Source organism: Leptosomus discolor, chromosome 1, assembly GCF_034619465.1.
Source record: "Leptosomus discolor isolate bLepDis1 chromosome 1, bLepDis1.hap2, whole genome shotgun sequence".
Classification (NCBI taxonomy): domain Eukaryota; kingdom Metazoa; phylum Chordata; class Aves; order Leptosomiformes; family Leptosomidae; genus Leptosomus; species Leptosomus discolor.
The window spans coordinates 29,220,750-29,349,266 of NC_141391.1; the positions used below are offsets into that span (position 1 = coordinate 29,220,750).

Consider the following 128,517-nt stretch of genomic DNA (forward strand, 5'->3'; position numbering starts at 1 on the left):
GACAACATCACCTGCAAATGCAGCTCCAGGTCAGTCTGCTCCTTTTTGCTTTTCTCAGGGCAGCATCAACTGCCCCAGCCCTGCCAAAGCCAGACAGCTTTCTGATGCAGATACCAAGGCGGTACGGCATTAGCAGCACATTAACAACACCTCAGGTTCATGCAAAAAGAAAGAAACTAAGACTGCAGAACACGACCTTGGACAGATCCTAACGCTGAGTCCATTAAGTCACACATAATACCACCTAACCAGGTACAAGAGGGGGCAAACCAAACGTCACAAGAAAGGCCCGAACGACTCCAGCGTGGGAATCACCAGCTGCAGCACTGGCTCCGCTCTGAACAACAGCGGACAGCTTTTGTCCTTTGGGCTGCAAAAAAGGGGTGATTTTTATGCTTCTAAGTGACTCATCTGTAAGTAATGCTTCAAACTCCTGCATGCCTACTCCTTCAGGGCTACCAAGAAGTGTACACCCCAAAAACCCCCCCCACATAAACGCCCTGCCACTTGGGCTCTCTTAATGTGCCTTGAGCAGTCCCAGCAAGCATCTGCACGTATGTGCAGCTAGGTCTGATTATTCAAATCCTGTTGCCTAGTATTAACTCTCAAATCTATATTTAAGCACCTAAGTAGGAATTACTACAGCTTTCCAAAGATCCTAAGCACCAAGAGCTCTTGTTAAGAGCTTGTCGAAGTACTGACCTCCTAATGAATCTGTTTAAATGATAACATTCACCTTGCTCCCAGTGCTGTGAAATTCAGTACTTTCAGCTAATGCTCCCAAACCTCTTGTGGCAAGAGCCGAGCCTGTGAGTGTCCTGTCTTTCATATCAAAACACAGGTTAGATGCAAATACTTGGAGGAGGTATTTCTAAAAGCCCACGGTGAATTCAAAGTCACCGTACCTTATTTCAGAAAACGCTTGCAATACAGCAGAATGCAGGTGGTGTATCACAGTTTGGTAGAAGTCTGGGAAGAATCATGTCTCTGAAGTAAAACGTATCTTGGCACTGAATCGAAAATTAAAACTATCCTCGTACTAAATGGAGGTACTTTGATTCCAAAGCCAGGAAGCCTCTGAAAATTTCTGCAGAATTTGAACCTTGCTGTGCTTACAGCTAAAAAGTCAAAAAGCTGCTTCTGCTTTCCACAGCCTGAGTCTTGCCCTTCGCCAGACAGGCAAACTCACGTCCTGCAGATGAGCAGAGCACAGCAACGATATTCCGACTCATAGAAAAAGGCCAATTTTAATTTTTACATTGCTTTCTTGTAATTCTGATTTAAAAATCAGTTTGCATTTGAAGCCAGAGTTTTATCTTCATTCTGTAACTTCCTCCTTCCTGCTTGAGTTATGAGGAAATGTGAGAAAAAGATAGGAGCATATTTATAGGGCCAAGAGCTGCTAAAGTGGTTGGAGTGAACACAAGAGGACAAGGAAGAACACAATATAGGCAGTTGGAAATGCTCTGGAAAGTTAAGCGGCGAGATGTAATCCAGGATTCTGAATGACCAAGTGAGTAATTCTGGATGGAAATTTAACAAGAGATAACTGAAGTAAAATATATTGCCATTGCTTAATAGATACAAGGGACCATACATATTTAATTAGAATAAAGGATCACCTAGAAAACACGAAGTTACTTCACCAGCATCGGAGGACTAGATGGAAAACAGCAGCGGCATCACGCAACAGCAATCTGTGGGCAACAACTCTCCTTGCCAGCCGTGTCAAGTCCTCTTTCTAGCCCTGCAGGCGCAGGAGATACGGCCTCAACTCCAAACATTACAGCAATCAGAAAAAAGCTTGCTCTAATGAAACAGAACTTTATGGATTACGTGACAACTAGACCCATTTTTAAACTACAAATAGTGATGGGAAGCTGGTCAAAAGCTTCAGAATGGATGTACGGATGGTAGGAGAGACTTCCCTTATTATTTTACATAATTCACCAGTATTATGCTGTGCACATGTCTTGAGAATACAGTAGCCTTACACTGGGCAGACTAACAAGCATTCAATTCAAATCACTTAGTCGTTACCAAAAATTTTAAAACGAATCCATAAAGATAATTAGTGAAAGTGGGAGAGAAAGGATTAATACCATCCAAACACCAGTGTATTTAATGAATTAGCAAAATTAACTGTTACTATCTCAGTAACAGCTTTTCAAAATTAGAGCTACATCAGGAGTATTGAAAACTGAAAGCATTGCAAGTTTTCCAGAATGGGAAAGATGATCAAACCTGCCAAGGTACACACGAAGTGCGAAAGGTGTAGGAAGTGGAATTAGACCTACTATTTTGTATGGTCAAATGATTAGTTTCAAATTTAAAAGACAACAATTTTGACAAAATACATTTTAAATGCCCATTCTACAAAAGCTGTACTTTTCCGCTCCTTCTTTTGTTGTCAAAAAACACCTACATATACATGGACATACGCACATGAAAGTATAACCTTTCAGTTTATTATTTAAAATACAACTTGCACTGATAGTATTTCCATTATAAGAAATCATGAATTTTGACATCATGATTCTTCATTTGCACCTTCCCAAGCCTCAAATGTCTTGAAGAAATTCCTTCTTTTCCTCAAAATACTTCTGAAACCACTCAATATGTTCAATCTTCTGTTTAACACTGAGGTACGGGTTTTTCGAAAGCCCACAGATGACAAGTTCCATGAAGTGGCGAACAGGTCCTTGCTTCGGAAAGTCTTCAAGGTGTTTCTCCAGAAAGATATGTTCATGAAATTCAGCATCATCCTCCATCCCTAACAGAAGGGATCAAAAAAAAAAAAAAAAAAGACAAAGTTATTATCATAATACAACAGCAAATTTAACAAAGTAAAAAAGGACACAGTTTGCAAATAATCTTAAATTAGTAAAATTAATGGTTCCATGCCTTTTAATTCTTTTGCACAGTTAAGCCAATCACACAGAAGGGGAAGAAACCGCAGAATTTTATGATATTTCTCCCTCCACACAAACATGTCAGCTTATATCATACTCCTGCCTACTATATTGCTTCCGTTTTGTAGTCTCACTTATAAGAATATTTAAATCAACTTGCTGGCTGGTAACCTCGCTGCAAGCTGATGCCAGGGCAGAAGCAGTGGGAATAATTAAAAAAAATAATCAGTCTTCTTGCTTAAAACCTGTTTGTTCAATACACGAAAATTTTGATCCATCATAGGCATCACCTTTTAGACTGGGGACACGTTCTTAACAAAGTCTTTAAGAAAACACTGATTGCCTAAATTGTGCAGAGGATTAAAGAATACAAGCTAGTCTTGAAAAACCTCACGAAGTATCTAATACTGAATAGCTAACACACACTCGTACGTTCATTCCAAGTCATGGTTTTAACATCCTATTGCTATCAAATGGGCACAGAAAATTGTTTTTCTAATATTTTCCCTGCATCTGTTTGTGTATGCTGATGTAAAAAAGTCATAGCCAGCACAAAAGATGATGCATTCAAAAGCATCCACAGGAACACGACTAGAGATTATTGTAGCTCTCTAATCAAGCACAGCTCAGATCCTATGGTAAATTTTTATTCTCTGTCCTGTGGATTTCCTTTGCTGTGGTTCACACTATGATGCTAGAGTACACAAGACAAAGACTCAGAACACAAATTCCTACATCCATAAAAAAGGCTGCTTTTGTAGTTCCCAACTCTGAGATAAAAAACACAAAGCAAACTGGGATTCGCAACTGAAAGCTTTTTCTTCAGTTAGGGATACATGAAAAGGTTTATTTGATCCCAATTTGCTATAGATTTGTAAATGACATTTGCACCTTTAAGCAAAAATCTGTTATTAGAGAAAAATATTGCATATGAACATTTCTAGATGACAAAAATGGGAAGTCTACACCATAGACAGAAGTGTACACATTTTTCTGTGCTAGCTAGGACATGACATATTATTCAACAACATTAAATCAGGAGTGTTAAAATTGAGGTAATTAACCCACGTCAGTCCTAGGCTTCCTCCTGTGCTACAGCTTCTAAGTTTCAGAAGAAATGATGCACATCTCTGGGATGGAGGATTCTCTCAGTTGTACTCATTAAGTCCGCATTATTTCTTTCCCATTTTAAATTTTAGGTACTGCAGTATCTGAAGGAGCAGGGAAATACATCTGTTTTTCCCAGAAATGTGTGAGTGTATCAATACCAGCTACATGCCACATTTATCTCCCTTGTCCTTGAAAAAGAAAGCATGTTTCCTTCTTCAGAAGTGCTCCTGGTTTTCCTTTATGTCAAAAGGAAAAAGAAAAAAAAAAAGGTGATGTCAGCTTCAGAAGACATATTTCTGCTGTGCTTGGAAACCTACATCCACTTGCAGAAGCAGAGAGGACCCTTTTACCATGCCACCCACACTGACTTTCCCCCACCAAAGGAAGGTGGAATCTCACTGTACTCGGACGCTGCTGGTTGCTTTCATAAGATAACATCCTTTCCAAATTTCCATACTTCTGCTGGTCACAAAAACCTAAGAAAACTAAACGAACAAACTCACTACTGAAAGAATCTGAATAATGCTGACAGCGAAATTTGGCCGTCTGGATGCTCTTCTTTTGGGCACAGATACAGGGTATCAGCAGAGATTATGTCTAATTAATAATTTCAGCAATTTTCATCTCTAACCCAGAAGAAATCAAACCATTTATAGTCTCACAAAAATGCAGGTGAGAAGGAAACATTACATCATGTATTTTGATCTCCCATTTGTCAAAGACATGACATATGGTTTAGGGATGAAGTGTTAAGTCCAAACATTTCAGTTAGACCACATACTTCAGTCCTCACAAAAGTAAAGTGTGCATCACAAAAAGAGACCACAATTGTCCAAAGCATCAGAGGCTGAGACCTCTGGTGGGAACTGATTAGATGAGATATGCTCGCATGGCTCCCTCCCCACCCCCAGCAAGCCATAACTCCTGCTGCATGGGAAGAACAAGCCTGTCCCTCAGCCTCTCTTGCACTGTCCTCGGAAACCTAATTTGAAAGAATATGCATGACAGGAGTCTGAAATAGAGGATTTTCTTTATCAACCCCAAAGCTAGAAGTCACCCACTCTCAATATCCTATTTCCAGTCCCTTACATAATACAGAACAGAACGTCTGGGGAATTTCTCTAGCTAGATCACTAACCCTTCCAAGACATGATCACTCCTACCTTAAAGATGACATCTCAAATGCAGATGTCCATCCTTATAGGGAGGCGTTGCTGACATGCTATAAAGATGACCAAATATCCTGATCTAGTGGAAAGTGTCCTTGCCCATGGCAGGGGGTTTGGACGAGATGATCTTTAAAGGTCCCTTCCAACACAAACAATTCTATGATCCTAGGACTTTTAGAATGAGATAAATCACACCCTTACAATAGGTCCTCAGAATAGACCCAGAATTAGTAAAACAAACCCCTCCTAAGATGGCTGTGTAACATTTGTACCTCTCTTGGCAAACTGATCCAAAGCTGCTCTGCTGGGAACAGCATCTCAGCAAAACAGCCAGAACAGGACTTAGTGTACTTTTGCCTACAGAAGCCATCAGGGACAATTGAGGCATTAATTTTCCGAGACTTCCATCAAGCCTATCATTTCTGCCGTAACAATCTCTGGCCCACCAGAAGCATTTTCTCCTCAGAATGAGGTGCTAAACTAAAGGAGCACCAATAATCTGCACTGTCCTTTTTAACAACTGCTCTCCTCAGGATGTGTGTCATCAAGGCATAAATGCACAGAAATGATTTTAAAAAGGGGCAGAAATCAACATTTTTCCCAACTTTTTGCCATGGCAAGTCATGAAGCAGAATTAAAGCTACTAGAAGCAGAAAAGGCAAGCAGAAAGGAGGAGGAGGGAGAAAGATGTTACACAAGCTATACTAATGGTTTGCTAATCTGCTAAAAATTAATCAGAGGTCAGAGAGATGGAGAGAAAAAAAAAAGGTAGTTTGCTGCTTAACAGTGATTTTAACTGCATCAGATAAGGGAAAGGACAGGCAGGCAGACAACAGGGCAGCAGGGTGGCGGGGGAAGACTGTTACTGGCCACTGTGGCAAGCCAGTACGTCTAGCCACATCTTCAGATGTTCACACCAAGGCGAGCCAAGTTTTAAAAATCATGACCTTGCCCTGATGCCTCAAAGCACAGCACAGTGCCTTGCTAAAGCGCTCTAACAAGAACACCAGAGATGTTCTGAAGCCAAGAACCCAGGAACAAGTGGTCTTCTTTCTTTTCTTGTATTTCACTTAAAACTTTAACGGGTTTATAATGCTAGAAGTTGAGTATATGCACTTCCTCAATAGAAAATTTAATTACACTTATGTTTTTAAAGCCACGTGCTTGTGGCATAAAAGGAAAATCACATCTTTCTTTATACAGAACAAGCTGAGGTAATGTCCTCCTATTGAGGGAGATGACTGTATCAAAACTGCAAAATTAACAGCAGGAAGGGGCATCTTCTCTTGCAGAGCCACTGAAATTACAATATGTTGATATAATTTGAGTGAGGCTCTCGAGCTTTTAACTGTGCTTTGACATACCTGATCTGATTAACAGCCTATGGCTGGCAGTTTGATAGGATGGAATTTACAGACTTGATATTTCAACCTGAGAGGTGATAGATTTTGGAATGCTCCACTGGAATTTTCCACATGACTAGTCTTTGTGGACAAATCAATAAAGATTCTTGTTTAAGCATATGTAAAGACTCTTTGTCCATTCGCCACCCCATCCCAGACAGCATGGTTCCGGCCGCATTGCTGCAACAGAAAAACCATTTGTCGCCAAAGACGCCTGGTCCGCTTACAGCCCCAGACAGCAGGGTTCCAGCCACATTACTACAACAGAAAAACCATTGGCTACAGTGGTTTTAAGCTTGCAAAAACATGACTAGAGTATACTTGGATTTCTACATGACAGAACAGATCAATTCTGGCAGCAGTGATTAAATTATGTGAAGAAACTGCCAAAATAGGATGAGAATAAACATTAAGAAACAATGAACCACATTATGCAATTTGCAACTTGGTACAGGACAGATTTTCAAAGACTCTCAGCTTCAGATACTAACCTGTTTTGCTTTCAGTGACTGAATCATTCTAAAGTAGTTCTGTTTGATGTCTTTAAAGTCTTCAAAAAAAAACCAACAAAACAAAACAAAACAAAACAAAAAACCAAACCACAGCCAAGTTCTCCCTGAAGTTATGAAGTCCCCTTTCCTAAAGTGTACACTGGCTTTGTGTAGTTCTTCTTCCCTTCCTCAACGTTCGCGCTCTCCCTGCTGGCTTAACTTCACACAGAGGGTTTTTTTGTTTGTTTTAAATGGTAATAAAAGTAAATACCATGCACAAAGATGTCTAGCTAAGATAGATGCCCAGAGTAAGTGAATGTTGTGACTGTTTATTCTTACAGAACAGATAGAACAAAGGGAGCAAATAACTGTTTAACACTTGGCCAGTGCAGATATGGACCTGGCCGATAGCCGATGAGGATCCGGCTAGCCACTTGATCTGAGATCCACGCCAAAGAATCAGCACTGTAAAACACACACAGCAGCTTTAAGATTCTCCATCCTCTGCTAGAAGCTTTTCTAAGGAAATTGCACAGTAAAATGTTATTATGTAACAGACCTGAATGCCCTTTTGGTGTTGAAAGCATCAGGGCTGAGGGAGGGAGGGGAGTTCTCCCCTTTTTGGCAGCAGCCAGTCCTCAGATCAGCCAAACCACCTGCAGGCCTTCACCTGAGGAGTGCCAGAGCGAGTTCATCTGAAGTGTTTCTGACTGGGGACTGTTGGAAAGTTAGATTTGTTTACTATCAAATGCATGGCTCGTAGCTGAAACACTATGTTAAACCAGTCAAAGGTCATAACACGCTCTAATTTAAAAAAAAAAAAGATAAATATAGACAAGATAATACAAGTTAACAATGCACATACCAGCTTCATTGTCGATCGGGAACTCCCACAGTATGCCTTCTTTTGTCCACTGGATCATCTCCTCAAAACCGTTTCGGGGAGGCTGTGCCGTTATTGCTGCAATCTCCTTCGCTAATTCCAGATCCCAAATTGTTGGTGAAGATACTAAAAAAGAAATTTTGTAAAGATCTGTCAGCATGCCAAAAACTTCTCACTAGCTAAAACAACCTGCTTTAACATTAACCTTTACGGAGACTAATACTTTCAGCTGTGCAAATTTTCCTACGTCAGATGCCAGCATCACCTTTCCCGAATGAGAACTGCCTGTTGAAATGAAAGTCCATTAAATTCTCAAACGTCTGGTGAAAACGTATTCTCAACTTCTAGGGGACAATTTATTTTTAAGCCTTTCACACAGAGCAGGAATTTAATTTCTCCACAACCCTTTTTTTCCTTTTCGTCTTTCACAAATTGTACATACAACAAACCAGGAACTTAACTGATGCACTCTGCTAAAGGAATCTCGATTACTACAGGAGTTTTCAGGTACTCCACAACTATAGCCTCCTTCAGGGAGATAATTCAATCTACAAATGATGGAAATTCCTTTCCCAACACTTGTAAGTGTCCCAGCTTTTGTCTCAGGCTTGAGAAATCCTGGCTTACTATTCTTCTCCTGAAGTCAAACAGTTCCTTTAGGGATGCATCTTTCCTGATGCTTTTTTTTTTTTTTTTTTTTAAAAATCAAAGTGTACTCAAATGGCAGCAGAGTTACTCTTAAGGAGTTCCTGCCCCTCCACCCAGGAGAACTGGTCATGAGCCCAGACTGAACCACATCGCTGAAGTGAAGGGAACGAGCTGTTACCACAGGACAGGGAGGAACCGCTGGGAGTGCCTCGGGCTGCTGTCTCATGAGCTGGCCTGAGTCGCACTCCCCTTTGTCGTCTTCTCTCCCCTGTTCCCAACTCACCCTAAGCCCCTTGGAACAGAGATCTTGATGTGAATTCAAGTGTTACAGTCCATTTGAAGCGGATCACAGCCAATCAGCTATTATTTTTCTACTCATAAGTGTAAATACCTGAAACTAAGATATAATTTCCTCTTTGGCTCAGTGGCTCACACTCAACTGGATTTTTTTTTTTTAAAGAAAAAAGTATCTCCCCCTGCCTTTAAGAAAAAACAAAATGAAAGGGCAAACAGTATTTTTTACACACTGAAGTGTTTTCATTTTTTGAGTTAAATCAGAAGATGCTTTTTACAACTATTTCTTACTTAGCGGGGAAATTTCCAGAACTATATTCCCTAGCTGCCTACTTTGATTTGAGGGCTGGAGGCAGGAATAAAATACAGATAAAAGACAACATAAGAAACCATACCAGAATGAAATTATTGTTCACAACTTAAAGAAGACCTTCTAATAACGTGCTACTAATAACTCTTCTAACAGAAGAGAGCAAAACCTCATTTTTTCGAACTTGCAGTAAAGGTGATATACATTGTATTTTCACCTCTGTGAAACAGAAAACAATACTGATATTTTATGTTAACAGTTATGAATAATTTTTTCAGGATGCCAATTTACTCTCCAACTAACATTCAGGTTTTCAGAAGAAATATTCAACACGTAACACAGAACTTTCTTTTCAGTCATGTATAAACAGTATTTTAACTCATTATCTCCGCTGATATGAGCCAAGAAAGGGAAAGCAAATGAATCAAGGTATCAAGTATCACACTGGTATTTCCCGAGATCAATGCAAAAAAATTTTTTGTCATCAGGCTTAGTCAGTAAGCCAAGTAATAAGCTTCCTGGCTTAGAAGGTATTGCAGATTTCCTCAAGGCTACCTGGAACCAAACGAGGAAACACGACATAAAAAGCTGAAAGAAGCTTAATTCTTAATATCTAATTACAAATCAAATAAAGTCCACTTGCTCTTTTACACAATTTGTTCACATTCCAGTTTTGGGGGGGGGGGGGAGCAAGCTTATCTCAACTTTTTATCTAGGGTGATTGTACTATGTGCCATTGCATCTGCATGGCGCTCATGCGAAAAAGAAAGGTTACATTCCCACTGTTTTACCTGAGCAAATCTGATTCAACTCAAACACCACTTACTTGAACATCGCACTTGTCAAGATAGCTAAAAACAAACACTGCATCACTCATTATGTTTTTATACATAAAATGGACTCATTTTAAGGAAATTGGCTGTCTTAAAGACAGAAAACTGAATTCCATTTTAATAAGCAACTTTCATAGTCCTCCACAGAGGTGGTTGCATTCAGAAAGCTCACAGCTGCTTGAAAATATGCAAATAGCACTATCTGACATTTTACTAAAGAAATTAAGTAAACAAATTAATTTCTCCCTGCAGCTTCAAGTGTAAAAAAAAGGATAAAAGTACTCAGCTGGCAAAAACTAACAGTCCTACTCTTGAAACAGAAACAAATACGTATCATTTTGTAAGATATCAGAGAGGAATACTATTTCTTCTGCAGCTGCTGGCTTTATCTACAGCTCTACTTCACTACACTGGAATAAAGTTTTTTTCCAAAGGGCCTCAAAACAGCTTAGGGAAATCAGCGTATTAAAGATTGGTGCTAACAATGCACAGTTTCATGGTTCAGAAAGAAAACTGAGGGAGTTCTTTACATGACTTGCCTATATTCACATGCTCTTAGCTTTACTACCGAGTGGGTTTTGGCTAAGTCTTCATGTATGAAAGCTATCCCCCTTATGTGGCATTAAGACTATTCCTGCAGAGCCATGCCATTTTTGTGCTGTTTTGCCATTGGTTTTTCTCTTACATGAGTTTTGGCATGTATATTCAGTGGATAAAGAATTCACTGGATGGTCGCATCCAGAAAGTAGGGGTCAGCAGCTCAATCTCTGGATGGAGATCAGTGACAAGTGGTGTCACTCAGGGGTCCGTATCAGGATCAGTGCTGTCTAACACAGAATCACAGAATGGTTTGGGTTGGAAAAGACCTTAAAGATCATCCAGTTCCAACCCCCCTGCCATGGGCAGGGACACCTCCCACCAGACCAGGTTGCTCAAAGCCCCATTCAGCCTGGCCTTGAACACCACCAGGGAGGGGGCAGCCACAGCTTCTCTGGGCAACCTGTGCCAGTGCCTCATCACCCTCAGGGTGAAGAACGTCTTCCTAATACCTAATCTGAATCCACCCTCTTTCAGTTTGAAACCTATCACTGCACTCCCCGATCAAGAGTCCCTCCCCATCCTTCCCATAGGCCCCCTTTAAGTACTGGAAGGCCGCTATAAGGTCTCCCTGGAGACTTCTCTTCTCCAGGCTGAACAACCCAAACTCTCTCAACCTGTCCTCATAAGAGGTGCTCCAGCCCCCTGATCACCTTCATGACCCTGCTCTGGACCTGCTCAAGCAGGTCCATGTCTTTCTGGTGCTGGGCACCCCAGAGCTGGATGCAGTACTACAGGTGGGGTCCCACCAGAGCAGACCAGAGAAGAGCAGAGGGGGAGAATCACCTCCCCCAACCTGCTGGCCACATACAATGACACAGACAGTGGGATCAAGTGGACTCTCATTTGCAGATGCCACCAAGCTGAATGGAGTGGCTGACACACCTGAGGGACGGGATGCCATCCAGAGGGACCTGGACAAGCTTGAGAAGTGTGCCTGTGTGAACCTCATCAGGTTCAACAAGGCCAAGTGCAAGGTCCGGCACCTGGGCTGGGGCAACCCCCGGTATCAATACAGGCTGGGGGATGAAGGGCTTGAGAGCAGCCCTGCCACGAAGAACTTGGAGGTACTGGTGGACGACAAGTAGGACATCAGCCAGCAATGTGCATTCACAACCCAGAAAGCCAACTAGCTTCATAAAAACAAGCATGACCACCAGGTCAAGGGAGGTGATTCTCTGCCTCTACACTGCTCTGGTGAGACCCCACCTGGAGCACTGCATCCAGCGCTTGAATTCTCAGTACAAGACATGAACCTGCTCAAGTAGGTCCAGGGATGGGCCACAAATATGACCATGGGGCTGGAGCACCTCCCCTGTGAGGGCAGGCTGAGAGAGTTGGGGTTGTTCAGCCTGGAGAAGAGAAGGCTCCAGGGAGACCTTAGGCGGCCTTTCAGTGCTTATAAGGGGCCTATAAGAATCAGAATCACAGAATGGTAGGGATTGTTAGAAAGATGAAGACAGACTTTTTAGTAGGGCCTGTTGTGATATGGAATGATGGTTTTAAACTCAAAGAGGGTAGATTCAGACTAGATATAAGGAACATATTTTTTACAAGGAGGGTGGTGAAACACTGGCACAGGCTGCCCAGAGAGCTGGTAGAAGCCCCATCCCTGGCAACATTCAAGGTCAGGTTGGACAGAGCTCTGAGCAACCTGATCCAGTTGAAGATGTCCCTGCTCACTGCAGGGGAGGTGGACTAGATGGCCTTTAAAGGTCCTTTCCAACGTAAACCATTCTATGATTATAAACATATACGAAAAGTTTTACAGTAGGTAAAGCAAGGCATCGTTCGTCACTTACAGGATCTTTCAAGCTATATCCACACCAAACATGAGGAGACCACAAAGCAACTGAATGCATAGTCTTGTTTTTCTTCTACTCTGCTTATGTTTAGCCACCTGTAAAGCATGCATGTTTCCCTGGGATCAGAGTCTTGTGTTTCTTTGCCCTAAAATTAATGCAACCTGATCAAATAAGCTACTGGAGCCAACGTACCCATTCTCCAGATTGGTTTTACACTCACAGAAGACTGGCCTTAGTGATAAAAAGCCAGTTTTACCCCTCAAGTTCAGTAACAGAATGTCCTGATTAGTACAGAAAACATTAATCTATTACACTGCACGGAAGTTTTGCTTACTAAAAATCAGAGTTACATTAAAGTATTCATTTTTTTATAGGTCTGGAAACAGGAAGTTAACAGGTCGTAAGTCTCCTTCAGAACAGTGAATCCCTTGATATTCTAAAAATTCAGAACTTGGCTTCACTAGGATTTTCATTATTGAATTTTCACTAACCTGTTTCCAGTGCCTTTTCTGTTTCTGTAGAAGCCTTAGTGAATATATTAAGCCTCCTTCCTACTTTGAGACTTCTATAAACAAAAAGAAAAACGATATTTAGTATTTCACAACACTTCACAACATTGCCAGATAACAAATTCAAAAGCACAAAACATTCTCATGAACTAACAGATCTCTGGAGGGAGAAAAAAATGAGATAGTGACTCTCGCTAAATCCTCAGGCTTTTAACCAAAGTGTTTATGACTTTATTATTCGTCTGTAACAGAGCTTCCCAAAACACTTCCATGTGAAAGAACTGAGCATAATTCAAACATTATATTTGCAGTCATCTTTTAACTGAAGTATTTAGGAATCTGAACACAGCTAAACAGTATCAAACCACAGTACTCAAGTGATTTTACAAAGTTGCAACTAAAAAGTGAATCTGGTGATTTGGGGTTTTTCCCTGTAAAAGTATTGCACAATCCAGGAAGAGAAAAGGCAACTGCTAAATCAAACAATTCCTGCTTTATGACATAAATAGCCTTTTTGGAAGATTACACAGCCATCTTCTCTGCCATATGGCAAATACTCAAAGTATATCTGTATGATATATTTTAAACATCATCACCCTGATGCTCTCTCTTCTGAATGTAAAAATATTTCACTCTGACCATCTATTTTTATTCACGTTTATCTTTAGCATTAAGTCTATATTTTTTTTTTTAATCCAAGAGTTCAACAAGCAATAAAAATAAATTTTCTTACAAATGAAATAAAGAAAAAACAATGCCGTTACTGTAGAACATGCTGAACCTTAGAATAAATGATTCTTTTAATCATACAACCTTCCAGGTTTCCACTGAAATTGTAATAGTTCCTACTTTATGTTATTATATATTCACTGTTACTCTGGCAATACTTGCCCTTCCTGAACTTAAAATTTCACCTCTCCAGATTTACTGCATTTTTCTGATGGCCACAACTACTTCTACAAACCCACTCTTGTCATATTACATTTTACTGATGTAACTACCCTGGATCTATTTCAGCACAGAGCAACCTAATTACACAGCCTTAAAAGAATGTTGATTTAGGATTGCATTTTCCTATCTGTGTGTAACTCCCAGTAACACTGGCCGAAGAGACAAGCAGGACTTGGAAGAACACGTATTTTAAAATGACTAGTTCAAATTACTATAAAGCAACATCACTCATTTCATTGAAATCTACTTGATTTAAACTTAGATATTCTTCCTAACCCATTCTTTTAATACTATCGATAGATAAGTATACCCATTCGATTTTCAGAGATACAGGAGGAAACTTAGGACTGAAACCGGAGACAGTGTCCTTATCACAGAGATTTTTAAAACTATTTTAAGGAACTGTTCCTGAAGTTACATACAGTTTCATCACACAAAGAGGGTGAGACAGCTTCTTAGATATCATACATTTAATAAATGTTCTCAAACATAAGTGCACTTCACTTTACTTTGCAGTATGTTAATGGATGAAAAGTTTAGAAAAGATATACAACAATATACACTGTACAAGCACGTAATAGCTCAGGTTTTCAGTTTATACTTCTAGAACATATTATTTGTATTCTTCCAAACTTTGAAAAACTTTTAATCCAACTCCTTAAATAAAGTATTTCTCACAGTCAGTCAAGAATCATAGCGTAGGAACAAAATTACTTTCATGTGACTACCAACTCTGACTGATAATTATCCCCGTATTAAAAATATCTATAGAGCTATTCAGCAGCTGATAAGGAAGTCAGTTCCCTTGCTCCTCATACCAGCAGCTTATAGCTGAATGAAAACCCTGGGACACAAATATCTCAGTCAGGAGGGCTTGGTCAAGAACGTTGTTCCACTTCTTCCCTTTGACTTCCATCACAAGAAGCCCCTCTTGCACTTTCTACAAGCTTCGCATCAGGAAAAGAAAACACTGCTTGCTGGCCTGATAACATTGAAGAGGCCCAAGAGACACTTCCCTAACACACCTTAACAGTTTGGCAGTTTGAGAACAAGGGAGTTACTCAGAAACGTTTCAGCAAATGCGTTAAGTTCTTCTAACAACTGGCTATAAGCTGCTTCTTTTTTGCATGATCTATGTGGCTCAATGCATACGTTCTAATTTGTTCCTTTTGAGAAGTCACAATTCTGTGTTTATGATATATTGAAATGGATGTCTTGGCCAAAGAGGGCAGAATATTGTACATCCACTCACTTATAAATGTATGCTGCTTTTTTTTTTCTTAGTTATCCAAATTCTGTTTTCAGTATTACCTATCTAAACCAAAATGACTCCCTCAACTTCCAGCCCCTAAGCCCAAGAAAAGGGGATCAATTTGTAAAATAAATTAATGATTAGAGAAGTTAATGTTACTAAAAACAGAACTGCTAGAGAAAGAATCTACTGAGAAGGAAGGCGATAATAAGCTGCCATGGGAAAATCAAAAGACTGCAGGCAAGAAAGCATAGCTCAGAAGAGTAAAACAAAAATTTAAGAGCATTCCTTAATTCATTAAGAAATAGACTGGCCACATAAACCAGCAGCAGGATAAATTTATGGAGTACCCAGAAATCACCACATAAATAATAAAGTTAATTTCATAGACAACTATAATGTCACAGACAATAGAGAAATCAATTACAGAATGACTTATCAAATGCAACAAGGTGGTAAAAAATTTTTTAAAATAACTTTAAAATCTCTTTAAACCCCCCACAGAATGGATGAAACTTTGATAAATGTTCTATGTTTAGAAAAGTTTTCCATTAGATGAAAGTAAGGCTTCAAAACCTCAATTTCCCAAAAAAGTTAAGAAAGTGATATAAAGTTATATATATATAAAAGCGAGCGTAATTTAAATAGCTAAATAAATACAATTACACTTCAGCAGCAAGTATTTTTAATTATTTAAAATTTAATATTAAAAGACTGCGCATTATTTGATTAGCTGGTTAACATTAACTAGTGCATTCTCACAGAAGTTTATTGCAACGCCAACAGTACTTTTCTTGAAAAATACTTAGTAATTTCTTTAAGCTCTGAAGTACCATGGAACACAAATATACAGAACTAAATTTAAAATATTATCCATTAATAATTGATTGCACACTCCTTCTGCTGGAAGGGAACACAATAAAATTACCTTCTGGAGTCAAAAGACGGAGGTGACAATCCTTCAGGCTTGATTCTTTGACGATCCTCATCCAAGTCCAAGGAAATACGATTGGATATCCTCACACCTCTCTGAGCTGGGGACTGCCTTTTAACTGCCATTTCTGAAATAACGTTGCTGAAATTAAAAACGTGAATGTAAAAACTCAACAAATTGACAAAGCAAGGAAGTTTGTCACATCTATTAACCAGAAACTCTACTCTCAATTGGTTTCACAAGCCTCTATGAGACAGAATTGTACATTCCTCACAAGCTACACCCATTTTTAAGCCATCAAACATTTATGTCTTACTTTTTAAACCACCTCAGTTGTTACATTCTGAATAGGTTAAATGAAAAGTGTTATTCTAGCCTACTGATCTACAATGAATACTTTCTTTGAAATTATTTAGTTTCTAACTAAAAGAAAAATTTCATATATCTACATACCAACATTCAGACTGCGCTAGGTATGTTTTGCTTAAGCGAATGAGGAATTTCTTGGGATACAATGAATACGCTGGAACAGGGAGGTAAAAATCACCAGTTTTTTGGACAGGAGCCAACACCGCCCCGGGACAGAGCTGCACTGCTGCAGACCAAAAGGAAGCTTGCCTTCACACATCAGCTGACATGGGTCAATCATGTCACCCAAATAAGTAGGTCACCTTTCCTGATCCACTGCAATCTGTCACATTGCGTAATCATATTACAGCATTAACAGACCACATCTTCCTTCGTAATTCCGTAGTCAAAATCGTACGCAAAGAGCAAAGGCTCTGATCTCTTCCAGCGCTGTATGCAGCTCATTCTGAACACAGAGGGCAAAACACACCACCTTTCTGCTCCGCCAATCAGTCCCCTTAACTGCTAAGTCTGTTGGTGGTTGGTAAAGACAAGGCGGGTAATTCTTCCTCACAGCTACCCGCTCCGCCCAACTGCTTCCAGTTTAAAGGTCCCTTCCAGCCCAATGCATTCTATGATTCCAGTAACATACAGTCATCCAAAATCACAGCACCCAGGTTTTAAGATTTAAATACGGTCTCAAAAACTAAAAATAGGCCAAGTCAAAAAGTTTTATGAAAATCTGAATGAAATTCAAACTATGTTTTTGGCAGTTTAAGTCAACAGAGATTTTACTGACAAGAAAGAAATACTTCTGGAAAATTGTAAAAGCTAATTGCCACAGCAACACAGTAGGATTTCTCTCCAGTCTTAGATGTGCTTTCAAATGGCAGAACAAGAATAGCATAGCTCTTAAAGAAACTACTCTGAAAGAAAGGCATCTGAAAACAAGTTTTAAATAATTTCATTTTAATCTTAAATAAAAACCAATCTCAGATTAGTGGCGTATCTCACGCTAGAAATCACTCTAGGAAGTGCCTACTGGCATTAGTGAGTTGGTGTTGGGCCAGCGGCTTGACACACTTCTGAGGGTCAAGAGGACACAATTCCTAAGGTCAGCCATGCACAGCCCAGCCCAACTGCTTGACTCAGCTGCGACCTAAAAGGCTGGAGTGTTCCCGTGCTTCTGGGGGATCAGGCTTGCTCAGAGAAGCTCTCCTCACAGCTAGCCTTGATTTATTTGTGGTTTTGCACAGCAGGTCTGGACAGACTATGCTACCAAGCTATCAGAACATGCAGTCAATGGTATCATATTTCTCACTGGGAAGTCCTAATGTCACCCCATCATTGGTGTATGTACATTTCTGGCAGCAACATTCAACACTCCATCATTAAAAGTGCCCCTGTATTAACTAAAAATAAAGCTACAAAGACGATTTCAATGCCTTTTGTAACAAAACCCATCAGATTACAAAGTTCCTAGATACTTCTGTCTTCCAGAGATGGGAAGAGGTAGAGCTTTTGTAACAGCCACAGGTTGTCTCTCCTTCCTGATTACCAACCAATAACTATAATACTAAAAATGGAGACCTGAGGAGCTTTGGATATACTTTAGCCTAAGCTCTGAATTACCACTCTTCTTCACCCAAAACAGGAGCTGAAATTTCAACTTGTAGGGCTGCAGATTTTATTTTGGTGTAATGCTGCTGTAATTTCCACAGAGTGAAACTTCATCCCACACTAAGAAAAATAAAATTCCTGTATCGTTAATATTTTCCCCTCCTAGCGAACACGGTGTCCTCATGCTGTCTACAAAACGAGGTGACGAGACGGCTGCATACAACAGTGACCTCTAGAGGCCAGGCCACAATCCTGGTGAAAAACAGTAGTACGAACCAAAAGTCGGACAATGCACAATTTATTTCATACCCTCATAAATCTCGATAGCAATATCCCAAATTTTTGCAGCTGAGCATTATATGGCTCTACTGCTTGTGCAGATATCTCATTTTTACACAGTTTTAAATAACAGGAATATATATTGGCTTTTAAAATTTGTCAGTATATTGAACTCAAAACCTTTATGGAAAAAAAATGAAAAGTTCAATTGCCCACATGCTCTTGTTGTCAAATAAAAATCCACACAAAATAATCATGTATGAATAAAAGTAATTGCTTTCGAATATATTAAAAGCACTGAAGTGCCTTCTGCTGGACTTCTTAAATCATTTAACACTGATCAGAAAGCCGAAAGTACCAAAGAGATCTCAGCATCTAACTGTGAAAGGTTACTATTAACCAAGTTTTCAGTTATGAAAACCAGCAGGAGTTGCTGGTCCTTCCAGGAAACTCATCCTTGACAGTTTCAAATTGTTACCTAACTATTAAGGAAGAAAACGGAACTTTTCAGTGTATAATAAAAAAAAAAAATATTAACATATATTCCCAGGTGGAAGTAAGCTATTCACAAAGCTGCCTCAGGAAGTAGAACTTGCCAACTCAAAGCAGAGCAAGCCAGCCATGACATTCCTAGCCAACCAAAAAGGCTGGTTTTGGTTGAGGAAAATGCATTTTTCTAACCATAGTGATTCATCCACAAGCATGTTATAAAATATTGTAATAGCAGATCTTAACCTATCAATCAAGTACACAGAGGCACCACACAGCTGCAGGGACTTCAGCTTTCAAATTTCTGAAGAATTTAAACTCTCTTTCAAGAGAAAAAACCCTATTGCTTAGACTACAACTTCCTTAGACACCTTCTTTCTTTCACAGCAGCCACAGCCAGATAAGTGCTTCAGGGAAAGTGCAACGTGTGGCAAGGACAGCGAACCCTTGATGCCAGCAGGCAGAACCACCACATTTAGAGGGGTATGTATACCCGAAGGAATAGCTGCAGGCAAGCATGAGGTTAGCCACTGCACTTATTAGCTCAGTATCAGTACAGTCCCCCAACATCTTATCAGGTACTAGCCTCTAACTACTTTTAAGTTGCCCACTCACAGCCAATGACACTATTAAGATGTTTGTGTACTTTGCTCTTCTGAAAACCCCAGTGACAGAGATGGAACAACCTCACTAGTAACTAACAGTTTAATGAACATATGCTTTATATAAAATAGGTCTTACTTATTCTCCTTGCATTAGGAGTGTCTCTTAAGTTTTTGGTAATACTGCATACGCAAAAAACAACCTAAAAATAAATTTAAAAAAATGCAGAAACGTATCAATTTTACATGAAACAGCCAGACCTCTAACCTCTAAAGCTACTCATTTTGGCTCCAAGAGCCCGTGGAGAGACAGGCTTCTGTCAAGTTCTTGAGATCTCCTATATCCAGGCTGAAAGGACATCATGAAAACAGAGCACACACACAGCCTTTGGAGATGCTTGCGCTTACTACCTAAAACCATACTTCCTTCTCAAATAGCACAGACTTCACACATTCGGAGAGAGTTTCATTCTGCTCTCCACAGCCATCATTAGCACTCTTGGTAGAGAATCATGAACACAGGTGAAAAGGGAAACTTGCATAGTTTCTCCCTTTTCCCTTCACAACCCCTGAAGAGCATCCATTTTGTTTAATGGAGTTATTCACCGAGCACTGTATGTCCCAGTCTCTTTGCAACCATCCAACTCAACCTATTTGCAAGCATCTGCCACCTTCCTCCTCAGTTTTCACTCACTGAAAAGGCAGACATCAGCTGCAAACATCATTAGTTTGTCAGCTGCTCTGTTTGCAGTACATCGATAAACACACAAAGCAGACTCTTTACTGATCCCTAGAGCAATCTACAAATAATAATACATAGGTCAAACTTAAATCCTGGTTTGGGACAAATTCATTTTCACAGAATAAATTAAAACTTAAGATAAGCAGCTTGCAGTTCACACTGCAAACAGCCATAAACAAAGGTTTCACATTCCTATTTTGCTGAAGATCGAATTTGCTGTTTAGTTCAGCATTACCTGGATTTAATGCCTTATTTTCTGAGTAGCTATGTGAACACTAGCCGAAAGAGAAAAAAAAAGAGAATGAAAAATCTGTCTTTAGTCATCATCCAAAAGAGCAGTGTGCACAACTGTTTCAGTTTCCAAACAAATGTTTCTCATCTGTTTGAAAGCCACACTGGAAACAGAGTTAAGCCAAGAGATGAGTTTCTTGGGTTGACTGGAAAGTTTTGAAAGGAAGGGTGGGGCTATAAATAGAGCTGCTCTAGTTCAGTTCTGCAGAGCTGTCACGAAAATTCACCAGTCCAGACAGAATGTCTGAAACGTCTACAAATCCATCCATTGTGTGAGAATTTTGGAAGCTTGGGGGAAAAAAAAAAAAAAAAAAAAAAAATCTCTTATTTTGCTAGTCTGTCCAAGAAAGTAATATCCTGGGCAGGAAAACAATTCCATTTCTGCAAAACCATTTTAGAACGACGATGGCAAAATTCAGGGTGTTTGGTATAACCAGACCAATGATGTTCCCCATATTCATTAATTCCAAGGATAACCTGTCCAAAACTATCTTTTAAGGCCATCTTTCCAATACAGAACACATCCATCCACCTTCAAGATGAAATTGCAAAATCAGAATTTCAAACATTATTGAGAATAACATGCAGTAAACACACCGTATGTTAATAGTTTTCCCCTTTTTCTGTTTATCTGTGGTTTCTTCGTGTCTTCTTAATTGTGCAAGTAGATCTGATACTGTCTGTTTCTTGTTGAGTGGGAGGGAAGACGCGACTGCAGAAGCAGCCTCCACCAGTTCTGGATTTAAAGGCTTGCCTCTGTAAGAGACACAATAGATATGAAAATACAAGAAAATAAACACTTTAACATATTTAAATTGTCATTTTTATACTGTCATTTTATGTCTTAATAACTCAGCAGTTACAGTTACACATCACCCCAAGTGGGGGTGGCCAGGAGGACAGCCAGGTTTGCCCTGTGTTGCGCTAATCATCAAGTGCCAAACGACACTGACAAGCTCCTGTTCTCAAACCTGGGAAAATGGCAGCCCTAGGCCACTGCATAGCTCCTTGGGCGTGAGCTTGAAGACCACGGGCTGAATAGACCTGTGGGGTTACAGCATGAGGTTACACTGTGGAGAGGAGCCACTCGCAAGACTTGACAATCACGATGGCATTCTTAAATTCTTTCTTTCCTTTTTCCTCAGTTTTATTGTATTGTTTTATTATATCTGAGCAGTATTTCCCCTCTCCCATCAAAATAACTTTCCACAGGCAGATGCTAGCACCACCTTTCAAGAGTCTCAGTGCAGCAAGAGGTAGCATATGGTAGAAAGTATACACCATCTTTCGTCCAGATTCTCCCCTGCAATTTAGTGCAATGTACACCTGTACACCACATTCCCTCACAAGATTCTTTTCCATACTTCGAAATGGCATTTGATGTTTTATTTTGTCCTAGATAATGAAAAATACAATTTGAAAAAAAGGAGAAAACAGGCTAAGAAAAGGTTGTTATACTTTACCGCTGGATGTCTTCTGTAGTTCTCTGAGGCACAGTACCTTCGCTGCCTGGGCCTTCCAGCATGTTTATGGCTTGCTTTTCGACATCACGTGTTTTTAACTGTTGGAGTTTCTTCCTGTAGCTCACTTCTACTTTCATATCACCAATAACGTCTAACAACTTCTGCTTTGGTGTTTCTGCTGTCCTCTCCTGACCCTTTGATGCCACTTTAGTGGTGCTGTCTTTGGAAGGGGCAGATTCATCCTTCTCAGTAGAAAGCACGCTGCTTGTGCTGAAGAGTTTCTGTACTTTGCTAGATGACACAGGAAGTTTTTTTCAAAAAAAAAAAAAAAAAGAAAAAAGTATCAGAAGTTACAAATAGGGTGCAAGGCTGAATTTTGTAAGCCTACAAAAAACCCCATTAGTTACAACTGTCTAGGCCTAATTATGTGCAAACCAAGTGTGATAAGTACATGTCAAACATTACCTTTTTGATTTTTGAGAAGGGCTAGGGCACTATTTAAAACTCCTGGTTATTTATGGTTTCTTCATCACAAAAATCACATAAAATCACACATTTCCTCCACAAATAAACTGTGCTTAATCTATTAACTTAAAGCTCAGGCAGCAGACTGAAAATTTGAATCTAAAGGTACTTGATACTTAAATTAATTAGTATTACAGAAAACTCACTGAAACTCTTACAATCAGGCAACAAAGAGATCACTCCTAGCCACCTGAAAAATGATTGTGCACACACATTTAGCTTCACATCATTTCACACTTGTGGCACTACTACAGATCACATTCCCCTACCCTATGCCCGCAATAGAGCAGCCAAGCATTTGTGCAGCCACATGGGGAAATAGGTCCTGCTGCAAGATAACCCAGTAACAAACAAAACAGTTATTTTGGTCATTTTTCCCTCTGGAACAGCTCTTCCACCCAGTTACCACATCACTGTGAAGAAGCTAAAACTGGCACAGTGCAGGTAAGGATGTGAAGCCAGGGACAGCAGGGAGCTGCTCAGGACATTGCTGCAACACAGACACAACTGCATTCTCTGGAAAAGCTATCATAAAATTCAAAGAACTGTTCTCTTTAACATTCTAAAATGAAATGCTTAAATCTTTAAACTCAAAGCTACTTTTTTGTTTAAAAATCACCTTCAAGTTACTAAAATAAAGAACTTACAATTAAATATTTATTTTGATTCAAATTAAAACACTTCAACAGATCTTAAAACATTTCAATAAATCTGAAGGATTTTTCACATACTTTCCCCCCCTCACACACATATCTCTGGCTAAAAAAGAAAAATCTGCTAGAATCAGCAAGCACCATAATATTACTTCAGTCACTCTGCACTTAACAAATTGCCAGTATTAAACTGTCAGCATTGAACCCTGAATTTTGATGTTGAAAAGCAAAAGGGAAGTTTAAGGAAAGCTCCAGAACCACATTACTGAGAAGATGGTAGGAGTCCTGCTGTTTAACTGCAAAGTTATTCTCCACAGATCTTGTTCAAACACATTTTTCACTAATTCGGGCTGCATGCTACTTAGAACTATTTATCCATTCAGAGATCTTTGTTTACAGTGTCAGAAAACCACAAGAATACTGCAAGTCTTAAACATTTAAAGCCGGTAGTACTGGAGTCTGCGTCACTGCATTTCACCTACCACCAGGTCTCTCTTCTGCTCAGCAGCCCAGCCTTAGAAAGCAAACACGAGTACAGAAGAAAACAAGCTGCTTTATACACAGGGCTACCACAGCATTGGAGCTTCTTCAAATATATCGAGGTGCTTTTGTTATCATTGATATTAATGAAATGTAAAATGGTATTGAAGAAACTGGGGAGCTGATAAGAGTCCTTTGTCTGGTCCTGATCCAATTTTGGTGAAACAGTAACTAGACATGATTTAAGACTGGATTCAGGAGCTAGCTATCAGACAATGCAGCTCTGTCAGAGAAGGCGATGGATTGTGGTTTGGCCAGCAAACCGTGAAGACTGCTTGGGACTGCCAAGACTGCAGAAGAAGGAAGTAAAAGGTAATTCCGGCAAGGGGAGACCGTGACCACGGACTCATTGACCGCCTCCCCAAATGATACCACCTACTCAAAAAGGACAATAGAAGAAGCCGATAGAGGCTGCAAGCTAATTTGCATTAGAAGGGGGGAAGAAGAACCAATCACCGAAGGAATGACGAATAAGTATTAGTTAAGTGTGCAATTATGGAAACTCTGAGGTCAGGTGTGCCGTCTCGGGACAGACACCCATTAATGCGCATCAACGAAATAAAACACCTCGACTCCGTGTGTACACCGGCGTTCTGCACACCGGGTACCGGACCCCGCCGGTGGGACAACAGCAGCGCACAGCCCCGGCGGGACCGACGGACGCGGCCCGGCCTGCCCGCTGCCCCGGCGGGGTCACACCCCGGGGCACCCCTGAAGGCAGGGTGGCGGCACCGGGCAGGCCCCGCACCCCGCCCGCCCCAGGCGCCACGGTCACGGGAGAAAGCCGCTAAAACACGAGGCCCCCGTTTAACGCAAAGGCCAACGGCGGCGGCCTGCTCTGGGGGAACAGGCCGCGCCGAAGCAACCCGGCCCGCGGCGGGCCGGCCCCTCCCGCCGCCAACCGGAACGGCTTCTCCCCGGGGAGCTGAGCAAGTCCTGCCGCCTCAGAGGACCGCGGTTTGAGGCTGTCGCGGACACCGCCCGGCAAAGCTCCCCCGCCCCGCCGCCCTCTCCCCCATGGATTCACGGGAGGCCGCGGTACCTGCGAGTCCTCCCCTCCAGCCGCGCTGCCCCCGCCGCCTCCCAGCCGCTCGCTGGCCCAGCGAGGAGCCAGGCGGCCAGGCGACAGGAGCCCCCGGCCGCGCCGCCCCACGCACGGACGCGGCTCCACATCGTGCCCGCGGCGCGGCAGCCGCTCCGTGGCCCCGGCCAGTCCGTCCCCCCGGTGCTGCCGGCTGGGAACAGGAGCTGCGCCCAGCGTTCCGCGCACCAGCGTTCCGCCCGCCCCGCTCGGCTCCGGCTGGCAGTGGGGGGCAGCGGGGCTGCCTGGTCCCCTGCCAAAACCATCGCGATTACAGGCAAGCCCTTTTCTCATAGGTTTTCACTTGGTGCCAGGAGCTGCCGGCACGTAAACCAAGTCTTGGGATGGCCCTGGTGAAGCATTTAACCGTTGGGGAAGACCACACACAAGGGTTTCAGCTGGGGCCACAAAGCGCTTACCTCTAATGATTTTGTCCAGGAAACAAGATTATCTGTGTTTATTAAGTTCACACATCTAGTCAGACAGTTCTAATTTTTCCTGTCATTGAATACTCCCTAAACTGGCTCTGCGTTAGGGACACCAGTTCTGCTGGATGTCTCACCCATGCCAGTTTCCTAAGCATTAAGTACCAATTTCCTGATATTTAAGAATTAGACTTAATATTTCCACAGATTCGAATTCCCAAAAGTCTTTTTTTAGACTTTTGCTACCAGTACAGATGAGGAAAACCAAAACAGGTAGCAGCACCCAGAACTGTGCTGTCATGGTATCTGAAGAGCAAAGTTACACCACACCACACACACACACACACCCCCCCCAAAGGACAGACGATCTTGTATTTCAGAACATAAGTTGCTTTAAGAAATTTAAAAGTAGATTCCTTTATAGACAGCTAATTCAAGTGACTCTCACCTCTCTCTAAGGCTTGTGGTACTGAAAATATTAAATACAAACCACCAGTTTTCAGGCCATATGGCGCTTTTGGTGTGTGGCTGGTTCCACAGCGGTGTTTCAGCACCCAGCTCCTGTTCACTGCCTTGCTTCTTGCCGTTTTCAGAGGGAGGTCAGGTGCCCAAGGAGCATGGAGCCCCTCTCTGCATCCAGTACAGCTGCCATGCTTTTTCACCCGTGCTTCCCTTCCAGCTGGGTAGCAGATGCAAATCCCAGCTCAGAGGCATCACATAGGAAGCACAGGCCAGCAAGGGAAGGGAAAAAGGAGACAACTTGCTTTTTCTGGACAAAATCTGTCCACAACTAAAGAATAATTTGGCTTACAAATAACAAAGCAATGAAATCTGGTGGTTTCCCAGTCTCTGCTCCAGGATATGCCCATGATGGTTTTGGGGTGTCCAGCCTGGGGACAGATATATACAGTGGATCTGCCTTGAGGCCTTTAGCTGTTCCCGAGGAAAATGGCTTCCTGCTGTGAGCACAAATACTATTGAGAACCCTGATAGAGCTGAAAAGGATCAGAGGAACTTCAGATGTACCAGAAATGGAAGGAAGATATTGGGTCTGGCTCAAATCAGTCTGAAACCAAACTGAAAACAGAAATCCAGTGAACTGGGAACTGCTGCTGTTGGCCAGTTTCCTCAAATTCTATCTCACTTTCGGCAATACTCCGCGTGCTTTTTGTTCTCCAAGTTTTTTTCTCCTATTGCATGCAATAGCAATTTCCAAGTGACTTTTTTACCTTTGATATACAAATGCCCAATATTTCTCACACACGGATCTTTCAATCTAGGTAAATTCACTAACAAATGACTTTCACTCCTAAAAACTCACTTTTGCATCACAACCCTCCTTCCCCATGAGCCGCTGCCTGGCAGTATCCCTGCCCTGCAGTACGTTGCCCTGGCTGAGGCAATGTAACAAGATAATTCCCAGAGTTTGGTTGATATTCAGTAACTAACTCTCCATAACTCCATTGCATGCCTGAACCATTAGTCATTAAAAAAATAAACTGAATTCTTACAAAAATGTCCAAGAAACATACCATTTTTAGCTCTGCGTGTTGGTCCTTTGGGTTGCTGGTTTTGTACGAGATTTTAAAAGTATTTGCAGATGGCTAACAAACAGGCAGAAAAGGCTCATGGTGCACCATAACTCCATAGCAACTGGCAATTATCAAGAATATTAATCAAACTAAGAAAAACAATGTATTGTGCAGTCAAAGTACAGAAAACAGAAACTGGAAGTACAAGTCTTACACTGCAAAGCAACATACCTCCAAAGACCTATCTCTGTGGGTGGTTTACCCTGCTGTAAGTCAGACCATACCAACACAATCCTTGAACACAGCTGAACACCTCTGATGTTTTCATTCCTGTTGGAATCAATAGTCACAGTAATGTTTGTGTCATCAAATCTGCTCCAGTTTTAGTGGTCTTCAGCTGCCTTTTCACACAGCAATGCACCGTGTGCTGCATGTTCTCCACTGTTCTCAAGTCACAGTGAGCAAACACAGGTGATAAAATGGTGGCTGCAGTAGTCTCTTCTCTCTCTCAGAAAGATCCCTATAGCAAGAACACGAGCTTTTTTTCCTCCTCAGACTTGCACTATCCCTCATCCCTGTGCTTCCAGATAGACTTGAGCAAGGTCTTCAATCTCCACACTTATCAGGAAGATGCCACAGGAAGTTCTGGAATTCCCAAGGCGGTGGGACCATCTATGCTAGTAATGAACTTGGTGCAACAGAAACAGACCAGCAGACTGAAATGCCTAGTGCTGAGGCTCCTCACCTCTGACCGAGGGAGTCCATCTGGCATTAGGTTAGGGCCAAACATCCTTCTGAAACGTGGTTCAAAGCTGTCCACCAAACGTTCGCTTCATTGAGTGCAGCCTACTCTGGAAAGGCCAACACTGTCCTCTCACTTGCAGTTGACAGTAGCACATCAGTACTCAAACCACTATTACCTGTGTAAGGCCTTACATGCAGACACCATCTTACTTTTCCTCTATGTACAACCCCATGTGGTACTGTACTCCTTGACCCACCTCTCCAAAAACTCTGGACAACATCCACTGCAAGGTGCTGGGTGAGTATTGGTGATCTCATTTCTGCAACTCTGGCTGCTCTTCAGAGACAATACTCATGAAGAACTGATGTTCATCCTCCTGCACATCAAGGATTTCCCTAAAAATTAGAAAAGGCAAAATGGCTTTCAGGGAGCAAATGGTTTGCCTGTGGTTGGCTGGAGATGGTGGGCCCAGGAGATAGGCTTGGACGGCTGGTATCCTGCAAGGTGGAAAGGAACACAGGTTGCAAGGAAACCCTTTCCTCTCCTGGGTCAGTCAAGTTTCCACGGCATCCCCCTATCAGCTTTTCAGCTCCCAGAAGTTACCCATCCCTCCAGTGCTGAAACACTCTGCTCAAGAGGGGCTTTGCCCCTCCCATCACACAGTGGGCCATCACGTCCCAAAACCAATCACCCATACCCCAAGCCAGACACCTTCAGTCCCAGAAAGCACTTCCATGTTCCTGCAAAGCACTTGCAAGCCAAACTCTCTGCACACCTGTCCCATTTCTGTCCTGCCTAAATCCTTTGAGGGGAAGCTTGAAGTTAAGCTCCAAACAAATTGTCCATTAGGACCTCCACGCCAGCACGGTGCAAGGGCAAAAAGCATGGTTTGGCTTAGTAGGCACGGGTGCAGGTAGCAGAAATAACCATGTGGTGGCAATATGCTCATTGTAGTGCTGCATTTCACGGCTATAAAATCTCCCAGGCAACATTTCAAGTACTCTCACAATCTCCATCTTTTGTACAGCATCCAAACAAGAGCACATCAGGCCCGGTGGCCTGCCCGAGGAATGTGGTTATGAAGAAGCACCCTGAAATACTCAAGGCCTGATGTTTCAGCTGGCAAATGGCAACAGCAGGCAGTACATGGTGTAATGGCATATCAGTCACAAGCTTCACTGCATAAGGGGTTAGATGTTTTCCACCAACTGGATCTTCCAACAGCGCTGCAGTCCTGCTAAAAGAGAAGTCAGCACACAGGTCAAAATTCTTTGCAACTAAACAGTAATCTCTAAGTCTTTCAGGTCATTGGACATGCACAGCTAACTCACAATCACTAACTAGTTACCACAGACTCAGCAATTAAAGCAATGAAGTAATTTACAATTCAACATATTGTTTCTAAAACTATTTACAACCTAGCCTGCTTTTCCTTAGCAGTTGCCATATTTTGAAGAACAGCCCCAATCGTTTCGAAAGGAATGTTTCAAGAAAATAACCCTATAGAAAAAAACATATCTGAACTCTAGAATTAATTAAAAGTGACCAAAAAAATGTACATTTAATTTTCTGGTATTCATAATGCCTTTTACTTGGTTTGGGCTTTGCAAATAAGAGACATCAGTTTCATTCAGGGGAAGACACCATGGATCTAAGGTGAAATATGTAGGTCTGCATTTCTCAATCCACGCAAACACATGTGCATTTCATTGCAGGGATTGCAGGCGTACTGTGCTTCCCAAAAAACACTGCCTGGTCTGGCAGAGTATCTCAGGTATTACTGATCACCGATACACGTTATAGCTACTGCTCATGTACCTTTCTGCAGGCTGTACAGTGTCCTACTGCGTTCAACTGGGCATTCCTTCTGATGAACCTTATTGCAAGCACTGCAGTTAATTATGAATCAAAAGAAAAAAGGTGGGAAAAAAAGGAGTTTTGTGCAGTTTCATCTGAGGAAACTGGTTTTAGCCCTCATCACAGTGGTTTAAGCCACTATATGCCACTTCATAGTCACAAAAAGCTAGAGGCCCAAAAGTGACATCTCAGTTTAGAAGTCACTTGTTGATCTGCAGCAAATTGCTTACAACAAATGTCCGTTCATGTCCAATTAAATGTGCTACAGGTCACTGTCGTTTATGTACCAGTAAAGCCAGAGGTTTTAGCAGACATCAGAACAGGAACATCTTTTTTATTTGTATCTCCACAATTATTTGACTATTCAATTGAAGAGGCAGAAGAAAATCCTTTTTATTTTGGTCAGTGTCCAAGATGTCAGGTATATCTTTATAACTTTAGACAGAAGCTTGTAAACTGCTGTATCTTTATTCTCTAAGTATAAGGTAGCTGCAAACTTGTATGGCTTAGTCCTCTAACACAGATGTTAAACTTAATGGAGAATTTTGTATTTTGGGAAAAGGGTAATAGTCTTTTTTGTTTTACATAACTGATATTCAGTCATATAGTACAAAAAAAATGGCCACAGGTTAATTTTCCTTCTCCTCCATTGCTCAAACGACAATTTAAAAATTTGTCAAAAACTAGTAGGAGGCAGATATCCCCTCTGGTAGGGCCGCGGCTGCTGGGTGAGTGCCTGTCTTGGGAGTTACAGCAGTTCCGCTGCCGTTCCCCTGTACGCACAGACTGTTGTTAATTGCAGGGCATTTAATTCCTAAATAAATCCTTCTTTTTTAAAAAAAAAAAAACCAAAACAACACCCAAAACCAAACAAATCCACCCAACCAAAACAAAAAGACACTGTGGTTCGAATTCATAAATTCAGTTAAATCCTGCTCAGTAAGCTTAAACGCAGCCCACCAATCACAGGGGGGTTTTGGGGAAAAAATGCTATTCGACCCCAGCAGCAGCAGCAGCCCGACTGCTGCGCCCCCGCCGCGGGCCGTGCCCCAGCGCCGGGCAGGAGCCTCAGAGCCACCTCGGCCGGGGCTCCGCCACCCCCTGTCCGGCCGCAGAGTTTCGGAGGGGGCGCGGGCGGTACCTGCAAGGACCCTAAACGCCGGCCCCCGGCCCCGCAGCCCCGCTGGGCGTTTTCCCGCCCGCCCGCCCGCCGGGAACCGCCCCTCGCCGCCGAGGGCACGGCAGGCCGCCGCCCGGCCCGGCCCGGCCCCGCCGCCCGCCCAGCGCCTCCCCGGCTCCGCGCCTCCCCCGGAGCCGCGGGGCGGCCGCGCCGTCTCCCTCGGCCGCCGATATAGGGGCAGCGGCAGCGGCGGCGGGGCTGCCCGGGCGGGCGCTGTGCTGCGGTGAGTGGTGGCGGCGGGCAGCGGCCTTGCCCTCCCCGTGGGCGGGTGGGTGGGCGGGCGGAGCGGGCCGGGCCGGCCGCCGCGGTCCCCGGCTGGGAGCCGGGCCGCCTTGCAACCTGTGGGCCCGACCCCCGGATGCGCCGCGGCGGCGGGGCTCAGCGGTGCGCAGTCCCCCGGGAAGCTGCGGGCCGGGGGCGGTGCGGGGTTCGGCGGCCTCCTGCCCCGGCAGGCCTCTGCCACCTCCCCGCGCCGCCCCGGCAAACGCAGGCCGGGGCTTTCCCGCTGGGATCGGGTGCGTGTTCTGGGAGCAGGGGGTACCGCGGTTGCGGCCTGAGCCTTCCTCTCCGAAGGAAGCCTTCCCTTTGGCTTTGCCCGCCCCGGAGCTGGCGGTCCGGCCGTCTGCAGCGGCCGTGAGCACGTGTGGCAGCCTGCGGCGTTAGCCCCGGTGTTGCCGTGCTGCTGCTGGGGTGCCGGCCCGCTGTGGCCTTGGGAAGCGCGATGGGGCCAGCCTCTGCGGGGTCGGGCAGGGAGCAGTGCTGCCTTTTGGGTTCGGCTACTTGGTGTTTGGAGAGTGCATCGCCAGAGAATAACGTGCGGGGCTGCGGGTGGAGGACTCTGCGGGACCTGTTACACTAAGTAATGCTGCTGTGTTTACAGGTTTGAGACTTGGATTCGCTTTGGAAGTGACAGAGCAGTTGTTGCCTTGCTGTATCAACAAGCAGTTTTTAATCTGCTAGTGTTATTAGAAATAGGAAAAAAAAAATTAGGAGGGAAGGTATGTACATACATAACACTTTTTTAGTTTTGACTAAATCTTAAAGTTTTCTGAAAGTGGCAATGTGCTCTTAGGGATCAGGAAAATTCCTTGGCTTTTAAAGCTTTCATATTTTTATAGGCATCTCTATTTTTCCTTCTGCTGCCAAGCTTTCAGTGGGTATCTGTGGGTGATTGGCATGTGCTCCGTTTGGGGACTGGCACAAGTTGATAAGCACTCAGCATGATGTAAGCAGCGTCCATTGTGCTGAAGGCGGGCAATTGTTGCTCTCTAGTAATTCCTTTCATTCAGAGGCTGTCTTGCTGATCTGTTGGTCTCTTCTTCCTCTAAATGAGAAGCAAAACTGCGGAGTTCTGTGTGAACACTAATGAGGTATACAGGATAATGAAGTGTACCTTGGCCTCGGAGCGTCTGTTTTGAAATAACACCTAGCATACTGTGTTGTCAGTAGTGAAGGGGTTCAAATCTGTAACCACAACTTGGAAATAGCATGTATTAGTGCCATTTATTACAGGAGTAGTGATTATTTTTTTTACATCCATTACGTTCAGATTCGTGCAACACCTCTTAGATCAGACGTGTGAAGTTACTGAGTGACAGTATTTTGCCTTTTGGTGGTTTTTTTGTTTTGTTTTGTTTTTTGTTTTTTAAGCTTCAGGAGTGATCTGTTTAGAGACAGGCTTTCTTAAAGCCTTGCTTGTATGCAAGTGTCGGTCGTTGTAATGTAAAAGTTGTACAAAGGATGTGGTTCATACAATGTGGGTTTTTAATTATTCTTTCAGTGTAGCTTAGTGGAAACTGTTTCCCATTCATATTGCTCCAAAATATACTTTGGGAGGTAACAGACTTCAAAAGAAGCATTGCAGTATGTAGAAGAGTGAAAAATGTTCTGTTTACTGATGTACTGTGCTTGAAGCCAAGCTTAAAAGTCAATGAGGGGCTGATTCATGTGTGTATTTGTGTGTTTCTTAAGACTTTTCTGACAGCATTGCCAGCCAAGCGTCTCGCTCAGCAACATGGTTCTGAAACAGTGGGAGCTCTTTGGCTCAGTGATTTTACTCCAGAGAAGCAAGCTTGTTTTAACTGCTCTCCCAGTGGAAGTACCTTACTGCAAACTTGAGAACTGAATTAATTTGAATGTTTTATTTGAAAGTGTCGCCTTTGTATTTCTGCTTTCCAGCTGCCTTACTGAGAGATGAGGTGTAATTCTTATTTATAATATGCTGGTGTGGGGCAGACTTGCACTGTGAACATGACAGCCAGACACAATTCTGTATGTTCACATTCAATCCCTTTCTACTCATGTCTTCTGAGAGCCACATAGAAATACCTAATGTGCCCGTATCATCATGGGTACAGTTTTCTTAGCTGCTGTTCACCGTGAGCACAGCAATTCTCTTTTTCCCTTCTTAGGTGAGGAGCTGACACGTGGGGGAAATATTCCTGCCAGCTAGCCTTGAACACCTGATGGAGACTATGCCTCTATAATCAATAGAAAGGTAATGCCCAACCCTGTTCCCTGGAGGTACTCTTTGCTTTCATTTGAGAGGTCCAGGGAGACTAGAAGCTGGAAAGCCCAAGTAATCTAAGGCTAGGGAGTGATACTCCAGAGGACTCGCCTAATGTGGCAAAACTAATCAGTCAGAATACAAATATGCTATGACTGTGTGCTGGGGACGAGCATTTTCTGTCTCTAAATGGTTTAGAACAAGCTAAATGGAAAAGTGGAAGTGAAAGGATTTGTGTGATGCTTTTGCCTGTCAGTTGTTGTAAATTCTGTATGCTTCATCTTCTCTTCCTTCAGGAGACCAGTATCTCCATACCTGCCAGGAAACGGGAGGCTTCACACTGAAGTAACTGATAAACAAGTGTGAAGCATGAGGATCAACTCTGCCCTTCAGGCTGCTATTGACCTCACAGCAGGAGCTGCAGGTAATGCTGAGAGAACTTAATTGCACAGAACTTCTGAGGGACAGTTTTAGTACCTTTGACAAATGTAAAAGCAGTTTCCTGCTGCTATAAAAAGCCTCTCCTTCTGTATGGCAAGGATATGGAGGTGAAGCAGCTGACTTCAGCCAGTGTTGTAACTGCATCGCTATCGCTCTTCCTTGTTGAAACCCCTGCCACACGGTGAGGGTGTAACCCTTATTTCAGACTAATAATTTTCCAGAAGGAGGTTTTAAGTTTCAAAGTTAGTTTTCATGCTTGCATGAGTTTAAGAATCAGTCAGAAGTAGAGTTTTGGAACGAACTCAAAAGCTGCTTTTGTCACAGGAACCCTCTCCGATTGAAACGGGCAAGAGGCCATCTGAAGGGTTGTTGGCTCAGGCAACATCCCAGTGTGAATCTTCAAAAGCTGAAGCTCAGGAGCAGGACTGATGGTGATGAATTCACTTAACTTCCACTTCAGTCTAGTCTGTGCTAGGAAGTTTTGCTGGACCAGTTGTGACAGTCACAAATGTGGAGACAGTTGCATTGTCTCGGTGACGTTACCACGTTGGTAATGGTGGCTGAAGGATGAATTGGTTTTTAACTCTACCGGGAAGAGAGGTCTTTTTGACATTTCTAAGCTGACAATGCTTATACAGAAAAGGTGGAGGGAAAGATTTGTGTAATGTGCTGTTGTAACCAGTTTAAACAATTTCATGTTTTTTCTTGGCCGTGCAATAGCTATTGCAGTCAGTCCTTTTTATGATGTGGCGTTAAGTGCATTCAGAGGTAGTTATTTGAGGTCGATTGTCAGAGTGGAGTTAACCTTAGTGCAGTGAGAAAGCAAGGGGTGACAGGTAACATCAAACGTGGCACCTTTCATAAAGCATTTTGTCTGCTACCACATTTTGCTCAGTGCATGCCTGCTTTGTTAGCCTTTGCAAAATGTGTTACTGACTAGACAACACCTTCTTTCCCTGCAAGGGAAGAGAACTATTTCTGCTGTTACTCCTTCATGCCCCTAGATTAAAAAAAAAACATGTTTATGTTACTCTGTTCATTCTCCTTGTTTTTTAAATCCTCAGTAAAGAATAGCTATTATCTGCTCTGTTTCCCAAAGTAGCAACTTGGTATCTGTGCGGTTCTTGATGGTTTTGCAGGTGTTCCCAGGTGCTTAAATGGGAGCTGTGATTGCTTTCCTTCCTGGCTCAGGAATGCTGCTGTCATGTCCAGGGCAGTGGAGCACTCTGGCTTAGGAAGTTGACTTTCTGAGTTGAAGCCTGGTGTGTCTCATCTTTGCTACTACCAGAGCTGGGAACTAGTATTAGCTTAGAAATCCGTTGCTTGGTGATATTGTTGCATGCCCACATTCAGGCTAACAGGGCATGCACTTGAGGCTTGCCTGGTTTTTGGCAGTAGAGCTTAGAGGATCTTGAAACTAATTATGCTGGTTTCTTCTTTGGTATAGTTCTCCTTCCTTCAAATAAGATGAACTCAGACCTTTTTCAATGTGACTTCTTTGAAATAGGACTCTCTTCCCCACCATTCCCATGTTGTTATTAGGACCACATTTGTTTAAACGTTGAAGCAGGGTTGACTTTTGTTCTTCTGGTTGTTTTGGTTTTGTTGTTGGGGTTTTTTTAGACTCTTGACTGCTGGCTGGAAGAAATATTTTTTTTCTTTAATATTTTAGATATTAACTGGGACTCTTGGTCTTTACCTTGAGGCTTACAAAGTTCATTGCTTAGTTTACTGGGCTTCTTGTGCCACCTTCAGTGACAGCGTAAGGAGGCCCTTTCTGGTTTTGGAACAGCTATTCACAGTCAACTCCCAATTTTTCAGCTTTGCATTCCCAAGGACTGTTCCTGGTTTTCTTGGGCTTCTTCCAACAGCGTTATTTTACTACATGTGGATGTTTTAGGTCTGCCTTTACACAGGAACCTAGCATTTGTCCTGTGCATTAATTTCCACCGAACTTGCCTGCAAGTAGCATTGGCTGAGCCTTTCAAGCTCTGCCTTTCATCTGAGGCTCACATGGATGTTTCTGGTTTAAGCCAGCTATGTTTCTTCTTGGTTATTCCTCCCAGACCAAGAAGCTCTTCATGCTTCCTTGTACGATTTGCTCTGAAGCTTTTAATGATCCTTCTGGTTGAGAATGAGGTTTTATGGCAGCTAGATCTTGAGTTCCTCTTAAAGGCCTGAAGTACCTCTTGGCAGAGGAGCAACAACAATGTGTTTGCAAAGAGTAAAATCGATTGAATGAAACCACAGTTAAATAAACACTTGCTTACTGTTCTTGTCCCCACTTAGAAGTAAAATAATTAATCTTACTTGGATTCACACATTTGTTTCTATTTCAGTTTCTTTGTATTATCTGCATTTACAGATAATTACTTCCATTTCATAGCTGAAAACCCATCTTCTTAACTTGCTCTCTTAAAGGTATATGCACGTCAACTGTGCTTTGGTTAAAGATCAGCTTCTGTTTTAGGATGGTTGCTCTCTCTTGCTAAAAAAGCAAAACCATAAAGCCTATATAAGGTACACCTGTCATGCTTCCCATTAGGTACTGGCTTCTAATAGATTGCTGTCAGTGTACACTGGTATCTCCTACTGAAAAAGTGTAACGCTGGCTCTTTCTGCAGACTACTAAATTGAGTTAGATCTTGTGGAAATACACTGCACTGTGGGCAAAGTGGTTATTGATGACATTGATGGAAATAGCTCACAAGTTTTCAGGGTGTTGACCTTGCAGTTCAGTTTGGAAAAGATAACATGTTGAGAAACTTTGCCCTTTTTCAGCTTATACTGGACACTTTCTTCCAGTATGTGGGAATAAATGTATATAAGAGTCATCTGGAGTTTTGAAGTAAAGGGCTTGAGTCTTTGGATATCAATTTATAATGTATCATTGGTTTTAGCACTCTCTCAGCAGTGTTGCTCTGGTCCTAGAGGAATCTTTATCTCACATGATTACAAATCTTTCAGGTTTTTTGTTGTTGTTATTGGAACATAAAATCAGATGGCTTCTGAACCACTGCATTAATGAGCAAGGGAAAACGTTGCTTCATTTGTTAACACAAGTGACTTGATTGCAGAACAATACCTCTAATTCAGTACCAGTTTATGTAAGTGAACCAATACATTTAGATGCTTGCTTTCAGTAAGATGAAGAAATGTTTAACGAGAATCAAGCTGTTACTGCTCTTATGCCTGACTTTTTTTCTTCAAGTAACTAAATTCACCACTGACAATCGATGCTATTGTGCTAAAATCAGTGCACTTGTCTTTTCCTGCAAAGAATTAATTCCTCTTTGCTTTCCAGGTGATTTTCCCTAATAGTGCTGTTCGTGTATAGGTGTTTCACTTGTTTCTCTTAACTTCCACTGCTTGCTTAGGTGGGACAGCATGTGTGGTGACTGGCCAGCCCTTTGACACAGCAAAGGTGAAGATGCAGACCTTCCCCCACATGTACAAAGGAATTGTTGACTGTTTTGTGAAAACCTACAAGCAAGTGGGGTTTCGAGGCTTCTACAAGGGAACCACACCAGCGCTTGTAGCCAACATCGCGGAGAACTCCGTTCTGTTCATGTGCTATGGATTTTGCCAACAAATTGTGAGAAGAATTGTTGGAGTAGACAGGAAGACAAAGCTCAGGTTAGTAGTAGAAATCTCATTTCATATTTTAAAATAAATAAAAAATCATGCAACCGCTACTTGCAAATACTGTATTGTCAAGGTACAACTGATGTCTGAGGCTCCCCTCTGCCAGTATGCAGTGTAGTAAGTTTTGGAATATAGACCTTTGTGCTGGGATGTGGTGTCTAACTACAGCAGAGCCATCTACTTGTCACTGCAGCTGGCTGGTTTAGGTAATCACAACTGAACTGGAATATTCAAGACCTAGAACGTTTTTACCAAAGGGACTGAGCATTGCAACACCTGAAAGTTAGTATTCCCTTGATCTCTAGGTGGTTCTGATTTTGCAGGGGAGGTAGTGGTTCTTCTTATGGGGAGGCATACTAAGGGGAAAGGACACTTTTCTAATATTGCCTTTCTTTTAAAAATTTATTTATTTAAGTTTCAAAAGCCTGAATGTAATGGTGGTTAGACCAAAGGTCTAATTTTGCACAGTGTGTTGTCTACAGCACTGGCAATTAGTGGTTGCCTAAAGAATGAGAAAGAAGAGAAGGAAGTGTTTAATACTTACTCAGAGTCCTCTGCCAGGCTGCGTTCTTAGTTCAGAGGATTTCTTGATCCTGGTGTATCCAGTCAGGGACTTTGGATCTCTTTTGAAGCACTTGTCCAATCTCCTCTCATTCTTGTAAGTTCCTTGCATCTGCAGTACACTTTGGCAGGGAGTTCTGCAGGTGAGTCATTAATTCTGTAACTGGAAGAGGCAGTTGATCCTTAGGCACTGTCTCCATGCTACCTGGGATTTTGTAGACTTTTATCCATTGCCCCTCTTACTCACCTGAGTCTTTTCGTAGATGGAGGGATCCCAGCCCTGCAAGTCAGCGATGACTAAAGCTGTTGTCACTGTCTTTCTCTGAAACTCTTGTGATTCTAACATGCCTGGGTTTTTTAGCTTATGAAACCAGAGCTGTGCAGGGTATTCAGGGTGTGAGCAAGTCATGGATTTATGCACTGGCGTAATGATCATAATCTCTTTCTGGCTAGGATGGCTTTTCTCCAGGTGCATCACTTTAGAGCTGTCAGTGGTCTAGCAGTCTGAGTGCCTTACTGTTAGGCATTTCTTGAGGTCTATCTTCTGTGCAGCACTAAGAGTAGCTACACCTTCTCCACTGTGCTGCCCCATGGTGTGTAAAACACTTCGCATACTGGCCCAACTCCATCCATTCTAAGAGTGATGCAATGTTAACCACATTCTGGTTTTTATTAATGGCTTTTTTCTGCCTCTGTCATGTCTGTTTCTAAATGGAAGTAGCTGGGGAGGCCATGATTCTGCATTTGAGATCTCTGACAGGATGTGGGTGGCTACCTAAGTGCAGGACAAGTACCTAAAAGTGGCATTAAGTGAGAAGTTCTCCTGTCACTTGTTAAGATGTGCTGTGTCTTAAGACCAAGGCCTGCTATGAGGGAATATGGAGTGATGAAGAAACAAATTATATTAATTGCTCTCTACTTGCACTCTTTCACTGTTTTCTGGCTGTTGAGACCCCTCAGCTGAGGCAAAACTGTTTCCACCTTTTATTATTGCTTTCTTGGATCAGGGGGTTTCTGCTTGCTCAGTTTACAGACCCCTGTTGTGGTTTAAGCCCAGCCAGCAGCAAAGTACCACACAGCCACTTGCTCACTCCTCCTCCCCAGAGGGATGGGGAAGAGAAAATATAACAAAAGGCTCATGGGTTGAGACAAGGACAGGGAGGAATCACTCGCCAATTATGGTCTCGGGCAAAATGGACTTGACTTGGGGGGGGGGGGGGAAATTGATTTGATTTGTTACCAATCAAATTGGAGTAGGATAATGAGTCATAAAACCAAGTCTTAAAAACACCTTCCCCCCACCCCTCCCTTCTTCCCAGGCTCAACTTCACTCCAAATTTCTCTACCTCCTCCCCCTGCAGCGGCACAGGGAGATGGATAATGGGGGTTGTGGTCAGTTCATCACATGTTGTCTCTGCTGCTCCTTCTTCCTCAGGGGAGGACTCCTCACATTCTTCCCCTGCTCCAGCGTGGGGTCCCTCCCACAGGAGACAGTCCTCTGCGAACTTCTCCAACACAAGTCCTTCCAAGAGGCTGCAGTTCTTCACAAACTGCTCCAGTGTGGGTCCCTTCTGCAGGGTGCAGTCCTTTTAGAAACAGACTGCTCCAGCATGGGCTTTCCATGGGGTCACAGCCTCTTTCAGGTGCATCTACCTGCTCTGGTATGGGGTCCTCCATGGGCTGCAGGGGGACAGCCTGCCTCACCATGGTCTTCACCACAGGCTGCAGGGGAATCTCTTCTCCAGTGCCTGGAGCACACCCTCCCCCTCCTTCTCCACTGACCTTGGTGTCTGCAGAGTTGTTGCTCTCTCATCCCACTCCTCTCTCCACTGCAGGTTTTTTCCAGCAGTTTCTTTTTTCCCCTGCTAAATATGTTACCATATGGAGGCACTACCACCATCACTGATTGCCTCAGCCTTGTCCAGAGGTAGGTCTGACTTGGAGCCAAGGAAGCTTCTAGCAGCTTCTCACCAAGCCACCCCTGTAGCCCCTCCCTCACTACCAAAACCCCACCAGACACAAACCCAGTACAAGCCTGTATCTTTTCCTGCCCACGAAAATGTAGGAGGTAGGCCTACCAACAGCATGCTTCGCTTCTTAACAGTCTGATCCTCCTGGGAGGCAGACTGCAGACTTGCAGAGGTCCTAGGATCATCTCCTCATGTGACTGAGACAGCATGTTTACAGTGTGTGTAGGGGAGGTGTGCAGGAAACTTTGAAGCAGGATGTGTAGGTGTGCTACTCTTTGTCTTTGGAGTAGGATACAGAATGGGAATGTAATTTGAGTATGTAGCAATAGCAAGTGCCTCTTGACATCTGACCATTCCTTGGTCAGGTAATGGTACTTTTCAGATCCAGGATGGCTGTTGAATACCTTGTTGACTGATGAGCAAATAGTGTGGCTGCGTGGCTGTGCTAGGAAACACTAAAGGATAGGAGTTTACTTGAGAGATTGCTATCTTGATCTCTTCATCTGGATCGTTGTGGGGGCATCTTATGAGGTGCAGGTATGACAGAAGTGTATTGACGTGGTCTGCAGCGGCACCCTGGGTACATGTGGTGTCCCAGGACATCTCCACCTGTTCTTATTGTGGAAGAGTCAAGAAGCATATGTAGTGTGCTGTAGGGGAGGGAAGAAACCCTGATGAGGTGGCTGACCTCTGGACATGACAAGAACTGTAACTTCCTTCAATGACTCTGCTGTTTAAAAACTGTCATGCTGTCTTAGCCTGAAGAAGAAAATACATCAAGTCACAAAGTAAGGTGAACCTGAACATTTTTCTTACCCATATATAAGCAATTGCTTCTCACTTTTTCATTATTTTATTATGTTTGAGATTTTTCTCAAAACCAGCTATAATATTTTGGTTTTGCTTTAAGTTACCTTTTCAGTCATACCTTTAAATGGCTTGGAAATAAGGCTTGCCTAGCCTGCCTGTGTTTAGGGATACCCTGGTCAGTGCGTGAAGCCTTGCCAAACAGTGACGGGGACAGTTACAAAACACTTTTTCAAGTTAAAGGAATACATGCCAGTGATGCACGAGTCAAAAAGAATAAAAACGGAAAGAGAAATTCCATTCATCTTTTAACATCCATTTAGTCTGACCAAACTGGTTTTGTTCCATGCTAAAGTCTAAACTGAGACAACAAAATGGAGAAGTGCTAAATTCCATTTGTCTTTAAATGTCCATTTAGTCCAACCAAAGTGATTCTGTTCTGTGCCAAAGTCTAAACTGAGAGAACTATTATCCTTGTTGACCTTAGACTGACTTTCTCAGTACGTGACTAGTCACCTTCAGCAGATGATTTTCTTTGGGAAAAAAAAAAAAGATAAATGCCTTTTACAGAAGAAGCAGCAGCGTACGAGTAGAGGATTCTTGCTCCTGTGATGTGTGATCAAAACTCTTCCATCCAGAAAAAATACTGAATTAGGGATTTTGAGTACTTGGAGAGTGAACTTGAACAGGATTTAAGGCTTATCACTTTTGCAGTGAGGTTCACTATATTAAAGACCAAAGCCTAAACAGTGAGTCCAGTTGAATTGTATGTAGAATTAAATGTCAACATTTAAAATGGAAAAGACCTGAATTATGGCTAAATCTAGTAATTTATGAACGTGTGTCAGAATTCTTTTAGTCTGATAGCATCTGGTTTTTTCCTCTCCTGAACAAGGAAGGATCCTGTGCACCCTTCAGTGCATAGTTTTCCATATTTTCTTATCCTAATTCTTCAATGTGTAACCTTACTGCCTCGCTCTAGCTCCTACCTTAGTGACTGCAGGGCTCAGCCACATACTGTATTTTTAACTCTGCCTTGCTCTGTCTTGAGCTTTAGTGGGTTGCATTTCAGATCTCTGTCACGCCAAGCTTTGTGTGCTGCAAGAGGGTTGTGCAGTCAATGTTGCCATTTCTTATTTACTGCGTATTACTCAGTTGCTGCTCTGCAGGCAGTTACTGATTTCTTCTGCTTTGACAGTTCTTGTTACTGCCACATCTGAATATGTCATGAGCTTTGCTTCACGTCACCACTTTAGTTCTGTGATGCTTCTATAAGGTGAAAACTTGTACCATTCATCTCTGATGCTGTAGATGTATAAAACTGCTGAGCACAGGGCAAACCTCTCCCTTGTATGGAGAGAATTTCTGTGCTGTAGCGGGGTCAGTCTCAGCTGTGCTGACTCCCCAGGCTCTGGAAGAAGAGAGAAGCTCTGCTTGTTCTGTGCTATTGTGCACCTCCTGTCCGACACACCAAAGTTTGTAGGAGCCTGTTTTAAAGTGTATCATAAAGCAGCATGATCCTGGAATACCAGCCTTCTGAGTCCTGGCAGTTCAGCAGCCCAGACTTTATGTGTAAAATCACTGCAAAGTAAGCTCCAGCTTTGAAATACCTTGAGATTACAGTGCTGTCTCGTTCAGTGGGATCGTTTACGTTTGTCTGCACTATCTCTAATTCATATAGCTGCATTCATGGCCACGCATCCCTAGAAAGATTAGAGTGGTCCGTTGTGCCTTGCTTTCAGATTTCTAGCATCTTCCACTGAAAACCTGTTTTAATACTGGTAAGGTGAATTTGAAAACACTGACTCCTGTATGAGGTGATTACTGCTCCTGTCCTTTTTGAGGAAGTAACTAGTACCCAAAATTTGCCCAGTAAAACAAGTCTATGGAAATCTTTATAAAAGCCAGGAAGGGGAAGATTTGGTAGTGTTTATTCTGCAGCAAGCACTGAAGCATAGCAAAAAGGGTAAAGGTTGCAATAAATCTTCTTGGGTGTCAAAAGGATGTATTTGAGTTGCATATGAAGATGGGATGAGCCATGTTTTTCGTCTCGCTAGTTCAAGTAACTGCCCTCCCTTCTCCCTTGAGACTCTTTCCCCCAAGAGTGTGTGTCAGTTTTTCTTCATTATGACAGAGTACAGGTTCAGGAAGCTGATTGCTGGTGCAGTGGCTCCACTGCACTGGAGGTCAGTGCCCCAATACCTTCTGCAGTTTCTCTCTTGCAGTGATCTGCAGAACGCCGCTGCAGGCTCCTTCGCCTCTGCCTTTGCCACCCTCGTCCTCTGTCCCACAGAGCTGGTGAAGTGCCGGCTGCAGGCCATGCATGAAATGCAGTTGTCAGGAAAGATAGTCCAGGGACATAAGTAAGTATACACCCTGCCCAGCATCTCTGAAACCCTTTTAGGTGTATTTATTGTTTTTAATTCTCTGTTGGCTCAGTGTCACATTTGTAATGCACTGTTAACCAGAGAAGAGTGGTGGCTGTGAGGGTCGGAGCCTGGAGACCATTCAGGTGCCAGTAAAGCTGGATGCCAGGGAAGGGCTCCCAGCAGGATCTTGTTCTAAGTCTTACTTGAATTCTGTTGTCTGCACCATGGGTCTAACCCTTGTCGCTGTAGTTGCCTGTTGTTCTGTAACCTGCTTGTTATCTGGCTGTGAAGCACCACTGACTGGATCTACCTCCCTCTCAGTACAGTTTGGTCAGTAGTGAAGGGTGTTATTCAAAAGGATGGTCCCCTTGGATTTTACCGTGGCCTGTCAAGCACCTTGCTGCGGGAAGTCCCAGGCTATTTCTTCTTCTTTGGAGGGTATGAACTGAGCCGGACGTTCTTTGCCTCTGGGAGATCAAAAGATGAATTAGGTATGGTGCCTCTTTCTCCAGGTGGATTTTAGCATGCTGTCATGGGGGACACAAGGGAGGAGGGGCATATCTTCCCTGAAGGTATAATAATGATGCACAGCAGTTGTAAAATACACATAAAATGAAGGAAACTGGACATACAAAATAAGGAGGTCTGCATTTTATAGAGTAATAAATTGTTGAAGTGACCACTTTCCAGTGGAGCAGTATGTATTATAAATGGAGAATAAATACAGCTAACAGTAGTACTACAAAACTACTTAAATATCTGACCCTACAGTGTAACACAGCTCTGAACTATTTCATTTCAGCAGCAATTTAGAGCGATTTTGAGGTCATGTAATTACAATGATAGTAAGAGACCACTGAGACTGAAAATTGAGGACTGATGAAAAAAATGAGGAGATGCCAGAATAAAGATAGCTTGTCTCCTGTTGAAAGACTGAACAGTAATACTTTGTCTTGCTGGGAGTTAGGATTTCAGGTGCGTGCATTCTGGTCTCTGTTGTTGCAAAATGTTTATAAACATCTGATCTGAAACAAGATCAGGCTGCACCAGGAAAAATGACTGCGCAGTGTACCAAATAAATCTCCGTATAGGTGATTAGTGACACTGTGTGATGTTACTCCAAACCATTTCACAATTAGCCTTGGAAAATGATTACAAGTGTGAAAGGAGTGGAGTTAATTTAGTTAATACAGTCAAAACAGAATTCCAAGTTATGCTTTTTTAGCATGGCCACTAATGTAAGAGGCACTCCTTCTAACCTTTGAGCTTCTGGTTAGACTTGCAACTTACAGTGGCTTAAAATTAACTTAAAAGTTTTGTGGGAGAGCAGAAACTGCTCTTTTGTCATAAGCAGGTTCCTCTGTTCTCTGTGACTTCTGTAGCTGAAATAATGTGATATATATGTTGGTGACTATTTTGTGGTGTGTATAAAAACTTGTATCTTAACTTTAGGTCCCATTCCTTTGCTTCTAAGTGGAGGCTTTGGAGGCTGCTGTCTGTGGATTGCTGTGTATCCTGTGGACTGTGTCAAATCGAGAATTCAGGTTCTTTCAATGGCTGGAAAACAGACAGGCTTTATGGGAACATTTGTAACTGTTGTGAGAACTGAAGGTGAGTATGCAGCGTATGAACAGAATCTGTAGGGCTGCAGACTGAAATCTGTACCCTCCAATGCCAAAAACTGCATAAGAAATCTAGTCCACTGATAATGTGTTAGAGACAGACAATAACTGTTTCTAACAAATATTGATGCTTCATGCAGTCTGGAAAGCTTGGAATCTAGAAATTGAGACCTCCTCCATCTGCTACATGTCTTTGTTCAGGAGACAATTCCCTTAAAGCTAACGGAAGCTCAGTATGCATTAAAAGCAGATAAAGGAATGAGCTCCATTACCCATGACCAAACCTATACATGAAAACTGAAGGAACCAGTTAAGTTCAGTACAGAATTTTTCTTCACCTCTAGAAGTTAATATATGGTGTACTGAGGGCTGTTGGATAAATCAGTCCTGGTGACCTGGGGCACCTACCTCAGTGTCTCATCTCTGGAAAAGGCCTGCGCCAGGCACTTCAGAAGATGGTGAAAGAACGTACGTGGCAGCAGATACACATTGTGGCCCTGTCACTAGGGAGGAGACTCATCAGAGCAGGAGTCTGGGGACACAGCTCCAACAAAGCCCTGCTGTTCTTTCTGTCCCCTTGCCAGCTGTGGTTCAGCTGCTGTGAACTGTATCCTCAGGTGACCACGGCAGCCTCCTGAAGCCCCTGTCATACCTGAGATAAGCTTCTAACGTAAGCACTTAAATGGCTAAACTCATGTTACAACTCTAGATACTCCTATATCGATATCCAGTAACACCACTGTTAGCAGCTACACCGGTGAGTTCAGGTCTCTCTGTGCAAGCACCCCTAAGCAGAAGCATTACTTCAGTGTCCTTTGAAGGTAAAAGCACAGGGGTTGATGCAGATAGGCAATTCACTGGATTGCTAACTGGCTTTGATTTCATTTCCAGGTGTACTTGCCTTGTATTCTGGACTAAAGCCAACTATGATCCGTGCATTCCTGGCCAATGGAGCACTGTTCCTTGCCTATGAGTACAGCCGGAAACTTATGATGAAACAAATAGATTCTTTCTGATACCTTCTAGCAGCAGGAGAACAAAAGGTTGTTTGAGGATCATTTAAATAAATGATCGAAAACCTCTAGATCACATCATGGTCTGAGCAGGGCTAAATCAGTGACCTAATTTTAGGAACTCAACTCCAGTTTAGGATTTGTAATCTTTTCAATTCAGGTGATTTTACAGAGATGTGTACATGCTGCTTGAATTGGACCAGCAGGACTATCTCACAGATTCTGCACTAGGTACATTGCACATCATAGTTGTATTTTCCTGACCTGTAATGGTGCTAAAAAGAGTTATGCTGACTTGTTGGGTTTAATGTAACATGCAGTGGTAGGCTGTGACTTGTTCAAGGCAAAGCACTGTTTTAAAATCTGTGCTGTGGTGGTGAACTTTCCCAGTGATTGCTGGCAAGTGTCTGACATTAAAATAATGTCAGACCTGTCTGATCTTGCTGAGTACAACTGACTTAAACATACCCCTCAGCTAGGCCCCTGCCCTTCTCCAGCTCCCTTCTGCTCTGTGACTTTCCAAGGCAGCTGGTGTCTGACTTGTGTATTCCATCCAGTGAATGGGCTCAGAAGTAGGAAGTGTTCACCCCCTACCTTGTACTTGTACAACTTTAGAGCCTGAGCTCTGCCTGCAATTGAGATAAAAACCTATAGTTACTGGGTTTAAGGAGGCCATGCAGCATTTTGTTGTTTTTGAAATCCTTTCCAGAAGTGCTGGAGTATGCCACGTGCCACCAAATTAAACACTGGGCGACTGCTGGAAATAGCTGCTGGCTTTGAGCACAGAATTGTAACACTGTGCAAGCTCCTGTTGGGGTCACCTTGATACAAATGAGTCCATGCTCTTGAAGGGCAGGAAGCTGAAGAGGAGCAGAAAGCCAGAACTGAGTTCTTAAAGACAACTGACACCATGGTCTCTACCGTGTAGTATGCACTTCACGTGGGCTGAAGTCCTGCCACTTGCTGTGTCTCTTCAGCTGAGTGGAAAAAGCTCAGATGACTGCATAGTCCTTATCACCTTCAGGCCTGGAGAGTGTCCCTGCTTGGTCATGTTACTTGATTAAATATGTGGTTAGTCAGTGTTACCCAAAATGATGCAATAATGCCTATTTCTAGATGCCACTTTTCTTTCTCAAAGGTGGATGGTTTTCATACAAGCATCCTCTGCCTTGTAAGAAGCAGCTACTGCCTGTCCTGGGAGAAGGCAAAGCAGGTCTTAGAGCAACACAGTTCATGACTCGGGTACGGAGTCATCCAGAGGGATGGTGTCTGCATCGTGTGACACCCCACCCTTGTGGAGGGCACAGACAGAGCTCTTTGACCCACCAAGGTCACCAGAGCTACAGAACGATTAGCAGCTTCTCAGAGCCACCCCAACTTGTCAGTGACTGACAGCAGTCACAGCTGGAACAGCTGGTTTGCATGTTACAGCTTCCCTTTCAGATCCCAGAACCAGGAAAATCCTCCAGGCACCAATGAAAGCTCTGCCTCTTGCAGTGGAGCCAGGGTGCACTTAAACCTGCTACTCCACTGCATTGCTACAGCCTCTTTGATGAAAGGTGGTTGCTGCAGTTCCACAAACCCTTCACATGCAGCAAGAACTGTCCATCCCCCTTTCATACACCCATGAGAAAAGGCAGTTAGAGCAGAGCACAGCTGAAAAATCTGCAGTGTCTATTGCACCCATTTACCTTGATTGACTAGTGCCCTAGGAACAGGAACACTGTCCCTTGTCAGTACTTTAAAAGGAATTTATACCAAACATTTAAATAATTCAGGTAGGAAGGTGAGGCTTTAAGTGTTGTTAGACTTCCCCTTCTATTCAAAGGTGTCTAGCCAAGATAAATAGTATATTTGTACCCATTTTTAATAGTTATGAAAAGGTGAGGACTGACTCCACATCAGTGGAATACTTCAATCTATTTCTTAGATTTGTCTTTGCTTTCATTTTTTAAAGCTCATGGTTGCAGTTTTTAATACAAAAGTTGAAGCTTCAAACGAAGCAGGATATTTAGAACTGAACCTACAGGAAGAAGCTCATGACTGAAATAGACATGTGTTTTGAGAGTTTACCTTCTGAAGTGGATGTAAGCAGTAATTTTTCAATTCACAGCTGCTGAAGCTGTATACATGTATCAGTCATTCAGCTAAGAACTTCATAATGTTGGTGCAGGAATTCATGGGAATAAAGTTGGATTTGATTAACTGAGTACCTGACTGTTGTTTATGCAACAACACTTAGCAAGCTTGGCTAGCTGAGGAGCAAAGAAAGAGATCCTGAATTAAAGGAAAAGGCTTTTTGCAATCAGTGAATATGTAAAGCCCTCAAAAATAAGGGGAAGGTGCCAGCTCTAGCAAGGGGCTGTGAAACCACCACATATTTTGCATAACCAACTATGGAAAATAAAGCCTATAGATTAGCCATTGGCCTTGTGGCTTTGTTAATACCAAAGTCAGTTCTAATATTAGGGCTCAAGTGACAAGTTTCTCTATTGATGATTACCATGACATGTGCTGTAAGAATAGGTTTCCTGCCAGAAGAATGCCAGGAGTCCAGCACAGTTCACTAAAGTTCCACGCGCGTAACGGGTGAGTGTGCACTGCCCTAGAGCCAGAGGTCAGTGCTGCAGGAAGGTTAGGACCGACTGTTACCATCTTTGAGCAATGGTGCTTGGATCTTTAAGAGAAACGTAGTATCTCATAAAGCTATTTTGTTATTCCTTTCTGCTTATACAATAGTTTTTTACTTAACTGTGTGCTTCAGCTAGAAAAATCTGTCTTCTGCTGTTAGAGCTTTTGCTGCTGCTACAGGAGGAGACAGGCTGACTCCGTAAGCAGGAAAGAGGTTCACCTTAACTGCCCTGCAAGCTGTTAGAAAGGGCATCCCAGGACAGCGATATCCCGTTCCCTGAGCTAAGCCAAAAGGAACTCAGTCATCAGCCACTTGAGCTGCAACAGAAGGGTGTCCTCTTCCAGCTCCCAGCCCATTCAGTGCAGGACAGAGGCCTTACTCCTTGCTCTGTCACCCTCTAGTGACACAACTTGGTCTCACTCCTGTGTAAGTGGGTTTTTCTTCCTTTTCTGAAGCCAGTTTGGCAGTAGCAGAAACACAGGGGCTGCATTAACTTTACCAGCACCCTTTAACCTTGAGGGGCAGTTTACTAAAGTTTATGTGCCAAACCATGTGCAGCCTCTGCAGCAACACTACAGTTTGGGGAACAGGATCACAGAAGCTGAACATGAACCAGCACACCCTTATGACAAAGGCTCAGCTGCAACAGCAGGCTATGGAGCCAGCAAATCAGCCAGTTCTGGCCCTCTGCTCATACCTCTTGCATCTGTCAGATCAGACATGGAATGCCACATCCAATTTCATGTTCCCCAGTACAAGAAAAGCAGTGAGATACTGGAGGACTTCAAGCAGAGGGCAACCAGGATGGATGGTGGAGAGAACTGTGTTTGTTCACCCATAACAAAGTTAGGAGAGATTTTACTGCTGTCTGCAGTTACCTCATTCATGGGAGGGGACAGACCTCCAGCTACTTCCACTCACAACATCTAAGTGACCAGGCTCACTCCATCCTGCACCTAGAACTGCAGACAATTGTGGAACCCTCTCAGTCACTGAAGACAGGTTTTAACCTCCATACTTGAAGTACAGTGCTGACAGAAGCCGCTTCCAGCTCTGTGGGAGTTTCCAACAGCCCAGCTCCCAAATACCAAGTAATTACACAGCAACAGCAGAACCAAGTCCACACACGTACTTCATAGTGTGCCACTGCCCCCAAGTCAGCACCTGGAAGGTGTGAGATATTGCTGCCTACTCCATTAGCTAGTACTAGCTATGGAAATGTACATCAGTCCCTTCTGCTCTTGGTTCTTAACAATAAAAAGACTAAAGCAGCAGGAGAACCAAGCAGCTAACCTCAGCACACTTCACATCAAGGAAGGCTTGTGGTCTCCACAGAGGAGCTGCACTGCTGAGAACAGCCAGAAGCAGAATAAGCATCGTGTGCACATTACGGGTCTCAGGATAGCTCAAGAGGGGTCAGTGAAAGTTTCCAGTATTAGCTCAAAGGAGCAAGTGCACAGACTAAACCCATCACATGTAGGTGTTAAGGCAAGCCTGGCTAACCAATCCCAGGCAGTCGGCATGCTCATGAGCTGAGGGGCCATCTCCACCCGTTGTGGGGAGCTACAGTGGCAAAGAAGCACCTGTGCAGTTTCCAACCCCCACAGTCAGCTCCAAGGGCAGGTATTGCTCAAACCCCTACATCATGGATTTCTGATGACCAGTGGTTCAACACCAAGGCTTCTACTCAAGAAATATCAGTCTGCCTGTGCCAGATTACTATTCTTCCCTCCAGTTTCCTGTATTCTACTGACCTGTGGAAGACCCTGATGCTGAGGGAAGGTGTGTCAGATTTCTCCAGCCTGCACCACCCTCCATTAGGTTAATGCTCTTGCTTAAAGACAGACAATTGTCTTAGCTTAATAAAGTAGGGATTGATTACCTGTATGGAGAGACATCTAAGCTCCAAGGGATCCAACGGCTCATTAACATGACATGACAGTCAGCTGACACTAAGTAAATCTTCAGAGTATTATTGCTCTGCACAACAGAACTTCATGTAAGTTTATTTGAGAGGCTGTATCTACACAGAAATACATTAAGTACATCAAAGTGAGACTGCTTCACTTTATACTGAAGCAGCAAGACATTCTCCAGGAAGAGATGTATTTTACATATTTCCCTTCTTTCAGTTTTCCCTTATGGTTCAACAAAGTTCACCTCCACAGCAAATGTCTCACTATAGACTTTCCATGTTTTAGACTTGTGAGGGTTATCCAGCTCATTCCTGGGAAGGTAGAGTCTGAAAGACAAAATTCAGTAGCATATCTTACAGCCTAAGACATGCTTTTCCTTTCAGCCAGCCAAGAGACCTTCAAGCTCTGACCTGCAATATTAAATATAGCCCCAGATCTTGAATTCAGATGGACATCAGCCATGCCTGCACACAGCTCTGCCTCTGAAGTAGTCCAAAACCCACGATCAACCTGATTGTTGTAGGCTTGTTTGTTTTGATTTTTTTTTATTCCAGAGGCCCACAATGCAAGACTGTTAAGAGTACAATTAGCATCACCTTCAGCTCAAGGCCTCGTGACAGGATATAAGTGGCAGGAATTTAACAACTGACCTTCCTAATGGCAAGCATTTGATTCAGTACTCAGTCACCAGGCAAGCTGTCTGCTTTTAATGCTTACCAAATTCATGTCTAGTTATCACTTAACAGCACTTGCACATCTGCTGTGGCTGAATTAGAGATACAGAGAAAGGAGCACTGCCTTAGCAGCTGTTCCACTTCAGACCTAGTCCACCTGAGCTCCACCAGAATTCTCTGGGCAGAAAGGGAGATAGTCTCTACTAAATTGTGTTTAAGAGAAGGTCTGGTGGGGCATCCTCCCTAGCCCTGGAGGAAAAAAAACACTCGGCTGAAACTTTTGAGCTGGGGCTGTTGCAGGGCTATCAGCCAGCAGGCATACACTTCTCCTGGCACTGGTTTGGTCTAACCAAATGTCCGCACCCAGACTGGAAGGTGCCTTGCTGGCTCAGCATATTAAGTTTAGAGTTATGAACATACTCATGGTTACCTCTCCACATGCTCTGATGGGATCAATTAAATAAAGATTGTTTCCTTCCTATTCCAGTTACGGAGAGAACAGTAATCTTATCTCATACATCAAGTTCACAGTTCCTCTCTCTAAATCTGTACTTTGGTAGACAGAAGAGACAGATCTCATGTCTGCATTTCCACATCACTCCCCTAGTGAGGCAGACAAGCCCAATTGTGCTGGCTGGAACTCCACCAGCTGGAGTTCTAGTCTCAACAAGAACAAGCCACAGCAATTTCTAGCTTTAACTAAAGCATGAGAAGCATTAACTTAAAGACCCTTTCTTTGGGATCCCAAGCATTGGTACATCTAACTCCAGCCTTAACGTTTGCTTGCTAAGCTGCTGAATGAGTTCCAGCCTCTCAGTCAGCCATGATGTAGAGGATGGCAGTGTTGCCTTAGGTCTGAATAGTTACCATCACTTTTTTGAATTCCAGTTCATTAACAACACTTAGAGCGCTCAGGAAAGAGTCCAATGGAATAAGCCGATTAAGATAAAGAGCTCACATGTTTAAAACACTTGGCACGGTGCAAGTGTGTGCCAACTGCCTGCTTGCAAGTCACATCTGAGAGTCAGAGACCAGTACCCACACAGAAGCTGACAGGCTTGATCAGCCAGTTAGCTTTCAGTACTGCGTTTGTGAATGTTCAGCTCTGTTCAGACACCAGAACTTAGGATCTGAAGGCAGTCACTATGATCACTTACCTGTTGTTTTCAATAAAGGAAGTGTTGAACCAGAAGAAGAATGGGCAGTCATCATAACCTTTTGGGAGATCCTAACCACAAAAGACCTTGTTTAAGAACTCCAATCAACAATATGACTCATTTTTTGCAGAGTAAGAGTACCCACCTGTCCTCAGCAGTTTGGTTTACAAAGCTGCAGTGCCAGAGTCAGCACACTTGAAGAGCCCAATATCACACCCAGATCACTATTTTCACTGAAGTTATTTCAGGACTAGGTCAAACTTGATACAATGAAGTAAGAGACCCATGTCAGAAGCAGCAGGTGCTCAACTAAGAGGTCTTGGTGGTACTGTATGAACAGCCAGGTGCCTCCCCAGACTGCACAGGCTGATGTAGCAACATTTGCTGCATCACTCATTGCTCAGGGGTGGAGTCACAGCTCCTGGAGTGGGGCCAGCCCACACAGCAGGAGTCACTGGGGAAGAAGACAGATTCTGCCCCCCACAGCCAGCCAGCCCAGCTGCTGTTTGCACCACGGCCTCTCCTCATACTCAAGTGACAGTCTTCATGCTGTTATACTTACAGAATGTGACTCAAATCGGACTTTCACATCGCCACTTATAACAGGGCTGTCTTGCAAGCCAATGACTACAGAGTCACTTTCAGAATCAAAGAAGAGCTGGATAACAGAATAAAATATTACTTTTACAAAAAGTTTCTGCAGAGAGACAAGGGACCAATTAATGACAACACCTAGCTCCTCGTTCATGGTACACAAATACAATAGCAATGCTAGAACAACAGCCAACAATTTAAGCTACTCAGATCAGAGTGAGCGTTTAACTGACTTCTAGAGAAATCTTTTACTATCTTACCACTACTTTTCCAGTGATTTAACAAAGCTTAGCTTTTTCATTCTCTCAGAATTTACTGCATCCATTTATTTAGATAATTTTATGTCCAGTATTCTACTTTTACAGGAAGAGACTTTTGACTAAGTCAGCTTTCAGCTTCTGTGACTCAACAGACATAATTTCATAGTACTCTCACCTTGCAGTTTCTTTGACTGGCACATACACATTCTAGTACAACTTGCTTCCTCATTATTATCTGCACCTTCATATCAGTTCCATTGCCTTTCCCAACTCCTAGGAAGAAAGAGTTGCATTATCCCATAGTATATGCGTTAGCTGGAAATATAAGTGGTCATGAAAAGCAAGTGCAATCCTATTCAGAAGTGCCTTCTCTCCAGAACGGCTCGCTATACACTTTAGAGAACTCAATCCTTAAGGTAGCTCAAGATTCAGTGGCTGAAAGCTGTATTTTGGAGTAGCAATGAATCCTACTAGTGCAGCAGGAACAGGCTAATGTAGGGTTTAGTTCCACCGACTGAACAAGAATAGCAGTTCGAAGTCCCCTTGAACAAGTAGTGCCAAACTTCCAGCCTCTTCTCAAAGTTACCAGTACATATGTACAGAAACAGGTGTGTATATCAAGCTGCACAACATTAGTGGATCCAGTTCCACATGTGAAATTAATCTCACTTGACAACCGATTCACCTCCCAAAACAGAGCAGGTTGTATGTGAGCCACCATTTGACCAGACACCCAGAAAGTGACAGAACACATGGGGCAATTGCACTCCAAAATGCTCTTCACTGTATTATAACTGTGCCATTTGAATTCTCAGATTCCAGTAAGTCTACATTCCTTTCATGGGCTTAGCAAGAGAGACAGTAGAGATCAGCTGCCTGTCCTAGGAAACCATTACCAGATAGAGGAATGCCCAAATTCAAGAGTTCTTACCATGTATAGAGTGGATTTTGAAGTTTTTTATTTTGAGTTGTCTCTCTGGTGGAAGTTTCAAGTTATACTTGTTTTTCAGGATCTCATAATACCCAACATACCTACTCTGTAATGCAAAAAACCCAGACATATTATGCAGTTTCTGTACCCCCCACAGCCTAATTCTAGGCAGAAGTAGGATTAAATAGATCTTCTATGCCAAGTTCTTAGCTCTCCTAAGTCCAAAGCTACGAAGAAAGCAGCCATTTGTTCTTCTTACCCTCCCCAGTTCAAACAATCCTCTAGACAAATAACATCTACATTTTTAATCAGTATTTAAACTTCATGTTCTGAGAGGAATTCTGTACTTTTGAGCTCAGCAAGAAGTGAGAAGCCTTTATATTACAGCTTTTTAAGGGACAGAATGTTTAAATGTACGACACTTTTGTTGTCCAGAAGCATGTTCTGAAGGACAGCTGTACTTCCATTCTATTTTATACCAGCAACTCAAGTACCTCTGTCACCAGCTTCATCTCACAGTACACAGTGAATCAAAATGAGCAAAGCCCCAAACTGTGGTCTGAGGCAGTAACTTGTTTAGTATTTCCTTGTGGATGCAGTCCAGAGAATGCACTCCTCCACCCAGGCACGGCAGTGCCATGGCCCTACACCACACTGCAGGCTGCAATGCAGCCTTGATAAACAGCCCGATTGTCTTACAGGGTCATGCTCCTGAGAGGGTGGGCAAACACCGCAACAGGCTGCCCACAGGGGTTGTGGAGTCTGTAGAGATAATTCTAGACCTGACTGGCCACTGCCCTAGGCAAGCTGCTGTAGCTCACCCTGCTCAAACAGTGGTGTTGGACTGAAAGCTCTCCTAGTCTCAACAATTCTGTTATCTTAGACACCATAATTCAGATTTTATGCTATCACAGAGAAAGGCAGAAAGAATGTGCTTGGACAAAGGGGAGCGGGGGGGAAGATGCAGTGCAACCCTACCAGTTGATAGTCTTGCAACCCTTAAAGAAAAAGTACAGAAAGTTAAGAAGTTAAGCATTAGTAGGAACCTACATCTCTGAAACAAGGCTGAGGAGGTGGGGTAGCATGAGTGCCCACAAGGCTAGTATTGGTTTGGCTCTGTTACTGGACCTGCTCAAGCTTACCTGGGATGGAGTTTCAACTCCTTGAAACTTGGTACTTGTGCTTCTATCAGTTCTTCTCTCCCCAAAGTAGTCCAAACTTTCCTACAAAGGATGTTAATTTCAAGGGTTAAGATATTCATCCCACCACCATTCCCCTTATTGAGAAGTGGATAGTAAACTAGAATTACACTCGCCAACTCCAATAAGGGAACGCAGGTGAAAAATGCAATAGTTGTTTCGGTACCTTCTAGAGGAGGCTTTTAAATAGAATAAGAAAGTACTAATTAGGAAGTCAGATACATTAAGTCTGTCATCCATGAGAGTGTCAATTAAGCTCATTGAATGAGGAGAGCAATATGCTTTTTAAGCAATTACTTTAGAACCATCTATACTTGTCAAGTAGTCTGTGGCAGTCCAGGCTGAACATTAGTTCAGATCTTCACAAACCAAACTCGGAGAAAAACAAGTGATTAAATGGATACACACTCTGGCCAGACTACCTTGAGTGACCTGGGCCTTCTGCAACTCAGGTCTTCAGACTGATAGAGCAGACCTGGGATACTAAAGCAGCACAGGCCTCTGTCCTGGCTGGGACTTGCTGATCTTTCTCCCCTTCCCCAGAGGGGTTCCCTGCTGTAATGCTGGCAGTCAAGACAAGACCATTCTTGATGCCTCACACTACTTGAAGGGAGGTGGGGAAAAAAATTACACTTAAAACCAGTGACACAATCTTTAGTAGAGCACACTCAGAAGTCCTCTACAGATTAGAAAGAGTTGTTGCTCAAGATCCTAGGTCTATTATACCTCCAAGAAAAAGTGCATTTCAAACTTGGTAACCTGTTAATTCTACTTTCCTAATTCTTCCTGATCAAGAATAGCCTTCAACAGAACAGAATTTACATAGCAGCAAGATTTGCAAGAACTTTTGTAAAACAGATTGTTCACAGTATCCTTTTTCCAGTACAGCCTGTTTGCAGATTATTAGTGCATTTCACCAATTAACTCTGTTCTAAAGGGGCATTTTGAATACTAGAAAAATAAAAAAAATAAACACCAGTTTTTACCTTTGCACTCTCAAACTGGTCACTGTCTATGAGCCAAGTACAGACCATTGTTCCAGTTCTGCCTGTATTAGAAGCAAGAGACAGGTTGAACTACAGGAGTTCAAAAGGTATTTGGGATTATTTTCATGAAGGTAAAGTTGTAACTTTCAAAATAGAAGAGAACAGGTGGTTAAGTGACACTAGAGCAGTCAAATGCCTGTATTTCTGGGAAGAATGAGTTAGAGACAAGATACCGCAGTTTAACTTGTTCCTTGAAAGCAGTCCCCACATTTCTTTGTGGTATTCCTAGACACTTCAGAAGATGGCCAGTGTCTGCATCCCCCATTTAGCCCAGAGCACAGTCATGTACACACCACTAGATTAAGTTAGACTGGCGCTTGTCAATGTGCTAAGCCTCAAGAGTTGCTTCTCTGCTCCAACTTCCCCCCATCCCCAACCCTACTAAGAAGGCATCAAGACTGCTAGCACAAAGACTCCAATTAGTCTCAGTTTTGACTTTAAAATCTCAGAGGTCAAGTCACCCCTCTGTACACTTGTTCAAGCTGGTTTTGGCCTACAGGTAGTTTCAACATTCAGTTTTGCAAAACCTTTTAAAGCTACAGTTCCAAGTGGGGAAAAAAGAGCCATCTTTATGCTAAGTAACCACCTGGTTTAAGTGAAGTATTTGCAGTAGTACCAGCACACAGCTAAAGATGTGGCAGATGTTTGCAGTGAAGTCTGGCTTATTTGCACAGTTATCTATGCACTTCACAGCTCCCACACTACTACAGGTTGCTGATGACTAGCCTGTCACCATAAGACTACATTGCACTACCACATAATACCTCGTGTATCTCAGTTTAAGATCCATCAGTATCGACAACATTCCACTTCACCACAAGAACTTAATAAAGCTGGAGGTACATAGCAGTGCAGGATATTCAGTGTGGGTGACTGGCTGCCAGGGAGCCAAAGCAGCAGCTTAACACTTTTGATAGCAGCCATTTCAGTAGCTCCCTAGCCCCAGCCTCTCCTGGGGAACTGCTGCTATCCCAGCAGCCAGGTCAGCAGGAAGGTACTGAAGACCATTTTAAGGTATCAGATGCCATCTTAGATTAAGAACTAATTTGGGCTACCTAGAATTGAGGTTGTGCAATACTAAACACACAGCACTATACTGCTGCTAGTCACCACAGCAACTGCAGAATTTGTCAAGTTACACTAAATCTATCTCATGCTATGGCTTAAGGCCATACTAACATCAAAGAAGCCATAAGAATAACATGTAATTTGTAGCATAGACAGATTATGAATGTGAAGTCCTACCTTTGCCTCCTTTACAGTGAATTGCTATGATGTTCTTTGCATCTTGACTCATCCATTCACGAACACTGGCAGTGAAATTCAGCATGTCCCTAGATAAGAGGAAAAATAGTGGATCAAAGCAGATGTCCACATGGAAGTATTGTGACATATGTATTTCTTGACAAGACTCACTGTAGTGCTGGGACATTGTGGTCATCAATAAAGATCCTTTCCACCCTGTAGTGGAAGTACTTGGGGTCATAGCCTTTTTCACCTACAAGGAAAGATCTGGAGTTATGCCAGGAAAGGGAACAGACTTGCAACAAAGAAAGCTTGTGACACAGAACTGCTGGTCTGAGCATATACCAGTCTTTAGAGTACAGTAGTAAAAACAGACCAAAGTGGAAAAAAACTATGAGATAATTTGGCTGAAGCTAAGCAAGCACTGTTTTTAGTCTCACACCTCTCACTTCTAAGTGAAAATCATTTCCAGGCCCAGGTGGCCATTCCTTTCTATAGGGGTTATTTAGGGATCTGAAAGTTAATATTCTGATGTACTGTGAGGGTCAACCACAGCAATGACCACCTACAAAGTGGCAAGGAGCTGCTAATACCACACTCCACATCTGTGACCCCTCATCTATCTCACTGCTGGCTAGAAGAGAGTTTTACTTTTCCAGGACCTCAGTATCAATGCTTCTATACCACACCTTGTCTGCTTCCAGCTCTGATGCTCTACTCAGAGGGCAGAAACCACAGGATAGTTGTTCCTGAAGTATTTTTCATTGTTCTAGCCACCTCTAAACAGAAGAGCTTTTGACTATTCATTCACCTCATCCTTCTAAGCCTTCACTAGAAAAACCCTCCAACATCACCCCAAGTTTTAGCCCAGATTTAGTTTTCTACTTCTTTAGCAAGAGTTTTGGAACACTGAAGCAATTGTTCAGCATGAGCAAGGAAGCCTAAACTGCAAGGCATCCAGTATCTCCTTTGCAAGCTTTGGTACAATACATTAGATGCTCCAAGGCAATAGCCACATTCAGGACAGGAGGTAGTCAGAGACAGCTGTGTACTTTTGACAGACTAAGTTCTTGGAGATCTGGTATTGCCAGCATCATACCTTGAAAAGATGTTTTTCCACTTAGCAGCATTTCAATACAGTCAGCAGCTACACATACTTACTGCAGAGATTGTAGACTTTATAGTGGTCTGCATGTTTGGTGTTCAAAAATCTTGCAACTTCCTAAAGCAATAACAAGATACAAGTTCAGAGTAGTTAGTGTTTTACTCCTTATTTCCACTGTCACCTCATCCCCCACCCCTCAAGTGGGGTCAGCAGCTGCATTCATAAACAGCACTTTGACAGGAGGCCTTGCCAGCCCAATAGCTCATGTGCTTGTCTGGAATAAAAGTACTACTGTGACTATCTTCCCACCCTACATATTTGTTTCCCCAATATCCAGCAGCATAGCTCTATAGGGTATTAATGCAGACCTTTTAAACCTCTTTATTCAGATGAATACACAGTTCTCACTCATACTATCACTAGCCTGGGACTAGTTCTGACTTGGTTCTCTGAAGTATTCCCAAGGAATAGAGGCATCAGAGCACCAGGGTGTGCACACTGCGAGACACATCCCACTAGGCCTAGCTAAGAGGCTACAACAGAAGCAGTGCAGCACAGTGGAAACCACCATCTTAGTCATTCCAACCAGCCAGGACAGCAGGACTAGGACTGACTTGACAATCCTGTCCACATACAAATTAGCAGGAACCTAGAAGTGAAACAGCACTTGGAAATACTGAACCTGGTAGATGAGAGATTTTTACCTCTATAGGGTTCCTATAGAAAGACTGCTTCCCAGAAGATGGAAATGACATTGCAATAATACGATCTGTGGAAGAGACAGCTATAAGAACAGGGGGAACCTTCCCCACATGTAGGAACTACATGACTGAGAGCAGCATCATTATGAAATAGCTTATTTTTACCCTAATTATAAGAACCACCTACCCATTTCTGAGAGGTTTTCTTCTGCTTTTAGTACAGCTAGATCAGGAGAATAATGCTTCCTGAAGCATCAGCTACCACTAAGTGTCAGACTCCATAGAATCACAGGCAAAACCACTATGAGTTAGTCAATAGTTTCTCAGCTCTGGTTCCCTAGGCCTCAGGAGAGTTTCTGTCATTACAGACAGCATGTACAGCCTCTCTCCTAGAAGGCTACACCTTGAGAACAGTGTCAGTCTGAAATCCATATTTCAAAATACCACAGAAAAGGAGTAGGCCCAGTTTCACTTCATACCTAAGTTTCATTAGTCTAAAACATTCCCTGTATTTCATATCAAGCACTTATTAACTGAACAACTAGTGTTAGCAGGATGTAACATGCTGCAAAGTGTCATTTGCTTCTACAAACCAGTAACATAAGTGAGATCCAGATCAAAGCCATCTTTCATATAACGCCTTTTGTTTTCAGAGACCTGCCAGAAAAAAAAAAGTTAGTCTTCCAAAGGAATGCCAAAGATCAACAAGTGTTGCCGGTTACTAGGAAAAAACAATCATCTAGATCCTGAAATCAAGTCATGAGCAGCAGAGCCTCATTTTGCTACAGCAGAGTTCACAGCATTAGCCAAGAATACCGTTTATTGTGTTAGCTTTTAGGTAGAAGCTTCATACAGAATTTTTACCCTGAAGTATCAAAGGTTATTCCGAAGGAAAGAACACTGCAGATTCTTTGCAGACCGCAGCATGAATCTGTCATTGCTATTTGAGTGTTCGGGGCCTGAGAGAAGGAAGAAGAAAGTTAAGGGCAGCATAACCAAGACTGCCTATTCCTGAGCAAGGGGACATACTTGAAGCTTCAAGTATGACTTTAGCGCCCCTGATGAAAATAAGAGGCATCTACACTGGATAAGGCTTCAACAGCTAGGTTGTTTTGTTTTCATCTGGAATAAGCAGCAGCATTAAAATTCCTGTCCTCTGCCACGTGAGGGAAAACAGTCTGTGTTCCACACAAACTAGAAATTATCAATTGACACACATGATGGTGTTGCAATCACTTTGCTATGCTGGCCTTCCAGGTCAAGCTGCTGCTTACTAGAGCAATGTTAAGAATTATTAGCTGTACTGAAGTTGGAGGCAAAGCTCTATTACCCTGTCAGGGGCACTGACCAGGCATGTGGCTTAGGCAATGCGAGCAGTTGCAGACCAATAGGCTGTGGACAGTCTTGCTACTCACCATTGAGGGCTGCCCGGAGAAAGAGACAGAGTTGGAAACAGGAATAGCAGCCTAGATATATCAAGAGGCCAACTTACCATTCTCCTGGTCACCACTTCAAGTTGCTTCTTTTGCGCAGCCAGGCGAAATATTCTTATTAAGATGACAATTCTCAGAACTCGGAGGAGAATAACCATTCTAGATGAGGGTCAGATCCACCAGGAAAGAAAACAAACACAAACTTAGATGCAAAGCTTAAAGCTATTTAAAAGCTGTTTCAGAGAGTTTAAAGCTTTGTTTCATATATGAACTAGGACTTCAGGCTGATTTTAGAGAAATAACACTATACTTGAAGAATACAATGATTTTATGGAGGTTTTTTGGGGAGTGCATCTTCTGAACAGCTAACTGAACTTGGAAGCCCCTCTACTTGCTCAAACAGACTTTCACAGGCACCTCTGCCCAGCAAGCAATACTACCTATGCTATTATGCCCACATTCTTGTTCCTTGTAGCTTGTTCTCAAGTACACATTTAAGTGTAAGTAGCCACATGAAAAATAGCTGAAAAGAGAAGCTAGACAGGCTATATACATTATGCCTTGATTAAGAAACCTGAGAACAGATCAGTATAAAGCCTGTGTTTAATTATTCAGCAACTCGAGCAGATGATTTAGTTCTAGAAACTTTGAACTACTGCTGAACTTTGAAGCAGGCAAGATGCTTATGCCAGTGGTTCTAGGGGAATAACTGAACAGGGGCAGGTGCTTTTGCATACCCTTAGGGACTAGGGCAAACTAACATTAATTCCTTAAGGAGGTATGTGAGCATATACTTTTAAGCACATGCACATATTTCAGGTCCTGATACACTTTGTAAGAATCCTGGTGAATACCTACAGTAAGGGGGACAAATATTATGGAAATGCTATTTCATCACCTCCAGTTGAAGACAGTCTGCTCTCCACTGATGTGGAGCTTTAGGTCAGCAAGACAAGGTTGTCCTGGACACCTGGAGGAAAACTTCAGTTTTTCCCCCCAGCTCCTTCCTAGTCCAGGATTACCCTGCTGTTTTCAAAACAGAGTTCCCTTGGAGCTAGCAAGCAGGGAGGTGAACCAACACTGGAGTGAAGACTCCATAGCCCCTCACCCCAGCCAGAACCACAACTGTGAAAAGTAGCTCCAAGATAAAGGCAGTTTGCATGCTGCCCTTTAAGAAGTTAGCCAGTTAAGCATTAGCTCACAGACTGATACCTTCTCTCATTCCTCAATGTTCTTTTATAGGTCAGCCTTCAGGGAAACAGGTAACTCATCCCAGTGCACACCCAGCTAGACTAGATTAGAAACAGAGACCGTACTCCTCCATCAGGGCATGTTACCTCTATGTACCACCACTGAAATTTCACTTGTCACATGTATGCTCTCATCCACATAAAGAGCTGTTCAGAGTCTAATTATTCTGAGAGTATCAGGGGCTTTAAGACTGCTGTTTGCTTCATGAGGAAGGTCTGTGAGGAAAGAAAAGCAATAAACCCTGGTAGGCTACTGGGAATTAGTTGAATTGTGGGGACACCACTGGAGTGTTAGGTGGTAAATCCAAATCCCAAATCTTGAGATGAGATGGTCAAGTCTGAGGCATCATCTAGTGCCAGGTAGTAATATTTTGGTCAGAACAGGTCTGAAGAGCCCTTAATAAGAGAAGGTTTACAGAAGGCCTCAAGAATTGCATAGGTGAGGTGGTAGGCCCCAGCTAAGCACCTTCTAAGAGCATCAGTGTGAACTCTGATGTGACCCAAAAGCCTGTTCTAAATCCCCATCCACTTCAGCAAGTCAGATACAGATTGGTGTGTGCAAGTTCCTTGTAACAGGATGGGTCAGCACAGGATCAGGCCTAGTCCCAATATAGCCTAGTAAAGACAGCAGTGTGACAGGGTAGTCTGCACCATTCCTTCTTCTACCTTTAACTGGATGCTGCCATAAGATGAAAGCTGCTTTAAAATAATGTGGCCAGAGCAAAGGGAAGTAATCATTAAACTCAGATTAATGTTTAAAGGCCTAGAAGGAAACAGCTTTTTATGATTCTACGGCTGCAAAAGCTATCCCTTTAACAGTTCTACTTTTTGAAACCTGAGTTTATCTGGCATTTGAAGAGACAACTAGTACTTCCAGATGTTCGTCTGATTCTGGATTCTTCACTAACTAGACTTTGAGTTGGTTTATTCTAGAATGTTTCCCCCCTTGTGCCCAGTAGCCAGTTGAATTTGGGGGGTGGGGGGGTGGGGGGGGTGTGTGTGTGTGTGACTTTCTTTTTAAAACGGATCTCAACTTCCTCTCCTGGCTGATGCAAGCAAGTTTCGCTAATTCAATTAGTGCAGATGAACTAATCTTAGAGCTGTAGTTCTGTCTTCATTAGGAACAGATTCTTTTCACAGGTTATCAAACCATCAAGCTACATAAATCAGACTGCAATATGACTTGAATTAACTTCTGAACATTAAACAGCATGTTTCCCCTCCCCAGGGCATGGCTGAAAAATCCAACATGTTACAATGGGGCTTTTGTGAAAGCAAGGTAGAGGAAACAAGACAGCATGGCAACTCTTTCTGTTTCAAGATCCTTTACATGGAGATCCTCCCTCAGTTGTCCATTCCATTTGCAATTATAATCCAACTCTTCTTTCTGACCTTCTTCAGACTCTCCTCTGTATCAGGGCTGCTGCACACCTTCCCCCAAAACACACTTGAGTCAGCATTTGATGGCATCACTATTCATTTTTAGTTACCCCAATTGATATGTTTAGATCATCGCTGCCTTCAAGACTGGGACAGTCTACAGTATAACTACAGACCAAAGTTAGGTGTCTCTTACCCTTCACTAGTCTGTACCATGACATACTACCCCAGCCATATTCATGATCTAGCATGCACACATCTAGCTTAGAGGCACCCAAAAAAATTCTCAGAAGACTAGCAAGAAGAGAGAGCCCACGTTTAACAGCTGCCATACCATTCTTACCTTGGCATCTGATCTGCTGCAGCAAGGTCTGAGAAGGAGTACGTCATGTTGATTAACAGAGTGCCCACCACTATGAATGCATCCAAAATATTCAGTTTGGACCGGAAATAGTTCCTGAAACTGAAACAGGGGAGAGTTTTAGACAGATGCCCCTATGGACTGAAACACATCCTCAGGAAGAGAATCACCTATACAGAGCTACTGCTAGAGACAAGCTCTCCTGAAGTGCTTCTTAACACTAAGCACTGAAGACTCACTAAGAAAATAATCTTACACCTGGTCTACACACACAAGTCACAGCAAAGCTGACGCAGTTTCCAAGTGCTCACTTATACTAGAAGCACTTTACAGATTATTCTATAGAAGGATAACAGCCAATGTACTCAGCCAAGAAAAAAATGTGGCCGTTGTCCATGACCAGAAAAATAAGCCTCCAGGGCATCCATGTTCATAGCCCAAGCTTGAAGCATTGCTTCCTTATCAGCTTAAGGACTGGCCACACTGACTAAATTTTTGTCCATGTCTTACCCTTCAACGAACACCCTTAGGAGAACATCGATGAGAAAGAAGAGTGCTATTGCCAGGGAAACACCTTCAAGAATCTCTCTAACACCTTTCTTCTTCTCACTGATAGCCAGATCCACAATAACAACTATAATGTCCACAATGATAAGGACAACTCCAAAGACTCTGCAAAAGAGAAAAATACTAGTCAACTTGAGAAGTAGGAATGAATTGCTGACATTCCACTGAAGAGTACAAACCCAGATTTTTGTTTTAAGCTGTTCCAGCAAGAGTGTGTTCTCTTACACACAGATGGAGGCCTGCTTGTATAAGCAGCTGAAGGATTCAAATTGCCCTTTACGTCATGTGCACAGAGTACATCATCCATGTGTAACTACATTCACCTCAGAGTCAGCTGTAGTTATTAACCTGTAACTCCACAGCTATTCCATACCAGTTTAAGACTCCTTTCCTAAAGTACTTTTCTCAAGTCACTTTCTTGGGGGTGACAGGGGATTTGGTACTTTCTAGACAGAGCAGGATGGAGTCACCGTTGTTCAAGGAACTCTAAGTTCTTATACCAGAAATAAAGACCATTTCTACCCTGCCCATATCGTTACAAGCATTATCTTTTACCTGAATCCAAATGACATCACAAATGGGGAAATTTTTCTCCTAATTGCGCTGCAAAAGAAGAGAATTAGCAAAATGTCACTTGTCTTGATGCCATGATATTAGCCACAAGAGCACTATTACATTCTTTTGTTCACATTCTTTTGGTTTTAGAATTTGGTATAGTAGTGATTTAAGAGGAGATTATTCAGTTACATTCATGAAGTACACTGATTAAGACAGTACTTGAAAGCAATGTTTTGACCACTTGTTAGAAAGAGTATTCATCAGCTACAGACCCTAGAAGTACAGCAGTATGTACTTATGCATAACACTATTCAGCAGCACAACTCCAGTGACAAAGTCTGGCTTAATGCCCAGTTACAAGCTTAAGAAGTGGGCTTACATAGTAGCTATTGCTCAAGAGGAAGACTAAAGGATAAAAATCTCTTAAGGTATCTTGTTCAAGATACTAGCTTATGGTATCAGAAGATTTTCCCCCCCCCCTGGCCTGGGAAAAGCTGCACTTGTTAATAGCCCCACTACTGCTTTTGTGCTCATGGAACAGAGGAAGACAAATCCCTCTTCTACCTCTAAAAGGAAATACCAATTTGGCTTTCAGACTGAAGACTGAAATGCCTCTTAAGAAAATGAGTTACTGAAGCTAAGTTCTTTCAATTGTGAAAGTTATCTGCAGCCCTAGCAGGGTTCCAGCTCCTGTTTTCAGTTACAGGAGATTATTTGTTGCCTCTTTGGTATGCTTTAAGCCTTCTGGCTTAAAGCTAGGCTTTTGTGCTATTACCTCGCTAACTGAAGTCTCTTTAGGCTACACCAAGTGCTAAGGCAAAAACAATTATCTGCAAACCCCAAGTTTTCACAGTTCGAACAGACTGCCAGTCTGTTAAGTAATCTTGGGATTACTTTACTATAAGCATCAAGTCTTTTCTTAGACACTTAGAAGAAAACACCTTCTCCAAGTATATCGCTAACAGGTGGACCCAACAAAAGTTCTGACATACTGACAAAAAGTACTTGTAGATTGCTTTTGTATTGTCCACCTATCTACCCTGGCTTTCCTGCTATATACAGTTACCACACTTCCCCTCCCCACCATCATTAGAGATGCCACTGTTACAGGAAGTCTTTGTCAGCTCAATAACGCACACTGCACCCCAGTGATCCTGCCTGAGCTACTTTTTTTCTCTAGAGTAACTTGAGCATTGCATTTCACTTGTACACCTCAGTAACTCAGTTTAACACAAGGCTAGGTATCTGAAGTGATGAGGAAACACCTTCCTGGGCTTACTGAACTAACTTATTAGGCTCATGCTTTAAACTAAGGAACAAGGTCTAACCAGCAAACATCTGCATTGTTAAGCAGGAAGGAGATCTTTAAGTTGTAGTACCCACTTTTCCCATGGAAGCCAAGGATGTAATAACAGGTCTTGTCTTGAAGTCAGCCTAGCATACAAGAGGATCTCCTTGCATTTATGCATGTCTAATACCCAAGGAAGCACCATAATAATTACACTAACAGTTTGTTGGTCTATGTCTTCACCCAGTCAATCCTGCAATGCGGATGCAGCAGGTACACCAATACTTCAGCTTCCGCAGTCTAAGGACAGGTACATTTATCAGGTGCACTAAAGACTGAAATATATACACACCACTCCAATTTGGCCTGCTAACATCTTAAATCAGTTGAAGAGAACATGGCACATTTGCTCACATACTTAGCTCAAAGCCTTTGTGAGATGCATTTGTAAATGCCAGCTTTGAATTCTAGAGACACATTGCCATGGAAGAACTGAGGTAACAGGCTTAGTCTTACTGCTCTTAAAGAAATCTATTCACTTGTCCCTGACTTCACTAAGTATGCTACAAGAGTTAGTAATCTGGTGACAAGAGCTAAACACTGTTAGAAAATAACTACTTTCAAGAACAAAGTTAATCACTAGCAAGTTCAGACAGTTTAGTCTCAGTGAGGGCATGATGCTTATCATTTGCCCCAGATACTCATTCACCTCATTTTCTCACCAGCATTTGTTCTTTTGTGCTCTCCCAAACCCATTCCTTTGGGAAAATTCAATCAATGCAGTTTGGACTACCCATTCTTGATAATATGATGGACTTGTAGTAGTCCTTGGGTTGCGCTTTCACCTCTAGAGGCATAAAGCAGCTTCCTGAACTTACCTACCTTTATTATGTACTAGAACAAATATCAGTATCAGGTTATTTACTGGGCTTATCTCTATTTCAGCAAGCCATCTGCCTTCTTATTTTGGCTCAACAGTTCCACTTTTACGGGTTAGCAAGGCATCTACTATATCATTAGCTTACTTGGAGCAGCTGTCTGGTTCATTATCCTCATCACGACCATCATCAATCTTTACTGTGGGCTCTTCTGATGTTGGAGAGCTGGCAAAAGAATAACACAAGTCACACACCAATACAGACATCAACTTTATACATTGCTACCCTTCGTTGTTCCAGAGAAAAAGAATATGAACTGTCAGCTGAGTAGTGAGCAGCAGCCTGGGCCAGAGCACAGGCATAGCACCAGGGGAAGAAAGATTTCCCATATGTTGGCACAGCAGAACCCCTTGGCTCATACTGACCTAGTTCCCGTTAGCAATCCAGCTCTCAAAAGTTTCTTTTTCTGGGGGAGGAAGGGAACAGATGTGTTCAGCAATAAGATGAAGGGCTTTGAAGTAAGGCATCTAAGAGTCTGCTGAGGACTTAACAGTCCAGTCCAGACTCTGGAAGTGCTGGAAACATCCATACACAAAATTGCTTCAGAGAGTTCAAGTGACATTAAAGCTGTTACAGTAAGCTACTTGTTCAGAGAATTAGTGTTTTCACCAGGAAAAGCCATAGCACAGAGATGTTTTTGTGCAGAGCAGGATACCAGACCGGAAACTGGAAGACCAGAGTAGCAGCAGCAGCTGAGCTAGTGCTAGAACAGCATTTTTGGGGGTAGTGGCTGCTTGCCATAACTTCCTTAAAAGGGTCTCTTCAGATTAAGTTTCTGTTCAGGCACCTGAGAAGCTTTGAAGGCCATATGATGACTTCAGAGAAAATAAAGTCTAACATCCAAATCCAGGAGTTTCCAATTCAGCCTTCTCCACAGCAATACTGTGCTCCATAACAGCACGGCCACTGTGTCTGTTGTGGGTCTGCCTCTGGCATCATTGCTTCTTGGGCAGGAGCAACTACATATCCACATTCAATATTGATGTTTCCATGCTGCTCCAAGGCAATTTAGCGTGTTTCAAGCATTAGTGTAATAACTCAGAGGATCCAAGTATTCTTAATCCTCCACAACTGATCCATGTACCAGCACTGCTTCTGCAGTGTGGCCTAACCCCTTTTTAAGCAAGAAGTTTAATGATGCATTTCCTGCAGTGTCAGCAACCAGTGCTCATGGTTCACCACCTACACTCAGTATGGGGCTGAAGACAGGAATTACACACCCCCTCCCCCCCATTTGTTATTTAAAGCTAATTCTTCAGCTCCAGTATCTCCAGACACCAGCATCCTCACTTCATTCCTAGAACTAAAGTAAAACTCCAGAGATGTATGGCCATTCAGTTTTCCTTCCCAGCTATTCTTATGGGATTTTCACTTGGGAGTTTGCACTTGATGTAAAGCTAAAATGCTTCACTCATTAAAGCAGATTGCTGCAGGTCACCTGCTTAGACTTGTAGACACATGAAGTGCAGCAAATGCCACCTGCATATCCTCTGCTGTGATTAAAATAAGCCAAAATAAGAATGAGCAAGAGCAGTGTTTTGGGTTAGGAAGCCAATCTTTAACACAAAAAGAAAACAGAAGCCAAGTCTGAGTACACTGTTTCTACTGTGTTCTCACACAAAAAAAATCCAGTTACAGATAACACTTTGCTCAGAGGGAGTTTGTTTTGCTGAGCACTCTGTATCTACTTGTTGTCCAAGATGGAACAAGCTCTCTGCCACAAGCTACTACATCTAGTCTTTGACTACTGGAATGAAAGAGAAGGAAATGAGAATATTCTAGAAGAACCTATTTCCTCTCCACATAGCTTTTCTGACTGCTGACAGCTAAAAGGAATTTCAGACTTGAGGCTTAAGGGGAGCAGAACAAGAGCACCTTGCTCTACAAGAGACCTTGACAGCATTTCTGGATGCTGAAGAGAGCAGGATTTACTGCCATTAGCTTGTTATACCAGTGCTGTGTGCTCTGTACTTCTTAGTTCTTAACTACTTGCATGAAGTCAATCACAACAGCACATTTCTCTCAAAGATATCATTCTTCTCAGACAACAGCAACATGGGGGGAATAAAAAGACTATATGGTATATAAACTTCGATCACTCCATCATTGTTCTCTGTTATATTTAAAGCACCAAGAAACTCTAGACAGGGAATCATGTCCAGCATACTTCAGTCCCAAACCCACACACTTGAGTAGTTCACTCACCTGGTTTCTGTCAGCTCTGCCCCTTGTTCATACCTCACAGTTGTCATTTTGCTTGGTGTTGCTGTGCTGGTCTTAAGAGCAGAACATCTAGTTAGAGAGACCAGTACAAGAAACAGTGAACACCAGCATCCTACAGCCGCCACAGTGACAATAAAACAGAATCTTTACCTCACGATGAAGCATTTTCCCCTGTTTCAAGCTAAGAAATACCCAGGAGCCCCAGCCGGCACCTCTGGGAGAGGCACAGCCCCAGCCTGCTCCGGCTAGAGGCCCCGGGGAGCGGGTCCAAGGGCTCCCGGCGCACACCGGCTCCCAGGGCTGCGGGGACGGCCCCGCCAACAGCCTCCCCGCTCCCACGGAGACGGACTGGCATCAGCACCCCTTCCCAGCGGAGGCCCCAGGAAGTGCAAATCATCACATAAGTGGCCCCGGCCCCCCGGGAGCTCTCACCTCAGCGCGGCCGCCCACCTCCGGCCTCAAAGCCGATCCCGGACACCCGCCCCCGGCGCTCCGCGGACTCAGCGGAAAGTTGCGTTAAACTTCCTGAGGGCTGTTCTCCCGACCCTCCCGCCTTCCCTCAGCCGGGTCGGGCCCCGTAGCCCCACTCACCCGCCGAGGCGAGGCCGAGCCACGGAGCGCGAACGCACCTCGGTTCCACGCCAGGCCGCGGCTAAATGGCCCGGCAGCGCCGCACGGCTGCACCTGGGCCGGGGCCGGGCCGGGCCGGCCGGGCCCGCCCGCTGCCATGGCGACGGCCCCGCCGCCGCTCGGCCGCTCGCTGGCAGCAGCAGAGGGCAGGCAGCGGCCCCAGGCGCCCCTCGGGGCCCGCCGGGCCGGCAGCCGGGCCAAACCTACCTGCCCGCCCGCCCGCCCCCCCCGTCCCGGGCCCGCAGAGGCCCGCGGGAGGCGGGAGGCCGGCAGCCAGGCCCGCCCCAGCAGAGCCTGCCGCCTTTTCCCGGCCTCGGCTATTCGGGTTTTGTGGACTTCGGTGCTGCTGTTGCGGTTTGATGCCTCTTAACGCGTTTCCCGTGGCATGGCGGCTTTTGGGGGCTGCGATCGGGACAGGGCTGGCGCGGGTGGGCTGCGGGCCAGCCAGGCCTGCACAGCCTGCGGCGGCGGCTGCCTCCAAGCCAGGGCAGAGACGTGTAGCATTGAGCACTTAGGTTTTTCACATAATATTGAGCACTCATGTTTTTGCAGAATCGGAGGCCGCGGAGCAGGTCTCTGCCCCCGCGCTCTGCAGAGGCTGCACACCGACCTCATCGCTGACCCACCATCGAGCACTAACAGCCCCCGAGCATGAGCCTTTCCCGGTGGAACACTGCTGCTGGCGAGGCCGGGGCTGCGCTGGGAAAGTTTCTTGCAGGACAGTCAGCAGCAGAGGGAGCTCAAAGCGAGCTTTTGGGGGCTGCTCCCAGGGCTCCTGGAGCTTGGTCAGGGGTAGATGCGATTAAGAGGTGGCAGCAGCCTTTGCGGATCACAGGATCACAGAATCACAAAATATTAGGGGTTGGAAGGGACCTCGAAAGATCATCTAGTCCAACCCCCCTGCCAGAGCAGGACCACCTGTAGGTCATACAGGAACGTGTCCAGGTGGGTTTTGAATGTCTCCAGAGAAGGAGATTCCACAACCTCTCTGGGCAGCCTGTTCCAGCGCTCTGTCACCCTCACAGTGAAAAAGTTTTTCCTTATGTTAATGTGGAAGCTCCTGTGCTCCAGCTTGCACCTGTTGCCCCTTGTCCTATCATTGGCCATCATTGTCCTGTCATTGGTCCTTTGGGCAAGGGGATGCCTCTTGCCCAAAAGAAATAAAATCTTTAAGATGAATGCTGAGGATGGGGAGCATTTCTGGGCAGCCAACTAAATGGAAAGTTTCCCTTTCAAGTCTATCACATATATAAATGCATGGATAAGTAGCTAGTACAGGCAGCAGTAGCAAGGAATGAGTTAAGTATGCTTGGTGTATTCAGATAATTATGTATTTGAGAAGCAGCTAAACATGGATGGAAACTAAGCTGGAATAATGATAAGAAACATTTCATTAATTTAGTTCTGAAAAAAAGTTTACCTGTGCAGGTTCTTTAGTACAGACTTGATCCTATGGGTATCCTGCGAGTTACTCTCAGCAGGAGCACCTTCATGGGGAGGACCGCATTGGAGAAGAGTGTAGAAATATGGAAGTCCTGTTTCCCCTGTCCTGGGCTCTGAAAGCACCAAGGTGTGAAGGCAGTTTGGGTACTGAAGTGGACTTTTCACAGAACGGCCTGTAACAACCAGTCAAAGGAGGGGCTGGAGGCAGGAGGCTTCCAGTTTGGCACTCAGACTGAATGCCAGGCCCGTAAACAGACCAGCTTGCTAGAGGCTGCAGATGCACCTAAAAAGGAAAATCAGTTCTTCCCATTTTTCATCAAATAGGTAGACACCGAGTTGCCAGTGATAACACCGTAACTGTTCCTTTCAGTGCTGCTGATCTTACAGCGCTGGTGATGCTGTAGAGTATTTGCCAGCTGTCATGCGTCATCATGAGTTTCCCAGTGGTTAATCTATTTTCTTAAAACCCTAACTTCTGAAGTCAGATGACTAAAATAAAAACACCACTTTTTTATTAATAAAATCAAATTTCTAGCTCTCAGCTGGTGGAGAAAAGCATAGGAACAAGTTCCAAAGTTCATAAAGCTAAAAAATAAAAAGGAAGCTTTGAAAGTATTTTGGATTTTAAATTCAAGACTTGTAAATAATTTTCATTGTGTTTTGCTGGTTAATTCATAATACTGACATTTAAAAACCACTCAGAATCTAGTTCTGATCCCTTGACGATTATTCATCAGTGTAAAATAGCAGAATTGTCAACAAAATCCAGAAAAGATTGAAATGTTCGGTAAATAATCCAGTTACATATTGGGTAGAGAACAGGATGAAGTATGCATGTCTCAGAGGGATGATGACATACTTTACATTCCCAAAATAACAGAGAGGGTGGTAAACAGAATCTCTTAACATGACAGATCTTAAAATCAGTAGGTATGGCTCATTTATATCTGATACTCTTAAGAGAGATGGACAAGAAAAATAATTTTATATTTGTTGAGCCTTGGGATAGCAGAAATGTGGAGATAAGTGGGGGGAAAAATCATTTCTGTGCTAATATTAAAAGCAGGTAGATCAGATGACCTGATGATGATAGATCTGTCAGCTTGGCTTTGCTCCCAGACAAAATGAGAGCAGAGTAGACAGAGGCTTCAACTACTAAAATATTAAAGAAGCTTAGTGATGATGAAGATGAAAAAAATGATAATAACAATAATAATAACAACAACAACAACAATAATAATAAATTGCCAACCAACATGGGTTTAGGAAAAATAAAAATGTCAAAATAACTTGTATTTCTAAAAAAAGATTACAAGTTTTACTGATAAAATAAAAGTATTTTGCTGCTTCTGTAAGCAACTGTCTGACTAGAAAATCACGTTTGATTCAAAAGGTAGAAGAATATAAACTCAATCTGGCTCACGCTGGTGAAAACCCAGCACACTAGTCTTAAAATAACTAAAAGGAGAACCATCCTCAAGCAATTCCTTTCCAGAGAGGTTCTGCAGGGATTGGGTGTTATCTTACGCTGTTTAATGTTGTGTTGTTTTGTTTTAAACCATGCCCCAGATAAAATCCCAAGTGATGAAGTTTGCAGATAGAAGAAGAACGGCTGCCTAGCACTGAGTAAACTGACATCTGCTGAGTGCAGATGGGCGAGCAACGTGCATTTCCATACCTCCACTGTCAATCTCAGAACAAAGAATCTCAGGATCATGGTTTTTAGCCCTTGGTACCCGAAGGACTACGCAACATCTTTAAAAGAAACCCTTGGTCTACTTGGTCCTGCTGACTGTCACTGAGAGGCACTTGCCACCTGCATGGGGTATGTGTGTACATGCCAAAAAGCTGGCAAGCATTTCTTAGTGAAGTTCTCATGTGTTGCAAATCCCAATCATGCTGACTGCAGGGAGTAACGCCACGGCAGGTCAGACTTGGAGCATCAGTGACTATTATGAAAACAGGTAACTCTGAGAAGTCCTGAGGCAGCGATAGGCAGTAGCCAGCCACAGGTGATTGTGCCATGGGCTCTGTGGCAAAAGGAACAAAAAGATCTGTGGATCCACAAACAGGAAAGATGTTGGGTTGGAAATACTACTTCAGCTCTTACTTGGCTTCTGCATGCTCTCAGGTCTCCAGTCCTGGTAACCACAATTCCAGAAGAAAGAGGGGAGGGACATGATGTGAGTAAAAGGCTGTGAAGTGCACCTCACCGCACCTGGGTGGAGGAGCTCAAAGCTGTCTGTCTTCTGAAAGAAAAGATAAGGAGTGACTTAATGTCCTGGTTTCGATTGGATAGAACCTCAGGCTGGCCATGGTATGCAGCCCTTAGCAGCTTCAAGCCATCCAGATGCTCAGGCTAGGAGGGGCAAAATCCAGGGCAGCTGACCCAAGCTGGCTAACAGGGGTATAGCCCATACCATAAACTTCACACTCATTATAAAAGGGGAGGTTTGCTGGGGTGGGGTGGCAGCTCCTCCTGTTTCTCTTCCTCTGGCTTCTCTGCCTCTTTGGGGTTTGCTGTCTTTGGAGAGGCTTGCTCATCATCATCATCCTGCTCCTGAGGGCTGCTCTCCAGTTTACTGTGCTGTTTTTTCACTGGGGCGAGTATACCTTTGTATACTTTATACTGGCATTAGTGCTAATAGTAGTTTTGCTGTTTCATTAAATCTGTTTTCCCTTCAACCCTTGAGTCTCCTTTCCTTTTCCTCATTCCCCTTCTTGGCTGGGAAGGGGTCATTGGGTGATAGAGCAACTGCTGCAGTTTATCTCCAGATACTGGGCTTCATTTAGATGAAGATACTTAATCAAGTGTCGGTCAGGGCTGGAAAAGGCCTGGATGTCCAAAAAGGGCTGTAAGCTGACTTAAAGCTTCAAGAGTTAGATCTAGAATGGTACTGGTTCGGCAGCTGCCTAACCCTGGAGGCAATTAAATTGACTGGGCAACTCTCTATTGGGCTGTAGAGATCTCCCAGAACCTGCAGTTCTGCTCCTGTGTGTGCCCTGGACTGTCCCAGCCACACATCTCTGCTGCTTGTCCCTGCCTAGGGTGGATCAGGGTCTTGAATCTAGGCAGAGGAGTATTGCAGTCTCTGGAGCACCCTCAACAAGCCCAGTGAGACCACCTCCACCACGCACTGCCATACACCACCCACAGCTCTTCTCACCTCTCTGTACGTGTTCTGCGTTAAACAACCCTGAATGAGATCACCCCAGGAGCAGAACTTGTTCTTGCCCTCCCTCCCTCCCCGTGCCAGCCCAGTGTGCCCCCCACTAGTGCTCTTCCCTCGGGATGTGCTTGTGCCGTGGTGCCCTGCCTTGTCCAGGACAAGCTCCATGCAACCCCTCGCTCCGTGACCCTGCTGGCTTTCCCCCAGCAGCCGAAGTAGGTAGTTGGGTTCCCAGTCAGAGGCAGGCACAGAGCTCATATGCACTTGGACCTGGCCTTGAGCAGGGAAAAAGACGTTTGGCAGCAGAAGGCTCTTCTCCTTCGCAGAGTAAAGGCATCATGAGATTAAAAGGCTGCAGGATGAGACTTTCGGACAGATTCGGACTCAGGGCAAAAAACCCCAATAATAATTAACAACATTGGCGATTAAGCAGTGGAAGAACATGCTAAGGTCTGTGGCTGGTTCTTCAGCACTGAATATTTTACACTAAAATGTCTTTTTCTCAAAGCGATGCTTCCATTCAAATGGGAGCGAATTAGGTCAGGGGAGTTCTCTGGCCTGAGGTAGGTAGAAGATCATGCAGATAATCCACATACTCCCTCTGGCCTTGTGACTAATTCTCTTTGGTACAGCTATTCCTGATGTAAATGAGATCGCTTGGACCTGTGCTTGCCCTCAGGAACTTATAAACTAATTACGTTTGTTTTGTCAACGCATTAGATACTCATAGGCTGCATGCAGACTCATTAGTTAGACTGAATTATGCCTTTGCTCTTTGAACGTTATCAAAACATCCAGATCTAGCATGTTTCACGGTCTGCCTTACTCCTTCTTTGTACACAGATTTCTGTGGTTACTCCTTGCTAAGAAACCACAGACTTTTAACGCGCATATGCTGGTTTCGGTTATTTCGTATATTGAAACTATGGTGGCTGATGTCATCCTGATCTTTTAAATTTATCTCACTTTTGATGAAACCCTTTATTGTTAGATTTTAAAAAAATGTATTTGTTTCAGATCTCATACATAACTTTGTACACCTGGCAGCCCAGTAGCTCGCACATGGAGAGCCTGCAGGCCCCTGGTACCTCCACACCTGCAGGGCCTGCAAAGGAGCCTGGTTCGCAGTCTCTCCCAGTGAGCAGGACTTTCGTGGAAGGTAGGATGTGATAAAGAAGTATAAAAATATTGGCAAATGCATAAAGCGCCTGGATTCAGTGCAAATGAGCTGTTTTACTTGGAGCTGGCTCTGAATTTTCCTAGGGCACAGGTAGGCGGTCAGACTCTTGCTGTGAAACCGTCCTCTAGAGTCTGAAGCAGCCCACCTCATTTCTTCCCTTCCCCCTTTAAGAACAAACAAACAACGAGGAACTTGTCTTGGGAGTTTTGAGATGCCACCGCTGCCTTCCAGCTGCAGTGATGTTTCACTGGGTGCTGGGAGGGTGAATGTCCATCAGGTGTCATCTTCATGCCTCCATCCCGAGCCATTCTTTCTGGGGGAGCCCAGCACCTCGTGAGTGCACCAGTATCAAGAGCTGTCACAGCCACTTTCTTCATTCATGTTTATCCAGCATTATTTGCATTCTTGCTGTGCTGGCTGTGCATTTAATGTGTGAATAATAGTTTTTTATGACTGTTATTCAGCACCTACATACTTCTGCTGAAAGGAGGGTGGAGGAGAGCAGGGTGGGGAGCTTTTTAGTTAATGAAACAGTTATTATTTGCTGACAAGATCACCAAGTATCTTAAGAAGAGGGAATTTGATCTCCTTCCAAGTAACTAAACAGGAATTTGCACTGCAGAATGTGTGAAGCATGTGTATTCCAGGAAAAAAAAAAAAACAAACCAGAGCATTTACAGCCCCATTGCCTAGGGACTTCAACATCTGTGAGGAAACAACGTCAGTGATCACTGTGTCCATGTTCTTTAACATTACTTGATTATTTTATCTCCAGGCCAGTGGAGCGGTATATGAACACACCCTCCTGCTAGACCCACCTTACGTGAACTCAACCTCATGGCAGCCCCTCTCTTGTGCTTCAGGTACGCCTAAAGCTTCAACCAGCCTGGGAAAACAAGTTCATTGTGAAGCAGGTATGCAAGAAACAAGTTCCAGCTGACTGGGTTTTTCACATGCAGACATTGGTGAGGCTGACACTAGTGGAGTCCTCAAGAGAGCATGAGAGTGCTCCAGGTGTCTTGGCTCTGCGAGGCGTGTGTGGGGTCCCTGAAGGATGACTGGAGTTTGAGTCCTGCTCCTGCAAAGTTGCAGTCACATAACATACACACACGAGTGCCACTGGGATTGCAGCTCCACCGCCCCCTCCTACCCGGGGACTAGCAGGAGCTAAGAGCCGTGCAGCCCCATGCTCCTGGGCCGTACAGCCCTGCAGACAGCCACAGCGCTGACCATGCTGCCCACACTGTGACTCCAACACTGCCACCACAGAGCCAGGGCCGTCGCCCATCCCACCCAGGACCAGTAGGTGCTCATGGGCTGAGGAGGAGGTTGGCCATCTAGGCAAGGGCATAAATTGGTGTGCAGTGTCTCAAGCAGTGGCTGGCTGGCTCCAGCTGAGAAAAAGATGCTGCTGTAGATGAAAGCCCCAGGGGATGGCATGCAGCCCCCCTGTACTTAGGTGCGTGGCACCCAAGCACCCTGCTGTCGGCTGCAGCTGCTGGCCAAATGGGAGAAAGAAAGGGATGAGTACCCATGAAGGAGGAGAGGAGACATTTCACTCATTTAGTTCCACAGCTTCCAAAACCAGCCTAAAACTGGGAGTAGAGAACAAGTGAGAAGAAAAGCACTGTACACGTAATACTCTGGCAGTGAAATGGGTCAGCGGTTCTTGTGGGAGAAGAGGAATGCAGTTTTTAAGAAACAAACATCATCGATGTACTTGGTAATAGCTGGACAGCCCTGCTTTCCTGGAGCGTAACACAGAAGTTTACTATGGGCTTATATGCCTTGTCTTTTGTCCCCACGGGCTCTCTTCTGACCACCACTTAGTGAAATGGAACATCCCTGCTGTTTTCTTTAAAGTAATCTGTAATTCCTTGGCCATAAAGTAAAGGGAGGGACCCATCTGTTTGTTTGGAGGTTTTTTTCCTCTCTTCTACAGATGTTCTTGTTTGTGTTAACTAGCAAATCTAATCATCCAGCTCAGAGGAGAGTTACACAACTGAAAACCTCCTGAGATTTCAGTTGAATAGCAGATCTTGCTTAATACCCCCATGTTCACTTGCTTCAGATTTGCAGCTCCTTTGGCGTTACAGCTGTGCTGTGCTTTTACATATAAACCAGATTAAATAGCAAAAGGAATGCTGAACGGAAGAGCTGTGTTATTTCCACCTTGCAGGACTGACTGAAATGAGCCTGGCAGTATTAAATACGAGATAAAACTCCCACAGGGAGCATTAGTCCGAGTAATTCATATAAACACTTAAAGAAGTCAGTCTTGATCGAGCTTCCTAGTCAAATCAGGTGGGTAATGGTATGCAACCAGCAGAGCCCCTTTCCCTGGGAAAGCACTGCTGACAGAAACTGAACGGTCATGTATCCTCACTGGGAAGCGTCAGGACGAGTATTGGGTAACAACAGATAGCCCACAGTTTGGGTAACTCTTTCACACAAGGAATTGCAAGTGTCTTTTCTGAGGACCTGCCTAGTGCTGTGAAACGTTCTTCGTCTGCGCCCTTGATGTGGGCCACCTGGAGAGGAAAATCTCATCAACGTCTAGGAATGCAGCCAGGTTTATGATCGCTTTCTTTTGCAGTTGACTTTTAAGGGAGATCAACTTATCAGGAGGAGGTCTGAAGGAAAGGTGAGTTACAGGTATGTGCATTTCATATGTGTTGATAAAGGCATAGATGAAGTTGTTTGCTTTCCCTCCGGTCTGCACTGTCTGGTTTTCAGGAGCTCAAACCATCCTTCCTGTCATCTTTTTGCCTCCACCCACGTGCACAGCGTGGGGCCTGATTCTGACCTCAGCCACGGGTGCGGGGCAGTGTGAATGAACAGCACCAGCAGTCACAGGCAGGGGGTCCCCTGCTGTGATGCTGAACTCTTCTCTCTGTAAGCTGAAATAATGCCCCGTGCTGGGGCACCCACCTGCACAACAACTTTCATAGGTGACTTCCACGGGGTGCTTCTTCCCTCGGCTTGCATTGAGCCCTGCCTGCCTGGCTTGGCAGACGGCTCCCGTGTCGCAGCAGGCTTTGCCGGCTCTGGAAGCAGCCCTAGCATCAGCCGCTGCGGGGATGCTAATAGAGCTGTAGCTGAAACAAAGCACATCGCTCAGAGCCTTAGAGCTGGGTAGCCAAGTTTCTGCAGCACTTCCAGATGTGAAGCGGGGGAGTTGGTTTTAGCCTATTTTTCAGATTTTTAAAATTCTTTCTGATTTTTTTTTTTTTTTTTAAAGCACCATGCAAGCACACTGCGAACAATTTGTACTGCTCACTCGGGTTTAGCTGCATGTTCCCAGTGGCAGTTGGTTAGTGTTTTTTCTAGCTGAGACTCTCTGACCGAAGCCCCATCTGTGTGCTGGGGCAGATCGGCAGCAGAGATCTCTTCCACTGAAATCCAAGCAAAAACTGTCACATGCCCAGTCTGTCCCATGTGTGACTCCTGCCCCCCATCCTGACAGGCTGCTCCTTGGACTGAGGAGGGGCAATGCCTACACTCACTCAACCAGGAGACAAAATTCCTCTTAACTTTGGACTGAATGAGGACTGTGTGGTTTTGGCCAACCAGTTTGGCGAGGAGCGCTCCAAGGAGGTGTTATTGCTGAGTAACTTCCCGTCTGCGTGGGCACTCAGCAGAAGGGGTAGAGGCTGCTGGAGAGCCTTGCTAGGTTATTTATTTCTCCAGGGAAGCAGGAGCTTGGACCTAAGCCTCGATCCCCCTGTCAGCATGGTGCACTGGTGCTTCAGCTTCTCCCTAACGTGCATTTCTTCCCCAATTTTGCCTTGCCTGTAGTTTCAAGCAACCTCCTTAACAAACCCTGCAGCATCTTCTGGGGAATTAAACACGATTGTGAGGGGTCATTAAGTTGTGAGAGGAGCTAAAGAAACCTTCAGTGCAGCCTGTCAATGCTTCTTTTCAGGTGATAAGAAATGAGAGTGATGATGCCCTGGTTGCTGCTGCTCCTTCTCCTGGTCAGCTGCGGCTCACCTGCACCCAGGTTTTCGGTGTGTATCTTTCACCTAGTGCCCGTACAACCTCTCAGCTGTTTATCATTCCCAGTCAGGTAGAGATAGGCGCTCCCCCACAAGAGGGATGGAGACCTGCAAAAGCTGAGCAACAAGGCACCTGCCAGCAGCTAAAGGAAGGTCACTCTTGTTGTCCTGATAATACAGGGGTTTTCATAGCATTAGGGGCTGTGCAGCTCTCTGGGTGGCTGGACAGGCATTGCCAAGAGTTAAAAACAACAACAACAACAAAAGCCCTTTAAAAAAAAAAGCCAGTGAAGAAATACTCCGTTCCCTCACAGAAAGCTGCCTTCACTTACTCATTGCAATTTAATAAGCAAGAAGGGGAAGAGGAGGTAGGCATCGTCTGAGGCAATCTATACTCTTCTGATGAGCAAATTTCTCTTGGGCTATCCCAACGAGGTACAGAGCTTGGCAAGGAGAGTTTGGCAAGCTTGGGGCTGTCTGCAGCAGGTCCCTGTGTGCCTCCAGCCTGGAAATTCTCCTCTGTGGAGGAAAAACAACAGGCCTAGGAGAAGGAAGAGGCAGCTGGGAGGCCACATTTGAGCACTTGAGTCTGCTGTCATGGGCAACTGCTTGTTCTGCTTATGCCTAGAACTGGTCCTGACCTGGTATCACTCCAGCCGGCTTGCTCAGAATGAAAATAGCCAACGGTTCTCATTGCACAGGTTTGCCTGGTTGTTTTGGAAGAGATTTGGCTCTGTTTTGTTTTTAATGGACTAACACCAGTCACAGACTAGATGGTTGCTGAAAATGTTTGCCCCAGACAGTGTGGGTCAGATTCACCTCTGAAGTTGTACCACTGTAGGCTCACTGCTTTCAGCCAAATATCAGCTCTCTTATCCTCCAGTTTTACAAGATGTTTCTGGAACCTTACTGATTTGGCCTGAATGCAGTGCAAGAGCAGAGTTTTCCCCCTCTTGTTACCCTGAGCACTTTCATAGTCTGCAAACACTCCCTTTGAGTTCGTTAAATGCGAGTAGAGAAGAATTATGTTTGTCCAAAGTAATTTTATGCATATCTGATCATGTTCTGGGGTGCTCTGAGCAGTGGCAAGGTCATTGTAGAAAACCCTTTTCCACGGGGTTCAACTCAACAGCCCACGCTGTGCAAGATTTGTGTGTCTTAGAAAGAGACCACCGTTGAATCGTCTTGATTCACAGAGGCAGCGTGACATGTTAGGGTCAAGAGGAGACAGATACTCCTTCTCTGCCTCTTTGTTCTTACCACTGACTGACGCGTCGTTTTTTTGTTTTATTTTCTCCATAGGAAAAAGATATCTGCCTCCTAGACAACAATAAATTAAGACAAAGGTTAAATCATCTTCAAGACTTGCTTTACTTGTATGAACTGCAACTGAAGGACATCCTGGAGAACACTTACCACAGAACAAAAAGTGGGCTGTTCTCAGGCAACAGGAGCGTGCAGCATGAGATGCTTTTACCCACAACCAGTGGAAATTTGATAGTCTATGACCAAGGTACATTTTGCAGTAGTGTGTGTGGAAATTTCAGCTTGCCACAATGTTTGTGTCTCCCTGCAGTGTCCCATGTGTCATATCTTATTTCTGTTAAAAGTTTTAGAGTTTTTAAAGTTGACTGTGTTTTAAAACGCAGTCATATACATGGAAAGGAGCAGGGCAGACTGGTGGCCCTGGTACCAGCAGACATCCCCTGGGGCCAGAGTCAGCTGGCCCAGCTTTAGGCAGCTACTGCCTAGGTACAAGGCAGACACCTGCAGCTGGGCTTCTCACCTGGGACTCCGGTGCAGAGAGGAACAGGCACCTCTCAGATGTTTTTACATCAGACCTGCTTTAGACATCAGCTTTAGGAAGAGATGGGTCTTGATCTTGAAGATCCTGTTTCCCCTGAGTGACTTACGGGGGCCCAGAGTGCCTGGCTCAACTGCAGGCACTGAAACCTGTTTGGAGGAACCCAGCCTCCCTGTTCCTCGGCTCCCTCATCACTTCTGCGGCGCAGTAGCAGGTGTGCATACTCTGTTCCTTGGTGTCGCTTTGAGAACGTGGTCATAGCTGGAATTGTGGCCTGTGGCCAAGATATTATCCTTCAGGGGCATTACACTGAAAGTGTGAAGCACTGATGTCCTGAAAGGCTCTATCCTGGTACAGCCTTGGTAGAGCTGGTCACAGGAGCTTAGCCTCTTATTTTATAAATTTTGGGCCCCGGTCCAATCTGTAGTACAGCTGAGGTTACCTTCCACGTGGACATTAGCTTCCCTGCAAATGATCTTGCTGACAGAGCCAGTCCCGGTCCTGTGTCGCTCCCATGCTATAGCCCAGGCTGAGCTGCAGCCATCCCACATCTCACCAAAGATTTGGGAACGACTCCCTCAGAGGGCATAGCTGTAAAGGCTCTCAAGCCTTGCGGCCCTTTGTCAGGCCCAGCAGTTTGCAAACCAGCATGGCCGCTACCTTACTGAACCACTTGCTTTGGCTTTGCAGGGCTTGCAGAGCCATACGCAGGCTGGCCAAGTGTCCTGGTCCCATACAGCCTCTCAGCAATGCCTTCTCTTGAGTGCACACACCCCTTTGCTTCCCCCCTGCCCCATTTAACAAACCGATACCGGTCTGCCTAGATTGCTCCGCGGTGTATAATCGGAAGAAGACCAAAAATGGCTACTACCGGATCAGGCCCAGAGCAGACCGAGAGCCGTTCCTGGCATATTGTGACATGTCTGATGGCGGGGGGTGGACTGTCATTCAGCGGCGGAGTAATGGCAAGGAGAATTTCAACAGGTGGGTGCGTCCTGGTTGCATCAACAGGACCTGCAGTCAGGCCTCCAGCTCCCGCCCTGTCCTGCTGCCTGGCAAAGCCCTACATTTGAGAAGTGGGGAATGCAAGACTTCAGTGATGATAACACTTTGCATTAGGACAATCTGACCTGGTGGTATCTATTGGTAACAGGAGGCCATTTTCAAAATGGACCTATAACACCTTTTCCACAGATTCTCTGCATTTGAGTAAGCGTGTACATGTCTGCATATTTTTTTTATCATTATTGGAGACTGTCAAAAGCTCCAAATTGGCAGGTGTATCTGCTGCTAGTGCATAGAGTGAGACCTGTTGAACATATTATCTGGTCTCATATCAGGAATTGTGTTCAGCATGGTGTAACATTTATTTCCTTATTCAGATCATTCAAAAAGATGCCAAACCACTGGTCCAGATTGTCCTTTCTCTATGCAAAACCCCAGAGGGGTGGCTTTCACCTGGAAATCTCCAGGAGGAGAGATGCTCTGGTAGCACAGTAAAGCAGAAACATCCCCAGGCAGATTAATTCAGTATCACAGCACACGCAATTTCAGGGCATGTCTAGTGCCTCTCGCAGTGAGTGCAGTCCATTGCAAAGCTACCTCAACTCCCTTTAAGCTGGCTTGCCCAGAGAGTGGTAGTTACCTAGCTGTGGTAGTTCAGCTCTCAGCACAGGTGAATGAAAAACATCCTGAAGAGGAGCATTGAACTGGTATATAGGTCAGGCAGAATTAATAGCCCTAATAACAACATAAGGGAGGGAATAGACACGGGGTTAGTAAAACTGAAAATGATGATACACAGGAAGTATGTGTGAATCTCAAAGATAATACATAAATAACAGAGGAGATTTTAAGAGAATGAAATTATAGGAAGAAAGTAACAGCAGAAGATTTCTCTTAAAAAGATGAAGCCAGAGAATGCTGATGAAAAGTAAGTATATATCTTTGAAGGACAAGTTGCTACATCCAAACAATGATTCTGCAAATAAGCAGAGGCGAGAGTGGTCAACGAATCAAAAATAGATTTAAATGAAACGGAAGCACAAAGCAAACCCAAATGTTTTCCTTTTAACTTCATCTGGAAGCTTTCGTTTGCTAGTCAGTTTCTGATTCTTCACCATAGCAGATCATACATCCAAGATTGCAGTGTATTTCAGACTGCAATATTTATTTCCAGCCAGGAGTGCATTTGAATTGCGACTTGCTGAAGAACAATATCAGATGCTTTGCTGAAGACCAATATGACAGCTGCTGCTTTCCCTTTCCATCTGACAACCTCATTCTGCGAGCACTGCATCTGGCAGTTTGAAGGTTTGATCCCAGCATATGTGTGTGCACAGGTTTAGCAGGAGAAGTAAGCTGTGAGTTGTATTTACTTCTAAGGCAGAGTGACAAATCTCAGCTCAGCTTGCGATGAATCAGATACTTTTAGAAAACAGTGTCTAGAGATACAGATGACGTTTTATTTGTTACCATAGCCAAGTGTCACAAACTGTCTAATTCCCTCACACGCTGACGTTGATATTTGTATCTCGCTGCAGGAAATGGGATGATTACAAACTGGGATTTGGGAAATTCCAGGGCAAGAATGATGAATACTGGCTGGGCAACGACCACATCTATGACCTGCTCGCTAGAGGTGCAAGTATTTTCCCTCCACAGATTTCTTTCTAATTTGGAAGAGATAGTTCATCTAACATGAGGCCACTTTGTGTTTAGGAGAGAGCTCATTAAAGATTGACCTGATGGACTGGCATGGGGAAAGACGTTACGCAATCTATGAAAATTTCCAGCTTGCAAATGAGCAGGTAAGAAACGGAGAGAGTGGTGATTTGCTTGTTTTGTCCATGAGGGTGAGGCATCTGTGTATGCATCAGACTTCAGTATTAGGGTTGTAACTGCAGCTCTGTAAAACTTTGCTGTGCTGGTTCCCTGGAGTTTCTGATTTGGCTGACTGACAAAGAGCCCTGGAAGCAGCAACATAAGCCTGGGGCTTCTTCCTCACAACTGCTGATTGCCCAAGCCACCGGGTGATGGATTGGATGGGGCTTTGAGCAACCTGGTCTAGTGGAAGCTGTCCCTGCCATGGCTGGGAGGTTAGAACTAGATGATCTTTAAGGTCCCTTCCAACCCAAACCATCCTATGGTTCTACGATCACGCATGCATGCTCTCTTGCTAACTCTGCTGCTGCACGGAGGGCAGCTCTTGGCCGCAGGGCACAGGGATTCCCACATGCATTTGCCTCCGGCCTCATGGTTAGTTTTCTGTGAGGGAGGAGATAAGAGTTTGAACCTCTGTAAGGAAACTGAACCCTGTTCTCCTGCTTCCTAGGAGAGTGTTTCAGGATGTCACATAAAAGGCAATCACCAGAACAAACCCTCTCTACTTTGTTTTAAAAGAAAACAGTGAACTCTAATCAAAGTTTTGAAAAAGCAGTTTTGAGTTCCTATCTTGAAGAGAGGTACCTGCAGCACTACATTTAGTGCTACCGACACAGAAAGCCCAAAGGCAGACACATCCCTCTATTTTCATGTTTGCTTTCTAGCTTTAGACAGCATCCTACTCAATGTAGGTGCTGTTCTTTGCAGGCTTGCCTTTCTGAACACGACACATTAAGTAGCCTGAATACCAAAGGACATGAGTTCCATTGCATGGACCATTGCAGTTCCATCACTGCTCCAGAAATACATGCATTATGTTCAGTTTGCAATTAGAGTTTTCTTATTAAAAGTTTGAATAACTTAGTTTTAATGCCTTACTGCTATTTTTCATAAACAAAAGTGGAACATGACAGGAAAAAGCCCACATCAAAAAAGTAATCATCCATCCCATATCAAATGTCTCTTAGATCTGCTAGCTGTGCACAACGGAACTGTTCTTTTAAGTATTCCTACCAGAACTGGACCATTTATCTAGAAAGCAGATGGCTTCTAGTTCTTGGAGAAGCGAAATTCCTAAGGAGTTACTCTAGCTGAACAACTGATAGGTTTATGAAGGCAACTACTTGGCACAGTTTTCTGCCAGGTTGTTCTTGATGAGCTAGGAAGAACCTTCCAGCTTGTTGTACAGTGTATCAAATGGTTACTGAAAGACAATAAAGCCTGAAGCCCTTTGTAGCACCAGCAGTAATTAGCAATCCCTTCTGGGAGTTTAAATCCCATTGATCTACACTAGGATCATTAAAGCACAGGGCCAAAAGTCACCCTTGACTTCAACAGTCATGTCTTTGACAGAGGATACAATGGCCAGAGCAAATTTGATCTCAAAAATGGGAGGAAGTGCAGAGAGTGCTGATATCAAAGACATGTTTCACATATTCTTGCAGGACAATTACAGGTTGTGGTTTGGCACCTATTCTGGTAACGCTGGCGACGCTCTGTCTGGTGGGAGCAATTTTGAAGTTCAGTGGTCAGCCTCTCACAGAGGGATGCAGTTCACCACATCTGACAAGGATCACGATCGATTCCTGGCAGGCAACTGTGCATCAGAGAACGAGGGTGGATGGTGGTTTAACAGGTATGGAAAACAGTTGATTCCTCTCGGATGCATAGGGCGTGGGAGGCTGTACAGCCAGGAGGACTTGCCTGCCTTACAGCAGCTGGAGGTTGCTGTGTGCGCCTGCCACCTCGCACAGCCAAATCTAAGATGTTCACACCTACAGATCCTCAAAGGAAAGCAATCTGCTTCTTTCATTATGAAGCAAAGCAGGTAAGTTGCATTCATTTTAAGAAACTGGACCACAGGTAAGTTGCATTCACCTCAAGAAAACGTGTCAGAATAGATGGGGGGGAAGGACTTGGAAGGAAAAGAGCCCAAGTAAAATTTCTTAAAGTGCTTTGGGTTATATCCCAGGAAAGAAAACAATTGTAGCCACTGCAAGGTGAAGTGTGTACAAAGGACACTTCCCTATTGTAGAGCACATCTAGGGAGTGAGCTACCCCTTAACAGAACTGATGGTGTGTTTGCTAGTTGGGCATACCCCACACATCAACAGGTAGGGGCTCGGGTTCACCAGCCCGGGGGCATGGACACACTGCTCTCAGTTTTTCTTTGCTTCAGTGCAGGATGAGCCTCTTCTTTGACCAGGCCCTTATCACGTACAAACTGAAATCAGTGGAGCCACACAAATGTACATCAGTGGTGGGATTTACCTTGACTGAAAGACGTGTGCATTTTCAGGTGTCAACACATAGCTGCCTTCACTTGAGCTAGAACCTACCAAATGGCACTACACCCCTCTGTTTAGGCAACTGAATCGCATCCCTAGTTAATATGCTGGAAGGAGTCAACAGGTTGAATTATCTGACCAGCGTGTCTACTTTAGGATGACCCACATACTTCTCTGGGTTCCACTAAATGCATTAACCAGATCTCCACAGGCTATTGTAGGACTTCAGATAACCAGATCAGTGCAGACAGATATATCTGGGTGTCTGAATCCATTGACGAATCCCGCCCTGGTATTTCTAAATGTATGTTGTGTGAAAATCGTACTTCACTGTAATGATGCAATATCTTCCCACGCTAAATCTCATCTCCTTCTTCCCCCTCTCCTACATTGTTACAAGGTGCCATGCCGTAAACCTCAATGGACGATACTACAGAACAGGAAGGTACAAGGGATCCCATGACAATGGCATAGTTTGGTCTACGTGGCATGGGATGTGGTACTCACTAAAATACTCAGCCATGAAAATCAGGGCTCCATTCTTCGTTGACAGTGAAAGTGGAGATGGTGAGAACAGTCAGGGCAGCTGAAACCTGCTGCTTTGGAACGAGAAAAAAAAGTACAGGCTGAAAAGAATCTTGCAAGTTAATAGCCAGCCCTCTACTGCTGCCGATTGCCAAACCTGTTCTGTGATAACTGGAGTGGCACCTGTTTCTTCTAGCTGAAGCTAATGTTGCGAATTGCTTGAGCACAGCCAGCAAACAATGTAATGGAAAACATATGGATCTCAGTCATGGAATAACGATGGTTTTCTTCTTCAGCATTTTCATGACTTCATTGGAGAGTGGTCATGAAAAGCTCTGGACCTTGAATGATCAAGCATGTTCTTTAACTGTGTGTACTCTTCAACGGCTAAATCTTTCTCATCTTGATTTTACCTGTCAGCGCTTCAGTTACAAGGACGTAAGAACAGGAACAACAAGGTGATGGGGAATTGGAGTTCATCTGGTGTGCCTTTGTTAGTGCTTTGTTCTGGATCAGGAGGATGTTTCTCAGCAACTCTCCCTACGGTCCCCAATCACCCTACTTCAGTTGCAGAACACTCCTGGCGTCTGTGAAACCAAACCAGTGGATGGACGTGCTTCAACTGCTAACATGCGTTCAAATTAAGGCTACTTCAGAGTAAACCGCCACAACACGGACAGTGTGGACACTGGATTTCATTGCCAACAGCCTCCTGCTGCAGATCCACATCTATAGCACACCACAACACATTAATGCAAAGACAATGCTGCCGGCCAGACTTAAGCCCCAGATTAAAATTAGGCAGGTTTTACTAAATTGAAGATGAGCACAGGTTATTCTTGGGAGCTCATAAAATGTAGTCATGATCCATTTGTACATTCTTGTGTAATTCACCAGATGACTTTGAGTTAGTGAAGGGGAATCAGAAAGTGCAAAGTGAACCATAAGGCATGCTTCTTTCATTGTCTCGTCGGAGTGAAAAAAAAGAGCAACACAAATGACAGAAAGAAATGGAATACTGAAAATTTATTTTCCACAAGCTGTTAATGACGACAGTTAAAAATGAACAGCAATATCAGCTTGATGCAAATCACTTAACTACCATGTTGTAGAATGAGCCTATTTTTTTCTGAATTACGATCATTTTCATAGTTCTTTTACATTTGATTGCTTTTAGATCCATAGATATTGTAATTTGTATTGTATATCCATAAAGAGTGAAATAAAACTATCTGAGTAGGACTTAACACTTTGTGTCTCTTTTTCAACCCTAGGAACTTGAACAGAAACTTGGCTTAAAATCTTGAGAAAGCTCATAGTATGAGAAATGCATTTTTTTTGGTGTTGGCTCTCGTGCTTTTGCACTTGCTGTCCTGGGTAGTTGAGTGGGTCTGCAAGGTAAATTTAATTTCCATGGCTCAAGCTGTCCTGGAGACAATGCAGAGACATGTGAAAATTCAGTGTAAAACTTGCTTTGGTCCCTCTGCTTTGTCAAGAGGTAAACCCCATTCTCACTTCTTCCTAGACATCCCAGTGACTGCAAACGTGAACACTGGCGCACAGTGGGCCAGCACTCCAGGGAGCCGTGCTCCTAAAGCCTGTGCCCTGGCAAGACTGCACCGCTGCACTCTTCCCAAGCCTTGGCACGTACCCACGTGGAATGAAACTTGCACCTACATCTCTGAAATGAGTTTGCCCTTGTGAAGAAAGGGCTGTGAAGAGCCAGCACTTATAACTTCATTTCTGATCACTACTTCTGTATTTTACTATGGTAAAATCCTAGTGCAAGGTTGTATCTACATGTTGGGAATACAAGGAATCATTACACACACGTTATAACCCTGTGGCCACTGATGCCATGCTGAGGGCAGCAAGGACAATTTTTGTCTAGGCAGAAGACACAAAGAAATGTGAGCGAAATAAATTAATGCCTTCTGGCAGGTGATGCTCAATCCCACTCTTCAGTAGAGGGCTCGGGAAGCAAGGTAAAGATTACATGCTCAACTCTGCATGCTGGAAATCAACTACAGCCCCAAACGGACAGCATTAGTGGTTTGACAGTTCATTGAGCAGCCGATAACTCATCTGATAATGGAATATCAAGCCGGAGATAAAGTCAACAGGGCTTAGTCAGACAACTGCTACCCAGTCCGGTTGCCCAGTGAGTGAGCAGATGGTGATGCAAAGCCCAGAGTATAAAGCCTGTGTCAATATGGAAAGGCAGGCATTATAGTTGGCCTGCCTTCAGCCAGCATCAATGTTAATGACATTTTTTCTTTCTCTCAGAGAGAAAATGGGACCAAGATCTGACAAGGTTGGAGACAAGAGGTCTGCCTTGCTGTCTGAGATATAAGATGCACCCAAGTCCATCTAATGCATTACAGTAGCTGTTCTAAATGCAGCGCGCCATTGAGACAAGGTTGCAGGAAGCAGCGTTTGGCTTAGAGCAAGGCTCCCCCTCCTCTGCCCTCCTGCAATGCAGCGAACCCCCTCGGGGCTGCAGGAGTCCAGGGCTTTGCGCAGGACCCTGCAACTCCCACGGCAAACCCCAGGAAGTGTTTCAGAACGCTCTTTATCTTAATAGGGTAAAATGCCACTAGCAGAGTATTTGTTTGATCTGAGGGCTACCGCCAAGCTCAAATAATTCTCACTGAAGGTTAGGGAAATGCTTGCTGAATGCTGCTGTGCTGCACATTTGATCTCCCATTTCTCCAGGGTCTCCCATGCCGAGAGAGGCTCACCAAAGCTGTAAATAGCTATTGTAGCACTGTAGCTCTAACGCTGACAGATCACTGCTTCAGGGCACAGCGCTCCACGCAGCAGAATTTACCCTAGCTCAGGGGCGGTAAGTAACCTGAGCAGCAATTGCTTCAGAAGTCTGATTTCCAGCTCATTTAAGTCAATTTAGAGACTTGTTACATTTGATTAGCCTTGGATCGGTCCTCAAGTGTGAACATGTTCTCAAATGCTTTAAACAGCATTTCAAGCTGACAGCTTACGGGAACGCATAGCTCGTACGAATGCTGCGCTGGGCCGAAGGGCTGAACATCGACAACGCCAACAACAGCGTCCTGGCGCAGCTCCTGGGAAAGAAGCAGTTCACATCACCCTGCGAGACGGATCTGGCGCTCCAGCAGCAGCTGCAAAACGTTACCCATCAAAAAGGCCGTTCCAACGGCAGGGTTTGACTCCGGCGGCCAAATGCTGAGTGTTTTGCTCCTCCTAGGCTGTCACAGCAAGCCCTCCTGCTGTGTGCTTGTCAAGTTACCTGCGCACGCTTTGGACACTTCAGTGGGGTGCCACCAGTAGCTGGCTAACACACAGCAACACTGCTCTCCCTTTAAAATTGCCATTGGTTTGGAGAAAAAAAGAAAAGTGTGGGACTGGGAAATCTATCTTTCCACTCAGACAGTTTTGAGAAAGATAGCAGCCTACTGCCAGAGAACTGAGCAGATGCTAATTTTTCCTTCACACCCACGAGGCAGGTTAAAGGGCATGTAGGGTTGGGCTCCTTATGGGAGAGCTGTTTTGCCTGAACCTACCTTCTCTCACTCCATCCTTCATGGGCAGCATCTCCTCTTTTCTCGTTGTTGCCCAATAGCTTTCCCCTGGTCTTTGCAAACTCCCTGAAGAGACGGTTATCCTGACAAATGCCAAGCAAAGTCTCTGAGTCATTCTCGCTGGCCCGAGCTCCATCTCTGTTGTTAACTGGGGTTTCAACCCAGCTCTGAATACTTGCAGCAGTGCCTAATTGGCAATTTGTGATCTCTGGTTTTAAAGCATGACAAAAAAACCCAACATAATTTTTGTACTTCACTGTAAGATTCTCCAGGAATCACCAGATGTTGTCAAGCCATTTTATTTTTTCTTTTTGTTCGCAAAACTAGTGTTCATCACAGAAGTTTGTTGCTTGCTGTGTTTGTTCATAATTTATTTTGAACTTGCTGTAGTATTATTATTGTCAATTTATTTACATTTAAAAAAAGTTTAATAAAGGCAAAGATGATTATGGAAAGGACGGGTGATTCAACAGTTCTCTCACTGCCTTTTACAAGTGCTTAAATGCTGCACTAACGTTTCTATGAGGACTAAAATTTGATCATCCATTTTCTTTGCCCTTCTGTAGCAAGCCCTTTTCTACTCATTTCCTGCAAATACTTGTACATTACCATTTTCTTGGTATAAATATTGGCAGAAAGAAAACATCAAAGTCGTGAATGATGAAAAATGCCCCCTCAATTTTAAATTCACTCCAAGTATTCAGCATCAATTGTTGCACTTCATGCAACCAGCTAAAAGAAACACCATCATATGACTTATTTGAGCAACTACAACAAATCAACACAGTTCAATAATGACTACCAGAAAAACAATGAACACCACTCACAACTCGAGGTTCATGTTTTCTAAATGGGAAATGATTCACTGATTAGGATAGATGGTTAAGGATATTGGAAAACGGATGCTTTAGGACAGCATAATCTGTACACGGTCCACAGGGTGAGAAAAGCTATTATCAGTGGCATTCATCATATACAATGCACGAAATGTCACTGCTTTATGCAATAAAATCTATTGGCTGTTCCTGCGTCATGCCTTCACTAACACGTACTTTCCCAGGGTATTTTTGGTGTACTGTGCACACATACATACAAAAAATAAAGATATGGAAGCACTTTCCAGTAATTAGAAAGGAATGTGTTCCCACAAGCCAGACATGGGGCATTATTCCCTCCTGCTCTGTGCGGAGGTAACGCATTTCCCGCTGTTTCTCCCACCAGAAGCCAACAGATCCTCCTGCAGATCCTCTCCCGCATGCGCCCCTCCCGCAGGGCTGCAATGAGTCACTCAGATCACCAGCTTCTCAACGCTTAAAGTACTCGTTTCATCCTCTTCATTTGAGCCAAAATACCCAGGGAGGTCGATCATCTGCTGCTCTGCCTCCGTTAAGCCAAAAGTAGTATTATCATAAAAGGCAAACTCAGGGTCCAAGGGGAAGCTCTGGCACTTGTCCCTTCGGTACTGGGCAGGGCTTACACTTAGGCCTCTCTGAGAACTGTCTTTGCAAGCTGAGCCCATTTCCTTCCGCCACGTGCCTCTGGGGTTAGGGGAAGGGCCCCTCTTGCTTCGGCTGGGCTCAGGCTTATCAGCTGCCTTCTCCTGACTGGCAGGCTGGCGGTCAGTGATCAGGTCCAGCTTCTTCACCGGGGGACCTGCCCTGTGGTGGCACTTTGCACCATGGCCCTGCGGTTCACACCCCGGCACAGTGCTGTGGGGCTGATCCAGCTTTTCACAAGTCGGATTAGCGTTTCTTGATTTTGGCCGTGTTCTGTCCTCCAAACCCTGGTCCCACGTTCTGGTCCTGGAGTTGTAGAGAGGAGTCTGTCGTGGGGTGAGGGTGGACATGCTTCTCTCTCTGAAAGGCCTGGCCTTTTTAGTTTCATGGAAACTGGCTGTTCTTCTAAACTGTGGGTTTCTGTGACAGCCCCTCTCGGGCAAGTCCCCCCTGTTATCCTGGTGCTTGAAATGAGCTCTTCTTATCAAGGTCTGGGTAGGGCTCATTGCAGGATTGGCCTGTGAGAATGGCAAATCCAGCCTAGAGTGAGAGCTTTCTCCCAGGAATTTGGGCTGACTGGCTGGCTGGTCCAGAAATGGAGATTTGATCCTAAATTTGTTTGCTGCTGCCTCCTCTTGGTTTTCCCCACTCAGAGGAAGCATCGTGGTGGCACCAACAACTGTGTCCGTGAGGGGATTCTGAGAGACGTGATACACCTTGGTGGTCTCAGTCAGGCCTTTCTTCTTCATTTCTTTCAGCTGCTGCTGTGCCAGGCGGTAGCTGAAAATTGGAGGGATTATTTTTTGGGCATTTGGCTGGAAGTTCTCGCTTCCAGAGGCATCATCTTCTTGAGCAAATTGGAGGCTTCGCCTGTAGGTCAGAGGAATGTTAACAGGGGCATCTCCTCCTTCGACGAAGCTGTCCCGCTGCTTGTTGCCTTGGCAAATGTTCTCTTCATCAGAGTTTTTCCGGAAGCCGGGGGAATGGACGGAGTTTCGGCGGACAGCGGTGCTGCACTTCTGAGCTCTGCAGAGCTTCCTCCAGAGGGTGATGAGAATGGTGGCAAAGATGATGAACAAGCATAAGGAGATACCTGTGATGGTGACTATATTATTTGCTTTCTGGTCCTCCCCTGGCTGGACAGAAGGTGGGGTGGGAGGCTTGATAGCTGTAACAAAGAGCACACATGTCTGTCAGAGTTGCACTGTCATCACCATTTTGGTATTTTGGGATGAATACTTTATTATACAGAAAAAAAAAACCAATTAACACAGCAAATAAGCACAGGAAGTTAAAATTTGCTCATTGTATATGATTTACTACTGATGACTTCAAATTGGCAGGAACAGATCTACTTACTTTAAACCAAGGCTCCCATGGACCTTTTAAAAGTAATCATTACTTTTGCCTGTTCTGCCACGTCCACAAATACATGTAAATACACTCCTAAATACATGTAAAAGTGGGTAAGAATATTTGCCCTCCTTTATGAAGTACATTAAGATCCACTGGTGAAAAGTGCCATAAAAGGGGTAAAAATAACCCAACCCAGGCTAGTACTTCAGGTATCACTTTAAAATTATTTTTAGGATAGCTTAAGTGGGTGTGAGAATTGCAGTGAGTTTGAAGAGCAGAGAGGCAGCACTAGCAGGGACTGTGTGACTTTTCTAAACAGTCCTCTGACGGTGCTTCCTCTGCCACCCCTCCGCGTTGCAGCCCCAAAGGACAAAACCTTCCCCTCCACAGCAGGCTCCTAACTGAGAAGGCGGCCATTGCTCTGGTGTCCCTGGCATTCTGGTATTGACACTCTTCTGTCATGGACTGGAGATGGACCTTGAAATGGACCTTCAAACAGAGAACACCACCCTGCAAACTTGCAATGCGAACACCTCAGGCTTCCACAGCCCTATTTAAACCTCTCACCTGCACACTACACCACACTACAGATGGCCGAAGCAATGAGAGATCAATAATTGGGGTTTTTTTGAATGAGGTCTCCAGCATTTCATTGGCAGCCCTGAGCAGAAAACAGTATGGTTGACGGATGAATTGGTCCAGCAGCTATTTTTAGTGTCAGGTAGCACTCATTTCCCAACTTCTTGTGGCCATGAAACTTCATAAGGCCATGAAAATGCTGTTGGAGGACAAGGCTGCTCAGTTGTGGTTGACAAGAGCTGGCCATGAGCTTGAACTGAACCACTTAAAAACCTTTTTCCAGCCTCTAGTTCTATCCAGAACCCAGAGCCCTCCTTTGGGATGATGGGCAGTCCGCTGTAAAACTTGCCAGGTGCTCCTGCCTGCACCACAGTGACTATCCAGACATAGGAAATGCATCTGCAGAACAATGAGAAGCAGACATTGTGTAATTCCTATAATCCAGAAAAACACTCATTCAACAGCAAGCTAGTAGCACAGCTATTAGGTGTGCAGGATGCACAAATACACTGATGAACACAGGCCAGAAGGACTCAGGCTGCTACGATAACAGACACACAGGGTGCTGAGTGGGCAGAAGACCCATTTCTTTGACTCAGGGCCACCTGACAGCCCCAAGACCTTTGAAAAATCCTGCTATGGGATTAACCTTGATCTTCATGTCACTGAGAGCTCAACATCAGCATAAAGAACAAGACCGCTGCCTGCTGAATCTTTTTTGGAGGATCCTTAAAACTTGCTTTCAGCCCAATGCCATCACACCTGGAGCACAGAGTACTGCCATTCTGAGGGCCTGAGCAGGAAGTGAACACGCTGACCCCAGGGAAGAAGGCAGGACCAGCATTTGTTCTGTTCAGTACAACCACAGCAGAGCAATCCATTCATTGCTCATCCTTCTCTGTCTCACAGCTATTTTCTAAAGACCCCATTTTTTATCTATGATGCACACTGTACTGTATCATTTGGAGTAGAAAGCTATCAGCTAACAAACAGCGAGGTTTGAAGCACGACTTAGTCACTTAGGTTTGTTTCTGTCCACCTCATCCACCTCTGCCCCCAGACTTCATGCTGCTTTTGTTTATTCAGCCATTTGCTCCATCTGCTGGACTAATGACTGCAAACATAGTTATGCTGAAAAAAAGCTTTCCTGTTTCAGAAAGGTGAGGACAGTCAGGGGTGGGGAGGAATGACACTCCCAGCCTGAGATCAGACAGCAAATGAACACTGCAAGATCACAGTATCAAGTCACTTCTCGAGCAACTTCAGATTCAATGAGATGAAATCATGTAGGTGATTCTGTAAAGGAAGCTGCCTGACGTGGGAGCAGAAGGATTAGAAACCATGTGCAGGAGAGAAGTGAGTTAGTTTCTCCAGATGATCCCACAGCAATGGGTGCAGATGTAGGCCTTCTGTGCTTATGGAAACACCCCTCCAGCAGGTAACAGGAGGCATGGAATAGCACAGCTCAGCATCAGCTTTTGAAAATCACCAGCTACCTCACTGTGTTTCGCTGGTGGCATCACTGTCCGCAGCAGTCTGACAGAGTTTAGCATAGAGAAAACAACTAGCCCTAGAGCAGGACATCAGCTTTAAGCTGGGCCCCTAAACGTCTGACTTGTTCCTCTCTGCTTACAGTCACAGCTTCACGAAATAAGCAAAGCCATAGGGCCAGCATTTTCAAGTCATTAAAAACATCACACACAAAACATCAGACACCTTAACAACCACAAACACCGACAAATAGCAATACCTGGGTTGATGGAATGTAATTTTTAATATTTTCCCTTCACCTGACCTTTCGTTCAACACCAAGCCATGTCTTACAGTGCTCCACAACACATTTCAGTTCTGCATGTATACTTCCGAGGCTTTCATTCAACAAACACCAACACCCCCATTAAAAAAGTAGTCCTGCCCTCTTCCTGATCCAGCTACACATTTTCCCCCTCTGCTGTCCTTCCCTTTTCAGTGGCACAAGCATTGCAGTGTCCACGTGATAAACAACTCCCCCACATCCCCAAACTGTCCATTTTTCAGCTGGCTCCATTCCAGTTCTCCACACTGCACTTTTGCCAGCACAAGGAAGTGCATGGAAGCAGCCAAAGTAAAGGGTAAGGCATAGCTCACTTCATAATAGTTTAAAATACCTGTTAAATTACAGTCTGAGAGCCTAGGAGCCTGCACAGTCCCTGGGCACCTTCTCTTCCCTAACCCTGCCCACTGTACCACACGGAGGGATTGGAACTTGTAGATCAGCCAGTTTCTGAGCAGATGGACCTCCAGGGCCCCTTGGCATCATCACCCTCCTTTTCAGCAGGGAGTCTGCAAGAAGTAAAAGGTCTGCATGGACTAAGCACCAGCACTCCCTTAGAAGGGGCCACTTCTCCTGCCCCTCACGCTGGCTGCAAGCACCCAACTATGGTGCTGGCACAGCCTCATCCAGCCTCACCAGGGCTCGTGTGGCTGCTGTAACCCCCTCTCACCTTACAGGAGGCTCAACTCTTCTGTATCCACACCCATTTGCCACCTGCCAGCACAGGTGCTGGCCTGCCCCACACCTGCCTTCCCCAGGCTGGAGCAGGGGGAAACCTGGCATTGCCACCTCAAATAACTCTCAGAGTGGGACCCCCACACTGTGGGTCCCAGCTGTAACCAGTCTTCTTTTAATAGGTTTTCAGTTTTTAATAGGTTTCCACTGCCTGGAGTCTTCAGCCTTCAGTACTGAATGTGTTCTGCTAGCCCCAAGATCTCTCCCCCAGCCTTTCCCCACCCCCTAGCCATGCTGGAGACTTTAAACCCCTTCCATGACACTCACATCATGCAGAAATCTTCTTGAGCCTCGAAGCCGTATCTCCAACTGTCCCACAAATGTATGTAGGCTCCTGCCCTATTCTATCAACCGCAGGAATGCGACATCCCCCCAAAATCAATATGACTGAAAGAGAGATCGGATGCTTCCGTTTTACAAAGCCCTTCTAATAACAGGCCCTTCGCTTTTGCCAGGGCAGACACACAACCACGAGGAAGAGGACAGCAGAGCTACGTACACAAACACTCCTCCAGCGAACAGAAGGAAGTCTCCCTCGGTGATCCAGCACAGCCTGGCTTTACTGGCGAGGAGGTGAGGCACTCTCGGAAGCGCTCCCGGACACCATCCCCACAGGTGACACTGCAGGGGCTCCAGGGCTGCCACGGGCTCCACGTTTCTGCAAATACACAAGCTCACAGCAATGAGGAACGTGTCTGCCTCCTTACCTTTAAAGACACAGCCATTTGTCTTCTCTTATTTAAGAAAACCAACAATAAATAAACACCACAAACGGCAATACCAAAAGAGCAAGCAGCATTCAGGGACCTGCTCCTGTTCCCATTAGAGTCTGGGGCAATGCTCCCATTTTTTTTCACCCCTTTTTTCACTCCAGTGCCACCCAGTGACACAGCCATCAGGTAACTGAAGCTGGCAGGACCTGCCTGGAACTACAGCAAATGGAAACTGATCCACAAATCTTTGGAATGGGTTCATGATTTATATATTAATCCAATTCCTGCCCAACAAATAGTGCTTTTACAGCAGGATAACTTCATTGACTTAAGTGTAGTTACTCCTGATTTATGTGATTGTGAAAGGAGGATAAGCCTGCAAGGTCTAATGAAACGACAATATTGGTTTTTCTCTTTATTATCTTCTCTGCACACAAACATGTTATTGAATCATTCATTTGACAGCTTACAGGTCCCTAATGTTTTATTGCTTATGGTTAAGCAATTAACTCAAGATGAAATTTTGCAGGTTCATTTATTTAAGTGGAGGCAGACTCAGGTTCTAATGCTACTTCAAACATTATCATTTTTTAATGTGTAATGAAATCCCTTTGTTGCTTAGACAACATCCTTATCCAGTGTTCAACACACAAACTTTACAGCAGTGAGAACCGAGAGAGAGAGAAAGAGACCGTTCCTGCCCGTATCTGACAGCTGTGATGCTGAAGCAGGACCACAACTTTAAATTCCAAACTAATGCACGAGTCCAGGTGCAATCTTACAGGACAAAATCCCTGGGGACCCTCCTATGGGTCAGTTGACTCAGTGGCCTGGTTTTGAAACCTGCCAGAAAGAAAAACAATAGACCACTCAACTCCATTTCACCGCTCACAGATAAAGTGGAAAATCAGCTACATCAAAAAAAAAGTAGATTGAGTTGGTTAAAATTTGGTCTTTTAAACAATTTATTGTGTTGCTTTGCTGCTAGCATGCCCCTGAGCTCCTGACCAGTGACCAAGTTACGATGTCAAAGGACTAGACAGCATTGCATGACTGGAAATGGCTTTATGATTTCATGTTATATTGGTTACTGTATTGTTCAGAGTGTGTTATTATTTTTACAACTCTCTAACAAAAATAAATACAGCTGTGTTTTAATAAATATGGAATTTTAACTGCTTTGGGCCCTGTCCTACAAATTTTTTTGTCAGCACGCCAGTATGAATAACATTAACGTGAGCAGCGTAACAGAACGAGCGGGGCTGCCCTCCTGCATGCAGGTACTCGCTTGCATTGCAGGACGGGGTGCAGAGGTTTTGAGCTTACACATGTGCTGTCAGCCAAGGCTGTAAAGCGTGTGTGGGCACATGCTCAGGCGCATCCGCGGGCATGCATGTTCGAGTATGTCTGCCTCGCCCAAGGCACAGTAGAGATGGGCTTGGCGAGACACCCCGGTGGTGCTGCCGTTGTAAGCCCACGCAACACCAAGTGACTTCCCTGGCTATTTACTACTGACTCTAACACAATATTGCAATATCCATGATCCCAGACTGTCGTTCCCTTTGTACACCTCTCTGCTTTCACCCCTCTGTCGCTGGAGCTGGAGAGCTGCTACAGCAGGGGAGAGGAGCCCAGAGGCAGGCTGAGCTTTCCCACTCCTCCTCCAGTTTGCAGCCACGCCAGTTTCCAGTAAAGTGCGAAATGGAGCAAGACTGGATGGTGTGTGGTGTCAGGAGGAAAGGGAGTCAGAGGATACCAAGGAGCAGGGAACTGAGGAAGCCTGTTGGAGTAAGGAGTCCCTCAAAGGTACAGACTCTGGGTAGCTGCAAACTCACATCAGCTGGCAAGCAGAGCTACGAGTGAGGGCAGCACGAAAAAATGGCCATAGTCAACAGTCAGTCAAGGGCACACTGATCCCTCCTCCAAAAGACTTCATGGTATCACAGTAACTGGGGATCTCACACCACTTTTCTTCATATCAGCATCATGAAATACCCCAGCAGTGTCTCTCATCGCTGGCAGAGGGAGGCAGACCAGCTGGAGAAGCTCCTACCTCCTCGTAGACTTCTTTATGTGAGAAGCTTGGTGACTCCCTGCCATAATTTCCAGTGCAGGAGCTAGCTCATTTCCCTCTCTCCACATTCCCTGCTCATTTAAACTTCTGTTAATTACAGTCTGTTATAGAGCCAGATCCAGAAAGGTTCTGGTTGCCTCCAGTGCTAACACTGGTGACAGTGGAGGGTGCTTGGCAGTCTCCGCATTGATGTCTGTGGGCTTCAACATACAAGAACATTTAGGATGAGTAATTTTCTAACTTTGACGTCAAACCTATGACATGCCCATTGCTCCAGGGCACTTTTCACCGACTTCAGCTTCAGCTGAGGGTAGAGTTCCTTAGCAAAAACACTTGGCATCCATAGCTTTGAGGCTAAGAGTATGCACCTTAAGCAGCAGAAGAGCGGGAAATGCTCCAGCTCCCAGGAAAGATGGGAGATTTAAACTCCTGCAACTTGCTCTGCAACCTCCTGCAATTACCAGAACGTAAAAGAAAATGAAGCAAAGTTTATTGTCCCTCAAGGAAATGAGACGACTAACCTCCATTTAAGACAACCAGTTCCAAAGTGCCAAGGGAAAAACCAGAAGGTATGCACTGCAAACTAGCTCTAATAAGTGTGAATTTTTTCACAAACAATTGAGGAATCAATTATCAACGTGAAGACATTTAACTGTTGAGTTATTCTGAAATAGCTGACAGTTGGCAGATCTGCCAATATGAAAGATAAATGCAATTAACTGTGTTAATTTTTGCTCTGCATAAATGTCTCCCCGCAAAGTTCATTAGACTTTGAGCATGGAGTGCTATCAAACAGCGCAGTCAGCAAGGGATGCTCAGCATCATCCTTCCAGCCTGAAGCATGGGATAGTCCTAAGGTCTTCAACAAGACCAGTAATATGGGACAAAATCAGTAGTTATTTACAGGCCCACGTGAATGCCTACGCTAGCCTGGGGGATTGCAGGGTATTTGTGGAAGTTGACATCAGTTTTTAGGTCCTGAGACTGGTGTACACACGATGTATTGGTGTTTGGATAAGACCTGGGAAAACACCCTTCTCACCCATTCCATTTTTCTCAGTTTCCATGGAAATGAAGCCTTGGTGCACTGAAATGGTGGCACGTTGCAACAGGTTACTAATTTGGACGAGGATCCCTTTAAAAGGAAGAAAACTTAGACTCCACCTGGGAAAATTACAGACTTTTCCCCACAAACAGGCATCTTCAAGAATTGTGGAGGCACAGCCTAAAATTTTTTTTTCAGAAGCTAAGAGCTATCCCAGTGCGTCTGTAACACCCGATTTGTTCCTAAAATGCTGGGGTGAAGCATTCACCAACACAGGAGAAGGAGATGGGGTACAAACCAGCCCTGGCATATCCGGATCTCCTGCATCTGCCTGTTTCTAAATAAATGCAAGCCAGGTATAGATTCAAGCAACAGAGCTAATTGGTTCCTGGATTTTCCTACAGATAATAGGCAGGTCTGACTCATTCAGTCTTATTCAGGGAGCAAGAATTTGATGGAAGTTGTATATCCCTGCCTGACCCCTAGATACTCCATTTATTCCTCTGCTCCCTTACTGAGCACTTTTCCCTTCAGAAGGTCTTCCCCCTACCTTCCTCCTTCCCTTTGCTGGCAACAGCTGCCCTTCTTATGCCCTGCTGACCTCCCGATAGCTTTTTTTGACAGTTAGCAAAAGTCAGATGAACAAAATTCATCTCTGCTGTTGGCAAGTTCAAGAGACTTCACTGGGAGTCACACCAAAGTTTAAACCAGTCTCCAAGCGTAACCAAGAACTGTAAAAGAAAGTTAATTAACACCAGAAATATGAAGAATACATGCCTATTTCTATGCTGTAGCATTACAGATTAATTTTATCAGTCTCATCCTGAGTGTTTCAAGTGGGATACAGGCTAGGACATGGAACATCTTTCTAAGGAAGGCAGAAGTCTCACTGCTGGGGACATGTAAATCCCAGATGAGCAAAGCACATGATAAAGCATTGAAAAGAATGAACCTGAAATGTGTCTGTTGCTGGGTAAGATGATCTAACAGAGTTTCCTACCTCAGACATTCAAATAATCCAGTCAAACATAGGGAAAAAATTAGCTGCATGACTCTCTCTAAGTCACCTATGTGAAACAGTTAACACCCCACTGAGATGAATTAAATGACTCACATCTTGCTGTTATTTTTTCACAAATTCTCCAGTTGGAGTCTACAGAAAGCTGCACAAGCGCTGGCTCACAGTTAATAGACATATTCCCCACCTTTAAAGATGGATTCACAGTCTTAGATAGCACTAGCTTTTTTGCAACACTTGTTCTGAAGCTAATGGCCTGGAAAAGCTGCTGCCCTGGCCTGCTCAGGACCACCAGGAGCCCTCTCTGTCCTACTCCAGACACAAGCTGGATTCCTGTTCCACAGGCTGTACTAAACCTGGCTGGGATGAGGAATAAAGAGCAGGACTGACAAAGGGTCAGGAATATAACTGATGCCTGATCTATAGAAAATGGGTGTGGCAAAATAATCATCTTTTATCTCATCCTCTGTGGTTTGGATGAAGACAATTTTAATGATTTAGAAGCTTTGATCTTTTACAAGACAATATCTCTGCTTCATAATAACAGAGCATATGCTAAATGAAGTAAGAATTGGCTGAGTGACAGATTTGATATGCAATTGTCAACAGAAAACCATCACCAAGTGGGAACGCATTTGGTGAGATTCCAAAGGGATTAGTATAAGGCTCAGTGCTGTACAACACTTGCCTAGTTGGTATGAAAATAAATACAAAACCATTACTGAGAAAATACGTTACTCCTGTGATGACATAAGTAGATAGTGCAGTTGTATGGAGCAATGTAGGGTACCAGCTAAGTTAGTGTAAGTCAAGCAAAGTAGATCATAAATCAGCAAAATGCAGGAAGAAGGAATACAAATTGTACCTGCAGGATGGTAGACTACATGCTGAAAGGTCATACACAAAAACAGCTCAAGAGGCGTTTACAGCATAAAAGTTACGGAAAAATTAGCTAATGCAATCAGTTTAATGAAAGCAGATAAAGGGGTAAGGAGAGTGCTACGTCTCAAGCAGCATCAGTGAGAAGGACGTCTGAACACAGCACCCAAAGCTGGTACCCCTGTTGTCCAACAAAAGGAGTGTTTAAAATAATGGAAACAGAGCCAGAGAGCCAGAAAATTAATCAAATCCTGAAGAAAATGCCTTCCAATTAAAGACTCAATCTTTTCAGTTTATTAAAAGGAACACTGAGATAATCTGGAAGAACTGAGATGATCTGGATATGCAAATGCCTTCGTGGGGAGAAGACAGCGGATAGAAAACAGCTGTCTCCTCTAGCAGAGAGCAGCAGAGTCACAGCCAGTCACCAGAGGATGAGGCTAGATGAGCTTTAGTTGTAAAAAGCACAGTTTCCCTTTTTAAAAAAAAAATAAAAATCAGAGCATAGTATTGAGAGAAATTACCAGAAAGGTCTCTGTTCTGGGCTGCCTTAACAAAAGACTGGATAACTCTCTGGAGGATAAGTGGCAGCCAAATGTGGGGCTCAACATCACGGTAACTGGATGAAAAGTGATGGCCCGTGCTGCACAGGGGCCCAGACTAGAGGTTTTATCACCTCTCCTTGCCTTAAACTGAGTGAGTTCAGGAAGTCCAAGAAAATAAGTGACTTGAGGAGCGGCATCTGTTGTGCAGCAGCCACACGTTTTACTCAAAGAGCTATCAGGGGCCCAGGTCTGTGCACACCATCTCCCAGAGCCCTGCAGCAGGGTGAGAGGGCTCAGGAGAGGGCTTCCCAAAGCAGCCGGGAGGCGGATGGCCATCGCAGGCAGCGCAGGTTCGCTCTGCCTGTCGTGGCTTCAGGCTGATGCGCCGCTCCCAGAACACCCCGCTCCTTTCAAACGCTGCCTGCGGGCTTTGAAGTCTCGCAGATACAGGCACGAAGTCAGATGTGCTGCAGTCTAATTAATTTCAGGCTGACATTTTATTTACGGCTACGCGAGGTGGTTTCGCTTTCATCGGCTTTGTAGATTTGACACTTCTAACTTGGCAGCTACTGACTTAACTCCGTTCTGCACAGGCATAGCCTGATTCTTTCGACTTTGGTTGTAAGGATGGTGCTATCGGGGAACCCAAGGAAACAAAGCAAATTGCAGGAAGTCATTCCTCACGGTGGATCTCATCAATTAAAACAGTAAAATATTGAGCACAGCAACATATCTATGTCATATCCTAGGTATTCATCTGTCAGGGTAATTATCTAGATCATATCAGTGTAAAATACCACCCAAGCACACAGGATTAGAATTCTCTCTTCCATTTTCCTTGAGAATTATCTCCATTAAGAAAACAACATGCTTTAATTTTTAGATAGACTTTCTTATGCCAAAGGAAGAGAGAGTGCCAAAAGAGAATGCAGATGGATGGGAAGTTAAGATGAAGAACTACATACTGAGTTTGGCACATGGTAAAAACAGAGGTAGTTTTTAGTACAGTGTTAATTAAACACCTAACAGTTTCAGAATTTATGAAATACAGTACAAAGTAAGACCACACGATACTAGGAACCTAATTAAGGTAGGCTATTCCTGGACTGTGCGCTATGGAGCATGTCCTACACTCCTGGTCTCCTAATGATCCCGCTCGGATACCTGCCCATGAAGCGTAATAAACTATTTTTGGCTCGAGTTCCTGCACTTCCTTTTCAGAGACCAGCGTGGGGAGGTGTAGAAAATGGTGTACATCTCAAACCTTTCAACCCAAACTCTTTAAAGTGTGCAGATGGGAAAGACTAATTCATTACCTATGGACACAAGCCTGCTTCAAATGAGAACATTCACTTTTCCATTCCAGGGTACAGGCAACACAACCTAACCCAAGCCAACCCCAATCCCCTTGTGCACATACAGCCCATCCCTCACTGTGGCTGACTTCCACAAATGAGGGACGAGAAGGACAGCTGGCTCATCTGCTTTCTCTGCGATGCTACTGTGATTTGTAGGGTCTGTCAAACCATGGACTGCCACCTCTGAAGCTACAGCTGCATAAAATGTACAGCTATAAACAGAATGTATAGATATTCTTTAAACAGGGCTGAAGAATAGGCTCAAGCTCTGTCTTGTGATCGTACTTAACTGTGATCACTCCTTACCCACAATCATTCACACTCCCAGACATGGTTTTGGCTTCTGCCAACCTGCACTCTCCTAGACCATGCCTGATCATGGCCCAAAGGACTATATGGATCAGAGACTGTCCCTAGTTGGCAGTTTGTATGATTCTAATCTTTCCTGGGAGTAAAAGTTTAGCTACACGAATGCAACCCATGATCTGCCAGGTGGCCTCATGGGTCAGAAAACACACCCTGGTCTGTTTTAAGCAACAGAAACATGTCTTGAAAGGCTGCTTGAAAAACCTGCAAGCTGTCCAAGTGACATGACAGTGTCATCTCACCAAAATTTGTGTATCTAACAGGTAGGACTCTAAACTCCTACAGCAAACAGGCTAGAGAAAAAGACACCCAGGTGAGAATTCAGCCCATGTATCTTCTATACCTATGAAGCACCCTTGTAAGATGCCTGTCTCTCTTGACTAAAAAGCTAGACAACTACTTAATGTTGGACCTTTGGCTTTTAGACACTTAGATGTAGGTGAGACTAATCCTACCTTTAGTGTCTCCAGTGGGCCAGGTCTACTGCAGCAGCTTCTTATCTCACTGAGAGGGCCAAGTTTCAGTTTTAGCTGGACTAGATAGATACATCATTTAGAATGCACCAAACAGTTTTAGTTGGTTCTTAGTGTTAACTTAGTGCAGTTTTAACCTACCACAGCGGCATTCGTTACCAAACGTCCTTGTGTATGCCTCTACGTAACAGTCTACTCCGTCTTGTTCCCATCTGCATATGACATTACATCTATTTTGCCTGGCATAGGAGACCTCAAAAGTAGCTATCCAACAGGGGACACCACAATCAAACCTATTTATCATCACCCCTGTTGGCTGGGAAGAGTGCTGATTTTGGCTAAAAGAGAACAAACATCAGTACAAACCCATATTCCTTTGGATCATCACACACTCCTTAACTCTCGTTGGGAAATGGCTTCGGTTTGAGAAATTAAAGAGGTCAAAGCAGTATTTGTTCTTCCCCACATCAAACAGAGTGCAGTTAAATTCTGTCCCGTTGTCTCCTGGGTGAAGGGTGTTTTCATACAGCCAAGTTGTTCTTTGACTAGGATGCTTGAGAGCCTCTTTATAGACAACAATTTTTCCACTGATAGAAGTGCACGGTGGAGAGACTACAAAGACCTGAACAGAATTTTTGCATGTTGCTTCTGGTGTCACAACCAGTCTGTATCCAAATTTGTGCAGGAGATCTATGGGTCCTATGGAGGCAACAATGGAATGTGTTTCTAACGATTTCAGTAACACAGTGATGTATGTTTCTTGACCAACAGGTGGGCAATCAAACTCTACCCACTGTGACCTAGACAGCGGGATTCCTTTGCTAGTTCTAATGCCCAGAGTCTCATCAGAGCTTACTCTTCTGAATTCATAAAGGGTGCTGGTGAATATCACATCCAGTGAAATCACCGTCTCATTCATGGCACACAACTGCTCGTTTGTAAAGAGTCCAACCTGAAGGGAGCCCCCAAGCACCTCTGAACTCCTGTTCAAATCAATGTGAAATACAGGCCATTCCACATGGAGGGTGGACACGCTTCTGCTCCACTGGGCAGCACTGCTGTTAGCACTGGGAGAGACCATTCTGAACAGGAAGTCCCCAGCACTCTTGAAATGGAAACACTCAAACTCTACCCTCCCCTGGGACTGATTTGCTGGAAGCTGTTTTCTTGCAATTATCTCGTTGGTGCTGGCATCCAGCAACAGGACGGACAGATGCTCTGCTGTCGCATTACCACCGCTATAGTAGTGATATTCCACAGCCACTGTGTCATTGCTGAAGGCTACATGACCTGGGCGCTCCAACAGAAGATACTCCACTTCGCCAAGAACTGAAAGGAAAACAGTTTAACAACATTAAGAACCAAAGAGACAACTGATTGTTTATCTACCTTATAGAAGAAATCAAAGATTTATAAAGTGGATATTTAAGTAGTGGTTCTCAAACTTTTTAAAGTGAATCAGTTTATCAAAAAAAAAAAAAAAAAAAAAAAAGGTCCTAGCCATAGCAATTAAAGCTCACCACCTCTCCTTTGTGCAGGGATGTGGTTTGGAGCAGCTCAAAGTCCACTGCAGTAATATGTTCAGGAAGGTGAAAAACAAGGTTTAAAAAAAGAAAATACCCAAAAGATTCACAGAAAACTTCATTTATCAGGACAGATTCTCAAACTTCTCAACTTCTTTCACTTACAGATTCCTAAAGTCCACTTCACAGTGGCCAGCTGTTGTTCCACTTACTTTAACTGTAATTTCGCAAAAAAGGGCAATAGTTTCTTAATACAGAAACACAAAAAATGCCCCCCAAATTAAATAAAATAGGAAGTCTGCATGATGCTTTTTGAAGCCTCTTCTCTTGCTCTGTCTTATGAATCTTTCATTTTGCTCATTTGCATTGCAGAGACATTTGAGTGAAAGAGCTGAAAATAACAGTGATGGTGACTGCAGCACTTTTCTTGTCTCAGATGTGGTGCAACATGTCTAAATGACATCATTTCATTATAAATGGCGCAGTCTTTTAAAATGCACTTCTTGCATGACCATGTTTGTGCAAGTTGCCAAATTATCCCAAGACATGCTGTAACTAGTGGGGATAGATGATATCTAAAGCCATGGATTGGGAAGATCACATTTCTATTCTCAGCTCAGCTAGCTTTTCTGTATTGCTTGAAACTTAAGGATTTCAGACATAGAAAGGTTATCTGAAAAATGGGAACTGCATATATCTATTCCAGATACAGAAAAAGCTGAGACATTTTTATTTAATTAATTGTCTGGGAAAAGGCTTCTGAGTCTTGGATGGAAGGTGCTATGGAAGTGTAAAATTTCAGTTCAAGCAATCCTTTCATAAGCAGTATCAACTAACAATACTTTGACGTGTTAAATCTGTTACACATGTCTTAAGATTACCTCAAGAAAGCTTTGCTGGAAAAACACTGCAACTGCCAAGGCAAGCAGTCAGGAGTAGCAGGACTCATCTCACATAATATTAGATGCCTACCACTCTAAGCTTCAATTTGAGTTAGTCACCTTGGATTCGCTTTCTTGTCAGCAGGGAAAATCTTCAGGAAGAAATTAATCTGAACAGCTATAAACATTTACATCAGGGTGAGGTGCAGTGTGCACTGGAAGAGCCTATTACTCTCCACAAGCTATAACACATCCTTAAAATAGCCAGCTTCAAGCCCAGCCATAAAGTCCAAATGAAGGTAGCGCACACAGCCTTACACATACAATGCATATACTCTTACATATATGTACTATAACTCAGTGTATAATTTGCATTTCCACAAGACACTGCTTCATTTGGCAGATGGATGGTGCTCATTACCAGAGGTTTTGTTCTCATTCTTCCATGGGTGGTCCCATGTATTATTGACTGCACACCATCCAAAATCCATCCTGATAACACAGAATTATTCATTTCCCCCATGGACTCTTATATTGTGCTCTTATCACAGCATATCAGTGCATTAGAAATATTAATGAGTTTATCCTTCCAACATCCCCAGAAGATGAGAGGATGTCACTACTCTTGTTTAGTGTATTAGGAACCAAGGCATAGGCACAAAGGTTAAAACTGTCAAGCATCAATTAATTGTGGATGCCCTAAGAAACCCAGGACCTGACTTTAAATACAATGGCTCTTCAGACATCCAAAGCGGGATCTCATTGATCCCAGCTGTGGTAAGCACATGGCACGTCAGCAAACCTGATCTCAACTTGGACACTCAGAGAACAGAAAACAGATCCTGAACGCCTGTGAAAAATGGCTCTCTATGAATTGCTCAGCAACATATTCTCCTTGCTCTTCATGTTTTGGTTCTGTCATCTGTGCCCACCCATATTTTCCAGACCTGTTCTTACTGTCATCTACTGTCAATATCTTTTGGGTACTATCCTAACTCCATCACCACTACCACAGTTCTTCAAACTCCTGCCCTCGTCCCTTTGCTTTATAGCTCTTCTGCCCTCTCCTGTTCCTTGGGCTTGCAATCAACTCCAGCAAGCTCCCACCTTTCTTGCTCACTGCTAGTGTGACAGCAGAAAGCATAGGACAAGCAACTCTAGTGCACGATATTACAAATGTGGGGAACTCTGCTGCCCTGGGCTGCAGCACGCACAGTATTGCATGGGGCTGGCAAGAGGAGCCAGCAGGAGCTGGAGCATGCTCGACCCCTCAGAGAACTTCATCACTAACTCATCTGCAAGGACCTAGATGTGGACCAAGTCTGGGCAAAACTTCATAAGGACAGCAGACAGCATGTCCCAGGCCACCAGGAGCACTCTAACGAACATGAAGTTTCCACAGCTGTGTTAGTTTTCCTGTGAAATGGTCGTGAGTTGCTGGGTTTTTGTTTCATTGCACATGGGCAAAATGATGCATTTCTCTACAAAGGAACTGGCTATGTTTTAACTTAGATGAAACATTATAAGGGAAAAAGAAATTAGACCACGGCAAAAATCCAGCACGAAAAATTTCAACTTCAAGCTTTAAACTTACAGCAAAAACGTTAAAGTGATAGTAATGAAAAGTATTGGTGTTTGTATGTACTGCTCTGCTGTCCTTGCTCTCATTTACAACTGTCTTGACTCTCTTGCACTATTTTTTATTTGGAATGGCTCAGATGAGAAGAAGTAACACCACTGTGTATGTGTGTGGGAGGACTGGAAAGAGGCCAGGGGGCTGCCATGTAGCTCCCATCAACACTAATGCAGATCATTCGGGAAGTGAGGAAAGCGAGCATTACTGGAGGACGCTGCTACAGCATTGCACAGCTCTAGCTAGTGCATCCCAGTTCCAAGCATCCTCTCCCCCATCTTTGGTTAATAACAGATCTTTGCACTCACGGATAGCCCACATCACAGTTTTTTTACAATGCCCCAGAAGGCACCAGTCAGAAGCAGCCAGCTTCCACCGCAAGCTCCTTCAGCTGCCCTCCAGCCTACTGTGCGCACATGACTGTGTCACATGCCAAAACTTGGTCCCAGTTGTTTGGACAGCCAGTCAGAGGCAGCTTTCAACACATTTGTATATTTTTGGTTGACATTACAATGGTCTCCCATTGAATGCAGCCTGGCTGTGGTGCCAACAACCCACCGGAGAAGTCTTTGCAAGAGCTCACTCCTAGAAAGATCAAAAGGAAAATCCTTGTTTTCACTGAAGAGTGAGAAGAATTATTTGAGTGTGCTACTCTGAAATTTATTTATCTTTAATTCTGTTTAAGCCAACTTGGGTTGTGCTGTTGGCTTGTCAGACACCAGTAGCACAGAGCTAAGAAGAACAAATACATCAGAAAAACTGATAAGAAATGAGAATACTGGTTTGTTGTATGTTAGGGCTTTTTTTAGCATTACAGTAATTTTCCAGAGCATACTGGATCATTTAAAAAACAGTCTTGGTCTGAAAGAGAGAAGTATATGAGTGAAATAGTTACCTAAAAAGTATGTAAACATGTGATACTCAAAGATGCGTACACACAGAACTGTTTGGAAAACATTTGCTGAATTATGGACTACCCTTTAACTGGAAATAAGGCAAAAGATGATGCACCTAAAGTCTGCAGCAGAGATTTACCTCTTTAGCCGCACTTTGTAATTATTTACTGTGCCATGCTCTATAAAGTTCAGGAATAACAGCTTTTACCTCTGAGTCAACTAGTTGTGAATGCTTACAGGACTGGCTCACCAAGAACCAGTGGCTATTCCAATCATTCACCTCACTTCTTGAATCAAATGAACTTAATACTTACCCTCATTGTGTTCCCCACTCAGTGCAGTGTTCCTAACTTGGCTAGTTAACTTAGTCTTATTAAAAGAAGAAAAAGTACTAAAAGCCATAGACAAGTGTCTCCACTTCTACTGGAATTAAGTTCATCTAAAAGATGACAATTCTGAGTTCTTTACACCTCCCAGTGATCCATTGTACTAGAGCGAAGATGGAGCAAGCACAGAGGCATAAGCAGCTGAGCATATTTAGTTTTCAGTCATTACCTATAATCAGTTTTTTCTCACTCGTATGAGGAGAGCAAACTGCATACGTTTTGAGTCCATTTCTCTCCTTCATAAGACAGCTTCAGACATTTGGTGTGTGGACTACCTGCTACCACAGCTCATTCCATAAGTGGGGACTAAACAATCCTTTTTCCATTTACTCCATGCTATAAAAAGTGCATGGCTTAATCCTTTGGCATGGTTTGACAATGTACTGCACTATCAGAACAATGTCTGCTTTTAAATTACGAATGTAATTTTTGAAAACATTAATTGTTTAGGAATTGAGTCCCATTTTCACATTTTTTATTCTATTAATTCCCTTTGCAAATTTACTTCCTACTTAGGACATTCTTGGAAGAGATAAGACACGACGCATAGGATGCCCCTCAGCTTGTGGACATCTTAGAGTTGTCTAACTTGAACTTAAGATGTCTGACCTCCCTCCTTGGCTATGGATGGTGAGAAGGAGGTGCTTTTTCATTCCAGCCATCTCAGACTGCAGATGGGTTGGAGCTGCTTCCAGTATATGCTGATTTGTGCGTGGACTACTCAAACGAGACTGATTGCCTCTGACTAGCTGCCTAATTTTACATGACTAAAATTGAATGAGTATGAATACCATCCTTTGACCTCTTACATGGTCAGAGGAAAGAACACCTCTGTTGTTCTCAAAAGTTCTCTTAAGTGGCAGCGTAGGTCCATCAGATGGGGGGGGTTCACTCAATCATCAGATGGGGGTTCACTCAATCACAGGAGGTTGCCTGTACTGTAGGTGCTTCCATCTCAGCCAACCATCATAAGTTCCTTTTATAGTTAATGGAAAGAAACAGGTAGTTGTATGGTGTAGTCCCACCCATTCTGGTACAGACACCTAAAATAGGTCTACCTTCGATGACGTTCATCAAATATTACAAAATACAAGTCTTACAAAAGAGCAGAGTCACAGTTACTGTTCTAACACAGCCAGTCCCTCAATGATGCCCAGGAAATCTGTTAATTTATCTTATTTCTCTGAGCAAATTTACAGCAGGAAAGGTTCCTGCCATTCTGATCTAAAGGGGCAGTTTATTCAAGTTGCATTTTCCACCTAAATACTACATAAGATCTAGACTACATTCTGCGCATATCAGTGGCAGCTTCTGTGCCATCTGATTTCAACAAATCACCTGGAAAAAGCACCATCCAAAACCACCTTGTGAATACACATCTCACAGTTTTCCCTTGATAGCTCCAATACTCACCATAGTCACAGAGCACTACTAACAATAGATTTGAAAAATCTTTCAACATCTGTTTCATTCTGACCAGTGAGATCCCAGGTCCTTTTACTCCTCATGTCCTTGTTCAGCTCCGAAGTGCAGGCACTTTTTTCCAAGAACACCTGAAAGCTAAAAAATTAAAGCTATGTTGACTTTGCTTCATAAAATACAAGAAAGAAGACATCCCACTAATAAGTAAAAAAATTACACTATTAATCAACGCTTTTCTCCCACTTACTTAACAATTACTAATACTGTATCAATAGATATGAAAAAAGCACAACTACAATTCACTGTACAAAAAATTTTCCCTCCTGAAATGTCAGCTCCTGAGCCAGAACAGCAAAGACAGGTCACAGCAATTTACTTTTGCACTGCAGTAACAGCTGCTGTGCATGTCTTATATTAAGATCAAGAGTAATGACAGCAAAATAATAAGTATTTTATAGAAAATGTAACTCTGACCTCAGCACATATCAATATTGGAGATTTATTGCTGCTATTCATATATTGACACTTACTATCAACTACTTTCAAGCATGAAAGAGACTTGGTAGAAAACTACCATTTTGGTCCTCAAACTGCCCTGTTATTCAGGTGTAGCAATATATTTAGTAATCTTACTAGATTTGTAAAAGATCTATAACTGCCATTTATGTCATTCAGACTGATCAGATGAAGAAGGTGCTAACTTTCACTTTTTCCTCCATAATTTTCTTAAGTTTACCTTCTCTGCAGCCTTAATTTAACCAACAACAACAACAAAGAGCTCCTTCTGGCAAATTTCACAATTTTATGTCCATGTGCTTTAAACTAGTCTTCATGAGTCTTGTAACAATCACATAAAACTGGTTGGAAGCACAATGATAGCAGCAAAACCAACCGTTTACTTCAGAAACGGAAGTAGAGGAGAATCTAAAAAGAGAAGATCTAGCTCAAGGGAACCATTCTCAAAAATATAAGAATTGCTCTTTTGTATGGCACAGGATCACCGCCAAGTCAGTCTTACTGTGCTCACCGTCATGCAAACATGCAAGAAACTTCTCGTTCCATAAAGTTTACAACCTAATTTTATGACAGAAATCTGGCACTGGAGCAGGCAGAAGTTAGGAGCTAACAAAACTGCGGAGCATAAAGGTAAAACGTAGGAACCAGGTACAGCAAAGAGCAGGTATGTCTTCAGGAATCGCAAATGAGATATTTCAACAATTACATTGCCAGCCTTGTCAAACTAAGAGACTGCAGATGTGTTATTTAAAAGCTTTTTAAACTGTTCTCAGTGCCAAGTGGCTGAAGAGAATAATTTCTAAGAAAAGACTAACAGCATGGCTTTGCTCAGTAAAAGCCCATTACAATAATAGCTGTACGTATCTGAAGGGAATAATCATCATCCGGCCCATGAACTTGACAAGACTCCAGAAAGAATTAGATAGGGACAGTGATACCGCCACCACCCACAATTTCACTTGATACGCCGTAAATTACAGGAAGGCAAACCTTCTGCCTCCAGACAGGGGCGGGCGGCTAGCAGAGGGTGGTGGAGAGCCAGCCTGCCCCCTGGGCAGCTGCTCCGTAACTGCCCCCGTTACCAGCAGCGAGCACGGCATCGCGTCGGGGCGTCAGCCCATTCCTGCACGATTATTGATCATTAATCGAAACAAAGAACCAAAGTGGTCCAAGGAAGAAAAAGCAGGTTTCATTTTAAAAGAAGCAATTGTGATAGATGCCTTGGCCTCTAGTGTTAACTGCTCAAGGAAAAGAGCAGAAGTTACACGGCGTTGCTGTAAACTGCTCTGAAATAAAGGGGAAAAAACGCTTTGTGGGCCACAAGCACGATTGTGCCGGATGATATAATGTGTCGTTTCCATTTCTAGCTTTCCTAGCTGTGTATTTTTGAAATGGCTTTTACAAATATTTCTTTCAGAGAGTCACACGCTGACAGGTGAAATTCAAATAATCTTAATCTCAGTCTAATGAGCAGCACACTGCAGAGAAGCTATGGAAGGGAGAATAATTCCTGGGGAAGAAAGAAAAAAGCCTGTGTGGGAGAGCAGTCTCGAGATAGTTGCCTTATATCTTAATTTGCACATCAGCCTGACCGAGGGAAAAGCAGTGTGGTTCACAAGGCAGGGTGCCAGCAGGAGGCACGGGAGACCCGACTTCTGTTCCTATTCCTGCCATCACCAGGCACACAATGTCAGCAAACTGCAGCATTAATCTGCTCCTCTCTTTCCCACCCCATCTCTCCCGCTCTGTACTTCTGAAAAGTACAGACTTTTCAGGACAGAGACTCTTTCTAACCAAGCCCACAGACAGAGCCCAGCACCAGGGCCCTCGGGTGTTTCCGTAACGCCGATCATTCGTCAGACCAAAACCTCCTTCCCTCTCACCATTCCCTCTGTGTTATCTTGGCTCACTTGGGAAAAGACTCCGGCATGCAGCGCGGGCAACACCCAGGCTAGAACTGGAGTATTTGAAATGGTACCAAAACTAACTTCCAATTAGTGAGATCAGGTACCTCTGGAAGCCTGGCCCGGGGCTACTTCACCCTTCACAAGCCTCTGCCGTCACCGCATTGCAGCAGGAGCCCTCCCACCTCACACGCAGCTACTTCAGGCTACCGGCTGCAATACAGCCCTACCTTGGAACAAAGCTCCGACCGAAGTGCCCCCATGAAACCTCCCTGAGTTTTTGCACCTTTGCTAGCTCTATTCTAATAGCAACTTTGAATGCAAGAATTGCTGGCCCATTTCTGGTGTAGTATTACCCCTCTCCTTCTCCTCTCTTTCCCCACGGGTTTCTTCCTCTTCCCTCCTTCAGTTTTCCCTCCTTTTGCCTCATCTCACTTTTGGACAGGTCTTATGCTGACCTCTAAGCTTGCTTCAGACTTCTCCCCTCTCAGTCTTCCCTAAGCCAACTTCTTTCTAGATTTCTTCTCATTTTTAGGTCTTCTTCAAAACTCTCCACATCTTTGCCTCCTGCCCCCTGCTCTATTATTTTTCCACTTTTCATACTCGCATAAAATTTTGCTTTTCAAGGCAGACAGTACATCTTAAATGGTTTCTACTCTATTCAGATCTTCTACCTCAAGTTCATTAACTTAATGAGATGAAAAATGACTGAACAGAGAAGGCTATCAGACTTTGAATAATTGGCTTTTTTAATTTATTGCTGTCATGGACAAGCATGAACTAAGGCTCTATCGTGTGAGATGCAGAAGCACAGCAACATAAAAAGATGCTTTCTTCTTCCAAGAGACAGTGTAACGGGCTGATTAGAAGTGGAAGACTTTCCCTCCAAAGGGAAGTGGAAATGACAGACGAGGAGAGGATAAGCCATAAGGCGCCTTGGAAATGAAGACCAAGAGGCTTGTGTGTAATGCAAACGACACAGGGAAACTTCAAGTCCCTGCTCTGCAACAGATTTCCTGTGTGATCTTGGTCACATCACTTAGTTTTCCTGGGTCATAGCTCTCCACGGAAAATAGTACCTCACTATCTGGTACAGGTATTACAAGAATAAATCCACCATGAACTGCGAGGCTTACAGGACCACAGTGTCAGGAACCGTGTAAGAACCAAACATGAAATTTACAATTTTATTTACAATTTTTCTTTTGCAAATAAAGAAATAACAGAATAGGTTATATATGCTGAATATTAGAGTCACATATATTAATCAATTCAAATAATGTCCCTATTTCTCTACATCATTAAAATCATAAAGTATTTTGTGATCATTTTGGTTTTACAAACAAACAAAAAGATCAAATCCAAAACAAGCCAACTGGATTTATGACTCCCAGTACTTTTTGCAGCAGTACCCAAGGCCACAGAGCAGACATGACATTTCACCCACCAGCCACCTCTTCCGAGTGCTGTCACCTGCTGATTTAGCACAGCTAACCACTTACCAGCTTCATCAGCTGCAACAGTACAGCTTTCAGCAGCTACTCCCCCTTCATCAGGGAGACAAGAGGCAGATGAGCCCTGCAGTTAAGAAAGGGCCATCAGGAATTAATCAGCTGCTCCAGGACCAAGCACCGAGTTTTATAAGAACACAAACCCACAACACATAAAACCTCTGTTCTCTGGAGTCTCATTCACACAAAGGGGAGTCCTATTGATGGATCCTGGCTACAGGTACCCTCAGTCCTCCTCCTCTTTGCAAATCCCCTGCAAGAGCTGAGCCCTCCCCTGCCCTAGTTCCATCCTTCTTCAGGAATCGGGATGAGGCCTGTCCTCACCCATCTCTCCTCCGAGCACAGCCCCGCTCCCTCCTTGTCCCCCAAGCCCGGCAGCTCCAGGTGAAGGTGGACCCAGACATGGCACATGATCCCCCATGACTCGGGGCACACATGCGAGTGAGGCAGCAGAAGGGCTCGGGGAAGGAGTAAGTGGGGGACTCAGGTTGAGGACTGATCCTTTTGCAGCCAGTCTCCCTCTTCTCCCTCCCCACCCCTGAGCACTGCCCCGAGCAGCAGCACCTACCCCAGCCACCCTGATAGACCCAGCAACCAGCCAGGGTCTATGGTGATGCTGTCAGAAAAATAAAGTTATGTATTGGAAGTCAAAGCAAGCAAAATGTTGCCAGAATGTCAAGGAAAAAAAAAAAAAAAGCCAGATGGAAAACAGTTTCCTTAATAGCTGTCCATTAGTAAACATTTTTGAGTTGTATTTGCAACCTGAAATTTGCACAATTCTGCTTATGCATGAGAGGCTGGCAGTAAAATAGGCTAGAGACGGAAAAGCCTGAAAGTCCCTAAATCCTCCCTACATTTCACTTGAGGGATGCCAAGCAGCACAAACAGCAAAAAAGAAATGCTTATCTGCAATATTTCCGCAAATTTAAGATATTTTATCTGTATGGTAGGAAAGAGATTAATTATTTGCAACCAGCATTCGCATATTGCAATGGGATTAGGCAGCTATTGAAGTATTACCACCTGCTGGGAATTTCAGAATTTCCCATATAATCCTTTCCACTTCGACATTAAAGAGGGAGCACCTCAGGTGTGCATCACATTTTATCGAAATCTAATCACTGCTGACCAGCCAGAGTGGTCAGGGCCAAAAATATGCCACTTCTCGGAAAATACTGAGTTTAGCAAGAAAAGTATAAATGCGATGTCTGCCACAGCAGGGGGCTAGAGCTGGCATCCTCAAAGGCATCTCTCATTCTTATTTACACATCAGACAATTTGACATTGTTATCAGATAATGGCTTTATTAAAATTATGCATCTAAATTCACTAGGCTGAAACTGACAGCACCAGATTCTCTGTGTGCAAGAAAAAAACCCCAATAATTAGCTGATAAAGCCTATTTTCATAAACATTTGGGGTCTGATCTCACAAAATCCTGGGATTTCTCATCTTTTGATATCAGCTCAGCAATTCAAGAGCTAGCTGGCCAACAACATCCATCATTTGAAAACTAAGGGCTACAGCAGACTGAATATATGGATGATACTTTGGACAATGTACAATGAAAATAAGTTTATTAAGCATAAGGAGATTTGGGAAGCTGTCCAAGCAATAATAAATAATGAATGCAAAGAATTAAATACATTAGATCACTCCTTATGGCATAAGGGATGGAATGCAGTCATCCATTCTTTCCTTTCTCCTCCAGATTTTTTTTTTTTTAAAGAAATACATATATTGTTCACTGTTTCTGGAATTTCCCTTTTAGTAGAGTTTATCTTAAAGATCATAGTCTGAGGAATATATACTGCACAGCTGAAATACGTTTGAGAAGCAGGTCTGAAATGCCATGAAGTATCAGCATTAAAAAGAGAACTGGGAAGCGGACTCCTATGCTTTACGCCGATTTTGTCGTATACCCACATGGTTTCGTCTGGTCTAGCTACTGATACAAAGTAGAAACCACTAAACATACTGAGAAACAGTAAAATTAATCCAACAGTAAAATGAATCCTGACAAAAACGTCACAATTACTCCAAGCGTCAGTGCTACCTGCACTTCGGGAGCGCTGAAACACCCGGGCTCCCGGGCGGGACGGTCCCTGCCTCAAGGGGAGAGGCGATCCCAGGGAAAACGCAGGCAGAGGGCAGAGACAAACCCAGAACCTGAAGTCGCACCGGTGGGTATTTTTAAAAACCTCAATAACCTCGCGTTACGGCAAACACAGCACGGTCCCGTCAGCACTCCTCGTAGGCGACCTACGGGGCTGTCCCGACTGGGGTCCGCGCCGCTAGGCGCCAACCCGCCTGCTCCCAGCCCGAGGCTGCCCGGGAGCTCCAGGCTCCAGCACCGCGGCGAGGCGAGGGGGAACCCACCCGCGCCCCGCGGACGGCGCCTCAGCGAGGCCCGGGAGCCCCCCGGCCCCTGCGCCCGCCCCGCCGCCAGGGGAAGCTGCGGCCGGGCCGCGGGGCAGGGGACTCGGCTCCCCCCTCCGCCCGCCCAGCGCTCACCTCCACGCCGCTGCCCGCGGCTCTTCGCGGGCGGAGCTGCCGCCGCACCGGTGCCGCCGGCGGGACGGGCGAGCAGGGACGGGGCTGAAGCGTGATCCTTCCCGTGGAGGAAACGCCGCCCGGGCTGCCCCTCGGCGGCGGGCGGGCGCTCACTCACCTCCGGCGGCGGCAGCAGCGCCCGGCCCGGCCGGCGGCGGGGGGAGGGTTAAATGGCGGCGCGGCTGTCAGGGCGGCTGTCAGCGGGGCGCGGGGCGGCGGCGGGCGCCGAGCGAGGGGAGCCCGCGCCCCTGGCGGCGAGGCGCGGCGAGGCGAGGCGCTGCCCTGCCCAGCCCTGCCCCGCCGGGGCCGCGCCGCCCTCACGGGGCCGCGCCGCCCTCACACGCCCTCCCGCCCGCCGCCGGGGTGTGGCGGCCCCTGTGGGAGAGGGACCTCCGGGAGGGACGCGGCCACGACCGCCCGGCGAGGGCTCTGCCGTACCCCGGACTTCAACAGTTCTCTTCACGGTGCGTTGCGGTTTGTACGGCCCCAGGGTGAACGGTCATGGACTTCCCTTCGGTCATCAAGAAGCTGGAGAGCCGCGGTGTGAATGGAGGCGACACGCAGGAGCCAGGCCGGGACTTCAAACCTGCCCAAGCTGCTGCTTCTCCCCAGATGTGTGGCTGTCTCCACCTCTCTGCAAGCTTCCTTTATGGTCAGTAGAGAGTCCTTACCACAAAATCAGTCCCTTCTTGCAGGGCGTTTGTGAAGGTGTGCGTCTGTGCTCAAGCTTGCACGCTGGAGCCAGGCGTTGGTGTTGGCTGTTGGCTCGTGAAGAGAGCAGCGGGCAGACAGGAGGCTGCTTTCCAGAGCCAACTTGCCATGGTGAAGACAGGGCATCAAACAGTCTCATCAACAGCGAAGAGCAGTGCTGGCTCCTTAACGTGCCCATCTGCAGCCGACGGTCATGTACGCATGGGTATTGTCATGCCCAGTGTTTATGGATAATGTTCAGGGACTGTTGTGACAAGATAAAACTACCCTCTTGCAGAGAGACTTCTTTAAAAAGAAAACTTTTCCATCTGTTTTTGTGCAACATACTCATCCATTTATCTCAAAACTGCAGTTAAACTTATTTCCCTGACATGGAGTCTGTGATTTAAGTACAGACTGATGGATACCCGCACGCCCACAAAGCTACGAAAGGATTTCAGAGGACATTTAAATTGGCCGGTGTTATGTGTCATGAATCTTCCTGCTGTCCCTAATTCATCTACAATAAGCGTGGGCATGACATCAGGCCTGAGAGGAAGTAATTGTCAATTTTTGGTGTCCCAAATTAAAAACAAACCAAAAGGTTGCTCCTAGCTAACTTGTATCATCTATATGACCGAGAAAACACAACTTCCACACAACACAAGTGTCCCGGCCCCACGTGAATGCCGAGCCTGAGCAGCCGATCAGGGTTGCCACTCGCCCTAGCTCGTGTTGTCCTCAGCCTTCCCACTGTCACTCGGCTTTGATCAACCTATGCTAAACCCCTTTTCCATATGCTAGCTGGGCTCTGCGGTGTTAACGCTTCACAGGCACACTGCCATCTGGAGTACCACCAACAACCTTCGGGAAGGCAAGACAAACACTTGCTGAGGAACTCTGGCTGTGTTCTGGACAGCAAGAAGTGAAGTATTCATGTATCAAAAAGGTTTTCCAGGCTGATTTTAAACATTTTAATTTGAACAATCCAAATTCCTAATATTCTCCTGTTTTGTTCTATTAGAAGTGTATACAGTTTTTTTAACTCAGCTGTCCGTGGTGTCTGTAGGATTTTGCTTGGTGTTGTGAAGGAGAAGTGATAGACCTGTGTGTGTCTCCAGTCTAATAAGTGAAGGTCACCGCATTTCGCCATCAGACACTCGTGGCTACGCGACCTGTTCCATGCTTTATGGTGACAAGGGTAGCTCAACCCTTCCTTTGAACGCCGAGGAGCTTCCCGTGCCCGGTCCTGGTCTATGTGACTCATCTGGCAGCGTGGATTTGGCTCTGGGCAGTGCCACCATGGAGGTGCTAAGGTGCACAGTCGTGCCAGGAGCTCCTTCCACACTGATCAGTAAGGTACCAGCTGACACAAGTGGGTTTGGTTTGGATGAAACAGGTAATAAATCACATGTGGTAATAAAGAAAATAAGGAGATTACAGATGATGGGGAAGTTCAGAGGGGAGGAAGTGTGCGGCGAATGGCTCCCTGCTCTGAAACATCTGCTCGTGTCTCAGGACTGAAATTCCGGTCTCACTTGCTGCCTACATTTAACATCTGAAAAAGTCCTCTATTGGTGAGTGCATTGCCAGGCTTTTTTCCTCTATGAACACTGCTTTTTAAAGATTTAATCACTAAGAAAAAATTGTCATTCCTCGTAATGCAGAGGAGAAAGTAAAGACATCCACACAGCAGGAAAGAGTCTGGAACAAGTGGCAAGATATTTTAGTCATATGGCAGTATTTTGCACTTATTATAGTGCCTTTGATCCAATGGCCTTAGAATATTTTATGAGTGATCTTCGGTCTTTTTGTTTCACACTCCTGATGAAAAAAGCTTTGTCTTCATTTTTCTGCCATAGTAAACTGATTCGCTGAGATTATGCTCAAATTGTAAAGCCAGAAACAAAACCAAGACTGCAGCTCAGGTCACTGTGGTCCCCCTCCCTGCCTTCTTTTAGATCCATTTCGCCTTTGTGTCAGAGAGAACAGAGTCCAAAAAATAGTGATTAAAAAACACAAGCCACCCCTATGATTACATGACAGAAATTGTAAAGACCCCAGATAACAGGAGGATGAGCACAGGATAAATACACAGGCTACATTATTAAACCCTTTGAAGCACACTGGATTATGTTTGCACATAACACACCTGCTGTGATGCGAAGGAGTAAGAGCTGCCTTTGTTAACGTGCTGTCCAAATTTCATCAGGAACGTATTTTTCATTAAAATACCTCAGCGGAGCTGGTTTCTGAGGCATCTGGCTAGCGGTGGATGAGATGCTGAGTTCCCTGCCTTTAAAGCTGGTTTCCCTGGAGAGTGAGAAACTAGTAACAGAAGGGACAGGAGAAAGAGGGAGCAGATGAGTCCTCACTTAGCTCACAACTGTAACGTTGAGAAAATGAGTTTAGACACTGAAGGGCACAAAGGAGGAGTGCCCTCTAATTGCTGGTCTGTGGCATCAGCCCCCCGTGTAATACATAAGCTGGGAGCGTGCAGACGGATCCCAACCGAGCGCGGACTCCAGCTAGCTGCCGCACGGCTGAAATGTTGAAGGCAGCCATGAGAGGAAGGTCAGGCCGGGAAAAGCATCCTGGCCTGTAAAACTGGGATCACCTGTTTTCCAGCTGCTGGCAGCCGTGCAGAAGACACTTGCATGTGTAGTGGTGGGCCGTGTCAGAGGCTGCAGGCAGCTGCCCCCTGCCTAGCTGGGGCAGAGCAGCCACGTTGACTCCAGCCACGAGCTGAAACTGATCTGCCTGATTTTACCCAAACCAAATTAAGGATATTTGCATGAAGGGCCCCACCACCAGATTGGCTGTGTTGGTGGTTTTCAGTGGGCATAAGGTGGTGTGATGGTTTGTGGCTCTCTCCCCGCTGCCAGCACAGTTGGGTTGGGAAGAAAATGTCTTTTTTTTTGCCATTGGCATAAACCCAAGATCGTGTAGTAGCACATATTGTCTACAGACCACCAGGTGTGAAAGCAGAATGGCTGGCTACCGAATCCCCTCTCTGCTCTGTGGAGGGGGGAGCAAGGCGACACTGTGTGTGGTTTCTATCTGTGCAAAATATGCTAAAAGTCTCCTCTTGCTGATATTAAAATGACCTCAAGCTTCATAACAGGAGCAGTAATAATATCCTGACTCAGAAAGACAAGCGTGCAAGCAAAAGAAATCTCTATTTGTCCTCACCCGCACTGGCAAAGAAGAATTAATTGTGAAACCCCCAAAGCAGTGCTGGCTGGGATACAAGCTAGTCATCTGTTATGGATGAACAAGGTAAAGGCCAAAACAGTAATAGAAATATTTGGTGGTTTAGGGGGAAACTTCAGGAAGCTGGAACCAGGGAAGAAACTGAAACATGTCCTTTTGGAAATGATACCTCTGCATTGTTCAAGAAAATTTCTCAAGCTGTCAGAAAATAAATAAATATTGCACCAGCTGAAAAAACTACAGTCTTGACTGGAGAACTGACAAGAATACTAATAATTTCACTACAGAAGGCATTTAAATTAATAAAAATAAGGAGAAAAAAGGTAAAATTGTCAGGAATTGGTAGAAATCAGAAGCATAAAACTGGTAAAGAACTTAAAAAAAGACGAGATCTGCAGCCAGCGATGTCGTGATAAAAGATTTTTCTGATTTTAATATATATTCCAAAAAAAAGAGCTCTTCTCCTGATCTACTGCTATGTGAAAAAAATGACTTGTCAATTGAAATGCAAAAGAAACATAGATATCCAATAAATATTTCTGTTCTGTTTTGCGGTGGAAAACAGATGATAGAGCCCTATTCCAGGATGGTAACAAAATACTTTCTGTTCCAATGCAAGCCTGAGAATGTAAAATAAGAGCAGCTCCAGTTAACCAACTTAAAATCCGCAGCTCTGCCCAAACTTGCATCCAACAATTTGTACTATTGTTTTTCCACTCAGTTAGTCTGGAGAAGCTATGGCGGTTTCAGACCACTGGATGAATACTCATGCGTGGGGTTTTATTGGTTTGGTTGGTTTGTAAAGTGAGAGCAGCCCTGGCTGATACAGCCCTGTCAGCCTTACCCTGATTCCAGACAAGGGATGGAAAAGCTGATCACAAAAAGGGGGAGCACCATCACCAGTGCCACTTGACAAAGGTTGGTGGAAAAGGTGTTTCAGATAAAGTTACAAGTTTGGTGAGTAAAAAGAAGCGATGTTATCATATTATAAATTTATAATATTATATACATAAATACATAAATATCATAAAATATAAACTATATAATAAAATAAAAATATAAAAATAAAATATTATAAAATATTATAATAAAATGTAATACTTTACATTTCCATACAACATGTGGTTTGGTAACCCCTGACATTTCCACCAAAGACACTTCTGCAAAATTAGCACAGCGTGCATTAAAAGGATTAAATATTGGCTAATTGGTCTCAAAATGTCCTTTTAATGTGTCATCTTCATGCAGGACATACTTACCTAGAGATTTAAGCACGGATTAAGCTTTAGCAATTTTAAGCTTTTATCAGAGATCTAAAAGAGGATGTAACATCACCACTGCTCAAGTTTTCAGATAACACACGAATTGGGAGAATGGTAAGCCCTGAAGACAGGGCACTACCACTGAGGAATCTCTGAGTAAGACGGGCTTTAGCAAACAATACATATTTTAATATAGCTCCCATAAATTTACATATCTAGGAACAAAGACTGCAGGACATGCTTTATAGGATCATAGGATAGAATCATAAAATAGTTTGAGCTGGAAGGGACCTTTAAAGGCCATCTAGTCCAACCCCCCTGCAGCGAGCTGGGACATCTTTAGCTGGATCAGGTTGCTCAGGGCCCCATCCAACCTGACCTTGAATGTTTCCAGGGATGGGGCTTCTACCACCTCTCTGGGCAGCCTGTTCCAGTGTTTCACCACCCTCACTGTAAAAAGAGTCTTCCTTATGTCCAACCTAAATCTACCCTCTTTTAGTTTAAAACCATTACTCCTTGTCTTATCGCAACAGGGCCTGCTAAAAAGATTGCCCTCATCTTTCTTATAGGCCCCCTTTAAAGACCGAAAGCCTGCAATAAGGTGTCCTCAGGGATTTCTCCAGGCTGAACAACCCCAACTCTCCCAGCTCTTCCTCATAGTAGAGGTGTTCCAGCCCCCTGTTCATTTCTGTGGCCCTCCTCTGGACCCACTCCAACAGGTCCGTGTCTTTCTTGTGCTGGGGGCCCCAGAGCTAGACACAGTACTGCAGGGGGGGGTCTCACCAGAGCAGAGTAGAGGCAGAGAATCACCTCCCTTGACCTGCTGGCCACGCTTCTTTCAATGCAGCCCAGAATATGGTTGGCCGCCTGGGCTGCAAGCACACATTGCTGGCTCATGACCAGCTTTTTGTCCACCAGCACCCCCAAGTCCTTCTCAGCAGGGCTGCCCTCAACCCCATCATCCCCCCAGCCTGTATTGATACCGGGGAGTGCCCTGACCCAGGCGCAGGACCTTACACTTGGCCTTGTTGAACCTCATGATGTTCACATGGGCCCACTTCTCGAGCTTATCCAGGTCCCTCTGGATGGCATCCCCTCCTTCAGGTGTGCCAGCCACACCACTTAGTTTGGTGTCATCTGCAAACTTGCTGAGTGTGCCCTCGATCCCACTGTCTCTGTCATTGAAGAAGGTATTAAACAGCACTGGTCCCAGTAAGGACCCCTGAGGGATGCCACTTGTCACCAGTTTCCATCTGGACATCAAGCCGTTGACCACTACCCTCTGGATGTGACCATCCAACCAGTTCTTCATCCACTGAATAGTGCCATCCATCAAATCCAATTTAGAGAGGATATTGTGGGGGACAGTGTCAAAGGTCTTAAAGAAGTCCAGATAGGCTCTTCCCTTGTCCACTGATGTAGTCACTCCATCATAGAAGGCCACTAGGTTGGTCAGGGAGGACTTGCCCTTGATGAAGCCATGCTGGCTGTCTCGAATCACCTCCCTGTCCTCCATGTTCTTTAGCATAGCTCCTAGGAGGATTTGTTCCATGGTCTTCCCAGGCACACAGGTGAGGCTGAGCATGTGCAGCTCCCTCCTGGGTACTCATTACTTTACAAAGATCTGGAGATCATACTGAATTGTTAGCTAATCTTGAGCTCCCACTGTCACATCAGTTAGTTAGTGCTGCTGCCTACAAGTTCTGAGCAGAGAAAGATGTCACAAGCCTTTTGCCACTACCCCACCTGAAAGTATTATGACCAAGCGCAAGAAATATGACCTCTATTAAATTGCTATGAGGAAATACAAAACTTATAGGAAAATTAGGGAGAGAGTAGTTACCATTGACACCTTATCAACATAAAGAGATGATCAAGTGAAATTCACCTGTCACTATGAGAAATAATCACACAACCACAGCAGGAAGGACAGCCCTTGAGGAAGCCAATCTGCAGGAAATTATCTGTCAGCTGCCAGGGTAGCTGCAAGGCAGGCTTCATCAGATGAAATCCTGAGCCTTTCCATCTGCGCTGTTGGTTAATAACCCCACTGTGGTTCAGGCTCATAGTTTTTATACTGTGCTTAGGCAAAGTCTAGGTTGGGACAGCCACTGGGAAACCAGGCTGCAGTGCACTTAGCCTAGCGCAGTTTTACAGGAGACCACCCTCAAACCCCACTTTCCCTCTTTAAGATACCCAGATGAACGAGAGTCTAGCAGAAGTCTGACATCTAAGTCACGTTCGCATCTGAGCTATGCAGACGGGGAGTACGCTGAGCATGAACACAGGTTCAAGCACACGTTTGATAGCGTGGGCAGTCTGTATGTGACGTCCGGGAGTGTTAAAACCAGAGAAACAAATTACCTCTGCAATTAGTACTTTCGCAATAGCTTTTCTTGGTCCAGTGCTGGTGTTCACAATTTAAGGTGGTTATTAGGTAACTACGGAAAACCTTGCAAAGAGCAGAAAATAGGCCAGTGTGATAGGCAGGACTCCAAATGATTCATCTGTTTAAGAAACATACATTCCAGGACACCCGGCATGAAGGGAACTCACCCTTAATACAGGACTTTCTAAATATAAGGTGCAGTGGCTAGAAGCTGAACTCTGATGATGTACACTGAAAACATTTTTAAAACAGACAGTAGTCATTGGAATAATTTGCCAAGAGCCGCCAGAAGTTGCAGTCTCTTCTTGTCCCTAAAAGAGGAGTTCTACTTCAAATGCAATTTAAGTAAGGGAAGTCCTACAGCTTCTGTTTCGTGAGGTTTCAAGCAAGATGGCCATAATAGTCTCTTCTGGCCTTGTAACCTATAAATAGAGTCCTAGTGGAAAAAAAATTATCCTTATCTTGGGCTTTCCCAAAACACTGTGGAAAAAACAATAGGAATGCAGAAAGATCAGGAACAGTCACTTTGCAACAGTTGTGCCTAGTTCAGTATTTCTACTGAAGAGACCAAAACATGTTGTGATCTCATTCCAGAACATCTTTTAAGCTCTTCCTTCTTGCTGTCAGAGCTCAGCCGTACCAAATACACCCATTTTCAGAGCTGTTAACTAGTCAACATTTGGTAACTATAACAAAGGCTGGGTTCGAAGCTGGTGGGAGTTTTGCCATTCTCATTTAATGGGTGGATCAAACCAGAGTATCTTTGCAACTTGAGGACACACTTCAAATTCCCCATCCTATGTGAAGTGAGACTCAGGGGAATTATGCCACACACACAACTGCCGAGTCTGGCTGAAAGAACAGACATTTCTCATATACCATGTCAAATACAGTTATATTTAGGCAACATTTGAAAAGAATTCTACCTACATGAAGTGAATAATTAAATAGCCACAGTACAAATGCCAGACCAGCAACAGACACAAATTTATTGTGTGCAACTGTGCCGCCTTTATTGTTCTTGAGTACTTCACACAGCATGCACCCTCCTGCAAGGCTTCTGGTTGAAAGAAAAGAACAAGTTCTGTCTTTGAGTTTCTGGGAGTGTTCTGCATATATGAAGCCAGGGACATAGGAGCACCGATTTGTTTGACTGTTGACTTCAAAAATACAGTGAAACAGCATTTAGATTATATCAGTCCCCTCCTTTACTTATTCCCTGAGATCATTCTGATGGTGATTCACCATCAGCTAAGCGAAACCCTCCAAGTGCATAAAATACTTTGAATTGAACAAAACAATGCAAAGCATCTAAATATTCTGAGCCTTATGCTCAGAGCAGGACTAGATTCACAGAAGTGCTGCGACTATTCCTGCAGTACCAGCCCCTCTTACTGCCAACTTGCTGTCCATCGCTGCTGTGAGCATGGCAGAGCAGGGTTTAACGCGCTCTTTCATTGGCGGGAATTTGAATCACCACATTCACAGTCCAGTGGGAAAGCAGGAGACCCAGGATCCTGCCTGGTCTTTGGTCTGGAGCAGGGCTATGGAACAGGGTGGCTTCTGTCAGGCCTACCTCTCACAAGTGTGTGCTAACTAGCAGGCTATGCGGTTTTCTGAAACCTCACTCCTTTTTTTAAATATTTGATTAATACTTTAATTCTAAACCACAAAGAAAAATGACTCTCAAGCCTGCTGGCCAGGACAACAACCTGGGAAGTATAACACCTGGGCCTCGGCTCCAAAAAGTATTTAAGTATTTCCTTCAAATAAAGACAAATGCTGCCAACAAACATGCCCAGAACATCTTCTTAGCATGAGTACTTGCAGCTCATTCTTGGGAGAACAAAACGATAGTTGAAGTCTTCCCAGCAGAAGATGACCTGGAACTAGAGTGTCTTGTATTTCACAGGAATGCCTGAAGCACTGAGAATTAGGATGAAATAGGAACTGCTAGAATAGGAGAAGCGATGTAATTGTCAGCTTTGTGAATCTAGCTCAGAAAAAAAAAATATTAGAGAGGGGGTTCGTCCCAAATAAAACAATGATTTCATGTCAAATCCACAAATAATTTTGAATTAGCCATTCCTGCCTTTTCAGTGTGTATTCTGAAAGAACTGCCCAGTTGCTAATGAGAGCCTCCCAGGCTTGAGGAAGCAGGAACTTCCACTGTTGGCAACAGGCTCCCGCTGTCTCCCACTACTGTCCTCATGGATCTGGTGACAACGCTTCCACTAGTTTTACAAGAAGCACAGTCAGGCCCTTTGGACAAACTGTACAAGTCCTGTTAGAAGATTTGAGTGTCAAAGAGTTTAGCTAATCAATATGCAGCCAGTGGCGATTGTTAAGAGACACTTCTGAAGACTTCCAAATACACATACACACATACACATCTTTCAGAGAAAAAAAAAAGTTTGCATTTCAGAAATATGGTTCAGATTAGATCTGTGTTTCCATAGGCTGAATGTAATTTTCCTGAAAACAAAGGCAAAGGAAAGATGGAAAAGATGTAAAGATTGCTGAGCAGCATTCTTTTCCTGTCGGAGGTCTAAAAAGGCCTGTGTTCTCAAATGAAAAACATCATCATCATTTAAGACTGCTCCACAAAACCCAAGCACTTTTTGAACAGACCTCTGTTACAAACCCCTGTTCAAAGGACTGTACAATTGGGCAGCCCTGGCAAAATGAGATAATGTTCATGTATCATGATACAAATATTCTAGGAATAATCAAAACATGAAAAGTTCATACAGGCACCTTCTGTATTAAACTAGAATGACTTGTGAGAATGTCAACTCCTGTATTTTTCTCTCTCCTGTAATTCTGATGCAACACATCCAACAGACTTTTGCTGGTGGTACCAATGGAAACAGGAGTGGGCAATGACCGCTTAGGACAGTGTGACCTGCTACTGTGATACCACACACCCGTAAACATGTCAC

General features: G+C 44.2%; 5 protein-coding genes across 7 annotated transcripts; 2 read left to right on the forward strand and 3 right to left on the reverse strand.

Moving 5' to 3' along the window:
- Positions 1-2,448: 2,448 nt before the first annotated feature.
- Positions 2,449-24,826, reverse strand: MRPS31 (mitochondrial ribosomal protein S31). 2 transcript variants are annotated; one of them, XM_086481914.1, is made up of 8 exons: positions 24,696-24,826; positions 23,187-23,219; positions 21,936-22,238; positions 21,070-21,228; positions 16,096-16,242; positions 12,947-13,020; positions 7,951-8,094; positions 2,449-2,773 (listed from the first exon to the last, which is right to left on the reverse strand). In XM_086481914.1, the coding sequence occupies exons 1-8, from the start codon at positions 24,824-24,826 to the stop codon at positions 2,562-2,564; spliced, it is 1,203 nt and encodes a 400-aa protein (XP_086338040.1). In that variant the 3' UTR covers positions 2,449-2,561. The 2 variants fall into 2 exon arrangements, with proteins under 2 accessions (XP_086338040.1, XP_086338041.1); XM_086481915.1 differs by lacking the exon at positions 23,187-23,219 and having other exon boundaries at positions 21,936-22,226.
- Positions 24,827-30,663: 5,837 nt separating this feature from the next.
- SLC25A15 (solute carrier family 25 member 15) lies at positions 30,664-47,617 on the forward strand. Its single transcript, XM_086481916.1, has 8 exons — positions 30,664-30,696; positions 32,885-32,970; positions 33,276-33,403; positions 36,798-37,056; positions 42,629-42,766; positions 43,094-43,263; positions 44,225-44,383; positions 45,286-47,617. The coding sequence occupies exons 3-8, from the start codon at positions 33,349-33,351 to the stop codon at positions 45,408-45,410; spliced, it is 906 nt and encodes a 301-aa protein (XP_086338042.1). The 5' UTR covers positions 30,664-30,696; positions 32,885-32,970; positions 33,276-33,348; the 3' UTR covers positions 45,411-47,617.
- A 2,561-nt stretch (positions 47,618-50,178) lies between these two features.
- LOC104340362 (phosphatidylinositol 3,4,5-trisphosphate 3-phosphatase TPTE2) lies at positions 50,179-68,915 on the reverse strand. Its single transcript, XM_086481917.1, has 18 exons — positions 68,848-68,915; positions 66,730-66,807; positions 64,414-64,461; positions 63,802-63,963; positions 63,274-63,393; positions 60,360-60,459; positions 59,461-59,524; positions 58,871-58,935; positions 58,223-58,283; positions 57,233-57,314; positions 57,062-57,150; positions 55,757-55,818; positions 54,714-54,794; positions 53,572-53,677; positions 52,816-52,913; positions 52,349-52,444; positions 51,787-51,857; positions 50,179-50,281 (listed from the first exon to the last, which is right to left on the reverse strand). The coding sequence occupies exons 1-18, from the start codon at positions 68,892-68,894 to the stop codon at positions 50,179-50,181; spliced, it is 1,533 nt and encodes a 510-aa protein (XP_086338043.1). The 5' UTR covers positions 68,895-68,915.
- Positions 68,916-79,223: 10,308 nt separating this feature from the next.
- Positions 79,224-86,851, forward strand: LOC104341821 (fibrinogen-like protein 1). Its single transcript, XM_009948136.2, has 7 exons — positions 79,224-79,298; positions 80,589-80,799; positions 81,915-82,074; positions 83,634-83,731; positions 83,812-83,900; positions 85,419-85,609; positions 86,662-86,851. The coding sequence occupies exons 1-7, from the start codon at positions 79,224-79,226 to the stop codon at positions 86,849-86,851; spliced, it is 1,014 nt and encodes a 337-aa protein (XP_009946438.1).
- A 4,647-nt stretch (positions 86,852-91,498) lies between these two features.
- Positions 91,499-111,586, reverse strand: THSD1 (thrombospondin type 1 domain containing 1). Of its 2 annotated transcripts, XM_009948134.2 has the most exons (4): positions 111,529-111,586; positions 105,163-106,125; positions 96,825-96,983; positions 91,499-93,010 (listed from the first exon to the last, which is right to left on the reverse strand). In XM_009948134.2, exons 1-4 carry the CDS (start codon positions 111,584-111,586, stop codon positions 91,635-91,637), a joined length of 2,556 nt encoding a protein of 851 aa, XP_009946436.1. In that variant the 3' UTR covers positions 91,499-91,634. The 2 variants fall into 2 exon arrangements, with proteins under 2 accessions (XP_009946436.1, XP_009946437.1); XM_009948135.2 differs by lacking the exon at positions 96,825-96,983.
- Between the last annotated feature and the right edge of the window lie 16,931 nt (positions 111,587-128,517).

What these genes read in the sequence shown, in the direction of transcription:
- MRPS31 (XM_086481914.1), bottom strand. Translation starts at nt 24,826, where the DNA reads ATGTGGAGCCGCGTCCGTGCGTGGGGCGGCGCGGCCGGGGGCTCCTGT. An exon ending in AGAAAAGGCACTGGAAACAG is followed by an intron (nt 8,095 to 12,946) that starts GTTAGTGAAAAT and finishes TTTCTTTTTTAG; the next exon opens with TATCTTCACCAACAATTTGG. An exon ending in CCCGATCGACAATGAAGCTG is followed by an intron (nt 2,774 to 7,950) that starts GTATGTGCATTG and finishes CCCTTCTGTTAG; the next exon opens with GGATGGAGGATGATGCTGAA.
- SLC25A15 (XM_086481916.1), top strand. Translation starts at nt 33,349, where the DNA reads ATGAGGATCAACTCTGCCCTTCAGGCTGCTATTGACCTCACAGCAGGA. An exon ending in CCTCACAGCAGGAGCTGCAG is followed by an intron (nt 33,404 to 36,797) that starts GTAATGCTGAGA and finishes CTGCTTGCTTAG; the next exon opens with GTGGGACAGCATGTGTGGTG. An exon ending in AAGATAGTCCAGGGACATAA is followed by an intron (nt 42,767 to 43,093) that starts GTAAGTATACAC and finishes CCTCCCTCTCAG; the next exon opens with TACAGTTTGGTCAGTAGTGA.
- LOC104340362 (XM_086481917.1), bottom strand. Translation starts at nt 68,894, where the DNA reads ATGACAACTGTGAGGTATGAACAAGGGGCAGAGCTGACAGAAACCAG. An exon ending in GCAGCAGATCAGATGCCAAG is followed by an intron (nt 60,460 to 63,273) that starts GTAAGAATGGTA and finishes ACCCTCATCTAG; the next exon opens with AATGGTTATTCTCCTCCGAG. An exon ending in CACAATGTCCCAGCACTACA is followed by an intron (nt 57,151 to 57,232) that starts GTGAGTCTTGTC and finishes CCTCTTATCTAG; the next exon opens with GGACATGCTGAATTTCACTG.
- LOC104341821 (XM_009948136.2), top strand. Translation starts at nt 79,224, where the DNA reads ATGAGAGTGATGATGCCCTGGTTGCTGCTGCTCCTTCTCCTGGTCAGC. An exon ending in CTATGACCTGCTCGCTAGAG is followed by an intron (nt 83,732 to 83,811) that starts GTGCAAGTATTT and finishes CTTTGTGTTTAG; the next exon opens with GAGAGAGCTCATTAAAGATT. An exon ending in GGTGGATGGTGGTTTAACAG is followed by an intron (nt 85,610 to 86,661) that starts GTATGGAAAACA and finishes CATTGTTACAAG; the next exon opens with GTGCCATGCCGTAAACCTCA.
- THSD1 (XM_009948134.2), bottom strand. Translation starts at nt 111,586, where the DNA reads ATGAAACAGATGTTGAAAGATTTTTCAAATCTATTGTTAGTAGTGCTC. An exon ending in GATGATCCAAAGGAATATGG is followed by an intron (nt 96,984 to 105,162) that starts GTTTGTACTGAT and finishes GTGTATTTGCAG; the next exon opens with AAACGTGGAGCCCGTGGCAG. An exon ending in TTCGCTGGAGGAGTGTTTGT is followed by an intron (nt 93,011 to 96,824) that starts GTACGTAGCTCT and finishes TCTTTGTTACAG; the next exon opens with CTATCAAGCCTCCCACCCCA.